Genomic DNA, 143,186 nt, shown 5'->3' on the forward strand with positions numbered 1-143,186 from the left:
ACTTTGAAATATTTCACATCTCACAAATAATATCTCAAAGTTGCACATAACATTTAATTAACGGACAAGTAAATATGCTTATATGCGCATGTGATCATCAACTGTCAACTAATTTACGATTAAGGGAGAATTACATAGTTTTCAGTAATTAACTATTCATTATCCGTTCAATAAGCTTTGTTTACAAAATCAATAAGCTAATTAATTTTCTCATTTCATACATGCTACGGAGCACATCGCATACACATAGCAAATGATAATTCTTGAATCTTTTTACTAAAATGATTGGCGTGACATTAGCTGAATTTAGTAGACAACATTAGTAAATCATTATTGACAATTACAAGGAGTGAGCTTGCTAGATGCATGTATCTTCTTATGCCTTTTTATGATTTTGGTGTCACAATTGTTGAATAGGAACTCTCAATTGGGTATTATTGAAGGTATTTGCTTGCAAATTTGGTGGCACTAGGGTCACTTGTGGCCTATGGCTACCAACCTCAATAAAATTTCTATCAAATGTGTTTTTGAAGGAGGAATCGTCATTTGATCGATCAAGGCTCAAATTAAGTTATCAACGCATAGCCTTATAGCAAAACAATCAGATGTATTGCTATAGTTATTAACTAACGTAGGTGCCAACTAACTTAGTTGATTTACTTGATTAAATTTTTGAGATCAAATTTCGAGCATCATTTTTCTTTAATACTTCCTCCGTTCTTTTATTATTGCACCACTTGCCTTTTTAGGAAGTTTCACAAATATTACACCATTTCCTCTTTAGGAAAAAAATTACTTGTGTTCACACTACAAATACCCAACATACTCTTGCTTTTCACACTTACTTTTTAATTTATAAATATGTCAAATGGGCAATTTTGTATTTTTACATTTCTCTCTCTAACTTTTTTCCACTACCAAAATATTTGTATCCAACCTCTATGGTGCAATAATAAAAAAACGGAGGAAGTATAAGAAATCTAGTTGGACAAATCATACCAAATAAAGGTAAAAACAGTAGTATATTCAAGACAAAAAAAATGATAATAACCTTATGAGAAATTGCTCCAAACAAAAGCGATAAAAGATTTCATAAAATATTGGGATCATATCCATCCCAAATTAAATGAATTTTTTTACATGTACATGAAGTGAGTTGGATGCAATTAGTAATGAGTAGGTTGAATGTGTTTGCACTACACATTATGCTACCACTTAACACAAAACTATATACTAATCTTTTTCTTTTATCTTTTTTTTTTAATTTTTTTTTTGGGGGGGAATGAATTACTATTATTACATTTCCTTGTGTTATTAATGAGTAGCATACTCAGATTATTCCTTAAGATTATCCACATATTCTATACCTCGGGATTGACACTACATTGAAGGTCCCACTCACCTAGTGCATATCTAATCAGGTACTACCAAGTGTCAGCTAATCCACTTATATAGAAATGTACTTTTTTTTCTAGACATAAATTAACGTAATCAGTTAAATGTAAGTAAAAATTAGTTAAGCCAATCATTGAATGACACGTCAGTGACGTCCCAACTGTTAATTTTTATAACATGGTGAGCTGTAACGTCGTGCTTATTAAGTGGGGTAGAGCTTGAGATAATCCTAATTAATTAACAAACAAAAAATGAATTATTAAATGGATAAAATCAGACAAATTAAAAAAAAATGTAAAAAGTAAAAAAAAACAAAAAAAAAGGGCACAGTTCCCTAAATAAAGGAAAATAAAAAGAAAAAAAATTTAAAGATTAAAAAAAAAAAAAAAAGAGTAAAGGGGAAGAGAATCCGGCTGTAAACTTGGACGCTAATGCACGAGTCGCAGCGACAAACCTGCTAGATCGATTCCAAAGGAGTTGAATTTAAGATCAATTTTAGTCTCTTTTATTTTGTTATTTAGAAAAATACAATTAAGAATTCATAATCATCTTATAATTATCTGAATTAAAAATAAAAAGAATAATGTCATAAGAACATGTACATTGTACGGTAGTCAGCCATTGGAATTGATCCCAATATTACCGCTATTCCATTTATGTTACTTTTTTTCTTGAAGAGGGTGTGGAAGTAGAGGTTGGGATGTAGTTAAATGTATCATATTTTAAAGTACTTTCTAGATAAAAAATTATGATGTAAAAATTGCAAATTAATTTATAAGAAAATTATATAAATTTACAAATTCCTACATAGTATATGTGATCAATCATACTTGAGGGTGTGACAACTTAACATACAAGACAATTAATTGAGTAGTGAGGGTTATAGCAATGTTCAAATTATGAGATTACTCAAGTTAGAGTCTGTTCACATTTACTGAACTGAGCTGAATTGAAGTAAACTGAAGTGAACTGATTGGAGTTGAATTGAACTGAAATGAACTAAGCTGAAATGAATGTTATATGAGAGAGGGAAATTAGGAGCTGCACTGAATTGAACTGATTGGAGCTGAACTGAACTGAACTGAACTGATTAGAGCTGAACTGAAATTAAGTAAATGTGAACAGACCCTTAGTTAGATGGTTATATTATTTAACGAGAAATTTTGAGCAAGTAGAGCTTTTAATTGTCAAAATAAAAGAAAATAGATTTTACTCCAATGAACAATAATGGGGTTTACCTTATTATTATTATTATTATTAGTATTATTATTATTTATAATTAATGTTTCTCATATAATGAATTATTAGGTTACTCTTATAAACAAAATAAGTTTCTCTTATGAAAAAATAAAAGGTTACTCCTATAAATTAAACAAATATGTTCATATCATGTAGCTAGCTAACCACACACAAGACTTGGGCCTTGTTTGGCAAGTGGCTGTTGGCGGTTGGCTGTTGGCTGGTTCACTTGGCTTGTTTGACCAGCTGGTATGTTTGGCTGTTTATAATGACTTTTGAAATTGGCGGTTAAAGCTGACTGTATATAAAAGTGTTTGGTAAATTAATTGTTGGTAGTTGGCTGTTTATTAGATAATTTGTGGGCCAACAAGCCAAAAGCCAACAAAAAAGCTACTCAAAGCAGTTTTTTCATTTTGGCTTAAAAGCCAGCTTTTTCACTGGCTAAAAAGCCAATTACCAAACACATTTTTTGGCTGTTTGACCTCATAAAAAAGCCAAAAGCTAACCAAAAAGCCATTTACCAAACATGGCCTTGATGTACTTTATTTCATATATGTAAGATATTAAAACTTTAAAGTCTAGCACCATTTATATTCTTTAAAAATCTCTTCCAAAGTTTGTTTATTTGGTATAATGTGTGTTATGCTAATACTTATTTGTCGTTGTATCATACACGACACTTAATGAAATACTGAAATTTCAAGTGATATTGTCGTGTGGGGTAAAAAAAGTTCAGCTTTATATATTAGTTATTAGTTTAGCTTTATGTCTGATCAATTATATGATATTTAGGTCAACATGTTAAAGTCTTAAACAAGATAGAAGTTAGAGACTTAAGAGTAACTAGTTAGCTTTACAAAGTTCGTCTAATTCATTTTACATGAAATTTTTGACGTACTCAATATTTAACAATTCTCATCCTGTTCGAATTTACATATTTGCAACAAATGTTTTAATTAATTTATTTCTAATAACTTTTTTTTTAGTTATTTTCATCTCTCTTCATCACATACCAGTGTATTTTTCTTTCTCTATTTACCACCCACAAACAAAATTTATAAATTTATCTAAAGTGAATACCACATCAAGGCAAATTAAAATGGAGCAGTAATATTATTATATGTATAATAATAAGTAATATTACTATAGAACATATCATGGGTGGAGAGTTTAGCATAATAATTTGATGCAATTATATGTTTTGCTACAAAAATTTTAGGATAACTAATAAGGAAAATAAATTAAACAGAAAAAGGTCAAAATTAAATATTCGCCAATTCTTTCACTCTAATTTAAGTTTAATTCACTCTGATTTCTAATAATCAATTTTATATTATGACTTAACAGGATTAACACTTCAGTATTAAGATTTATATTAATAAATTTAGCACAATATTTACCTATACCATTTCATCTCCAAAATGTTTTTCGATCACTAAGCTAATAATGAAGTGATGTCAAGGGTTTTTTTCGGCAACGAAAAGCATTTAACATTCCGTTTGTTTCATCTCTCAACAATTTCAATCGCAAATTGGTTTATGGGTTGAACTTACTGTCCATATTAAGGTTTTTAATTAGGGTTCGAAATAAATAATGAAGGGACAAGTGTTGTTTGCGGGTTTGTTTAGGTCATATTTTATACAGAAAAATTAAAGATCAAGCAATTTAAATGGTTAGATATAGCACTTCATTTTACATGAGACATTTTTTAGAGTATAAATAATTTGATATATATAACTCCATTTTTCTTATAAAAATAAAATTTCAACTATCGTTATTAGGATTTTATGTATATACCTTATTGATAATTATTGTTCAATTGCATTAAATAATTAATTAATATAGATAAATTGCATGCACCACACGCGCAATAAGTATGTAATTCAAATTATTACACAAATAAATTAGTATAAAATTATTTGTATTCAGAATTTACCTACACATGTAGATCAAGAAACTAGTCCAACCCCTATGATATATACTATCAAATAGATAAGCCAATTGTCATTTTGGGTACGGTGTCTTAATTTAGTTGCCCTATCTTCGTTTTCTTTCTCTTGAATTAAGCTTCACATTCCCCGGCCCAACCTATTGTTTCCTCTACTAATTCTGGAAGTTGGACTCACTTGCTATTTATGTGGTCAAAATAGATATACTTTGATCACATTATGATTCATACAATAGGAATAACTTAACATGTGTAATCTTATTAGATTTTCCTTATTATAGATTTTTCGTGTATCAATTTTTTATATTTTTGACCTGTACATAGTTGAAAATATTCATGGTCAAAGACGATTAATTGTTAGAGACAACATAATTGTTAAGTGGTTCGAACTTTCAGAAACAAATGAATTACATGCATATAACAGTAGCGCAAGTAAAAAGGATTTAAAATAATTATTATTAGTAAAAAAAAGTAACTATTTAGGCAAAGTCCATTGTCTTAAGCCTAATGATCTAAAATTACGAAAATAACCCTCCATGATCCAACCCATCATTAATCATTGTAAAATACAAATTCCCCTTATTCTGTCCAGCTAAGTACAACTTTGCCACCTGGAAGTATAATTCTCTCTATAGAAAGTACTCTTGCTAACTTAAGCATCGGAGGGGCTTTCCCGGGTCACACCCCTGGGGCAATTAACCTTCCTTGTTTTACAGGTTGAGCTCTCAGACGTACAAGCGGAGCCCTCGGACTTACCCTAGCAAAGCAGAGCTAAATGACATTTGGGCAATATATAAAGTTTATATTATTGTGAAAATTATATATTGAGATGAATAGAGCGGCAAATAGTGTAAAAATTCAATATAGGGTTGCAATATTAGGAAAATAGAGAACTATGATTGAAAACCGTTTTAAAAAAAGGAAAAAATATATGCTCTGCATATAAGAAGCTAATAGTGAAAAAAATTGATAATAGATAAGTATTTATTACACTAATATAAATTGTCGATAAATTCTCAATTTAATACAGTATTAAAAATGGAAGCTAGGCACATAAAAATATGAATTCTATATTTCTTGCTATATTAAATAACGTTACCCATAAAAATATGAATTCTATATTTCTTGCACAAAAAAATATGCTATCAAGAATTAAAGCTAGGCACACACTCACATACAATATTTTTATTACAAAAAATTTAAAAAATTGGAAGCAACAATACCTACTTGAAACTCAAGTTAACCCCTATTACTAGCTGTAAAGATAAACAAAATAAAAAATATGGTATTATGGTCCACTCTTTAACTATCAAAAGTACAACGTCTTAAAAATTAAAAAAAAAAGTGTCAAAATTGAGACAAAAACTGGTAAAACAAGCAACCCTCCTCTCACTAAAAAGCACTTAAAAATGAAAAGGGCATCAAAGTATTTTCCCCCACTTTATTTTAAATAAACCTAATTAATTAACTAATCAAAATTCATTTATTAATTTAATTAATTCATATTGTAAAAAAAAAAAATGTTATATTTATAGTAGAAATAAAGGAAAATGGAAGTAATATAGAGCAGCTGTCCACAAGTCCCTTTGAAACGCCAATTCACTCTCTCTTCTCTCTTCTCCCCACTCCATAAGTCTCTCCTCACCACTTCAATTCTTTCTCTCTCCTCTTTTTCTCTCTTCCACAACTCTTGCCCTTTTTTTTTCCCAACACATTTTACACACTTCCATTCTACTTTCTCCTCTTTTGCTCTAATAAACCTCTCTACTACTACTACACCACCACACCATTATTATCATTTTGTGTCGTCAATTATAACAACAATGGAAGCATCTTCGGGTTCCGAATTCAGCCATTTCACCCCTTCTCACCACCACCTTATTAACACGCCCGAGAGGCGACTCTCTTGTAGTGGTGACCCTTTTATTGTTGAGGACCTTCTTGATTTTTCTAATGATGATACTAATATTAATGGTGGTGTGGTTCTTCATGATACTAATAATAACAATATTAGTAACAATATTAATAATGATAATACTAATGTTAATGCCTCTTTTGATAATCTTCATCACTCTAATAATTCCGATGATTCTACCGTTGTCACCCCCGTTGATAGCTGCAATTCTTCCTTCTCCGGTAATAATGACTCCATTTTTCCTCCTGCCGGGGATATTGGGTCTCACTTCTCCGGCGAGCTCGGTGTTCCGGTACGTTTTATTATTTACTCTTATATACTAGTTTTTTTTTTTCTTTTCAGACGGAGTTTTTTAAGAAGGTGTATGAGTCATGTAGAATGGTACCGGCCCTGGAGTTCTTCTTAGCCAGAACTCTAGGGCCGACATTATAAGAAATTTCCAGAGTTCTAGCCATTATAACATGTTTAATTTTTTATTTTATTTAGTTATTTCACTTAAGTAATTAGTAATATGGATATAATTTATGAATTTCATAAAGGGTTTTTTTTAAAAAAATAAAAATAAAAATAAAAATGATGAATTTTAGCTAATGTAAGGGATAATATAGCGAAGAATTAAGATTTGAGTTTGGAATCTTGTTTGTTTTAATTGGTAAAGTATATAGTGTTATATGGTTTAGACAATGACATTAAGGGGTTAATAATCATGAATTCTTTAATGTTCGGAAATTTGGTTTTTTTTTTGCTTTTTATGATGAGAAATTTGAAATGAAGGAATTTTACAAGCTAGTTTTGTTCTTTGTGCCAATTTCTTTTGAAAAATTGATGAATTTTTCTTGTCCTTTAACGTCTTTATCTAGAAAAGGGTGGGGGGTGAAGAGAGTCAGTGAATGCATTATGAAAGAAGTAATCGTTGTGGGTCCATTGATTTTGTACTCCATGAATAAAGGGAGAAAAAGCCAATGAATAAATCAATATATGAAGCCAAAATTTTAATTATATGATGATCAATTTATATTGTGGTATTGTTTTTATCAATTATAAGTAGTATTTTATTTACTATCAACTTAATGTATCTTTTGTTTGTGTTTGGCCAGTATGACGATTTAGCTGAGCTAGAATGGCTCTCAAATTTTGTGGAGGAATCATTTTCGAGTGAAGACTTGCACAAATTCCACCTCATTCCGGCCATGTCAGCAATGAAGACCCGAACCGATGACGTGTCAGAAACCCGGTATTACCCGACCGAACCAACCCGGGCAGCACCGCTCCCGACAAGCCCTATTTTTAGCCCGGAGATGGCCGTGCCCGGGAAAGCCCGAAGCAAGCGCTCCCGTGCTGCCCCGTGCAATTGGGCCTCGCGCCTCCTTGTCCTTGCCCCGGGCGGTAACGAGCAAGTTCCGATCACAAAGCCGACAAAGTCTGCCGGTTCGAAAAAGAAAGGGTCGAGTTTGGGCGGGATTGGGCCCATGGTGGACCCGACCTCTGGGGGTGAGGTGAGGAAGTGTTTGCATTGTGCGACCGACAAAACACCACAATGGCGTACCGGGCCTATGGGCCCGAAGACGCTTTGTAACGCTTGCGGAGTTAGGTACAAATCGGGTCGGTTGGTGCCTGAGTACCGACCCGCTGCAAGCCCGACCTTCATGCTAACAAAGCATTCGAACTCCCACCGAAAGGTGATTGAGCTCCGAAGACAAAAGGAACTAATGAGGCAACAACAAATGCAACAACAACAACACCAATATCAACAACTCATTCATCATAATCCAAATACTAGTAGCAATATGATGTTCGACCCTTCTAATGGTGATGATTATTTGATCCACCAACATATCGGGTCGGACTATAGGCAACTCATATAGTCGAATGATCAAATTATGCTAGCTAGCTAGGGAGGGGTAACAAAGAGGACTTAAAATTTTAATCTTAGACGAGTTTGGTAATAGTAGCTAGCATTTGTCTAGGTTTTTCTTCCTTTTATTTCAAGAAACAATTTTTCCAAGTTTAATTTTCTTTGGTTCTTTTTGAAATTTTTTGAAAGCAACATTCGAGCAGGGGATTAAACCCTAGCTCAAAAGAGCATAGAAGAGAAAGAAGAAAAAAAAATAGTCAGGGAGCGCATTGCTGTTTGCAAATTAATTGTTGGTGTAGCCTTTTTTTTCCACATAATTATAATTCATAATCCTTTATTTCTCCTTGCCAAATTTGGCAAACTTTAGAAACATTATTTTCCATGTATTGGCAACTTTGTTCTCCGTTTAATTGGTTCGATGATTAGCTTGACTAATCTTTGGACGTGCATGAGCATTAACAAGTCAAGTCTTGCCACTTTCCCTTTTTTTGTTCTTTATTTATTTATTTATTTTTTTTTGGGGGGGGGGGGGGGAGATTTAGTAAATTAAAAAATAAAAGGAAAAAATAGTGTGCTTCCACTAACCATCACATGATCACTAAACCTAACCTAATAAAGAAAGCAATCTTTGATGAAGCACAACTTGAATTGCTAATTTAATTCTCTCAAATTCTCAACTAGCGGGTAATTGACTTGCCAACTAAGCCCCTTGTGATTTCCAATTAACACTAGTCATAGTACTGTAGCCTTTAACTAATCTTGTGAACAAGTGGTTGGTACATTATTGACACTATTAATCGTCAAAGTTTCAATGTTAAAAATACTCGTAATTTTTAAAATTTTCTCAGTACTATTATTTAACTTGTGCACAATACATGTCGGTACATGTGCCACCTTATCACTAACAGAGATGCACATGCGTTAGATATTATTACGTAATAATTTACTTTTAATAATTCGACCCGAGCATGTGAGATATGCAAATCCTATCACCATACATATAATTTAAATTAGAGAGGTTCATGCGCATAAGATAAAATTATAAATAAATATCGTCGGCAAAGAATTGGTAGCTTAAAAAAATGAAAAGAGAAAAAAGAAAGATGGATGGTAGTGCAACACCTATCCATCCACATTCCGTTATGGTGACTTAAAGGGGTGATGGTAGAATCAGAGGGCAGAGCAGGGTGAGAGGGGCCCTTGTTAAGGGCGCATTGAAGCGAAATCATGTGCATCTTCTTTAAATTACAAGTAAGTGTCCCTAAAGAAGTAAGTGCAAAGGGGACCTGCCCCCCCTCCCATTAATTATTATTTTTAAGTTCGAGATATTAACAGTTTTTTTTACTTTTAATTTACTTTTTTCGTTTCACAATATATGCATTATTTTGACTTTTTACAGTACTGATTTAAATACATTTTATAAGTAATAATACGAAATAATCGTCACTATTTTAGGTGTTGACGAGTTAATTAATTAATCTCCGTGCAAATATTTTCATAATATATATCACACTTTTAACCGTATATAATTAACGTAATAAAAACTTTAAATTATTTGGCAACGTGGAGGTGGCTAGGTTGAGAAATTAAATAGGAGGGGTATATACATATAAATTGATTAGATTACAAGTCCAAAGATTTGTGGTCTTTTTATATTTGATTGAAATTAAGATATTATATATTTTACATTATTATTGTGAAAAAAGAAAAACATACGTTTAAAAGTACATTAAAGTACCCCTTAAATAGGTGATGGTGGTTAAAGAGATTGCGCTTATTTAAACTCCAGAGGTGATACTTGAGTAATTAAATAACACTCTTAGTTTTGTAGACGTAGAATTGTACATTCGAAAAAAAAAGCGTATTTCATTGTTTTTCGACTACCAAAATATGCATTATACAAAGTACAATTTGATCTACAAAATTGAAATGAGCTGAGTTCTATTATAAAAATATTGGGTTTAGAAATTCGTGCCTAAGGAAGAGGTCATATTCTTATACTTTGACAAAGTTGAAAACAAAAGTGAATGCAGCAAAAGCCATTAAGAAATTTTCTCTACGGTAAAGCTTTAATTTTTTCACCCTAGAGTCCAAGTATTCTTAAACATGGTCATTGTACCTTTCTCAACACTAGAAAAGGAAAAAAGAAATAAAAGAGACAAAGACATGTACCAAATGATTTGTCAATTCAATTGCTTGGTATTTTAATTAGAAGCAAGGGTTGGCGAAGAGAGTGCAAAAGAATTAAGGTTAGAAGTTCTTTTTCAAGGGTTTTAATCTAATTAGCCAAAATTATTGCATGAAAGTGATGCATAAACTCCTGCAATCATGAAAATAGTTTGTAGTTAAGAATTGGTAGAAAGATATGCGAGACCTGCCTCTTGTAGCCGACTAAATTTGTTGACAAATTAAACAAAACTACTCTGTATTTACATTATCCTCAAAACAAGTTTTTGGGGTCCCTCGTTTTTTGTAAACTAAACATTTTTTTTTCTGCTCCTTGAACTTTCAATATACTCTGTATCTATATTATTATTAAAAGTTATGATAAAAAAAAAAAAAAAGCCCCTTCAAATATCAATATTTGATGATCATATGAGTGACAATTTTCGAACAAAGATTTTAAACTTTGACCTTAAAAAGTTAAATGTAACCATATTTTTTATCAAACGAAAAGATCATTCCCATTAAATTTTATTAGTATACGTCTTAAATTAGTTAGACCTAATTATTATATTAGCTACGATTTTACGTTTTCAGGCCTGTTTTCAACCTAATACTCTCTTAGGATTTAACCTAGTAGTTTTGTATATGGTTATGTTCTAGGTCAATAAAACTCTCCTCTCACCTTCAATGAACATAGTTAACTTGTTTTTAGTGAATCATGTAAAATCTCGTTTTTTTTTTTATTGTTTTTGTTAATCATGATAGGAAGAATAAGTAAGAATTGACGGTGTATATCATTCGATCATTAAACGAAGTACTAGTAGAACAATAAACGAAGTTATATGATGAAATATCGAAATAAATATTGTGATATAGGAACATATTTATCGATATGTGTAGACATACTGTTAGAGTACCATCACATCAAATAAAGTGTACGGAATCATACAATCTAATTATCGTACCGAGAAGTAACCGACTGATGCTTTAGAAGTCCTAAAGGTTGTGATTGAACTGATAAGTGGAGTCATATCACTTTATTCAAACAAAAATTATATACGCATAAACGGCATAATATATTGCTACATGATTGACCCTCAACACTTTACGGCATGTACTATCTCGTCCTCAAAATATCTTCATATAAAAAAAAAATAAAAAAAAAAGGAAAATTTACAAATTGCAGCCATTTAAAGTTCGTATTTTGCAAATTGCAGCCATTTAATTTTTTTTTTTTGCAAATTGCAGCCCAAAAGTTCGTATAAATTGTAAATTGCAACCCGATTCAATTTTTTCATCTGTTTACATGTTGAAAAATCTTCAGTTAAGGTTGTAGGGGTCATTTTATTCCTTAGGGTCCCGAATTGAGCTCAAAATTAGCAAAAAAATAACGTAAGTGTCTCATATTTACAGTTTCCCACAAATCGATACATTTTTGTTACGCTAAACGAGATATTTGCATTATTTTTTTGCTAATTCCGAGCTCAATACGGACCCTTAGGGCCTTAAATGACCCCTACAACCTTAATGAAAGATTTTTCAACTTGTAAACCGATGAAAATGTTGAATCGGGCTGCAATTTACAATTTATATGAACTTTTGGGCTGCAATTTGCAAAATACGAACTTTAAATGGCTGCAATTTGCAAATTTTCCAAAAAAAAATAATAAAACAAATATATATATATATATATATTTGTATTTAGAGAGTCATAAGGGCGGGGGTGAGAATCGATCACAGGACCTATAATCGGGAGGGAAGCTCTAATCACTTGAGCTATCCCTCACTTGAGAGTAGGGTGGAATTCAATACTACCTCTGGTCCAACTTACTCGCAACTTTGGTGTATTATTTGTGAGATATAAAATATTCTAAAGTTCCGAGTAATTTGGACCTGAGGTAGTATAAGGTTTGAGCTACCATAAAAAAAAACACCCTCATTTCACTTGTTGAGCTACATGAGTAAAGAATTATGTGTATTAATGGTTTAACTTGGTTATATGAGATTGGTAACAGGAATGGATATGTGTATAAACTCCAATGATTTATGGTATACTCAAATATTGGCTATTAGTCGAACTAAAAAAAAACTAGCACAAAATCCTGTTTTATGATGATCTTCTCACTATGACTGTAGATATTTGCCAATGTATGCATTTTTTTTTTTATCATGAATATCTTTAACATAGCTAATTGCTCTTGCCAACTCACTTTTTTACGCGTCACTTTTAACTCTCTCCCTCGACAACTTTAAATTACCCTTAAAACCTTATACATTGCTTCGGAAACAACCTTAAAATTCATAGCTAGTACAAGAGTATAAGAGTATATTCTAAAATAGAGGGAATATTAATTTTCCACAATATTATTACTACATTATAGTACTCCGTAATATGTCCTATTCTATATAATGTTAATATAGTCCATTTACAAAACATTTGAGTGATATAAAAACTGTCGGTGTAATTAATAAAATCAAAAGAAGTACATTGGAAAACTAACCCAATAATTTGTACACAGTAGAAAAATAAATAAAAATAAACTAGAAAAAAATAAAAATTGACCAATAATCACCTAGATGATGATTGATAAAAAAATTCAGAGTTTTACCTCATGAGTTCAGAGAATGTTAGTAGCAGAGTTATTCATGATTAACCTCTGTTTTTAACATTGTTTTCCGCTTTCCAAATCAAGCTGCCCCAGTTGTTAGCATGATTAACCTCTTTACTTAGTTTACACACTTTTCGAGGTACATTATATAATTAATTTTAATTATATTAAAGAGAGAATCAAATTAATTAAATTAAGTTAGATTAATATCGGCAAATGCATGAGATGATGTGAGAAAGAGGAATATAATTGCACTCTGCACGGTCAGATTAATTGTTGATAAGTATATTAGGTGACTCGTACTTCGTAGCTTTGTCCGCCCGATCGGGCGGACATTGCCCGGTCTGACCGGGCGGAAGAAGAAGAGGTGCCTGGCAAATTCGTTGAAGAAGCTGCTCTCGCGCCCGACCGGGCGAGCCTTCGCCCGACCGGGCGAGCCTTCGCCCGATCGGGCAGACCTTGCCCGGTCTGACCGGGCGGTGGGGGTTGGATACGTTGAAGCATTCGTATGGAGTTTTCTTCTCGCGCCCGATCGGGCAGACCTTGCCCGGTCTGACCGGGCGGTGAAGGAAAAATACGGAACGCGGATTTTGCGGTTTTAGGTTATCTTATTTTATTATCTTTTTGCCCAAGTATCTTTTAATTAGGGATTAATATAAAACCTCCCTAATATCAGTATTAGGGTTAAGAGAGACAGAGTGAGAGCCGTTCTTGAGAAATACAAGAATCATCTTTGTAATCTTTGCAGTTTATAGTGAAATCATTCGATCTCGGTGCCCGTGGACGTAGCTATCACATCGATAGTGAACCACGTAAATTCTTGGTGTTGTTCTTATTGTTTGCATTGAATTTCTTTATTGTTTTCTTGTTTGTTTTCGACCTTTGCTTCCGCTGTCGCACAACAATTGGTATCAAGAGCTCAGGTTCAATCCTTGGAGAGTTTCTTGAAGATAACAATGGCAGGAGATTCAACAATAAGAATTGAGAAGTTTACCGGGAAAAATAGTTTCGGGCTATGGCAAATTAAGATGAAGGCTCTGTTAAAACAACAGCAGATATGGCGTCCGTTGGCTCCAAAGAGTACTACTTCGGAGTCAGGAGACGGACCGACTGACTCGCAGTTAGAAGTTATGGAAGAGAAGGCACACTCTACCATATTACTTAGTCTTGATGATCAAATCATCACGGAGGTTGCTGATCAGGAAACGGCGGCTGGATTGTGGCTGAAGCTGGAGTCATTGTATATGACTAAGTCGTTGACCAACAAATTATTACTGAAACAGCGGTTGTTTAGCCTCCGGATGCAGTCAGGTACTTCCTTACGGGAACATCTAGAAAAACTTAACTCTATTTTGCTTGATTTACGTAATTTAGATGTTAAAATTGATGATGAGGATGCTGCGTTGATTTTACTTGTATCTCTACCGTCTAGCTTTGAGAATTTTGTAGAGTCTTTTGTTGTTGGTAAGGATTCTATAACCTTAGAAGAAGTGAAGGCAGCACTTCATACTAGGGAACTCAGAATGAAAGCTACGAGTGATAATGGGGATAATGGTAGTGGGTTATTTGTTAAGTCCGGAAAGTCTAAAAAGAATAAGGGGTTTAACAAGGGGAACAATGCTGGGTCGGGTGCTGGAAACGGCAAGGATGGATCTAGTAAAACTACTACTAAAACATGTTATTACTGTAAAGAACCGGGTCACTTTAGGAATAATTGTCCGGTGAGGAAAAACAAGTCCCAGGCTGCTGTAGTTGAAGAGAAACCGAATGAGAGCTATAATTCAGAGGAAGATTTAGCATTAGTCAGTTCTGCTAGGTCTGATGATTTATCTGATAACTGGGTTCTAGATTCGGGGTGTTCGTTCCATATGTGTCCACGTCGAGATTGGTTTGATACATATGAACCTCGCAATGGGGGTATGGTTATAGTCGGTAACAATGCTCCATGTAAGGTCACAGGTATTGGTTCCATGAGGTTGAGGACTGTTGATGGGCGGAGGTTAACTTTGACTAATGTACGGCATGTTCCTGCTTTAGGAAAGAATCTGATTTCATTGGGTACCCTGGATGAATTGGGGTACAATGGTGTGTTTTCAGATGGGGAGTTGTGTATTTTCAGAGGTTCTGAGTTGGTACTTAAGGGTATCAAAAGGAACACCCTCTATGTTTTTGAGGGTGTTACACTGCCTAGTTCTGCGGTTTGCGCATCTGTATCTCACCAGGAGATGACTAAGATTTGGCACATGAGGCTTGGTCATATGGGGGAGAAGGGGATGCAGCTATTGTCCAAGAGGGGTCTTCTATCCGGGGTCAAGGTTGCCAACCTTGAATTTTGTGAGCATTGTGTGTTTGGTAAGAAACACAGGTCAAAGTTCAGCAAGGGTGCTCACATTACTGATGCAGTGCTCGATTACATCCATTCAGATTGCTGGGGTCCATCTAGAGTTGAAGGTATGGGAGGTTACCACTATTTTGTGTCATTTGTTGATGACAAGTCCCGATACACATGGCTTAGGTTGCTTAAGTCAAAGGATGAGGCCTTCAAAGTTTTCAAGCAATGGAAAGCTTTGGTGGAAAATCGACAAGGAAGGAAGATCAAGAAGCTACGAACGGACAATGGGCTAGAGTTTTGCAAAGACGAGTTTAATCAGTTCTGTGCAGATGAGGGTATAGGTCGGCATCATACTGTCAGGAAGACACCACAGCAGAACGGTGTAGCAGAACGGGTTAATCAGACACTGCTAGAGAGAGTCCGATGCATGCTCTCTAATGCAGGGCTTGGGAGGAGGTACTGGAGTGAAGCTGTGTTAACAGCTTGTTATGTCATTAATAGGGGTCCTCATTCTGGAATTGATTCCAAAATTCCGTTTGAGATCTGGAGTGGTAAGTTGCCTAATTTTTCGAATTTGAAGATTTTTGGTTGTGTTGCTTATTATCATGTTATTGAGGGTAAGCTGGATCCACGAGCCAAGAAGGGGTGTTTTGTTGGGTACGGGGATGGTGTGAAGGGGTTTAGAATTTTTTCACCTTCGGAGGGTCGGGTCATTCTTAGTAGGGATGTTACTTTCGATGAAAACACCATGTATTCAATTAAAAATGCAGAGATTTCAGATTTGAGAAGGGAAGGAGACAATTTATTACAGACAGATGGGGTACTTGAGGTACATCAGTCTACCATTGCTGATTTACCTCGGGTACAATATATTGATGATGATGCTGATGTTCCAGTGCCGGGTACTCCTGAACCTGAGATTACTCCTACTCATTCTAACTCTGGGGATGAGGTGGAGCAATCTAATCAGGGGTCATCTAGTCAACCTGACACCATTCTTGAGATGCCTAAACGAGTTATCAAGAAGCCTGTTAGATTGATTGAAGAGATGGAGGGAAGAAATTGCTGTGTTGATGCGATGACAGGTTATGCATTGAGTGTAGCTGATGATGTAGAGTCATTTGAACCTGCCACATATAAACAAGCAATTAGTTGTAGTGAGTCTGCGCAATGGCTTGCCGCAATGGGTGAAGAGATGCAGTCCCTTTACAAGAACAGAGTGTGGGAACTGGTAAAGGTACCGGAAGGGAGGAAGCTTGTGGGTTGTAAATGGATTTACAAGAAGAAAGAAGGGTTGTCGGAAACTGAGCAAATACGTTTTAAGGCTAGGCTAGTTGCTAAGGGGTTCAGTCAGGTAGAAGGGGTTGATTTTGTTGAGATATTCTCACCTGTGGTTCGACATACTTCTATCCGTGTGTTATTGTCAATTGTAGCACATTTTGATCTTGAGCTGGAGCAGTTGGATGTTAAAACGGCTTTCCTTCATGGCGATTTGGAGGAGGAGATTCTGATGAAGCAGCCCGAAGGATTCGAAGTTCCTGGAAAGGAACACTATGCCTGCAGATTGCTAAAGTCATTGTATGGACTTAAGCAATCCCCCCGACAGTGGTACAAAAGGTTTGATTCTTTTATGGTTTCACAAGGTTTTGACAGGAATTCATATGATTGCTGTGTGTATCATAGTAAGCTGGATAATGGTTCCATGATTTATCTTTTGTTATATGTTGATGACATGTTGGTTGCCACAAAGAATAAATCTGATATTGCTAGATTAAAGGAGATGCTTAACTCGGAGTTTGACATGAAAGACTTGGGTGCAGCTAGGAAGATTTTGGGTATGGAGATCTACAGGGATCGGGCTAGAGGTAAGCTTTTCTTGACTCAGAAAAGCTACATTGGAAAGATTTTGTCTCGTTTTGGGATGGAAAAATCGAAGCCTATAAGTACGCCAACTACTGTTAGTTGTAAGTTGTCTTTGTCTATGTCACCTCAATCAGAGGAGGAGTTGTCTTATATGTCTAGAGTTCCATATGCAAACGCGGTTGGTTGTTTGATGTATGCTATGGTCTGTACTAGGCCGGATATTGCGCATGCTGTTAGTGTTGTAAGCAGGTTTATGGCTCGACCTGGGAGGGAACACTGGCAAGGGGTGAAAAGGATTTTTCGCTACCTGAGAGGGACAACTGATATTGGTCTTGTGTACGGGAATGGTAGGGAATGCTTGGTCACTGGGTACAGTGATTCTGATTATGCAGCTGATGTGGATACCAGGAGGTCTGTGACTGGTTATGTGTTCACTTTGGGTGGTTCTGTGGTTAGTTGGAAGTCTACATTGCAGTCATCAGTTACGTTGTCAACTACTGAAGCTGAGTATATGGCTTTAACTTCTGCAGCTAAGGAGTCTATTTGGCTCAAAGGCCTAGTAGGTGAACTGGGTATTGCACAGGATTTTGCTACAGTGTATTGTGATAGTCTAAGTGCGATTTGCTTAGCTAAAGATCAAGTACACCATGATCGGACGAAGCACATTGATGTCAGGTATCATTTCTTACGTACTGACAAGAGGATTAAGGTGAAGAAGATTGGGACTGCTGACAACCCGGCTGATTTCTTCACTAAGCCTGTTCCGTTTAGCAAGTTTAAACATTGCTTAGACTTGCTAAATATTGATTACTACGTGATGTAGTAGGCCCTGAGGGGCGAAGTTGGGGAGCTCCTGGTGTAGGTGTGTTGGCCTTAAGGTGGAGCTTGCCCGGGGCTTGTGATGCAGGTGGAGCATTATGAGTTGTTATACTTGGAGACGAGTATGTGATGGGTCTTGGTTGAAGACTTATCGGGATGTATGGCTTATGCATGAGTCCTGCATCGGGTTTGGCTTGAGATGTTTTTTCACTATGTCTTGATGGGGTCGTTTGCTGACTACGAGTTCTCGTCAAGGTGGAGATTGTTGATAAGTATATTAGGTGACTCGTACTTCGTAGCTTTGTCCGCCCGATCGGGCGGACATTGCCCGGTCTGACCGGGCGGAAGAAGAAGAGGTGCCTGGCAAATTCGTTGAAGAAGCTGCTCTCGCGCCCGACCGGGCGAGCCTTCGCCCGACCGGGCGAGCCTTCGCCCGATCGGGCAGACCTTGCCCGGTCTGACCGGGCGGTGGGGGTTGGATACGTTGAAGCATTCGTATGGAGTTTTCTTCTCGCGCCCGATCGGGCAGACCTTGCCCGGTCTGACCGGGCGGTGAAGGAAAAATACGGAACGCGGATTTTGCGGTTTTAGGTTATCTTATTTTATTATCTTTTTGCCCAAGTATCTTTTAATTAGGGATTAATATAAAACCTCCCTAATATCAGTATTAGGGTTAAGAGAGACAGAGTGAGAGCCGTTCTTGAGAAATACAAGAATCATCTTTGTAATCTTTGCAGTTTATAGTGAAATCATTCGATCTCGGTGCCCGTGGACGTAGCTATCACATCGATAGTGAACCACGTAAATTCTTGGTGTTGTTCTTATTGTTTGCATTGAATTTCTTTATTGTTTTCTTGTTTGTTTTCGACCTTTGCTTCCGCTGTCGCACAACATTAATAATATAGTTTAATGTTAAAATCATATGACCATATCAAGTTATAATCGTTACAGGATCCTAGGCAACAGCTAAACTGATCCATAGGCCAATTCTTTATAAGTATGTTTAACTAGCTAATTTCAATTCTTAATTTTTATAGTTTTGTTATTATGTGGAACGTTTGTAGCTTCTTGTTTCTTGTTGCTTGATATATGTTTGTCCATATGATTTACCAAGATGTTGAGTTGTTTGTTTTGTTTCAATGATTCCTAATGGAGCGGGTTATATTCATCTGAATTGCACTTATCTGAATCCAACTTATTAAAGTGTAAGTTTTCATTTGGAAAGAAGTCGATTATTATGTTGGGCTGTGGAGAATTTTTTAACGAAGATGGAGTCGCTAGGGTTGACTACTGGTTGAGTCGCATCAATTGGAGTAGAACACTGTGATTGTTACAATGAGAATGCAATCTAAGAAGAGGATGCAGTGTTGAAAGTAGGTCATACGTGATCCGAATTCGTCTATGGGCCATAGAAAAATTCACCTTTATTTGAGCTTTACGTTCGTGATTATTAAGCCACGCCACTTTCATTATCAATCGATCTGTCATGCACACGATTAATTTATCATGTTTAAAATGACTTAATGATATGTCCGATTCACAAACCTTGGCTTATCGTCATGATAAATGCATGTTTAAATATATCGTCTAAAAATATCAAACATAGTATTCATATTAGAGAGGTTAGAAAAACTTCCGAGAGAAAATTGAAGTGTCTAAAGTGATAATAAGCACCAAGCTCTAGGCTTGAGAAACCTTGAATACATCGTCATTATCTTATTTATATATTTAAATTTCAATCACAGGGATAGATTTTTCCGTTCTTTTAAAATATAGAGATTTTCAATTTTTTCATGTAAAACGTCTATATTATACGCTCCTTATTATTTGCTCTATGTTTTTGTATGTTATCTTCATTCACATTATTATATTGTTGTCTCGTTGACACATAAAACGTACCCTCACCATAATTGTAAACCATGCCATAAATAGTAGTCTTCATACGCGTATTACAAATCCTTCTATTATTATACATGACCATATTTTGTTTACTAAGACATACTCTTAACTTCTGAGCCGTTAATAACTCGTAAACTTTGATTGGTCATTGACATTATATTTGTAAAGTAATAAATTTTCTAACCTTAGATTTTTTATTTTTATTAATTTTTTTAGGTGAAAATTTGGGTTGGGAGGGCGGGCCTGTCATATAGCATGTTCAATAAAAATCATAATATATTTTATAAATTAAAATATATATATAAAAAAATAATTAGGGGTGGCTGAAAATAAACGTAGATAAGTCAAAATTAATTAAATAATTAAAAAAATAATGCGTAGTTAGGCAGCAGACTTAACGGAGATTATCACATGGTCTTCACTGCATGCACCCATGTTCTAGTCACCAGTACTATCATGTTATTGCCTTAATTTTGCCCTTTACCATTCAAATTCAAACAACTAATACCTAAATTTAAAGCAAAGAATATTAAGTTTCAATGTTTTTTTTATATAGAAGTAGATAAAATCTTTTACTCTTGAATATTTATATATTTCTGCTGATTTTCTTAGGTTTTTGTTTACTGATGATATGAATTTATTACAATTTGATGTAAGACATTATTGCATAGAATATATTCTTTACTAGCTTAGCTCCCTCTTAGATACAAAGAATATCATTCTTGATACAATCGAGGTATGGAGAAAGATTGCGACGCTTGAAGTAAATACGACCTAATATTCCCTTTAACTAGGTACACCTTTGATCATTAATATTTTTTAATTTAATTACACAGTAGTACTAGATTATACAAAGTTTATGTACTGAATACATGTATGTATCATATTGTAACACATTATTTTTACAGCTTCATATATGCAAGTATTAGTACCTTTTTAAAACTTATATAAATCCAAAAAATCAGCTACATACGGAGTATGTAAGTATACTTCCTCCGTCCCAGCTAAATGTTGGACTTTTTTCAGTATTCATGTATAAGCTTTGATCATAATTTTTTACTAACATAATGTTGTTGGATAGATATTAATATAAAGTTTCATAACATACTTTTTAAAATAATTTTCATTAATATTTAATTATATAAAAATAAAGCCAAATTTGACATGTGTGTAATGTTGACTGTGTCGGATATATCATGAACAAAGGGAAATATATTTTATGGTTGTTGGCACTTTTCTTTTTTAATTGGAAACCTTACTCTCATAGTCTATTGATGCCTTTTAGATGCTTCCTAAGGTTTGGGATACTCTTACTATTTTAGTTTAAAGTTTAATTCTAGTTTCTACTCTCCGTTTTTGGAAAAATATACCTCGACTGCTTTCTTTGGGATGACTCCATATATTTATGCTTGGTTCTTTTCAGGAAATTATAAATTGAAGTATTACATGACTTTATTTACCTACTTTTTTCTTTTAAAATGTCACAGCTTTCCATTCATTAGTCTATACTAATAAGTACTTGTAATTTTAACTGTCTAAATGCATGTTCAACCTAAGGGTTTGAGAGAGTAACAAGCAGACGCGCGCGCACACAAACACACAATTTCTTCATCTTATAGTGAAGATAAAATTCAATGTTTAGACACTAAAGAATGATATTGTAACTTGTAAGTCTTTGTAATAATGGGTTTGTAATAAAACTTAATTTGATATACTGTACTATGAAAAGAATTTGACCATATATAATACGGAGTACATGAGTAATTTTAATAATTTCAAATTTAGTTTATAGTTTATATTAGAGTGGCTAATTAGTGTAGATCAATGAAGGTTCAAACATACAAGTATATACTTAGGTTTTTGCTTCTCAAATGATTATTCACTCCGTTATATCATCAATTCTCAATTATCTAATATTCCGAGGGTAATGCTTTACAAAAAAAAAAAAAAAAAAAAAAAAAAAAAAAAAAAAATCCAATGGTAAGAGGATTTTTTTTTTTTTCTTTTTGATTGGGGTTAGAGTTTAATCTATTTAACTTATTTTAATTTTTTGTTACACAAACTTATTTTAATTAATCTAAAATTGTCTTAAAATAGTTAAAATAAAGGGCCTGTTCTCATACGTTTATTTCAGTTCAGTTCAATTCAGCTCCTAATTTCCTTCTCTTATAAAATATTCATTTCAGTTCAATTCAGTTCAGTTGAGTTCAGTCAATAAGAATAAACCCTAAGACCCTGTTCTCTTTGGCTTAATTTAAGTTCAGTTCCGTTTAGCTCAACACAATTTAGTTCGGTTCCTAATTTTCTTATCTCATAAACAATTCAGTTTAGTTCATTACGAGTAAATCAGAATAGATCCTAATAACATGTAAAAGTGGGTTAAAAAAGAAAAAAAAATGTAAAAGTCATAAGTCACGACTTATAACATCTATAATGCATGAATATGATCGATCTTTAATGCACTTCGAATGAAACTAAATATGGTCGCTATCTCTCATTGTAGATGGGTTTCCATGCATGGAGGATTCTTCCACAATCATTGTAAACAGTCTCTGTTATTTACATACATTTTTTTTTTCAAACAATTATAAGTTTTATTGGCTTAACATGTGCTCTATTATGCTAATTAAGGAGTAAGGACCCACTTAAATTTTCTTTGTAGAATAAAAGTACGGTATTATTCTTCCCATTCTTAATCAAAACTTATAATACACGATAAATGTACATATGCAAATTGTCAGAATCAGAATACGGAGTACTACTCTACATTGATTGGGCTATTTAGAATCGGGTGGTAAAGTTTTCATCTATCTACTCTATACTTTATATCAAGCTTGTTTGGTGTAGTTGTTTAGGAATTCACCTTATAGCTTTAAGCTCATAAGACCGAATCCTCTAATTGTACATAGTTCTTTGGGGGGGGGGGGGAGGTGATAAGCTAATAATCCATTATCCTATCTTCTTGCTTTTAAGTTTCTAGACCACGAACAATATACCAAAAAAATCATGAGAGTTGTGGCTAAAGTGATTTTTTTATTTTTATTTTTAATTTTATTTTAAATTGTCATTATTGTTGGATCAGGTTTTTAAATTGTAATATATATTGTAAATTTACCACATTAAGTAAACATTATTGCCACTAATAAAATGCATAAAATTGGTTGAAGTCCATAGACTAAAACACCCATCAAAAGTAAAGCAACTTTGAATTAATTTAATAATACAAAAGTGAATGACCAAAGATTGATGGCATAAAGATACATAAAAACACGTGGGGTACGTAGCAAGTATATCCGTACAAATTATGACATAAATAGCGTATAAAATAAGGTATAGATACAAAGTATAAATACTTAGTACTCAATACATAACATGTGAGAGACATGAAAACGATGATAAAAGAGAGGAGGTTGTTGCTTTTATTAGAAAAAGATAAGGAGACAAATATTATCTCAATCAACCAAAAAACCACATCAATTCACTCGCTCTCTCTCACGTGCATTTCTCGTCTTCTTTAAGATACCTAACTACTCACTACACTCTATTCTCTCTTACTTCCCTTATTCCTTACCCCTTCTTTTTGGAGATTTTTTTTGGGGGGAGTATCAATTGTATTTACTTCTATTCATCTTATTTATAAACCCAAGAAAGTATTTGACTTTACGGTTTATGAACTTAATGATTTACGACACGACTGTACCATGCTAGCGATGCAACTCTTTCGTAACCCACATATCTTAGGGTTTTGACAATAAAAAAGAATGATGATGGGGTTGTTTGGCAATTGACGGTTGGCTTCTTTGCTTGACTTGTTTGACTAGTTGAAAATATTAGCGGTATGGGTTGGCTTTTTAAGTTATTTGCTTAAGCTAGTTGTTTACAAAAGAGTTTGGTAAAATTATTAATGGTTATTAGCTGTTTATTAGTGATAAAGTGGGTCAACAAGCCAAAAGCCAATAGAAAAAACTACTCTTATTAGCTTTTGGCTTTTGACGGAAAAGCCAACAAAAAAGCCAACCACCAAACATATTTTTTTACTGTTTAACCAAATTAAAAAGCCAAAAGCCAAAAGCCAAAAGCTAGGTAAAAAACTAATTACCTTAGTTTTCTAATTCGCCGCGCTATACTTTGTACGTACTCCGTAATAAACATGTCCATGGAGAATTGGCAAAGCTTGCTAACAAGAGCACAAATACCAATGGTAACTAATTGTTGTTAGTTACACTAGACATTATAAAAACTAATGGTTTAAAATGTTTCTATGAAAACATTTTGATAGAATATAAGCTTGGTTTTCCTAACTTGTGAAAAGTACATGTCAACTTGCTAACTACTTCGTAAGTTCGTAGTGACTAAATTATGATTTATTTAACTCAGTCAGCTGATGAGCCTTGTTGAGCCTCTTAGTCGTGCGAAAATGGGCCAGATCGTGCTACCCTCTAAATTAATAACCAACTTATTGGGCCACACAACCAATAACCAAACCAACTCGTGCTACCCTCTACACCATGAAATGGTCCAACTTTCTGAATATAATTTTGCTAAACATCAATTACTTTGGGAAATAGATTAATCCTTATTTGTACTATGTTGTTGAAAAAAAAAAAATTGCTTTGTACTCCGTTATAAGATTACAAGCACTCGACAAAATCTACATCACACCTAAACGTACCTAAAGATAGTACACAAGCCAATGTGAAACTGAACATAAAGGGTAAGCGACGCATTCGCCTTACTGCGGACAGTCACACAGAGGCTCTTGTTGTGCACTAATGACCAGTCACCATCGGTAAATGCAAGTGTATGACAGATTGACAGGTGCAGAAATCTCAAGTAAGTGCTAAGGAGTAGTATTTGTTGTACCAAAAAATCAGTTCAGTTACAAGACTGTCTAATCAGGAAGGTAGAACTAGTTTATGAAAACTGAAAACTTCAAAAAAACAAATTTATGAACAGGGAAATGGAGCATTCCTACAAACAATTAAGAATGCAATTTGACTAAATTGCTTATTATCCAGCAAAAGTGCCAGAGTCAAAAGACTGAATCACAAATATTTTACTTCCACATGAATATTTCATTTGGAAGTAAAATTAAATGGCTGAGAAGAAGTTTTATTGATTAAAAAAATCACTCAACAGCTTTTCATCTGTTATGATGAAACAAAATTTGTCTGAGCAATAAACTTCATATCCACAACTTATAATAACATTAAAGCATGGCAGAGTTTCATACAGAACTTGTCAGATCAAGCTTCGCAATGGTGAGGAGAAATGTGAAGGGCCATGCAACAACTTGTTGAAGTATGCTCTAGTTCCAAACTATGATCCGTTCTCATCGAGGCACACTAAGACCAAGCTCTGCATACAATGACAATCATCAGAAAATAAGCATTTTTGAAGTTTTGGAGGTTTGATTAATTACTTGAAAAGGCATTTACATAAAAGAAAGGGATGAAAATACTTTCAACAATGGCATCTTAATCAACAAAATAAGCAACTAATTTTCATGTCTCCAGCACAATGTGTTCACACTTCACAAGCCAACAAGGAGTAAAAATTTCAACAGCAAAGCCGAAAAATGAAACTATTAAATGCATCGAATTTAATAAGCAGCTCAAGCCAGAAGCGACCAAGTTTCATAGTAGCACAAGAACAAAATATTAAGCAAGATACATTCAGTAAGCTTCTTTCAAAGAATGCAAATAAGTATTATGTTACAACATGAAATATCACAAGGTAATGGAAAAGCATAGTCTAGCCCTTTAAGACCCCAAATATGCGTAAAATCCTAGCACCAAAGACTGCACTATGAAAAAAAAGAAAAAGTGAAATAAAGCCAGTTAAGGTGTTGTTTGCTAGGTTCAATACAGTGCCTCAATCCCTCAATAATAGAGTCAATCTAAGGTGTGGTATGCTAGGTTCGCCCTTAGGTCAAGGGATCACTACAGGGACATTACTAATGAAGTTTGACAACAATTATTCCCCTTAGGAAAAATTGACTGAAACACAAGCAAGCTGGACAACCAATTCTACGCATTTAGAAGAATTTATGTCTATACCTATAATCTATCAGGGTTATCAAGAATCTAATGTAGACAATAGAGCTCAAATGCAATCTGAGAAACATATAGGTACAGAACTACATTCAGGGGCGTTTGGCTTAGGGTTTTTAATCACAATGGCTCATTACCTTACCTTTGGTAGGACAATTTAATCACTCCCTTTACCCTCGTCATTCCCCCAAAGTCTTTTTACCCACCTCTCCCTCTCTCCACAAGGGTTGAATGTTCCCTTTCCTCAAGCCTCCTACACTACCAGTCAACACTACCACAACTCCAACCATTACCATCCTATAACCAAACCCACCACCACTTATCTATAATAAATCCTCCACCACCACCATAAACCCTAACCAATCCTCACCCACCCAAAAGCCACCCTAAAACCACCACACACACACACACACACACCGGAAATCAACCCCCACCCAACCTGAAATTAGCTCCAGCAACTTGAAAAATCACTTCACCACCCTGAAAACCAACCTATTCATCCCCATAAACAGCCCTAATTATCGGAAGATTACTGAACTGTCCAAAAAATTCACCAAGCAACCAGATCTAGAAGATTTTTCAAAAACACCACTTGTTATCCTTTACATCATTAGAACTCACTTCAATCAATCAATCAATTCAAAGCCTTAATCCCATAAGTAGGGTCAGCAACATGAGCCAAAAACTATTAATCCGTATAATCATCCACAAAAATCTTCCAATGAGCACTCACTTCGCGAACTGAAATATATATGCTCCAACAATGCTTTATTTTCTTTGGTCCGCAAGTTCTCTTTATTTCAAATTTTTTGATCCGACAAGAAATTCAATCAAGATTAATGCAATGCATAAAATTTGCTCAAGGATTTCACTCAACAAGATTTATTTGACAAATATATTAGTTGCTTCTAAACTATTAAAATCTTCTCAACCTTATTGAAATTTCTTCTACTATATTGTTTCCAGTTTAGCTTTGATTGATTCCACTTTAGAAAAACTTGATAATGCAACTATGCTCACTTCAACTGAAATGAGGTGTTCAAACATGATAACTCTAAGGTCTAGTCTGAATATTTTTGGCCTGGTGTTTTCTGTTTTTAGCGTTTGTAAAATAATATATATATATATATATATATATATATATATATATATATATATATATAAATAAATATACATTATTAAATGGGGTCTTGTTAGATTCATCTTAATGTGTATTTTACAAATATCTAACTTTCATAAATTTTGTTTATACAAACATACGATATGTCGATATCAATATGGTCTAGAACTTTCCGGTTAGTGTGGTTGTAATTAGAATGAGTAACAGGTACTTGAAATAAGGTGAATAGGATATAGCCTCAATACTCCCTTTGTCACATCTTAGGATCAAGTTCAGAGCTATATAATCAAGAAAATATAAACCAAGACTTTTAGTGGCTATCATATTCAAAGCCTAGAGGTTTGAAAGAAGCAATGTCTAGCAAGCAGGTACTGTTGTTCAAGTTTCATAAAACTGTAAAAACTGGACATAAGATATGGCATTCAGTCTATCTTTCAAATCCACACATTATTCTCACTTGGGACATGAGACACTTAGAGGTAATAAGGAGAATTGGCTAAACTAAAGCATCAAGATATGTCTCAGTAAATTTTTCCCTTTGTCACCACCCTTGCGTTGACTTGTGAGCTATAAAACCTGTATCTAATCCAACAGCCAATTTAAGTTGGGTACATAGTATCCTTAGTCAAAACTCAAAACTCGTGAATGACTACTAACACTTCATCTAAAACTTCCAATATGCCAAAAAAGTATCCTTTCTGGCTACTGCCTTCCCTAATTCCTTCATATTTCCGTGTTACACTCCACCAACCACAATTATCCCCCTTACCTCATCTTTTAACAAGATGCATTACTAATTGACAAGTAACATAACAGAAAATTTCAGTCCATTATATTCAATGTAACGTTGCTATCAATTATAAACATGCCCTATCTGCTCAGGAAAGTCTTAAATTGTTACCCCACACACAAGAGGAAGTCTCTTTCACTTCAAAGGACATTATCAAGTTACAAAGAACCTAAGATATTGAAACAAAATCTTAAAGATCATAAAATTAATGCACAGATGATGATAACACAACAAACTAACAATAAATTCAGCAATTTCTATTTTTATAATACAATGCAAATTGATTAATGAAACACAGAAAGAACTTAAACATGGCAAAGATCAAGTTGCTTACAAGATGAATTGAAAAAAACAGATAATTTTTTGGAGAGAGAATATATCTATCAAACTCCTGGGTTGGCACTGCAGATCATACCCTGAGACAACGATCTAGAACTGCTTGAATCTATGCCAAGACATGATGTGAGTCGAGCTGATGACACTGCTGAGTGAAGTGGGAGAAGAGATTGCATTGCACCCATTTGAGATAATACCCTGAAAATTCAAAATCAAATGTCAAATTACACAATTTCTGCGAAAAAATTCGAACTTGATAGAAATTTGAAAGGGGGTTTTCTTGATTTGAGAGGAAATTACCTGGGAAATGAAGGGGATGAGAGAGAAGCACGGACAGAGGGGATGGAATTTGAAGTGGGTTTTTGGGCAAAAGTAGTTTTGAGAAGATTGATTGTTGGTCTTGAGAGGGATCGAAAACGGGAAGCCATTGGAGAGAAGGGAGAAGGTGGAATAAGGGTTGATGATGATTTTTAGGGTTTATGTTCTATCGCAAATTGAGTGAGGGTTTATCAATAGTACACTTTTGTTGGGAAAAAAAAATATTGTATCTTTATTGTATTTTTATTTTCTTTCATACTGTATGTTTTTTTTAATACGAAAGAATAAAAATTTACGTATTAAGCAAAAAACACGGTTAAAGGTGAGTGTGTGAATACTGATAAAGTTAAAACGTGTCAACTAAAAAAACGGAGTTAGTATTTCTCAGTCATCTAAGTATAAACCTATTATATGTATATCGAGTATAGACCTAAAATATTGAGACGTTGTAAATGTTATCTCTGAGATTTTCTACTACAACGCAATCTCTTACTTGAGTTACATTATTGTTCTCTTCAACAGACTACTTCGGTTTTTTTTTTTTCTTTTTTTTCTGTGATAATGCAATTTATATTAAAACTCATAGAGACACATGCACGCCATGTGTCGTCGAAGGTATGTAATTGTGCCATGTGACGCCGTTACTTGGCATAAAATGTGGCTCCATCTATCTATCAATTAACCTATACTAAAAGCGAACCTAAAGTGACACTTGTCACGATATTATAAAAAAATTTCCCGCCTTTTTATCTTTCCTTTTTTTTTTTAATTTTTTTTGCCAAATTTTAATGACTTCCATTTTATAATCTACCATAATACTTATTTCCATTTTGATAACACATTTAATCCAATCATACTCAATTTAATTTTTTATTATTATTATTTTTCAACATATATTTTATATACTATAAATCTTTTAGTTACAAATATACTAACATAGTTTAAAATTAAGGTATTGACATATATCATCATCCCAGATTATCATAATATTATTATAATTTTTTTTCCTCCGACTTAAAATTTATTTTAATTAAAAATAGGAATAATAATTTTGGTAGGATACTTTGTATAAATCTTACAAATATACATAATGTTTATAAGAACAACTGAACAAAATCATTTATTATATTATGCTCCTCCGTTTTTTTATAAGTTATGGTTGAATTTGCACTTTTGTTGAGACACAACTTTGACCATCAATATCTTTAATTAGAGACTATTATTTTGTTACAAATATTTTTCTTTTGGATAAATTTGTTGAATTAACACCATTCTTTATAAATTTTGTTGTAAAATTTAATTATGACCGTGCATGGCACGGGATTTAACCTAGTAACTAATACTAAAGTAGCAACCGCTTACATCATCCTTTCCTAAAACTAGAAACATGTCAGATCGTCATTAAAAAATTTCCCTCCAAAACTATAAATGATGTCATCATGATTTTTTATTTGATTTAATTAAAATTCTGATCAGCTATTTTATTATTAGTATCAATTTTCGAAAATAGTCTATCCATCTAATAATAATAATTTAATTTTTCTTCCTCACGTAGCCCTTTTATTTTTCAATTTTTATGTGAACTCTAAATTTTATTTTTAATATTTAGTACATTATTTATTTCGGGTTTTTTTTTTGTTTTTAATTTTGGTATGAAAAAATAAACAAATTTTTTAAAAATTTATTTGTTCTAATCGTGCATCGTACGAGACTAATCTAGTGTAATAATAATATTAATGATCATCATTAATTGTGCCACGTGACGTCATTACTTGGCATAAGATGTGGCGCCATGCAATAATACCATTAATGATCGTCATTATTTCCTCAAACAAATTTTTTTGTTAGCATTGATATTTGAACTTATCACCAAATCTATTACTCCCCCTGTCCCTTATTTACATTCCTTCAATCCTTCTTCCTTTTAAGGTATTTCGAAATTACATTCCTACTTTCCTTTTTTACTACTCGTATATCGTTATGATTCAACTTTTACCACCTTTCCAATAGTTAATCATGTTCATAAATTTCAAACTTTAATAATATATATAGATTTTAGGGTTTTTTGACATTTGCTACCACCTAAAACGCCTTGCTTCAGATTTGCTACCGTTTTAAATTTTTTTTTTTTACTTTGCTACCATCTAAATTAGAGTTTGTTAGGAATCACTACCCCATGCCTTATACCGTTACCATTTCCGTTATGAGATCCAACCACCGTCCAACCACCTTCCAACCACCTCACTGCCACCTTCCTATCCCCCATCAATGTTGCCCCTCCCCCCTCTGGTGGCTGACGCCGGCAAACTCTTCGCCTTCCCTTTTCCCCTCCTTCCAGCCACCTTCCCTCGCAACCACCCTCACTTACAACCACCAATTCGCACCTTCACCACACGCATTTCGTAGAGCTTCAATTCACAAACCCCCAATTCGCCACCACAACCACCACCGCCACCAATTTCGCAGACCCCTACTTCGCAGCCACCAATTCGCTGAAGCCCGCAACACCACCACAACCCCCAATTTCGCAGAGCTTCAATTCACAAACCCCCAATTCGCAAACCCTAAAAGTCGTTTGGGTGGTTTCGAGCTGGTAGCTAAGGGTTAGGGGTGTCGGTTTTTGGGTGGGGGAAGGGGAGGGGTTCGATTCCGGTGGGGTAACGGGAAGGAGGGCTGATTTCGGTGGGGGTTGGCTTCGTGGGTGGTGGGGCTTCGTGGGTGAGGGATAGGGAGGGGGTTGGCTTCGTGGGTGGTGGGCCTTCGTGGGTGAGGTCGCCGGCGCCGGGTGAATCTTTATGCGCCGACCGCCGACCGCCGACATGAGGGAGGGGTGGCAGTGGGTGGCTGGGTTTCTTTTCTTCTTCTTTTTTTTTTTTTTAAATTTTTCTTTATTTTTTTTAATAAACTTAACGGAAATCCTAACGGATTCCGTTAAGTGGTAGTGATTTCTAACAAACTCTAATTTAGATGGTAGCAAAGTAATTTTTTTTTTTTAAAAAACGGTAGCAAATTTGAAGTGAGGCATTTTAGGTGGTAGCAAATGTCAAAAAATCCTAGATTTTATGCATGTATATTTAACAACAACATATGGAGTATAATCTGATAACATAATTAATCTCATCTCTTACATTTGCTCAAACATACAACCCTATAAGTCTACAACTATTTAAGGTTTGTTATCATTGACTGAATTGAGCTGAAATGAACTGAATATTTTATGAGAGTAGGATAATAGGAACGGAACTGAACTGAACTGAAACTAATATGATGAGAACATACCCTTAGATATGTAACCCAAAATGTATAGTACTTTTCATGCTAATTGTTTTTTTTTTTCCAAAAACATTTTCATTTTAGGGGAATTCTTAGAACAATTGGAGAACATTGGATTCTCACTATCAATCAATATATCAATATATATTATTAAAACTCATGGCAAGACATGCTATTTTGCCATGTGTCACCAATTTCGCCATTTGGCATATGATGTATCACCAAATCATATAAGACCATTAATAATTGAAAAAATTCATACATTAACCTCCATGTATTAATGTTTAATTTAATTGATAACCTCTTCATATGCATAACTCCATATATATATAAATTTCCCTTGGAATGTAACTCCAATCCTTAATAATTACACAATAATAAAGTTTGTAAGATATTTAACATTACTCCATTTTTATTTTGTGCATTTAATTCATAAAATTGTAGTTATAGAGTAAAAGATTTTTGTGCATTATAGAGTATTATATATTTGTGACATCAAATTTATAGAGATTTTATTTTAATGCATTAAAAAAGTTTTTTTTTTAAAAGACAAACCGTTAATTTTTATAATGAAACCAGCTCATACAAACAACACACTACTTAAGCTATCATCTTGAAAAAAAAACGCCACTTAAGCTCTCACTAACAAACAAACTTCGATTAAAGTAATATATTTATAATGACGCGGGGCATCGCTTGGGCCAATAACTAGTTAGACAATAAAATTTGATGTTCAATAATTTTTTGAAAAAAAAAAAATAATACAAGTGCTTTTATGTATATTAAAAAAACAGTAATTGCTTAAAATATTAACTAATCTGTAATTATATTTCACGTAAATTAATCATATTAAAATTTAGTTTCAATATACATATTATTATCCGAGGCATCGCCCGGGTTAAAAACTAGTTTCAACATTAAACCACCAAAAAAAATGTAGACATAGATTTTCATCTTGTTCTAGAAAAAGGTTACATTAGGTTAAATCTGAGTCCTGTATATTTTACAACTGTATAAATTTGAAATTTTTTACTAAATCTAATCTTAGATATCAATTTGAATTTGATAAGATAAATATTTGACTTAACTTTTGAAACTACAGCATTTTTGAGTTTTGACTAAACTCAAAACCCCAACACTGAGCTCGAGTCACTCCTATATTCCCACACTTGTGTGTCTACTCCGTTTTCACGCTACCTGTTGCTGCTCACCCTGCTTCACCGCGGCGGCGCACCGGCGCTTCACCACCATCAATCGTCGACCGCCGCACCCCGCCACCACCTTTTGCTTTTATCTCTTAATTCATTCTCCCCAGTAAGCCTATATCACTAATTTGCTTAATAATTTATTTTTTTCCTCAAATTTTTAGCTTTTTTTTATTTACGAGTATTATTTATGTTTTTGTTTATTGATGGTTTTTGTTATAACTTCAATGCGCCAGTTATTTTTTTTGATAAGAATTTAAATTTCATGTTGCTGTATTCTAAGGGCCTGTTTATTTATATAGGTTATTATATTTCTGATTAATCATACTAATTTTGATGGGGTTTTTATTCAACGATTATATGAAATGTATTTGCGTTGATTGAGAGTACATTTTTACTTTTGCTAGTTGCGTTAATTTGTTTGTTGATTGATAAAATTGTGAATGAAGATTCTAATTAATTATAATGCATTTCAGCATTTGTAATTGTTAGTATGGTTAATCAACTACAAGTATTAGATGGTTGATGGTACCATTAGTTTAGACATTTCTTGAGAGACAAATTTATTTATTTATTTTTTTTTCATTTAGAGATGATATACTAGAATGTTTTCAAAATTAGAAAAAATTTGTTGCATGCTTTTGTGAATTCATAATTTTTATGCGTCCAATAGTGTTAATTACCTTGATATTGGTTGTAATTTTGTTTTTGAGTTTATGTATTAGATGTTATAATTAATTTTATTTGGTCTTTTTATTGGAACAACTCCGAACTCATGTACCATCCGCCTATACGACACTAAGATTTTGTCTAGTTTTTGAGTGTTCAAAATTTTGGGTTTTGTTTAGTTTGTGCTAAAGAAACTGATTGATTCTTCACTTCTTATGTATCACAGAAATGGCAGCTCGGTCTGATTTTATGGGTTCCAAATTACTCAACTCTGAATTTAAGGTATGGACTTTTTATTTGTCAGAGCCTGTGTTACTTATGCTCGGCTTGTAGTGTGAATTAAAGATACCTATTTAAAGTGTAAATTACAAGACTCGGAGTAACATATGTTAGAACTAGGGTGGTCCCTTATAGGGGTGTTTTGTTCTATCTCAATTTTCATTAAATTTGACAACTTCAGATTTTCGTCTGGGTTCATTTTGCAGGGTTATGCACAGCGTAAATTAATTCTGTCTCGAAATTCAATTAGTGCCCGGAGACATTTGGGCCAGGGGCTAGGTCGATGCTTTACTCGATTACCAAGTTTGCACAGCAATGGTGTTGGATTGAGATGTTCAGGATTGGGGAGGCTGAAGGCTATTGTTTCAGGAGATGTGAGTGTTGCATTAGGTGAAGAAAAACTGCAATCGGTGGACAAGGTTTCCCATTTCTTCCGTGTTCCACTGATTCAAGATAGTGCAGCTGATGAGCTTCTAAGAACAGTTCAGACGAAGATATCAAATGAGATAGTTGGTTTGAGAACTGAACAATGTTTCAACATTGGGCTGGACACCGAGCTTTCTGGTGAAAAACTTTTGGCACTTAGGTGGCTTCTGGGTGAGACTTATGAACCTGAAAATTTAGGTATCGAGAGCTTTCTTGATAAGGAGGTAAGGGAAGGTCGTACAGCCGTAGTTGTTGAGGTAGGACCTAGATTATCCTTTACAACAGCATGGTCTACTAATGCTGTATCTATTTGTCGATCATGCAGTCTAACTGAGGTAAATCGTCTGGAACGTTCCAGGAGGTACATGTTATTTTCTAAGAATCCATTACAGGAGCAGCAGATAAATGACTTTGCTGCCATGGTTCATGATCGAATGACTGAATGTGTGTATACTCAAAGACTTACAAGCTTCAAGACCAATTTGGTTCCAGAGGAAGTTCTGTATGTGCCAGTGATGGAGCAGGGTAGGAAGGCCCTCGAAGAAATAAATGCAAAAATGGGTTTGGCATTTGACGAGCAAGATCTTCAATATTACACTTGGCTTTTTAAGGAAGATATTAAGCGGAACCCAACTAATGTTGAATTATTTGATATCGCGCAGTCTAACAGTGAACACAGTAGGCATTGGTTTTTTGGTGGTAAATTAGTGATTGATGGGAAACCAGTTGAAAGAACTCTGATGCAGATAGTGAAGAGTACGCTAAAGGCAAACCCTAACAATTCAGTGATTGGGTTCAAGGATAATTCTAGTGCAATAAGAGGGTTTCTGGTAGATCAATTGCGCCCTCTTCTCCCAGGTTTAACCTGCCCACTAGATGTGCAGATACGTGATCTTGACATTCTTTTTACTGCTGAGACCCACAATTTCCCATGTGCTGTTGCACCTTACCCTGGAGCCGAAACAGGTGCTGGTGGCAGGATCAGGGATACACATGCAACAGGAAGAGGTTCATTTGTTGTTGCTGCTACAGCTGGTTATTGTGTTGGAAACTTGAATATGGAAGAATCTTATGCTCCCTGGGAAGATGTATCTTTTACCTATCCATCAAACTTGGCTTCTCCTCTGCGGATTCTTATTGATGCCAGTAATGGTGCTTCAGATTATGGGAACAAATTTGGGGAGCCCTTGATTCAGGGGTATACTAGGACCTTTGGAATGAGGCTTCCAAATGGTGAGAGACGGGAATGGTTGAAGCCAATTATGTTTAGTGCTGGAATAGGGCAAATTGATCACACTCATATAACAAAGGGAGAGCCTGAAATTGGCATGTTAGTTGTAAAGATTGGTGGCCCTGCTTATCGCATTGGAATGGGAGGAGGGGCTGCTTCTAGTATGGTGAGTGGCCAGAATGATGCTGAACTTGACTTTAATGCTGTACAACGGGGAGATGCTGAGATGTCACAGAAATTGTATCGTGTTGTACGTGCTTGTATTGAAATGGGTGACAAAAACCCTATTATAAGCATCCATGACCAAGGTGCTGGTGGTAACTGCAATGTTGTCAAGGAGATAATACATCCAAAGGGTGCTCAGATTGATATCAGAGCTATAGTGGTTGGTGATCACACAATGTCAATATTGGAAATATGGGGCGCAGAATATCAAGAGCAAGATGCCATATTGGTGAAAGCTGAGAGTCGTAACATGTTACAATCAATTTGTGATAGAGAGAGGTTGTCAATGGCTGTGATTGGAACAATCAATGGTGAAGGGCGTGTTGTTTTGGTTGATAGCGCTGCTATTGAGAAATGCCGTCTTGATGGTGTCCCTCCTCCCTTACCTGCTGTTGATCTCGAGCTTGAAAAAGTGCTTGGTGATATGCCCCAGAAAACCTTCGAGTTCCAGCGTGTGGCTCATCCTCAAGAACCACTTGATATAGCTCCAGGAACAACTGTGATGGATTCCTTGAATAGGGTGTTGAGACTCCCATCTGTGTGTTCAAAGCGCTTCCTAACCACTAAGGTAGATAGGTGTGTCACTGGCCTGGTGGCACAGCAGCAGACTGTGGGACCCTTGCAAATCACTCTAGCTGATGTCGCAGTTATTGCTCAGAGTTACACCAACTTCACCGGGGGTGCATGTGCTATTGGTGAGCAGCCTATTAAGGGTTTGTTGGATCCTAAAGCGATGGCCAGATTAGCTGTGGGTGAAGCACTCACAAATCTCATCTGGGCAAAAATTACATCTCTTTCTGATGTTAAAGCCAGTGGCAATTGGATGTATGCAGCCAAGCTTGAGGGGGAAGGTGCGGACATGTACGATGCAGCCACAGCTCTTTCCGAGGCTATGATTGAACTTGGCATTGCTATAGATGGGGGAAAGGATAGTCTTTCTATGGCTGCAAATGCAGGTAGTGAGGTCGTCAAAGCTCCAGGAAATCTAGTAATTAGTGCTTATGTTACTACTCCTGATATAACAAAAACAGTCACCCCAGATTTAAAGCTCAAAGATGGAAATTTGATTCATGTTGATTTAGCCAAGGGAAAGCGCCGCCTAGGGGGTTCTGCTCTTGCCCAGGTTTCTTTCTTACCTTCTTTTAAGGGCTCATAGCCTACTTTTTTTTGCTATCTCGATGCTTGATTGAGTATATAACACTGTGAAACTCTAGTGCATAACTTCAATTACATTTTTATTTATTTTTTAATTTTTTTCAGTAGCTTTCTTCTTACATAAGATGAGAACATATTTGGTGTTCATTTTCCATGCATGAGGCTGCTAACCTGTATCAGACTAGCAAACCAGTTCAATATTTTTGGAATAGTTTTAGAACATCAACTCTCTTATAGTGCTACCCAGTTGTGATATCTTTTGTTATACTCCCTCCGTAACTTTTTACTCGCAACAAACATGGGAAGAACGGACTCCTAGGCAAAAGTTTTTAAGGGGGTAAATTAAAGTAAAGTGCATGTGATTAGGAGAGTAAAAAAGGGAGGGAAAAAAAGGTGGTCCCTTTTTTAGTGGAGGCCATGTGGCCTTGTTGTTTTTTCCCTGTCTTATTCTCGTAAAGGGTGGGGTATTTTTTGGAGGCAAATTTCTTAGCCTCCAAAATTTTCATTTTCCCCCTAAAAAATCTTGAAATTTTAAAACCAATTCAAAAACATTTCAAAAGGCAGCAAAAGCAACAATTTTACCAATCAAAAGCTCCTTATAAAAAGGAGTACCTGTTTCATTCACCACCCTCATACATTCAAACACAGAAGGGTTTTTTTTTGGGGGGGGGATTAGAATTCATCAAAAATAGAAGTTAGAGGGTACAACCCAGAAATACACCAATTGTTTGAAAATTACAAAAACCATAATCTTTAATTAGTCCTAATTCCTAATTGCTGTGTTAGTAGTAGCAGCATTAGTGAATTTGTACACGAATTAGGCTCCACTGAAAGCTCCCAAAAAAAGGCAAGTTCACCTACCATCAAATCTGAAAAATAAATAAAATAAAGGGACTCATGGCAGAAATGTTGAATGATTTTTTCAACATAAACCAACTGCTCATTGAGCTGGACATGGTTATGGAAGAGAATTCCAGTTCATCAGGGTCAGAAACTCAAGAGCCAACTCACCAGCAATAAAATGAAGACATCTCATCAGCAGAAGCAGAATCAGAAACAGATACAGAGTAACAAAATCAGCAACAATTATTTGTGAGGCAAAGCAGAGAATTAAACATTGAAGAGAAAAGGCAGATTGTTGATGATATTCCGCTTAATATAGTAGGTGACACACTGCCAAGAGGAATGCTGACCTCATTGGCAAAGAAACCTATCATGTACACAGATCTACTACAAGCAGGTGGCTAAAAGAAATTAAAAAACACATGCAATTGGGAGAAGCAGTGGATGTCAGAACCAAAAAGTTAGGGAAAACCGGTCCCAAGCCATTTGAATACTCTGATGAGTGGCTTATGTCTGTGCCACTTTACAAGAGAACCACAAACAAAAGCTATGGTGCTGCTATACATGTCAATCATATGGTGATACACAGGTTGAAGAAAAGGGGCAGACTTAGGGCAGTGTCAGCAAGTAATCACCCAGCATTATCAGAAAATCACAAAGTTGCAAGGCTAAAGTGGGTACCGCAACACTTTCATCCAATTCCAAGTTAGTGGGACCCTACAATTATGGATATGCAACATCACATACACATTGATGAGAAGTGGTTCTACCTAAACCCAGAGACAAGGACTTTCTATCTCACCCCAAATGAAGAGGTCCCATATAGAGCACAACAGTCTAAAAGGCAATATTCATGGGAATGGTGGGCAAACCACTTTATGCTGCAGATGGGACTTTTATACACTCAGGGAAGTATGGTTTGTTCCCTTTTGTGAAACATGAGAGGGCAAAAAAGAAAAGCAAAAACAGAGAAGCAGGCACAATGGAGACTAAAGCAATTCAGAATGTGAACAGAGAAGCTATCAGACACATGATTTTAGACAAAATCATCCCAACAATTCATGCACAATGGCCAGTACAATTATCAAAGAATATAATCATACAATGGGGTAATGCTAGGCCACATCAAGTACCAACAGATGAAGAGTTTTTGGCAGCAACACAAGCTAATGAGTTTAACATTCAATTTGTTTTCCAACCTGCCGAATCACCAGACCTTAATGTGTTGGACCTAGGTTTGTTCAAGGCAATTCAGTCCATACAATACCAGTCATTCCCAACAAATATTGATGAGCTAATTGAGAAAGTGGCGAAGGCATTTGAGTTGTTTGATCAAACACTAAACAGGTACACTTGGATCACACTACAGGCTTGCATGATTAAGGTGTTGGAAAAACAAGGTGGGAACAACTTCAATCCACCACACATGGGAAAAGCAAGGCAAGACAGGCAAGGGACTTTGGAGGACATTTTGAAGGTAGACAGGACACTAATTGTAGCAGTATCTCAACACCCTTTTTGTTCCAACCACAGGACCTCAACCAGAAAGTGAAGAAATGGAAGTAGATGCAGATTGAGGTTCACATAAGCAAGTAAGAACATGCAACTTTTTGTAAATGAACAAGACAACAAGTAATTTTTTGTAAATGAAGAACTCAACATCAATCAAGTAAGAAGACCAAAGACTGCCACACATAACCATTAACATGAAAACTAAGTTTTTGTTTGTTTTGTAATGGTTAGGTGTATTTTGTTAAATAGAGTGGGTAGGCAGTCTTAGTAGGTAGTTATTATTGAAATGGAATTACGTACAATCTACCATTTTTTAGGCAAATGAAATTATAGCATTAACAAGTAGACACTGTGTTTAAAGTATGGCATGGTTATTGTCTCTTTTTTCCATCAGATAGGATTGGTTTAACCATATTAGCCACCATTAACAGGCACCGCAACAACATCCTCTGTTAGAAGATGTTGGAGCTCCCTTAAATAATGGGCTCAAGTCATAAGAGTCCCTTCATCATTTGGAAAACCCTACAACTATGATGCAATGTGGGTAGAGGGACTCAATGCATCATCAGAAATGACCAATGAAAGGGACTCACTGAAACAGTGGGGACTCATAGGCAACAACATCAACACACATCAAACCAGAGTATTCCAAAGGCTAAATCACCACTGTTATGGTCATCAACCATACATCAAAACATCTCCAAGTTGCATCACTATAGACTCATATCAACAATAACCAACCCACAACAGCCCATTCATATACCATGTTGTAAATAAAACCACACAAGCCAAGCAACTCAGAGGCAGTAACAAATAATCGAAGCAATCCCAACTTAGAATCACAACCAAAATTCATGCTCACAATATAACCAAACAACAGGCAGGCAATGAATTCAAGTCAAGTGCCCACTTATAAAACAACAACAACAAATTTCCCTTACCCAAACCAACAATTTCAACCAGTAAAAGCACAGGAGGCAACACCCCCAATTTATAACCACAATCACCAACAATGGCAATACGAAATCAACAAATTCAAGTCAAGATCAGAAGTACAACCAACAACCATACCCAACATAATTACAGGACAAAACAACCACAATTGTTTATTTTTTACACAAAAAACCAAAAATCAACAGTTTTATCCAACGATATCAAACACGGAATGAAATTCACAACCAAAATTCAGTCAAAGGGACTCATATTTAGGCAAAATTCATAAAATCAGGGTTTAGTAATATTTACGCTGCATGCTCAAAGATCTGGGGGGAAGTCATGAGGGTACTTGTCCCTCAAATACGCCATGTAGCAGGGATCCCAGTCACTGTAGTCGTCCTTCCAGACAGATCTAGGCCTCTTCTGTCCCCGTGGAGACGCGCCATCGCCTGAAACCAGGCGTCTCCACGGTTTCCGGAGCAACATTTTTTGGGCTTTCCTTCGAGGTTTTCTCAGCACCGACAACTTCAACGGCAGGAGGAGGTAGTTCAGCAACCACCTCCGCTGGAACAGGGACAGTCTGCACCGGATCTACTTCCAGAACTTCCTCCTCGTCGCTGGAAAAATACAATTTTGCCCCAATTTTGCCTCGAGAGTACCGAGAAAACGAAGAAGAACAACGACGAACTGGTTTCATCACTAGATCCCCTGCGAGCGATGTACATAGTGGATTCCTCACCCTTTTTTGGACGAATTTGGGACTCTTTCTTTGCTTTTTTGGAACTCATTTTCACATAAAATTAAATAGAGACAACAGAGAGAGAGCTAGGGTTTCATTCAAGATAGTGAAGAGAGAGAACAGAGGACGAAGATGAGAGAGAAAGGAGGGAAATAGAGTAGATCTAGGGTTTATAATGTTCATCTGGAGAATTCTCCAGAATAAGGAGAGTCTGGGCACCAACAACGAGGAGAATTGATTGATCTTCATTCAATTCTGGTAGTTGGGGAGTTGAATGATTTCTAATGAAATCAGAAAGGGGTGGGTAATTTTTGGTGGGAATGGTTAGATTAGATTAGGTTAAGTGTATTTGATTATAAGTTAGATAAGTAGTGTTTAGGGATTAAAAAAAAAAAAATCAGAAATAACTAAGGGTAAAATAGTCATTTCACCATTAAAAACATACCATAAAAGGAAATAATTTTCTTTGTTGCAAGTAATGTGTTACGGCTAAAAATAGTAATTGTTGCGAGTAAAAAGTTACGGAGGGAGTACAAGAGATAGTAGTCTATTGCTGCTTCTTTAGGGGAAGAAAAAAAGAAAAGATAACTCATTTGCTGTAATGTGCATTTACAGCTACCTATGAAAGGATAGCATTTATGTAAAATTATTATGTGCTATGAACTCCTATCACTGTTCTCTCTACTTTACCTTTTAAAATGATATATGAACTGATTTTTTGTTATTGTTTATTTTTATGATGCAAAGAAATGTAAGATAATTTTTTTTGCTGACTTGGGGGTGAACTTTATTGGGAAAAATATGATTAGAACCATTTATTGGTTTTGTGTGGAGGACCCCTTGTTTTCCTTTTTATTATTAACTTGGATTTGTTATCATGATGCTTGAGAGATGCTATGTATTATGCAATGAATTAGTTGGATTGTGTCACTTTGTTTTTGCATATTCTTTTGTTCTGATAACATGGTTGGGTGATTTGTGTCTCACATCTTTTGAATAATTGATTGCATCTCTAGATATGGCCACGAAAAATTGATCCATTTGTTTATATTCCTGAATCTCCTGTTTTGGTCTCTGTTTACTTATAGGCGTTTGATCAAATTGGTAGTGCATCTCCTGATCTTGATGATGTCTCCTACTTCAAGCGAGCATTTAATGCAGTTCAAGAGCTTATTGCAGATGATCTCATTTCTGCTGGTCATGATATTAGTGATGGTGGGATACTTGTCAGCATCTTGGAGATGGCATTTGCAGGCAACTGTGGGCTTTCCTTAGAACTAAAATCTGAAGGCCATAGCCTATTTGAGACTCTTTTCGCTGAGGAGCTAGGTTTGGTTCTTGAAGTTGACAAGAATAAATTGAAATCGGTAATGGGCAAACTGAAGAGTGCGGGCATCTCTTCGGAGATCATTGGACAAGTCACCGAGGGGAAAACTATTGATTTGAAGGTTGATGGGGTCAATCATTTGAATGAAGATATGGCTTACCTGAGGGACATATGGGAGGAAACCAGTTTTAACCTAGAGAAATTCCAGAGGTTGGCCTCCTGTGTAGATTTGGAGAAAGAAGGTTTAAGGCACCGACAAGAACCTTCTTGGTCATTGTCCTTTACTCCTGCTTGTACAGATGATAAATACATGCTAGCAACCTCGAAACCAAAGGTGGCCATCCTCCGGGAGGAAGGTAGCAATGGTGATAGAGAAATGTCTGCAGCATTCTATGCTGCTGGTTTTGAACCATGGGATGTTGCAATGTCAGACCTCCTCAGTGGAGCCATATCTTTGAAAGACTTCCGTGGGATTGCATTTGTTGGAGGCTTTAGTTATGCTGATGTTCTTGATTCAGCCAAGGGTTGGTCAGCTTCAATAAGATTTAACCAACCTCTTCTAGATCAATTTCAAGAATTCTACCATCGGTCTGACACTTTCAGTCTTGGGGTTTGTAATGGGTGCCAGCTCATGGCTTTACTGGGATGGATCCCAGGCCCCAAAGTTGGTGGTGTGCTCGGGAATGGCGGTGACACTGCACAACCTAGGTTCATTCACAATGAATCAGGACGATTTGAATGTCGTTTCACAAGTGTGACCATTGGAAACTCTCCTGCTATAATGTTCAAAGGGATGACAGGTAGTACTCTGGGTGTATGGGCAGCTCATGGTGAGGGAAGGGCTTATTTCCCAAATGCTGATGTTCTCAACAGTGTTCTAGATTCTGATTTAGCCCCCTTAAGGTATTGTGATGACAGCGGGAACCCAACAGAAACCTACCCATTTAACCTCAACGGTTCACCTCTTGGGATTGCGGCTATTTGCTCCCCTGATGGAAGGCATCTTGCTATGATGCCTCATCCCGAGCGTTGCTTCTTAATGTGGCAATATTCTTGGTACCCAAAGCATTGGGATGTCAATGAGAAAGGGCCGAGCCCGTGGCTGCGTTTGTTCCAAAATGCCAGGGAGTGGTGTTCTTGATTGACAATCTTGGCTGTTGTGATAGGTTTCAAGCTTCTCAGCTATATTTAGCTCGCATCCAGGAGGTTAATAGCAGGGCAAGATTGGTGTCAGTCTTCTGCTTTCTCCAATGAGAGTTATGAGAGCTTTTTGTTGGTTGGAATTGAAGCATGCAGTTTAGGCTGGAATTATTTTTTATGACTTGTTCGGATGATTAAACTGCCACTGGATTTGAGTTACCTTAAATTATGAAATAATTTTGCAAAGATAATATTTACCTAGAGGAATGAAATTCCTTAATTTAGATCTCGCAAAGGAATTTCAGTGAGACATTTTAGACACTGGTTTATGTTTTGACTTTTGACTGTAAAAACTTTTCTGAGATGAGATTGTAGTCTTTGAGTACTGTCTGTTTCACATTTCTTCATAATATAGTTCATTCAGATACACATTCTTGATTTTCGAAGTCAGGTCCATTTCTGATGTTATGAGCATGTAGAACGGATATAAGGTAGTGAGTTAGTGACAACCAAAAAAAATTGCCTATTACATGCTTTACTCGAACAATGGAAAGCAGAGGACTGAAACCATTTGTCAGAAAAAATGGGCTTGAACTTTCATTCAAAGATAAATAAAAGAGATGCTGGCAAAGTACATGCTTTTCAATTGCAGTTGTAGGCCATAACATCATCGATTAATCTTCATGTCTGGATAAAGTTTTCGTTACAAAACTACATTATAAGCTACATCAACTACAAGCTTGAATTCTTTGAGAGAGAACTGTAAACCTGAAACAAGAATACAATTCATACACACAAGTCTGGCCTAACATGAATATTCTGACGCTCTCTGGACAGAGCTCACATACTCTAAATTTTTTTAAAGCATGAATGCCCAGGAGCTAATCACTGGATCTATTACTCGAGTACTTGCGTAATCAAAACACCAGAAAAGTAGTCGCAACAATTTGTACAGCCTGACAATGCCAAGATGTTTGGGTAATGGCAAAACTCTAATACATTACCAATTCTTCATCAAGGAATAATATATTAATTTACTTCAGCTTTGAACTTTTTGTCTTGAGCTTGACTCCATCCGCTCTAATGGATCAATCTCTAACTTCATGTCCCTGAAGCAAGAGAACATAGGATTAAAAAACAAGTTTACAATTAGTAGCAAAAGCAGTGCATTATATAGGATGATGAGTATGAGTGAGCAGAACAATGTGACAACACACTTCTGCCCGTGTGTTCTCCATTCTACCCAACTTTTCAGTTTCATACAATTGCAAAGATTAAGAATTCCCCCTAAGAACACATCATACATAAAACTGCAGTAGACAAACGCAAAAGAACCTAAACCTACTACCCTCCTGTTCTGATTGGTAGGCACGGAGGGCCCCTAGTCCAGCTATTTTGGCAAAATTGAGCTGACCCAAAAGGAGCAAGTCACAGCGCCTCACACTGTGGTATTTGTTAAATCTCATACAGGTAACAAAATATGTGATTTTGACACCAAAAAAAATTGGTACAAAACCACATATATTGGTACCAAAATTTTTTGGTACAAATGTGATTTTCTTGGTATTTTGGTACCAAAATTATACTTCCAAAGTGTGCCGCTAGGAGTCCCCAACCCAAAAGAACTTGACCTAGACCTAGTCCTAGTCATATTCCTATTCCTAGTCTCACAGTATACCCAAAACTAGGTACCTTGATTTTGACCAGAACTAAGCCAAGCCTTTGGTATGGCAAAGGTTGGACCTTACAAGATATAGACTCCAGAAAACACATGTTTTCTTCAGAGCCATATGATATAGCTATATAAAAATCTCAAGGCTCCATAGCAGAAAATTGGATTTGGACTAAAGTTGTGAGAGTGGAACTTGACACACAAGCATACTAATCAAATACTACGTAGATATGATATAGTATTCAAGTACCAAAAATTTAGGTGAATCAGAAAATATATATAAATGTTGGTTACTATATAATTTCATATTTTTTTTTAATGATTTGTACTCTACCAATTCAAGGGCATATGTTAAGAATAAGATAAAACACAGCATACTTACTAATTTTTTTGGAGTTCCATTTTTCTATGCTTCCATACCAATTCCATTGAAAAAACAGACCAATAAGGCGTACAGGACTAGCAGCAATAACTTCTAGAAATGCCATCAAATATGATCTCTGTGGAGACAGACCAGCAGTAGCTATAGACAATAATTCACCCTCAATGTTGCAAGGGATAATGAAACTGCCTTTTTTAATGCCATCTATAGTTTTCTTTGCAACTTCATCAGCTTTCATCATTCCTGAAGAACCTGCTATTATGCTTGTCAGCTCAGGCTTCCTTCTGTTTTCTGCAACAGAATTTGAGGTGCAAGGAAGGTGAGTTGTTAGACATACAGTTGTCAATTTGTCCAATAATGGAACCATAGTATGTTTTAGACATGAAAGGCCTTATTACCAAATCAATTCTTGAATGTTTTTTTTTTTTTTTTTTTTTTTGGCAATTAAAGAATGTGGGATTATATAAGCACATGACACAGTCTTATACTTTGGATTTTACAAGCCTAATGAAAAATCACCACCAAGTGATTGCACAGCATATGAAACCCAACTCCAAAGTAGTTTCTAGGGATGCTAGGGATCCAAAGTTTACAGGAAACCAAAATTTTCAACAAAAGTCAAAACACTTACTGGCCTTAGTGAATAGCTAAAAGTATAAAACTATAGAAGAAATGCCCAAGATATGATGCCATCTTGGAGTTGGACACAGAAGAAATATCTTTTAACATCATGTCCAGGCATTACTTATGTTAAAGGAAAAAGAAAGGTCACCAAATTGCACATTATTATCTTGGAAAGAGAAGCATTTAAAGTGAGGCTGACCAAAATGCATATATGCAAGAAACTAGGTCCAAGGATGAAGAAGCATAATCTAACTATTTTGCAAGCACTGCACCATAATTTGGAAGGATTGGAAATGAAACAGATAACAAGATGGAAAGAAACTGTACATTAAAATATAAATTGAAAATTAATCTTTAGAGGTAGAGATGCGCTCACACACACGTGACAACAAAGTCAGATGTGGCTACCGTTTTACGAAAATAAAATAACAAAGAATATACAACACTACTTGATGTGAGTCCGTGATGCAAAGAAACATGGTGATAATGAATCATGACAACAAGATATTCTCAAGATAACAAAATTACAAGAGGATTATTGGATAGACTGTTTTAGTTATTAATAACAAACTTCTGTAAACCTTAATTTCTAAGACAAGAGAAGAACTGCACCTAAATCAATTTCAGCAAAATATCTGAAAAATTAAAGCAGAAAATAAAACTCTATCTAATCATACCTTCTTCCAAACCAGGAGTGTCAGTGTCTGGAGGAAATATCAGTGACACATGTATATCATCTGCAATCACTTCATGCTGCAGTGCTTCTGCCAGACCCCGGAGTGCAAATTTACTAGCAGAGTAAGCCGTGTAACCATAAATACCCACCTAGATGAAAAAATAATAACAAATTATCAAACAAAGCATGAGCCATTATGATGAACTCTGATATGTCACAACCAAAATGCAAGAATATAATTGACCTAGAAACAAAGCAAAAGCAACATGAGTATGTTATCAAGCCTTAAAAATGAAGTATAACTATCAAAGGCTATGCTCTTACACCAGAGTGTTCATGCTGCTACTACTCAGAAGTCAGAACCTAATTTTCTTGCATCCGCTGGAAGATAATCTTACCCAGCTACCTAGTTTCTTTAAAGCTAATATTAGTCAATGTTCCACTTCCATGATAATACTATTTTCAAAAAAAAAAAGAAGATGGATTGTGCCAAGCTAACATTGTCTAATGTATTCAGAAGGAATTAGTTGGGTCTGTCAATCAGATGAGAGTCAAAACAAGAAAGGGGTCAAATATTGCCTTGCTCAATCTGCTCATCCTGCTGAAGCTATGCCTAGGTTTAAAATTGTAAGCAGGTTAGGAATGATGTTTCAGGGGAATGCGAACAAAGATGTCTGCTTGCACCAGTGGAGGAGGTCAAACACATTGGCAAGACCTTCCCATGGTATGATGTGCTAAAAGTGGATAGAGCTGAAGTTAGGAAGGTTCATGTTGTAGCTAATACATCCCGTTCTACCCTAACAATCTAACATAGTTTTCTAAATCTATATACTAGCTTTTTTCCACTTATCTAAAAAAAAAAACAACTTCATTAGTCAATTACTGGTGTTACATACAGATAAGGCTTACAAAATTACTTCAAAGTCTTAAACAGCTGGTTAAATGATTACACTATGCACCTGGACAAAGTTCAACATTAACAGCACCACTAATAGATTGCTTTGCAGAGCTTCAAATCCCAAAGACTTGACCAACAATAAGGTTCAACGAAATTCAGTATAAGTAAATAAAATCAATAATGTGCGAGTATAACCATGAAAATTAACAATCAATGTCAATTGTTAATTTCTTATGTACTTATATACATCATTTTGTATGCAGTGATTACATGATACCATCTAGCTTAGTCAGTTAAGTCTAGGGGCAAGTATCAAATTCCATCTACATCATTACCCTTTTCCAAACTGATTTTTCATTGAAAATCTAGGGGCAAGTATCAAACCCACATTTTACCAAAGCTGAACTACACTACACCACACTATTTTTTTTTGGTGTTTAGAGAGCTAAAGGGCGGGGGTGAGAATCGATCCCAGGATTTCCTGAAACCGGAGGGAAACTCTAACCACTTGAGGTATCAGTCACTCTCACTATCAGTCTATCAACTTCAATTATCTTGCAATTACACCCAACAAACAACATCAAATAAAAGAAACATATCACCAATCGACACATGCTTTTCTCATAAACTCCTAAAGTCGAAACATATACTAATTGGAACTCGTACCATTTTAGAAAATATATTTAATGCCTATATAAAGTCGACCCGAAAAGATAATCTAACCTGACCAGCTTGGGACGATATGATAGCAATCGAAGCCGGACCACGAGACTTACGATCTTTCTTCATCAATGGCAAAGCAGCTTTAATCAAATGAAAAGTCCCAATTACATTAACATCAAACATAAACTTAATTTCATCCAAACTCTGAAATTCCAACTCCTGAGGATAAAAAACCCCTTGATTACAAACCAAAACATCAATGGGCCCAGCATCTTCAACCGCCTTCTTGACGGCATCGAAATCCCTGACGTCAGCACTGAAGATGGTGACGTCAACGCCGGTGGAGCGCTGGATCGCCTCCTTCGCAGCTTCGAGCTTACGGTGGTCGCGCGCTAAGATGGAGACGCGTGCGCCGTCGGATGCGAAGTGGTGAGCTAGGGATAAGCCGATGCCGCTTGATCCGCCGGTGATGAAGACGTGGCGGTTTTTGATTGGGATTGTGATTGAGCGAGGGCGGACGATGAGGTAGAGGATGAGGAGGAGAGAGAATGGGAGGAGGAAGAGGAGAGAGAGGAGGATTGTTGTTTGATCCGCCATTGTTGGAAAGCTGATAGTGTGTTTGACTGCTTATGGAAATTCTATACAAGTGTGGAGTATCTCTTGTTTTGAAAATTGGTATCGATTAACTCAATGCGGTCCTAAACTCATAACTTTAAGGGGTCTTTTACGTTAACCGATCTGACTGGTTGATAGTGCCACGTGTCAAGTTTTCGTTAGATGTAGTAAAACGGACCTCTAAATAATCAATGAGGTGGGGATTCCCCTAGAATTAAGATTGACATGAGTTAATCAGTAATTGAGACCATTTAAAGAAGAATGTCTATAATTAGGGCCGGTAGGATCAAATTTCCTATTTTTGGGCAAAATGGGTAAAATTGCTAGTTCATCCCAAGGGATAAAATGGATATACCAATTTTACCCCTTGACATAAACTTGGATTTTTTTTGTGCAATGGATATCATACTTTGTTTGTTATTGCATCATGTTTTGTAGAACTGAACATAAAGATCAAGTAAAATGAAATATTCTGCACTTCCAAATCAACAGAATAAAGTGTTCAATTCAAGTTGAATACTGCTTTTGATTATTGTTTTAAGCATGAAATCAATTACATTGTAAAAACTAAAAAGGTTGTAACGCCTTAATCGACTACAATTAGAATGAGAAGGAAAAAAATTGAGTTGCCACAGAATATTCACCAAAAGAAAAACTCTCCTCCTACGCTTAATATTGGCTTCTATCTAATCTACAATTAAAACTAATGGAAGCAAACTTATCGGAATCGTGACATGCAGAAGCTTTTGCCGAGAAAAGCTCATACTCGAGATAAAACTCTGATAGATTCCTTGTTTATCTGAAGGAAAGGAACAGCCTCTTGATTGAAACCTAAGCAGTAGAGCTTTTGGCATGCTAAACTGTCAAAGAAGTCTTTGTTTCCCCGTGACAGAATCCACGGAATCTTTTCGTCCTGCAAATGGATACAAATAAAGGTCCTGTAAGTCTAAAGTCCAAAATTTTCAACTGAAAGCTCCTTCCATCCTGAAATATTTTTGCAATTCCAACTGCAGTGCATTTTACAGAGATAGTATTCTTGGATGTTTAATAAAGGGGCAAACTAGAAAAGATAAACATCAGAACATTTGGCCTAGCTTCTGTGTGTTTAATTTGAGTTTAATGTAAATCAAGCACTCAGGTACTATTGCCAAGAAACCGTGGTTTAATGTTAAAGTAGTTTATGAAGAATTTCTCTATTCGCTAATTAATGAAGTGCAGATATGCACAGATAGCAGCCACACTTATTGTGCGAATGAAATAGCTTTCAAGAAAAGCAGTCAAAAACTCAAAATTAGAGCATATCAAACATACCAGGTCCAATTGCAAGTACTGTTTTTGAACCAGCTGCAACCTTCAGCAAAAAGTAATCAAAATTTTAGTGACGCGTGAATCTATCATTCTAACTCTTAGCTATTGTCTTAGAGGAAGTCAAAATGACATTATCTGCTCAAAGAAAAAATCCAGAGAAGATGAAAAGAACAGGAGACTCCGATATTCCTCACAAAATGAAGATACCTTCATAATATATGTGCTGAGTAATCTATCACAGGAAACTACACTCTATTACCTTTCCCTTCTCTCTTATCTTCTCTATGGATCCCCCCCACCACCCTCTTTAATGTAGTGAACTAGTGACATTAGTTCAGAACTTCAGAACCAGGGAAGCATCAAGAATAGGTTACTATGAACAGGAAAATCGATGAATTGGATGTACATCTACTACTATTCTAAAAGACTGATTTTGTTAATGACGCCTTCAATTTTAACAAGGACAAAAAAAGAAAAAAGAAAAAAGGAGTGCTACCTTTCTCAAATTTAGCAAGCTTCAGGTATGAAATGTCACATTTGTCAGCCAAACTGAGCAACATGACAGGCAACTTATCCAGTTCCAAGATAATGAGGAGATAGGCTTATATAATGGTCCCTCGGATTTCAGTAACTTAGACTACATATATCAATTGTAGAGTGGGCATCTACCTTGGATTGCAACAGAAATGAAAAAGGTTATAAAAAGATGAAGGTTTAGACTGGAAAGGCCATTAATAATGAAAGAGCTTGGGAGAGGAATCCTAAAAATCATCTCTCTATACGAAAAGTTCATCACCATTTGAGTTTCATTACATTTAAGCTAAAAGTCAAACCCTTTAGAAATTAATTTTTTTTTTTTATGTTTACAGCAATACTAAAATGGTGATAAACTTTATGAGTACCCTCTATATTGGATTCTTGTTGCCTAATTTCTATCTCTTCATGAATACCTAATTTTCTCCTTAAAATCCATGTGAAAAGCCACTGCAACTTAATCAAATTAATGCCTTTCCTGTTTTCAACTCAGAATGCTGCAATTACTGTAAATTCTAGTGATGCAACTACTTACATGCTTCTACTACTAAAGAAGCCTTCACCGTAAATAACTAAATATCGTAAGTCATCAGAAAATCAGTCCAGAAAATTGACAGCTGAAGCCACAAAGTGGCATAAGGATAGATTGGCAAAAAAAAAAAAAAAAGGAACGAAGAGGAAGTCGTAAGAAAGGTTGAAGTATATAATCAAGCTAAGCTCCTCGCGTCAATAAATATTACAATAGGAAATAAGTGATAAGAAGAGGACAAGGAGGACCAAATACTGGGAACTGTTTCTTCAAGCAATATTATAACTGAATGGATTACAAAAACATAACTAACGAAAGAACTATAACATTAAGAATATTCATAGTAGCCTATAATGTTTACAGAAGAGGCATACCTGTGTGCGCCCGGCATCTGCAACAACAAAAGTTGGAAGGCCAATGTTCTCAGCATCTTGCTGCAACTTATTCCTAAATAAAGATACAAAATTTGTAAATGCTGCTGAGACAATGAAAGCCTGACAAAGAATAACAGCAAATACTTACATTTCTTTTTGATTTTTGCATGTCACTACTATTTTAGCCTGCCCACATTGCTCCCACTGCCTCAATAGGGAACGCTGACTACAATATATATAGTTAGTGCCCACTTTTGAGAATAATAGCATCAAAGCTTAAAGAACCACACTATAGCATCAAAGCATTGCTTACATCTTCCTGATCAATAGTCTTGCAACAAGCAGTCCGAAGTACAAAGTACACCAAATTAAATTCACAATTTCATATTATGTAAATAGTCATACATATTGCTCTGAGAGGCTAAACAAATGCAGCTCACAAATTTAATAGAAAATAACATATGTCAAGTTACTCTTATAAGATGTGAAAAAACTATTGCAGCTCAAGATACACTTAATTCTCTTCGGTTTGCAGTGAATTAGGTTTAAAAGAAAAGGTAACATTCGGATAACACGTGCAATTGATTTTATATAGGAGATGATAACAGGACAGGGGAATTAGGCCGAAAAGGAAATGAAAGTACATTAGAAAGTTAAACAACACAGTCTATCAAACTTTCTGCTGAAGAAGGATATTAGTCAGCTGAGAATTTGAGATAGCGGACAGTACCTTTGCATCAGATCAGCATACATGCCTGTGGCAGCATCTGAAATTACAGAATCTTATCAGGAGACGACAAAGGCAAAAAAGGAAGAAAGTAGGCTGATCTCCAGTTACAATTAAAAAGATTTAATCTTACGAGCACATTGAGCTGCAATCTTTCCATGTCCCATTTTTAGATCTTGTCTAACCACCAAAACCTGTAATCAACATCCTCAACATAAAATTAACATACACATATTACAAAACGAACATGATATAGCACCCATACTAGCTGTTTCATGGCCTCTTAAACATATTAAATGTAAAATGCCAGGATATCAAGGAAAATGTATAGCCTAGTGATTAGTAGATTACCCTCCTACAAGAAATCTTTATCAAATCAACCGAAGCAGAAAATATTTCTATAACAATACCATGAAGGATCACATATCAAAAAATGTACTTTCATTTTAACAAGAAATTAAAGTATTCTGGAAAGTACCATCTTAAATTCTGGAAAGTTTGATAGACTGTGTTGTTTAACTTTCTAATGTACTTTCATTTCCTTTCCAGAATACTTTAATTTCTTGTTAAAATTAACAACCTTTAAACCCCTATTCAAGTATACTGTACACATCAAGCATTATCCATTCTGCTAAACTTGCCCAAATTCTCTTCAATCACAAATTTAACCACTAAAAGGGCTAAATAGAAAAACTTCAATATTAGTAAACAAAAATAAAGGACCCAAAAAGGCATGCTATATGATAAATTGATAACACAAACCAACATTTCATCATATCACATTATCAGAGCCGGCAAAAATCGACCTGACACGATAACCCAACCCGAACCTAACCCGAATACTGAAATACCTCTACAACTTGAAACTAGGATATAACATAGCAATCACAATTCACAATTTCATTTTAACAAGAAATTAAAGTATTCTGGAAAGTACCATCTTAAATTCTTCATCTGGGTTGGCAGAAGTTAAGGAATTCTTGGTTTGGTGAAAAGATTTAGGTGGGTTTTTGGAGGGTTTAGCTAAATCAAGAAGAAACCCAAAAATGAAACCAATAACAACACCTGGGATGAAGTTTTCTGGCCTGAAACTCACACCTACCCCTTCTTTCTCCTCTCTGTCAGGTTGCTGCTGCCATTAATTACTCAATTTGTTAGTAAAAATATTTTTAATCATAGAATAAAATAATTAAGGTAAAAATTGAGAATTTCTTACTTTTCCAAGAGGAATTGAAAAGTTCATATTCACAATTTGGTTTTGCAGGTTTCAATTCCGGAGTGTGAGTGAGGAAGATTAAGTGATAAAAAACTGAAATTTAGCGAGCCATTGTTTTTAAAAATATATATTTATTAGTTAAGAATATACTGCCAACGAATCCGTTGTAGTCTAGTTGGTTAGGATACTCGGCTCTCACCCGAGAGACCCGGGTTCAAGTCCCGGCAACGGAATTTTTGTTTTGTTTATTTTTTTTGGGAATAAAATGTAACGGGATTGCCTTTTGGAGGCTCTATTCAACTTTTAGAGTATCTGTAATTGATTTGAACTAGAGCATACTTGTGCTAAATCACGGGATTAATAATCATATACATTTTCGATTTTTTTTAGAGTATCTGTAATTGATTTGAAATATAGCATACTCGTGCTAGATCACAGGATTAATAATCATATACATTTTCGATTTTTGTTATTATTTTTATTTTTATATGATTAGTCTTTATTGTATTTTTAGGGTCGGGAAATTATTGTATTGGGATGCATGTAAGGATGATGGTACTCCGTAGAAGTTATGGCATAAGTGATGAGGTATTTAAAAACTAAAATAAAAATACAAGTAATGAAGTTAATCACTTAACAAGATGAATATAATTAATTACTCATATATGACAACGTTATCAATGAGAAATCATGTCATATTCTTAATTTATGATGGATTTTTGACATAATGAAAATTGAATTGAATGAAGGAAATATTCATATTGCAACTGAGTACTGACAACTCTTGAATTGAATTAATTAAAAGTTGCTAATTTTTCGGTTTATTAAACTTGTTCGTATATTAAAAAAAAAACCTATATTCTGATGTGATCATTTCTTGGTTTAAATTCAAATATTAAACAAATACAAATGGAATCATAGAAGTTTCCTTAAAATCTTGTTCAAAACTCTACTACTAGATTTAATTGGGAATGAACTTCTTATGCAAAGGGGTTTAGGGAAGTTAAACGTGCCGTAAGGTTAATAACTTCATTAACACACGAGACAAAGTTCAGAATTTCCCAACCTTATTACTTGTTCATACTTCATAGTATTACTATTTTGCACTTTATCCATTACCTTACCCTTAAGTAATTCCAACCACATGCTCTCCCAAACTATCCAAAGTATCTCTTTATTTCACAACAATACATAATAAGTCTTCAAAAACCCCCTTTATATTCTTTTGCTTCATTTGCATATCTCTATAGGTAAGGCAATCTTCTTGAAATTGCCCTACCCATGGAGCCAAGTCAGCCTCCACGACAACCTGACAATCACCAAGAAAGGCGGTCCACCCCACGATTCCATCCCTCACAGGGTTTTGCAGATAGAGTCTTAAGGGCTCTAGGGCATCGCCTGCTCCTCCTTTATAGGTCGGACCCAAATTTCTACATCCTTGGTGCCACCGGAAATGTGTACATTGTCAACGTATCAACAACTCTTGCTTGCACGTGTCCTGATCGTACAACCCCTTGTAAACACATTTTATTTGTGCTTATCAGGGTCCTAGGAGTCTCCTTAGATGATCCTTTTCTAAGGAGACGGACTCTAAGGTCTAGTCAGGTGACTCGTCTCTTGGCTAACCCAACCTCAAGTGATTCCCTTGCAGGCCCAACCCTTCGTGAGAGATTCCATCGAGCATTCCTCCAGAGGGATGGTGGTGGGGCTGCCCGAGCCCAACACAATGTTGTCGAAGAGGGTGCTATGTGTCCTATCTGCCTTGAAGAGATGGGAAACTCAGGGGAAAAGTTGGTGGCTTGTGCAACTTGTCGTAACTTCTTGCATGAAGAGTGCTTAATGACATGGAAAAGGACTCAGAGAAGAAGATCAGTAAGTTGTGTGATTTGTAGATCAAGATGGAAAGATAGGGCGGATCAAGAGAAGTATTTAAATTTGGCTGCTTATATTGGTGAAAATGATCATCTGACTCCTGAAAGTGCAAGAAGTACTGCTTGTCGCGAATAGTGAATATAATCACCCCTTGAAAGTTTCATGATTGTTGATGCAGTCCTGCATTATAAGTTGTACAAAGAAGTTTACTGTTAGATATCTTCATTCTTTTCTACTGCGTAGTTTATTACTGAAAATATTTAGGTTGGTTGTTTGTTTTAGAAACACTTGGGTTCGTTCATGCTACAAAAGTACGCAGTAGTATTTAGCCTTTACTCTTGAATGATATTACAGTAGAAGATTTGACTGTTAATGCTATAATTATCCTTAATCAGAAGTGCATTTCATTGATTTCAATATAGGCAATCAACTAATCATGTTTAGGACCCTATTTACCTCATGGTAGAACAGAGGAGTTTCATTGTTGTCTGGTTGGTTATCACTCTTGCATTAAATCCTTAATTGCTTAGCCTATTATAAAAGTAAATCCTTAATAAGCTAATCAGATTGAATTATAGAGCTTGAAATTGAAATCAAAATTCATTAAATTCAGACGAATCTTTAACAAATTAGCTAATCAGATTAAATTATAAAATGCTAAAATTAAAAGTGAAAATTGAAAAAAATACCGTGAGATTTCAATCTCTGATTTGCTTAATTGCTGGCTATTTTCCATGATTAAAACTTCCTTCAAAGTTTGGACCTTTAAAAACACTACTACTACTTCGTATTAGTTTTGTTTTTTCCTTTTGGTTGCATTTGACTTTTATTAACTTAAATAAATCATGATTCATTTTTACTCTTCAGTTTTAATTAAAATATACAAGTATATATATGCAAAATTCAACTCCCGCCTTACAACATGTTGGATTTTTAATCAGCCTTTAACTGCGATGCGACCAAAATTTCCAGCCTCTAACTCCGACCTAATACGACTCCAATTTTATTTTGACCATATCATCAATAGCAACCAATATAATCCATGCCAAGGACCTATAAATCCTAGAAACTCCATCCAACGTCTCATACTTTAAAGCTACAACAGTAGTCTTGTGTGTAACTGGATACACCATATAGCCGCTTGTAAAAAAACAAAGAATTGTTATAACATGACCGAGTAATCCTTGTAATATTGACTAAATAACCCCTATAACACTAATCAAGTAACCCCTATAATACAGAACGAATAACTATACTAAGGAAGTAACCTCATGATGGTTGGCGACACCGTGGCAAGCCATAGAATTTGTAAATCTACAAATAGATGGGCTAGAAATGTTTTGGGCTTTTTTTTCATTAGAATTCAATTTTTTGCTAGATATGCATGCTTTTCAAATCAATATGATAAATTAGTAAGCCTCAACTAAAGTTTTAGTATTGAAAAAACCCTAAAGTTCTACTCCAACAACCGTACCAAAGATGGAGAAACTCGAATTTGCTGAGAAACATCGCATAATTCCAGATGATATTTGCTGTTTTTACTATGATATAACCTTACACATCTTACTCTTACTTCCTCTAAAATCACTAGCAAAAAAGAAACTACTCTCCAAAACCTGGTATTTCCAAATCTCTTGCCCTAAATTTGCAAATTTTCTTATTCAATTCTCAAACTTTGTTAACCCTCAAACACTAATCTTTCAATCCAAGAATTGTATCTCTTCATTAAAATCCGAAGATTTAAACAAATTAGAAATAAACACCACTCTTTTAACTCATCCATTTCCTGATTCAAAAACAGGAGTTTACTACTATTGTGCTGGATCTTATAATTGGGTTGTTTGTATCCATGTTACTACACCTAATTTGCTAGAACAACTCATTGTTTGGAACCCGATTACGCGGGAATGCAGGCCTATTCCACTGCCTCCTGCTCGCGTAGATGATCCGCCTATCACACCAGTTTCGTGTCGTCAAAAAAGATATTGGTTCGGTTTTGTCTATTTGTTGGACGATGTTGTTATCTTTCACTTGAAGAGAAAACGGAGTTATTTGTATTCGATGAAGGATAGTTCATGGAGGGAATTAATGTATTCTAATCGATTTATTATCGAATATGAGACTATACCTTGTAGGAGTCTTGGAACTAGATTAGTCCTTAACGACGGAGTGTTACATTATGCTGTTGGTCTCTATACGATATTTAAATTTGATTTGGTCAATCACACATTATCAAGTGTACGCCACGTAAAACAACAAGGTTTATCGTATCATTGATGTTGCACTTGGTGTCACACAAGAAAGTATTTTGTGTTCCGGTCGGGTATTTCAACATTGTAGGAAGGATAAGTGGGTTTTGGAGATATGGAACTTGATTGAACGGACGAATTCGAGTTCATGGAAAAAGTTGTATATGATTTCTTTGGGTGAAGAAACACCCCGTCCATATCCTTGGGTAATTGGATTTACATATCATGGAAAAATATTTGTTGGAGGAGAAAAGCGTGTAATTGTTGATCCAAATCGGGTTGCTAGTGATAATATGCAAGAAGTTAAAACGAAACATACTGCCATTTACACTATGAGTTATGTTGAAACTCTTTTATCGCCTTATTCACTTCATAATTTAGAGTATTTGTGAAAAAATAAATTTACTACGAAGTATGTTTGTGTTTGGGTAAATCTTGTATTTTTTTTATTTATTGATTTTTGAATAAGTCTCCGAATATCTTACCATGTTAGACCTCAAATATATATAAATTTTCTTCAACTATTAGTATGTACTTTTATATAATTGTGTTTAATGTTTTTGTAATTGTTGAAAAAAAAAATTGATGTTATACGTTCTTTTATCTCAAAACATTGTTTAAGGTGCTATTAGTTGTGTGCTAATGTGTATTATTTCATTTTTGAATTTGATCTATTTTTTTTAAGAAAATAAAACCGACAAATATGAGGTATAAATGATCAACTTAAAGCCGTAAACATACATGTTTATATTTAATTTGACTTTTGCACTATTCACGTGTCATATTTGACTAAATTTTTTTGCTATCATAAAATTAATAAATGTTATTATATAATATATCATAAAATTAGTTACAATGTCTACCTTCATAATATAATTTTGTTACAATCAATTAACCTATACTAAAAGCGAACCTAAAGTGACACTTGTCACGATGTTATAAAAAAATTTCCCGCCTTTTTATCCTTTTTTATTTTAATTTTTTTTGCCAAATTTTAATGACTTCCATTTTATAACCTACCATAATACTTATTTCCATTTTGACAACGCATTTAATCCAATCATACTCAATTTAATTTTTTTTTTATTATTTTTCAACATTATATACTATAAATCTTTTAGTTACAAATATACTAACATAGTTTAAAATTAAGGTATTGTCATATATCATCATCCAAGATTATCATAATATTATTATAATTTTTTTTCCTCCGACTTAAAATTTATTTTAATTAAAAATAGGAATAATAATTTTGGTAGGATACTTTGTATAAATCTTACAAATATACATAATGTTTATAAGAACAACCGAACAAAATCATTTTATTATATTATGCTCCTCCGATTTTTTATAATCAATTAACCTATACTAAAAGCGAACCTAAAGTAACACTTGTCACGATGTTATACAAAAAATTTCCCGCCTTTTTATCTTTCCTTTTTTTTTAAAAAATTTTTTTGCCAAATTTTAATGACTTCCATTTTATAATCTACCATAATACTTATTTCCATTTTGACAACACATTTAATCCAATCATACTCAATTTATTTATTTTTTATTATTTTTCAACATATTTTATATACTATAAATCTTTTAGTTACAAATATACTAACATAGTTTAAAATTAAGGTATTGACATATATCATCATCCAAGATTATCATAATATTATTATGATTTTTTTTCCTCCGACTTAAAATTTATTTTAATTAAAAATAGGAATAATAATTTTGGTAGGATACTTTGTATAAATCTTACAAATATACATAATGTTTATAAGAACAACTGAACAAAATCATTTTATTATATTATGCTCCTCCGTTTTTTTATAAGTTATGGTTGAATTTGCACTTTTGTTGAGACACAACTTTGACCATCAATATCTTTAATTAGAGACTATTATTTTGTTACAAATATTTTTTTTTTTGGATAAATTTGTTGAATTAACACCTTTCTTTATAAATTTTGTTGTAAAATTTAATTATGACAGTGCATGGCACGGGATTTAACCTAGTTTTTTACTAATAGACAATTAAAGATATTAATGATTAAAGTTACGTCTAGGCTCGTTCAAAAAAAAAAAAGTTACGTCTAGGCTCGTTTCAAAAAAAAAAAAAAAAGTTACGTCTTGGAAAATGTACAGGTCAAACTGATGCATTAAAAAAAACATAAGGAGTAGTCTAGAACGACAAATGCACAAGGCCATGCCGACATTGTTGTTATGAAATTGTTAGCTCCACACCTCCACATATGTAACAACTAACAAGGATCCTTTCATCTTTTACCTCTTCACTATTATTGCCTGTTTCGACTTTGCTAGCTCACGGCAAAGCTAACCACATCCTCGCACTAAAGCCACAAAGTTGGAGGTTTTTTATTTAGATCAAAAAGGAAAACTTCCCCATCATAGCTAGGTTTTCATAAGTAAACTACAAAGAAAAAATTAAGCTCGAAGACTTATGACAAATCTCACAAATGATGAAGCATCAAGCTTAGCTTGAACAATATATAGGTCATTGGACTTGAATTAAATTAAGTACTTTCTCAAACTACTACTAGTACAACATATCAATGTATGTCAATGTAAACTGAATCATAGACAACGATATGAAAGAGGTATACAACATTATTATCTAATCTCATCAACAATGACCGTGGTGAATAGTACGTAGGGAGTAGAAATAATTATTTATATAAGGTAATTGGAAAAGTGAACGTCAATGAATACCGAAAAGTTGAAATTAAGCTTTGTAATTGAAGAAGTGAGTAGAAACTAATTGAAACTTTAGGGCCTGTTTTCATTGACTAAACTGAGCTGAACTGAACTGAAAATTTTATGAGAGAAGAAATTAAGAGCTGAATTGAACTGAAAATGATCTGATGAGAACAAGACCTAAGTAGCATTAAAGCAACTAACATTCTCATTTCTAACAAATTACAATACTGCCTACATTTTAATACAAAGTAAATGAAGATACCCTTGTACCCCTATGTATACTCTTTCAGTTTCATAATAATCGCAACATAATATAATGTAAATATACTTAAAGATTAATCGAAGAATATTTTAGAAGTGTTATGATTATTATGAAACGGTGGAAAACAAATCCAAGACATGTTTCTCGGCCCAACGGTCCAACCCAACAAGAATTAGAGAGGTTTTTTTTATTTTTTTTGGAAAATTCCGAGGGGGTTTTTTTTAAGGAAAATTACGAGAGGTTTTTACAACCAAATGCATCAAAAGATTCAAAACAATTCAAAATTACCAAAAATATAGTTGGCTTCCATGAGAAGCTTTTTATTGTCTTCTTCATCAGTTCACTTTTCTTTCTTCAACTTTTCGTCTTCTCTTTCCAATTTCCATCACACATTCGTAGTTAAAGGTATAATCTTTCTAAATACTTTTTGTCTTTTACTCTAATGAACTTCTTAATTTGCCTTGTTTATTATATTCTCAATGTATAACTGTATTAGGGTTTTCTTTCATTCCTTAGTCTGTTCATATAATTGCTTTGTCTTCTTTCTATATATTTTCAATGTCAAATTATATACCCTTTTCGAATTTGTTGTGGTAAGTTATAATAGGAACTTGTATTAAATTGTTTGTGTTGTTTTTGATGTAGAATTTCAATTTTGTTCTGCAGATTCTTTAATCAATCTAATATGAAACGCTCTAAAAATGAAGAGTGCCCTTTTTTGAGGTTACCTGAGAAATTGATCATTGAAATTCTGTGTCGATTGCCCGTAAAATCGTTAGGAAAATGCAAATTAGTCTGCAAATCATGGAATACCTTAATCTCAGACCCTGAATTTGCCATGTCACATGTTGAATTTTCGAAGAGTAATAATCAGCCTTTGACACTCATTTTGCAAAAGAATAATATCTTGTCTCAACTAAAGTTTCGTGATTCGACGGATATTAGTAGGGGTGTAACCTTAGCCCCGTTGAGGCACCGGTTCCTCGAGGATGATGTGTTTGACCCTAGGTGCTGTTTTATAGTCGGGTCTTGTGATGGTCTTATTTGTGTCTATGTGAAGGAGATGGGTAAGAAGAGACGTCGTGATGATTCAATGTCTCTTTGGAATCCTTGCACCACTGAGGAGTTGGAAATCTCATTGCCTGTTGAAAGGGGTTCGTTTTATGTTCATATAGAGTCTAGTTGGTTCGGATGTGTTCCTTCTTGTGATGATGACTATAAGATTTTCTTAGTCTATACGATGCATAAGCAATCTCATGGAACGTGTATGTATCTGTACTCGTTAAGGTTTGATAGATGGAAAAGTTTATATGTTTCTGATGAAGATTATGAGCGCATTTCTGAAGTTGACTCTGTATACTTGGATGAGGCGTTGCATTACCTTGTACGTCGCAAATGGATTGTTATATTTGATTTGGTTTCAGAAACCTTTAAGAAGGTGCCCTTCTCAATTGATGAGGCTGATAAATTACCAAACTATCATCAGCTATCGCTTGGTGTGATTGGAGAATATGATTGTCTATGTGCTATGTTTGTACATCACTCTGAGGAATGGATGGTCGAGCTGTGGACCTTGGAGGAGTATGATGATTGGGATTCTTGGGAAAAGATGTATCGAATTGAATTGAAGGAAAATATTGTCATAAACTGCATGAAATTTTTGGGGTTCACTTACAGTGGTAATCTTTGCATTCAACAAGCAAATGGACTTGTGCTGGTTGATACAGATGATGATCCTCCTTCACATGTCGTAGCTCGAAATCCCTCTTTTGAAAAGGTCTACAAGGTGATGGATTATGTGGAGAGCCTTGTGTCTCCTGATTCTATTTCGTAAGTTAATTTTGGTGGCAGTCGAACCATAAGGGCATTACAAGGGACCATGTCAAGGACGCGATCAATTCAAGCTGGCTAGGGGTATTAGGTTTTGGGATGTGGGTTGATGATGAAGAATTGAAACTGTGATGTTATTACTACTAGTAATAATCCTTTTGTTGACAATCAGAAGTTCATTTTGGTTGGATTTTTCTTTTTTTTTTTCGACATGAGGTTAATTTTTGGTTGGATTGTGGTGATGTATTTTGCATTGGCTTGGATGATTTCTACTATTATGCATTTAATTATGTTGTTTCTATTATGTTCTATAACTAACGTAGTACGTACTAATCATCAATGAGTGGTTGTGTTCATCATGGATTAAGTATTGCTTGTTTGGGATCTTTAATACGGAACAATTAGTAAATTAGAGAAGTTCAAAGCCAATATATGTTACAAAAGCTTCTCCAATATTTGGCGGTTTGTGAAACCATCAATTTATTAAGGGCTTGTTTGGTATCTTTTTGGTTTTCAGTTTCCTGTTTTTTTTAAATCTAAAAATCAAAAACAGAAAACAAGAAAAAAGTGTTTCCACTTTTTTGTTGTTAGTTTTCAAAATTATCATAATTTTAATAAGTCTAAATTATTTTAATTCAATACGTGACATATATAATATACTTTTAAAAAACAAAAAACCAAAAAAAAAAAACCACAACGATGCCAAACGAACTTTTAAATTTTTGGTTTACAAAACCCTTGTTTCATACTTGATCAAACTACAATTGATAGAAGTATTAAACAAGAGAAAGAATTAACAACCTGACACTTTGGATTGAGATACATTCTATATAGGGGGTGCTAAACTTGTCTCCAGTTGGTTTGTGTTTGCTCGAATCATCCCAGAACTTGATAACTATACAAGAAATTTAATATTTTGACCTTGATTGATTATCCCCCTTTTTTTTCAAACACTTTTACCTTGACACTTATTATATTTGAGCATAAACTAATACTCTTAAGTAGGTAAAATTCATAAAAGAGAATAAATATATATAATCAACAAATGTTTGAAATTCAAGAAACCTACGTAGTAAATCTTTGATCGACTTAGGTCAACTCGAAACTTAACAAGTGCGAGCTGAGCAACCCTCTGCTCGTGATCGACTCATTCGATTAGCACCCCTAATTCTATATATGTATCTCAATTAAAATGCCTAAAATTTTATAAACACGGAGAGAGTAAAAAGAGGACGCCCTCATTAATCATCTAAATAAACATTATTGGTTTACCAATGGTCTGTTCTGATTGACTGAGCTGAACCGAACCGATCTGAAAAAATTCTTTTACAACTCACCTTTAAGAAGTAAAATACTCGAATACTTGACTTCTGATCAAATTAGGGACGTTATAGTAAGTCAGTTACTTTAGCCTTAACTACGTTATTGGCCGTCTGTCTTTGTGCCGTTCCCCAAGTCATAAGTCCGAAATAGTACTGTAACCCACAACTATTGAAACAATACTTCAATAGTTAAATCAATCATTTCACACAGTAAAAAAACTACTCCTACTCCGTAAAAAAAGGACTTGTTATCTTCCATGAGAAGCAAAACATTCATAAAATCACCATCAATTTCTTTCTTCAACCTTGTGTCTTTCTTTTCGTTTCCAATCTCCATCACACTTGCTCATCTCCTCTAAAGGTATAATCTTTCCAATATAATTTCCCTTTTTGCTTTGTTTATTTATGTTGATTTCCTCTCTAGTTGTAATTCTCTTCAATTTTTTTAATTTTTTTTTTTAAAAATTATAACTTTATATAATTTCATCACATTGTGTTATTTACTTGTTTTGAACTATTTTTTTTCAATTTTAGATAATGTACTTGTTTTGAACTATTTTTTTTCAATTTTAGATAATGTACTTGTTTTGAACTATTTACTTGTTTTGAACTATTTTTTTTCACCAAAAATTCCTAATTAGGGCACATAACTTCCAATCAAGTCTAATAAAGTACTTGCATGGTTTAATAAGCTGAAAAGAACACATTCATAATGTTGTTTTGTTTTATGAATATGTTGTGGGAATTTGTAGTAATTAAGAGTTATGAGCTTGTTAAAGAATTTATTAGTATGTTGATAATGTTCTTAATTCTTAATAGTTGCAAGTTGATGTTAATGGTTATATTAGTTGAAATTGTGTTTATAATGTAGTAACATCAGAATTTTTTTGCAGTGAAAACTCGAAGGACTAATCTAATATGAGCCGATTCAAATATGAAGATGACCCTTTTTTGGGGTTAAATGAAGAATTAATACTTGATATTCTGTATCGACTGCCTGTAAAATCATTAGGACAATGCAAACTAGTATGCAAATCATGGCTTACCCTCATCTCAGACCCTGAATTTGCAAGATCACATCTCGATTATTCGAACAGTATTAATCAACCCCTGACCCTCATTGTTCAAAAATTCAATACCCTTTCCACCCTGAAGTTTTCTGATCCGAACAATATTACTGAGGGTGTAACCTCAGACATGTTGAACAATCGATTCCTCGATAGCTTTGTATCCAGTTATTATTATTGTTTCATTGTCGGGTCAAATGATGGCCTAATATGTGTTTATATGAAAGAGATGGAGAGGGGTAGACGCGGTCAAGATTCATTGCATCTTTGGAATCCTTGCACCACTAAAGCAAGGGAGATCTCATTGCCTGTTAAAAGGGGGTCATTTTTTGTTCATATAGACTCAAGTTGGTTTGGTCGTGTTCCCTCTGATGACTACAAAATCTTCTTAGTGTATTCGGAGTATAGGCCCTATCCCTATGAAAAGGGCATCTATTTATACTCTTTAAGGGCTGGTAGATGGAGAAGAATACATGTCTCTGATGATGAGGATTTGGGGTTAATCTCGGATGCTCATTCTGTTTTCTTTAAAGACGCATTGCACTATCTTGTATGTCGCGAATGGATAGTTATATTTGATTTAGCAGCAGAGACCTTTAAGAAGGTTCCCTTCTCAATTAAACCTGATCAAGTACCAAAACATGATAAGCTTTTGCTTGGTGTCATTGGAAAATATCACCGCCTATGTGCTATGTTTTTAAATCGCTTTGAGGAACAGATGTTCGAGCTTTGGACCCTGGAGGAGTATGATAATTGGGATTCTTGGAAAAAGCTGTATCGAATTGACCTGAGGAAGTAAATACCCAGAAATCGCATCCAATTTGTAGGTTTCACATACAATGGTTATCTATGCATTCAAGTGAATGGGCTCGCGCTCATTGACCCAGATGATGATCCACCTTCACATGTCGTTACTCAATGTCCCAGTGTAGAGGTTTACAAGGTTATCGATTATGTGGAGAGTCTTGTCTCCCCAAATTCTATCCCATAATTTAATTTGCTGGTAATCGAAACAATATAGAAGGGTGCGTGTCAAGGTCACAAACAAAGCTGGCTATGGTTCTGAGATGTGGGTTGATGAAAATGTGATGTTATAACTACTAATAGTAATCCTTTTGTTGACAACCAAAGTTCATATTGTATGAATTTGTGGTTTGCAAAGCTAGTGGCTTCTATGCGTGTAATTCTGTATATTTAACTTTTGGTGCTATGTTCTGTGCCTCTCTATTTAAGTACTAATCTACAATGAGTTGTAATATGCATTATTTTGGATCAACTATGCAAATGTGGTAATTAATCTTATATATTCTGCAGTTGATATATTCTACAGGGGTGGTAACATATGTTTGTATTCAACTCTTTCATTGTGTACCAAGCATAGCTTGGTCTAGTATTCAAGTTTATAACTCACAAACCCAACTAGAGACGCTTTGGGGGTGAGGATTCCCGCACCCTTCCCCCTCACTTCCAAAGTGTCTAGCCCACTAACCCGGAGGTTAAGAGGACCTATGAGAGATTTCAACCCGGTAGAACCCTTCTCCTTACCAACAAAAAAAATAAAAATAAAAAATAAACTCTTTAATTGTACGTACAAAATTTCCTTCCATCTCTTGATCATCACACAGCTCAAAATAGTCAGAGGCCTAAAAATTTTCAGGTTATCGGTTCAGTGTAATTTTCCTTATCAATGAACTGATGTGTTATTGATGAAATCAACTAATGGATACTAGAGGTACCATAATATTTAAATTTAACATGTTCATACAATACAATTTTTGTTGTTGATTAAAAGAGGAAAAACTAATGATAATAAGCCGGGCTAGTCCTGTTCAAACCAGGTTTTTCATCCTTATGCACGCAGCTGGGAATTTAGAAATTATGAATAGGCTAGGCTAGAATTAAATACAATTGGACTTCCTCGTAAAAAAAATCTTTAATACTTTATTATGATTTATCACTTTATCATTAAACTAGTTTTTGGCTTTGAGTCCCGGATCATTACTTGTATTTTGCTTGCATTATCATTATAGTTAATTTATATTGAATGTTTAATTTGTCAATTTGATTAAACATTAGACTATTAGAGGGAGGAAACTAAGAATAATATTGTGTGAATATTTGATGCCCATCAACAGTTACATTTTCATCGATATTAGTTGCATTAGGTCAAATGTAAAATTCATGAAATCAAATAAATGTATATTTTCCTATATTATAAAAAAACAATGGACAAATGATAAAATTAATGACATAGAGTGTTGAAGTATTTACCTATGATAGAGATAAAAGACAAACAACCTATTGAACAGATGAATAGAAAAATATTTTAGGAGATTGATTTAGAGTGTGAAAATTATGACACTAAGATGTTGTTTTATATAAGAAAATAGAGGTGTTACCCATAGTTGTTCGGAATATTGAAATATGAAATGATAATTTTCAATTCAATTTAGTCAACCATTTTACATTACCAAAAAATTTGTAAAATTCCCTATAACAAAAAAAAGTCAAATCTCTTTTTTCTATATAACAAAAAGCTATGACAAATTTAATCTTCAATTTAGGTTTTTTAGGATCCCATTTTAATAATTTCTTATAAACAAATTCATTTATGATGCTGGATATTGTAAATAATAAAATTATCAAATATTACAAGTATATTACCTTGTACTATTTGATAATATTAATACTTTTAGGTTTCTTTTAAAATATTTGTAAGGGTTCTAAAATATTTTATAATAATAATAACAATTTTCCTAACAATAATAATAATAATAAATCATATACTAATATATAAAGCTAAACTTTTAGCCAGACCACAAGACAACGACACTTTAGAATTCTATTTGGATAGAATTTTAGGATAAAATAGTTAGTTAAAAGTTTTATTTTCGATAAATACCAATTTTTTAGATGTACAAATTGAATTATATTTTATTCAAAAAAATTATTAGATTATAATTCTAAAAAATTATCATACAAATTTACTTTTTTATATCATAATATTTTTTTGGAGCGAAGGAAGTACTTCAAGGTGTAAAACATACATTTATACTTCGTAATATATACTAACCGGTTAAAATAATATAGTTCACAATCTAATAGAATTTTATAACTATGTAGACCTGTCAATTAGGATCAGGTCATGAGTAATCTCGGATTGAGTCACTTCAGGTTACGAGTCAAAACTGTTCAACCCTTGCCTAAAGTTTTGGGTTCGAATCAACCCAACGGGATTTGAACATTTATTTAATTTAATTTATTTTTTTGCTAATTTTTAATTTTTTTTATGTATTAAATCGAACATTTCCACTAATATTATTAGGCATTACATGTCCACTAATCTTCACAAAAGCACATCAATTCCTAACTAATTTTATATCAATGATATATTTTAAAATTTGATATATATAGAATAAAAATTTATCTTAAAATTTAATAAACAACCCGGACATCGCACGGGGCATGATACTAGTTATTAATAATAATAGTAATAAAACATTACTATGTTTTTAAAAAAACATTAATATTGATTAAAATAAAAGTAGAATATTGAAATAATTAAAATAAGTTCAGATCAGAAAAAATAAGTTCAGATCAGATCAGATCAGATCAGAAAAAATAAGTTCAGTTCAAATCAGATCAGAAAAAATAAGTTCAGATCAGAAAATATAAGTTAAGATAAGATAAGATAAGATAAGATAAGATCAGACCAGACCAGATCAGCTAAAATCAGGTGAACTAAACAGGGCATTAGTACAGAGTATTAGAAGTCAAGCTAAGTTTTAATTCCATCTCTCTCTAAGTTGCTTTTTAAAATCCAAATCCATAGCACTATATGAACAAAATGGGACTAACTTCCCTAAAAAAAATTAAAAAAAAATGGAAATTAACTTAAGGGGTAAATCCATATTTCTCTTCTTGATAAACATGGAAATAATGGAAAAATGTATCTAATTCTCATTATAACACCCCTTCTGGCTAATTTCCTTTCAGAAAAATAAAATAAAAATAATAATAAAGTTGGCTGAGAGCATCTCCAATGATTAGTTTTAGGATTTGCTTGCAATATTTAAGAATTACATATTTGTAGCTCTACCATTGGAGAAGAAAGAAAGCAAGCTGCTTTCAAGCAAGCCCTGCTCAAACAAGCAGTGTAGCTTGAAATTTTTTTTCAATTTTTTTTTCTATAAAAATTAATTGATTGATCTATACTCCATGTTCCCAACACTTTATATTTTATCCAATTCTTATCTTATCTTTTTATTAATTTTTTTTTTTATTTTTAATTTAATTTTAACATAATGTCTTCATAGCAAGATTCATATATATCATACATTGATTTTAATATTAATATTACACATATATACTTCCTATATATCTTCTATATATATTTAGTTCAACTACCATATTTTAAAAAAATAAATAAATCATATTAAAATAAAGGGAAGTTAAATAGCTTAACGTATTTATTATAAAAAAATATATACATTAGGTCTGTTATATAACATGATTTATATAAACTAGATTAAAACCTTGTATTAAATTAATATTGTATTGTTTTCCTATCTAATATGTGAAAAAAATATACGTATTATAATATTTAATAAATTATATAATAATTTAATATTATAAAATAAATTATGTTAGAAAAAAAAGGCTTATACAAGCTACAAAGCAATGTAGCTTACTGTTGGTGCAACTTGTAGCCTAAATTCATTGTTGCTTGATATTATGATGTGGCAAGGTAAGCTACAAGATTGTAGCTTACCATTGGAGATGCTCTAATTATTTTTTCAAAATTATTGTACAGTATATCATTTCTCAATCTACTTGTATACCATTTGTAGGTTGTAGGCCTTGTAGCTACAAGTCTAAAATTACTTGTTAAAAATAACTTAATTTCTTAATTTTTTTCATTTGATTGTGTTCATCAAGTACTTTGCCAAGCAAATTAACTTATTATAGAAATTTCCTTATCTCTAATCTCTATACTCTTATAAAGTTAACTACTTATATTATACTCCATGTGTATCTAAAAGTTCGTAATTTAAATAGTAATTATCTACCAAAACAATGCAGAAAAAAACTTTTAAAGCGGGGTAGGTGTAATAAGTGTTTATCTCACAGAAATCATTGTTAATAATTCATTACAATTAAAAGATTAGAATTTAAAATAAAAATGTTACTCCGTATGTTCTTTGACCAACAAATAAAAGTTAATTAACTGTGATAACAGAATTTAAACATTGATAGTGACATTTGTAGAAATGTCCTACGTCTATTCAGTATATATGGTTTACGTTACACAAATGTTTTTATATCGATTACAATCCAGGTATTAAGATATATCCATTAACAACCATTATTAAACTTTAAGTCATTTTCATGCATCACTTTATAATATTATTCCTTTTACCATGACGTTAAGTTTGGAATAATTTGTTATCTAGCAGCATTGCAATTCAATCACGTTACCATTGTAAGCCATTAGCAACTGCACACCTAGCCAGATTGTATCTATAGATTAGATGTATAGTACTAATGTCAATTAAATAATGATTAGTTATGATTAACAGACCATTATTATTTCATGAACTTTCCCTTGTTTTTTTTCTTCTTTCACTCATAGGCTACACGAAGTACAAAGTTTTAAACAAAGTATGAGGTAAATATAAATTATTTTCCTTTAAAAGTTAATCCTATAGTAATGGCATGTAATTTGATTTCACACTCCCTCTCTAAAATTGTCTTAATTTGTGTACCAATAGCTATTGTTAATTTTCTTACACCCTAAATTGCTTCTAATAGGGTTTGATATCACAACTTCAATGTTGAAATATTAAATACGAGTACATTTTTTTAAAGAGTTTACTTAAGCTACTTGGATTAGTACAAGTGTATAACAGCATAATTAATACTCATAAAAAATACACAGAATTGACAAAATTGTGTTTTTAAATACATGTAAATATCATTATATGTGTTTTTCCATATATGTATGCACTCCAATTTTTCGTTCCAAATTAGTTGATATATTTTGACTTTTAACATTATTTACAAACTTTACTTTAATTTGACTCTATCTTTTATTTATGTAATTAATAAATGATACTAGTAAAAACCAAGTCACTTATTGTAGATGTTGTTTGATTCCTCTCAATTTGTGTTTGTAAAATACCAACTTTTTCTAATTTTTACTTCATACTTATCGTTAATATGGGATATTAAACTTTGGAAAACATAATAGAGATGTGTAATAATTTAGGGTTGTTTGGTTAGTAATGAGGGAAGTAAACTCATATAGGAATTTCAACTTACCTAAGGGGGATTAGGTCAGTAAATTCCTATATTTTAGTTCTACTTCATTCATTTCACCAAATTTTATTCAACCAAACAACTTCTCATTTTGTAATTCCTAAGAACTCCCAATTCCCATTTTTAAGTAAACCAAACAACATCAGAATGAAGGAGGTATGTCGTCATCTCATTTTCATATTTACTCGAGACTCAAGAGCCTCGTTGGTCTAGTGTTTAGAGACTCAGGTAGGACTGAGCAAAACTACCCGAAAACCCGAAAAATCGGTCCGTAACCGTTTCAAAAATTAGGGTACCCGATCCGATAACCATAACGGTTTGGGTACCCGTTCCGATAATTTGTTATCGGGTATGGTTATGGGTATCATTTTAAAATTAACGGTTACCCGATCCGATCCGATCCGATAAGCATTTTTTTTGCTTTTTTTTTTTCCCTAGTTAAATCTATGAATATAAATCTAAACTTTTACTTTACTTCATAATCACTTTATAATATCAATGATTAGTAATATTATTAATAATTTGGTCAAGATCATATGGTATTGTTTTTAATTAGTTGTAAATTATATCATAATTACTACATAATTAAGTTTAATTATCATTATTGGATATCTCATTGGGTACTCGATAACCGATCCGAAAATCCGGGTACCCGAAGTCCGGGTACCCGAACTTATCGGTTCGGGATGGGTATCACTTTTAGTGATTTTGGTTAACAGTACCCGAACCGTTAGTACCAAAGATACGGGTACCCGTTCCATGCTCACCCCTAGACTCAGGTCCTCTTTCCACCTTTATATGCTACGAAATATATCGATTCCGTATTTATATCCGTTTTCATACAACCAACTTTAAACGGAGTACTCGTAGCACACAACGGTGGCGGTGACATAGCTAAAGAAAACATACTATATCACCCCTCTTATAAAATTGATCTACTACTCCAACATTCCAACTCAATAGTCAATAAGCCAATTAGCCAAACTAAGTAATTTAATCTCTTCTTACGCTGTGTTGTGCAGCACTGTACATTCACCTTAGAAATCAAAACTCAAGAATAAGAAATAGAAAATGGCAGATGTCACAGAAAGTCCAGGATTACCAACCCGCAACCCAGCACACAAGATCGTCGCCGTCGCCGCCGGCGAAGCTCATACTCTCGCACTTTCCGGTAACCCCAGTTGCCATATACTTTTCAATACAATTTTACTTTATAATATGATTGAAACTAATGTGTGTAATATATGCTATGAAAATGGTGACCCAAATGAATTGGGGCAGGAGATGGGAAGGTATATTCATGGGGAAGAGGCACATTTGGGCGACTTGGGAATGGTTCTCAATCGGATGAGAATCATCCAGTGCCAATTAAATGGGATAATAATGATGATTTGCAAGATGAGAAGTGTCCCAAATTTGTTGGGGTTGCTGCTGGTGCTTATCATAGTCTTGCTCTTGCTGGTAATACTACTATGTAACACCCCTTTTTAAGTGCTTTAATTTGTTGCTTACTCAAGAAGTGAAATTCTTAGTTCAGAACTTTTCTGTGTGTTGAGTGTATAGGTTGATTGTGAACTCGAGTTCGGCTAGCTTAATTGGTAAAGTCTTTGATTGCAGGTTTATGGTTTTGGTTTGAAATTCGGTTGTAGTGCCTTTAGTGGGTTTATAATTTATATACACACCCACTATGTACCCTACCCTAGAAAAGAAAAGAACAGAAAAGAATATTTGTTAATTTGGGTTTTGAACTATGAAGTTGGTATATGATTGGTAAATTTATTTTATTGTACTATATTGTTTTGTATAGGAATTTCTATCATTGAGAGAATATTGTAAAGTATTTCCAACACCTATATTGATAACTGTAGTCTTTCAGTCCTTCTAAATTTAGTAATATTGAAGAATTTCTTGTTGTTTCTTGTGCTAGGAGAGGGAGTAAAAGTTGTTTCATGATCTATGTAGTGTGGAACCTAGAAAAGGCAAAGAAATTGACTTGTAAGACTAGACTATGAAAAAAGACCAACAAGACTATGACAAGACTAAAGCTATAACATTATGGCTATACTGTGGGATCTAATTCTGTGGTCAAGCCGGTTTGCTCTCTTGATAGTTGCTTGCTTAAAGGAATGGAAGCATTGTCGCTAAATTTCTAATATTGTAGAAGAGGGATCAGTTTTTGCTTTGAATATTTTAAATGTAAGGACCTGGGTGTCCTGAACTCCTGCAGGTCTGCAAGGCCATATCTTTCCTTGTTATTTTCTAAATTGATTATTAGAAGGAAGTTAAGTAAACCTTATGTGATCTAGTTAGTTGTAACCTATCATGCATTCATGCTAGACACCGCTGCTCTTTTGTTGGTTGTATTTTTTCTCCGGATATATGATTTTTGCATAGTTAATTGAATTTAACCTATCTGGATTTTAAATCCAAAGTTATACTTTGGTTTTGAATGCCAATTTATGATGCTGTTTTGGGTTTCCATTCAAGAAGATACTCTATTTTTAATCCTCACTCTTTATTGTACAATACCTGTATATTTCTCACCTCAATCACTTATTTTAAAAGCTCTTTCTATAAGCTGCTATTTAACTGAAATTCCTTATTTGGGGGGTTTCAAATTTTTTACATTTGCTAGATAGCCAACTTGGATTTGAAGGAGAAAATGTGTCAGTTCCCTGTCAATTAGGTACGTTAGCTCAGTTGAATTCTCCCCGATCTCTTGGTGATGACTCAGAAGGAAAGAGTAAAAATCCACTGAAGGTAAGACTGTAAGAGTGAAACTCTAATTCATTTTTGACAAGGTGATGAACAATGGAGTTATGATATACATTTTTCCCTTGTTTATGATTACAGGTTTGTGCAATCAAAGCAGGTGGAATGATGTCATTTGCAATTGATAACCTTGGGGCACTCTAGATGTGGGGCAACATCCCACAGCAAAGCAGTCCTGATGACAATACATTCACACTTATTAGTGTTCCAAACCCAATTCCAATGTTCGATTTTTACGGTCACACAGTTGTTAAGGTGGCATGTGCAAATGAGCATGTTGTTGCACTAGTCAGTGCTGGTGAAAAACATGTTGGTGATGATCTTGTGTGTTACACTTGGGGTAACAATAATCATGGTCAACTAGGTTTGGGAGATACAGAGAGCAGATCACATCCCCAGGCTGTTGCACAGTTCAGCGAGGGATCTGCTTGGAGAGCTTATGATGTGGCTTGTGGATCTTTTCACACTGTTGTACTTACTTTCAAGAAGCAACCGAGTGATACATTAGCTAGTGTCTGTTGGACATTTGGCCTTGGAGAAAACGGTCAGCTTGGACATGGTATTGTTGATTACTTAATTTGTAGGGATTATTAATCTAAAAATTGTTTTTAGTTGTGTGTCTTTATTTACAGCTCATAAGCATATTAAATTAATGTATCTATCTTCTGTATTTGTTTATTTGTAATAGGTACAACCCAGAGTTCCTCACTCCCTGAACCCGCTAGAGAATTGCCAGAAAATGCTTATTTTGTTTCCGTAGACTGTGGATTGCTTCATACAAGTGTAGTTTCATCTGCTGGGGAAGTGTGGTCATGGGGGATGGAAAAGGGTCTAGGGCTTTGCCCTGATGTGAGCTTTTCGGGTGTGGATCATGGAGATGCAATCTTGCCGCTGCAATTCTCATGCAATGGGAGCAATTTTCCTGACCCTGTAGAAGTTGCATGTGGGGCAGCACACACTGTCCTAGTCGCAGATGATGGTTACAAGCTCTGGTCTTGGGGACGAGGAAGGAGTGGAGTTCTCGGTGATGGTAAGGTTAGTGATTCTTACTCTCCGACAATGGTTTTGTGGCCCCCGCTATCAGAAGATTTCAGCGACGGTTTGAACATAGAGTCAAAGAAGCCTAAAGAAGGAGGTGAAAAGACAGAAGTTGATGAAAAGTTGTCTTCAGCAATGGAAGAGATGAAACTCTTGCAATCAAAACTTTCGGTGATGGAAAGTTATGTAAGCGTTCTTCATGGCTCACTCTTTGGGAAGCCTTTTGAAGAGAGTGATATTCCAGCCTCATTGATCGAGTCTGATTCTTTTGATGTTGGAAAAGCATGGCAAGGTATGTTGGAGGCAGCAGATGGTAAAGAGCTAAGGCGTTTAGAAATGTTCTACGGAAATATGCTAGACGGGGTCAAGGATAAGATAATGAAGAGGAAAATTCAAGAGATTGTGAAGGAGCACCTTCAGTCTTCCAGTACTACTCAATATTGATTTGCTGTGGGATAATTATACTCACAAATGCAGGGATTACTCTGTTAATATATACGAAGTATGATCAATAAGTTGGCAAGCTTTACTTAATTATACAAGATTTTGCAGGTATGTCAACAAAAATTTCTGTAATTTGTGAAATCAGTACAGTATGTCAGTATGTATACAATACAGAATACTTCAAAAAAAAAAAAATTAATTTTTTTTTTGGGTTAATATAGAAGTTTGTTGAAATTTTACATTAAGCTATGGTGGTATGTAAAAATATAATTGTTTTTATATGACTTACATTGGGTGATTAATCTGATTTTGGAGTTAAATTTTACGAAGTATAATACTACTTATTCATTGGTACAATGTCAGTTTCTATGTATTCTTTTAGCAGGTATAATTTCATTGACATAGTATTTAACCTTGAGTTGGCAAATTGGAATTCTATTAGTACAGGTAAGACAAGCCGCAACAAAGAGGATAGAACATGGCTGGGGTCACTCAACAAGGTTCATCAAAGGATGAGGTTTATCTTATTCAACATTAATTATCATTTATCTATAATTAAATTAAATATTGCATAAAGCTGTCTATAGATGCTTATGGTGTGTTCCATTCTATTGTTCATCTATTATAACTCTACTTACTAAACCTGATTGAATTTGATCAGCCCTGATTTCACCGTATATTTGCACCTGATAAAAAAATGATCAACCATGAATCATTTTACTTTAACGACAAAGGGAACACGCCCTTAGGGCTTGTTCACATTTACTAAACTGAATTCAACCGATCGGAGCTGAACTGAACTGAAATGAACATCCCCTAATTTGATGTGTCTGAGCAAGCAAACGGGGTAATTGTAATAAAGTTTGTTCGAGTTTGAGTCTTATTAAAGTACACTACATTTGACTAGGATCGTGTTCTAAACCGGTCTATCTTAGGGCAAATCCAAATCGAAATGGGTTAGTGTTAATAACTCTATTACGAAGCATGTGAATTTTCTATTAGTGTTATTAATGTTTAGTTTCATTTTCATTTCGATCGGTTATAGATTCGATATGAGTCGATCTAAACCAGTCAAAATCAATTATTCAGTTGTTCACACCTTCACGGAGTCATCTAATCATCCGTGACCTGAAAAACAAATCTCTTTCCCTGGATCTTATCATCACAAGTCACAAGACTACAAACTAGTACACCTTTTCGCAGTTGAGAACAATAATGAAAATGTAACCAACTTTTAATTCACTGCTTTTTTATCTCATAAATTTGGAATTTTTCTCTGCATTCTCTATATTATTATTCAATCATATCATAACTAAACTTAGGCAAAAATGGAATCCATTAAGTTATACCCAAACAAACTACCATTCTTCTTCTTTCTATTAATAGTAATTTTACTATTAGTAGTCCAAATCCAAGCTTATTATCCAATTAATTATAATTTCTCTAAATCATCCATTAATCCCAACAAAATTGATCCTTATGCATTTCTCCACATTATTCCGAACTCGGACGGGTCAATAACCCGAATAAAAGAATTCTACCCGACCGTCCCGCCCAATACTTCTACTTCCCTTGCATTTTCTAGAGATGTCCCACTCAACCGGGTTAAAAACACATGGGTTCGGGTCTACTTACCCAACAAGCCCGGGCCCAAGCCCGTTACAAACCTCCCCATCATGGTGTTTGCCCATGGTGGGGAGTTCATTCTCCTTAGCACGGCCACCCCACAATTCGACTCGTTTCTCTCCAACACCGCGAGCAGCCTCCGTGTGCTAGTGGTCTCGGTCGAGTACCGCCTTGCCCCCGAGCATCGCCTCCCCGCCGCCTACGACGACGTTTTGGAGGCATTGTATTGGGTGAAGGATAAGAAGGATGAGTGGGTGACAAAATATGGGGATGTTTCAAGGTGTATCATTATGGGGGAGAGTGCTGGGGCAACATTGCGTACAACGTTGGATTACGTGCTTCTGAGTTAGTTAATGAACTAAAACCGTTAGTTATACGAGGTTTGGTTTTAATTCAACCCTTTTTTGGGGTAACAAGTCAAACTCCTCTTAAACAAGGTGGTTTTTTTCCTATAGAGGTGATTGAGTTGCTATGTAAGTTATCTTTACCACTTGGGACTAGTAGTAATAATCCTTATTTTAACCCGATGTTTGGTGGCGGGTCGAGTAGTTTGAACACAATTAAGGATTTAGGTTGGCGGGTTGCGATTGCGGGTTGTGATGGGGATGGACTATTTGATAGGCAAGCGGAGGTGTTCGGGTTTCTTAAAGATCGAGGGATTGATGTTAATAGCTATTTTAGTAATGGATATTACCATGGTGTTTTTGTTAGTGATTTTATTGAATCACAAAAATTGTTTGAATTTGTAAGAAGTGTATTTTCTTCTTCAATAGCTTATTAAATGTTTGTTAGCAAGTACATTATTTGAGTTGTCAACCAATTATTGTGAAATTGCAATTTAAATATGGTTATTGTAAAAAAATACAAGTTTAATCATTGTTCAAATTAATATCCAGAGTATGTTAAAATTGTTACATCATTGATCAATATTTTTGTAAGGGTTTTTTTTTTTCTTCTTTTCTCACTCTCTATGGTATAAATTATAATTTTTTTAATGTAAATTATAAATTTATGATATGTATAAATCTTCTTAATATACATAGTATGACATTTTAAATAAATTTTGAGTTCATTTATATTCAATAATGAAGTAAGTAAAATATTGTTGATTTCCTCAACAAAAAAAAAAAGAAAAAGAAAAAGAAAAGAAAAATAATTGTAGGATTTTTGTTTTTTTTTGATTAAATATACACTATCGAAGATGATTCAAGCTCTTTTCTCTTCAATTTAGCTCCAATCAGCTCGATTCAATTCAGCTTCAATCAACTCGGTTCAATTCAACTTTAATCAATTTAGTAAATGAACATGCCTTTAGATTAGGACGTTTTACCAAATTGAGCTTTAAACGGAAACTATTTACGAAAATGGTTGCGTGGCAAAACTATTTACCAAACTAAGCTTCCAGCATAAAACGCTGTCTCGGACAGCGTTTTACCCCTGGTTTTTTTTTTAAAAAAAATTCAACTACAACTATTTTATATGTTCAACATAAAGCTCTGTTTAGGTTGAAATTGTTGAAATAATTCAAATTGTTCATGAAATTGTTGAAATTGGTGAAGTTGTTGAAAGTGAAGTTGTTATAGGTGAGAAGAGTCTTATTTCAGTGTTGATAATTTACCTCGCTCTAGATTTCGATAATCCTAAAATGTGTTTTGGTTATGTAGAATATGGCGTCACAAAATGTAGTTTTGTTATGCCGGTGGGGAGGAGAAATTCTGTTTGATGGACCCCGGGTCGAGTATAGTGGGGGAAATATGGAACCACTAACACTAGAACCGAACATGACTATGAATGATTTGATAACATTTGGAACATTTGATCGTTAACATTTTGGTTAATTGCTAATGCGTTAACTCTGTTGGGATTTGTTAAATTGCATGTGAACAGATACGATGGACGGTGAAGATCGTACGCCTGGACCCGTTGACCCTTCTGTGCTTACACTACAGGGCACACACCGCAGCGTTGCCGTATGGGATCAGACGGTAATATTGCATTTGTTTGTTCATGGACTACAGCTTGTTGAGTTTATATGGTATATGATCTTAATTTCTTTCTAACAGGTTGATCCGGCAAAGCAGCTCGTTTGCAGGCATTACACCACCAGGTTCATGGTGGGGTGGGGAATCGATCCTCGCGTTTTGGCGTACGTCGAGTTTGTCGGTTTAGGTGGTTTTCACCGTATGGCGTATAGGGAGATCGATCGAGCGCTTGTCACTGCGCTCGCGGAGAGGTGGAGACAGGAGACGCACTCCTTCCACCTACCTGTTGGTGAGACGACCGTTACGTTACGGGACGTGGCGATTCTTACGCGCCTTCCAGTACATGGGTCTGCGGTGACAGGACACGCGTTAGTCGATCCCGTCGGTTTGGTTGGTCGGGTACTTGGTGTCCAGCCAGGTCCCGCCGATATTAGGGTACCTCACTTATTTCTGTACCAAAAAAACTATTTCACCACGCACTTACATATTTCATACTGAAGCTAGTTTTGTGTCTCTGTGTGCCAGTTCTGGGCTTGGGAGCATATCCATGTAGGCAGACCAGGCAGACCTGCGATACACCGTCGGGGGGAGCAGGACCAGGACGACCAGTACCAGGCGTACGATGCTCCCCCGCTCCCTACACCGGATGAGGCATATGGTTGCAGGTTCGATACAACTTTCATTGAGTTAGGCTTTATTTAATGCGCGGGGTTGTTAACTGAAACATTGTTCGATATTAGGTGGGTGGTACCCAGGCTGACACATGCTCATGCGGCGAGGGGTCTTCCGTATTACCGAGACGCCCTAGACCGACTCACCGAGGACCAGGTAACAATTTAAAATACAGTTTTAGCTTTTTTGTTTTAACATTGTACTTGTTGCGAACTAACATATTCATAATATTACTGTTGATGTGTATTTACAGGTGACATGGGACCCGTATGTACCTGACTTGGTAGATGCCATGCCTCCACATCTGCTAGACCATCAGGCGGAGTGGCGGATATGGTGGCGATGGTTGATGCGCTATCAGTCTCCCTTGAGTGCGGACCCACTAGAGCCCAGGTCGAGCAGGTGCGAGATATGGGCGTCGCTACCTTACGGAGATATGGTCACGCTCATCTCGCCCACCGGCGGGACGGTCATGATGGCAACTCACAGTTCGATCTCGGCCAGAGCAGCGGTGGATGTGATCCTACGTCACCCAGACACGCAGAGGATTACAACATCCACAGTACTGCGCCCTCTGGTACCCAGGAGGACCCCTCGTCCAGTCAGCTGACTCCCCCACCGCCCCGAGACCCATTCACCACCGTCACTCATTACAGGCGGCGACGTGTCAGACGGAGGGCCGACACTCAGGAGGCAGGACCTTTACCCCGAATAAATGAGTCGGGCTAGTATTATCTGTTGTATTCCCTGTTATTTTGTATAATGATGTACATAACACTTATGAAATTAATATAATAAATCTTTTTTGAATGCCTCCGTGTGTGCTTTGAAGTTAATTTGGTGGTTGGACTGTTGTTGGGCTGTTTCGAGTTTTCTGCAGTGCTTAAAGTTGACGGAACTCCCAGAATATGGTGGTGGTACGTGGTGGGGAGTGGCGGAGTTGGTGGTCGACGGTGGTGGGGTAGGGCTGTGGAGCTGGCTGTTGTGGTGGCTGTTGGAGGACTGCAGCATGCAAGCTGTTTGCTGAAGCTTGTTTTCTGCCTGGATGCTGGTTGCTGTTTCCAGCAGAAAAGCGCTGTCTGAGACAGCGCTTTATGTTCAAGAATAAAGCGCTGTCTGAGACAGCGTTTTATGTTCAAGCATAAAGCGCTGTCTGAGTCAGCGCTTTATGTTCAAGCATAAAGCGCTGTCTGAGACAGAGCTTTATGTTGAACATATAAAATAGTTGTAGTTGAATTTTTTTAAAAAAAAAAACTAGGGGTAAAACGCTGTCCGAGACAGCGTTTTATGCTGGAAGCTTAGTTTGGTAAATAGTTTTGCCACGCAACCATTTTCGTAAATAGTTTCCGTTTAAAGCTCAATTTGGTAAAACGTTCTTTAGATTACACCTTGAATAATTTTGAAAGAGAGAGAATATACCGTAATATCAATTGAAAGTGAAAAAGTCCACATTCAATCGGTGCAAGTCAAAGTGTCAAACACAAATAAACAGTCCACACTCTCACTCCTAAGTCCCAACTTCCCTCCCTTAAACAAAACCCCCAAATTCCAAAAAAACCCTAAAACATGCCGGCGTCGGCATCAAATTCCGACGACCAACTCTCTCTCCTCCCACTTCCACCATCTCCTCCACAACAACCCATTGTTTACCCTCTCCGCCATTCTCTCTCCTCCCCTATTTCTCGCATCGCCATTTCCTGGTCTCGCGGCAACTCTCTCCGACTCTCTCTCCTCCCTCAACCTTCCTCTAATGGCGGCAACCATGTTAATGGCGGCGGTGATTCTTCCGGTGGTGGTAGTGTCGTGGAGGTGAAGCTTTCTGCTGGAAATAGTGGAATTGATGATGATTCTCAATGGAGGAGGATTGTTTATGGTTCTGTTGCTCCGTTTGCGATGTTTCAGAATCGGAAGAATTCGGTTTTCGCTTTGTCTAAGCTTTCTTTGCCCAATGTTGATTGGTAATTTTGACTTTTGATGATTTACATTTTTTATTTCTGTTTGATTGAATTATTATTATTATTTATTTTTTATTTATTATGCTTGAATTGTTATTTGTTATCTAATTTTGTATCATATAATCTTCATGAATTATATACATTACTAAATTGTGGAAAGTTCGGGCTTTGATTATGGTTTGGTTTACATATTTACGTGTTTTAGAATTTCTGTTTGATTGAATTATTATTAGTTTTTATTTCTTAAGCTTGAATTGTTATTTGTTATCTAATTTTGTGTCATATAATCTTCATGGTTTATATACATTACTAAGTTGTTGAAAGTTTGAGCTTTGATTATGGTATGGTTTACTTGTTTACGTGTGTTAGAATCTATGATTTTGGCATGTTACTGGATTGTGTTCATTATTGCATATGATGGAGAAATTATTATAAGGTAAATCTAGGTTGCTATACAATCGGTCTTGATTACTGAACAATGTTAAGAGTTTTTTCACTTTTTGGCACATAATGGAAAAAAAGTTGAGTCAAGCTCAGATCTTTTGTTTGTGCATTTTGTGTTCGTTGTCTTGGGAAATTTGCTTTTAAAGCTTATATTGGTTTCTAGTATGAGTTTGATTGCTCAATAACGGTTTAAGAGTTGACAAAAGATACTTAAATTGAGTGCCACAGTGATATTATAATAGGATTTGGGCCATTTGGCAATGCTTATTGAGGACCTCCTTACTGAACTTATGATAGGTGAATTTAAAGGATGACTTAGAAGTGATTTAATGATGTAGCAAATGGACACTTTGGTTTTTGATTGGTTTAATACTTTCAAATGTGAGTCTATGAATGGTAATTGGAGTTATAGGAGGTGAAAGGTTTCGAAATCGAAGCTTGATTGCAAATCACTAGTAACTCTATGAATTTTTCCTTATTAATGCAGGACAATTGGGCTCCAAATCCTTTTTGACTTGATTTACTTTCAGAATGGGGAACAGACTCAACAGAGTCATAAATAATAGAAGAAAAATGTTACGTTGAAGCTATTCACGTTCACATCTTCTTCTAAGCGTGGAAATCTGTTGTATTAAAATATTAAACGATGGATCCTGACATCTAGTTATTGAACCACAACTGTAAACTGCAACTTTATCGTGTTGCTTTTGTTTCTAAGAGCTCTTGAATTCTTGCTGTATGCTAGGTTGGAATTTGCTACTTTGTCTGTGCAACTGTTTTTTTGACTCATTGATTAGTGTTAATTTCATTAAGTTTTTACGTATTTTTCTCATTTGATGCTTAGTTAGTTGCATGCATTATATCTTTTGGGATTGGTCATTCACAATGTTAGAGATGACCAGGTGGGAGTATGTCATGGAGTATAGCAAGGAGATAAACTCACTTCTTGGTACAACAAAGTCAATGGCTAGTTCAATTGTTGAAGACCCTAGAAGAATTCTGACGGTAATTATGCGAATTTTTTTTTCTATTTGAATTTTTGTGTGGCCACATTAGTGGAAGTGATTAAAGAAGTAATATGAAAATGAATGCTCAATTGTAGCCACTAGTCCCTGTTGTTGACACTTTTCAATTTCAATTGAATTTGTGCACTCTTATGTCCTTGATTATTTAGGTAGATGAGGAACCAACAAGTTTAAAGGCTGCATGGGAGCTACTGGAAATCTTTTATGCTGACAAACAGTCTCAAACTTGGCTACCTGAACGTCTTGTTGATTGGCTAGCTGTAAAAATCTTTAGCTTTATTATGTTACGGTGTTTCAAATACTAGCACCTTTGCTTTGTGTGGTGCTCAAATTCTGGCTAATTATTATTATTTTCTGTTTTGTTCTGCCAGGACTATGATAACCTCTTTTCAGAAACTCAACATACGGTGTACTCAAAACTTTTGGATTTGCAACATCATCTTTTGCATTTCCAGGTAGTTTTCTTATGCTAAAACGTTCCTTCTAGCTGCTTTTTAAAATAAAATAAAATCAAATATTGTAGAGGACCAATGTACTAATTGGCATTGTACAGGCTCTTCAATCTAGCATGAATGTTCCTCTAAAAAGTAAATTAAGCACGAGTTTTGCTATTTTTTGTTGGATTAAGACTAGATTGCAAATACACCTTTGGCTTTGAAAATGTTTTTACATCCTGAAATTATCTATATGCAGGTGGTTGAGGATGATCCAAAGTACTGGGATTGTTTGTCATCAGCGCTAGCTCTTGGCTGGTTGGATATTGTGGTATGTGGATGTGAAAGCAGTGTGACATGAATGCCTTTGATAGAGCTTGATGTGTGATCTCTTAGTTGTTGCTTGCAGGTTAAACTACTACGTCTACACGGGTCATATGAACTTGATCAGATTGGAAAACGTGAGGTAAGGAAATCAGTTGTTCTTTCCTATTTTGTGTCCGTGGCTCTTATTAAATTTCTCTAGTACTACTTCAGTGTTTCCTTCACTTTTAGCTTGTTGTCTTTCTGGTATCAAACTGTTTCTTGCTGCATTCCTTAAAATTTTCGTAGAATGAAGTCTTACTATGTATGACAATAGTTGTCATATCGCTTGAGGAAGTGTTATCTTGGTATGGCAATAGTTGTTATTGTTGCTTTAGTCATGTGCTGACTGCTGAGGGGACCGGAAAGTTAGCATTCTACCCACTGCACAGATAAACTGCTGAGAAGAAGCTTAGACTACGATGTTGAGACATACTCAGGAGTCTCGAAACACACTAACGTTGTGCATATTCTTCCACAAAAATAAAATATTTGCGAACATTTTTTATTCAGCTGTTCAACAGCTTATTATATGAGATGGCTGGAGATGGTATTTTGTGGGACTTTCAGTCTGCTACCATATTGATATTTGATACTGGACATACTTTTCTTAAAAAACTTTCTAGTCTTGTCCTTGGGTCAATGGGGAGATTCATCCTATGTGTTATGACCTGTATGTCTTAATCACTTAAACTATAAGCCCTTGCAGAAATTTTTATGCAATTCTCACTTTAGGAAGAATGATCGGCAAGAAATTATCACTCTATCTGCTTCCTCTGTGTGAACCTGCCTTATCAAAAGCAGTACTTGTCATGATGGATGAGGATTACTCTGCTTGATTAAAGACCTTGGATTTAAATGGTTGAGACAACCTTCATGGGTTCGTGCTTCACCAGATGATGCTTTGCCTACAAATCTTCTAGTCTTGACACTTTGTAATTTTTGTTGCTGGGACCCATTTCTTCGATGTGAACACCTTCCCATGTCCCATGTACAAAAGGATCATTCTGCAAACTCTCTGTGGTGGCAAATCTGGTGATCAACGCATGTTATGCATCTGTATTAAGCTCAATTATTGCTGCTTTTTCTTGCATGTGCGGTTTTGCTATTGGATCTTACCAAGGAATGTATACTGTAATTAATCTGGGCTGTATTGGGATCTGCTGGAAATTATCTTTATTTTGCATGACCATCTTGTATATGGTACATCAAACATCATATGTTTGTCCTTTCACATTTCTCGACATGCTGTTTCCATTCCACAAGTTATTTGGGATAAAGAAGCTGCTGATGGTTTATTCTGAAAGCGCTAAAAATCTCTTGTTAACAATCTGTATCCTAGAATGAATTTCTTCATGCTGTTTGATGTCCCATGGTAGTCATTTTTTTTTACGTAGTAAATTCATTTGTTAACTTTTTCTTGGCATCCCTCTCTGAATGCTAAACCTTCAATTTGCAAGTTCAAATATTAATTTTAAGATGGTATATGAAATAGAAGATCCTTTTATGCCCATACATTTTATGTATAAATCACTCTTGTTTGTTTATGATCAAATTATGGGCTCACAATTAGATTTTTTTTTTTTTTTTTTTTTTTGTATCTGGAATAGACAGAAAATGGTCTGGTTGAAGCAGTAGTTGTTCTTGTTTCAAAAATGCCACGTCTACGTCCTGAATTGCAAGCTGGAAGATTGGGGGAATGCTATAGAAATAAGTCTGACTTCATCAAGGTATATCGATGGTCCTTTCATAGTTTATTCATAGCTGCTTCTAGGCCAATTGTGACACATGGCTAATGGGCTCTGTTTTATGCTAATGTTTTGTACCTACGTTTGGGAGACATGGCGTGCACGAGTTACTAAGTTGGAGTGCAGTTCTTTCTGGGTTGATTGTGGGCACCAGAAAACCAGAGAGGGTTTGAGAAAAATTCTACAGATTATGCTGGGAAACACTGAACATCTTTCTGCTACAACATGCAATTGGGTTGAACTTTACATATCTCACTTTCTATACATCAGGCCATTCACAGTGGTTAGTGTTGATGATATGCATATATAAATACTTTATCATTGAAAAACTTGGTGATCTACTGTGGTAAAATGTAGTAAAGAATTTCTTTTGAATCAGGGGTTAGAAAGTTTGTGGCCTGGCCCAGAAATGCATACAGTTGAAGCCTGTTTCTCATCCTCATAGTTTGATGGGACTTATGGTTGGGATTCTCGGAGCAAATACTGAGGTGGGGCATGTGATGCTAGCATTTTCTTAATTCTTTGTTTTCTTTATGATGTACTTTTTTTTAATCTCTCTTGTTCAAAATATGATATACGTTATTAATACATATTTAGATTTGGTCAAATCATCTCGGTATTGTGAAATGGCATTAATATTCCATTGATTATATAAAATGGTCAAAATATAATATGAGTCTGATGTTGCATTTGTAATGTAAAAATTGGTTATAATGACTGTTATTTTGGATTTGAGGCAGTTAGTTAGTAATTCAGCTGTTAATATTCTCTCAAGTCTGAAATTACTGAAAGACCTCATCTTTGCTGCTTCTAATTATGAATTTTGTCTTCTTCTTCTGCTTACTTTAGGTTGTCTTGGCGGAATGCTCTAGTGCTTTTGGCCCTTGGTGAGTAGCTATGAGCATATTATTATCTGTTTGTCTTTATTTTGTAGGCTTCACTGGAATTTTTTGTTCTTGCTTCAATGCAAACATCAAATTATGATCCATGAAAAGACGATTGCAATTGAATTTCAGTATAGTCATTTTTTCTTGAGTTGCATCCTTTTCTTTTCCCTTGTTGATTTTGATGTTAATCAAGAGGCAGTGACCCCATTCCGAAGCATTATTCTTTCTTCCAAATTTCAATCAGTGATAGACTAATTTGCTTACTTGTAGGATGGTGACCCATGCTATAGAGTTGTTGACTGCTGGAAATGATCAGTCGGAAATTCTTTTGCATGAAGTGCGCCGGAACCTGGGAGGGGTTAGTATCGAGGAGCTCCATCGGCTTGTATATGCTCAAGTTCTCGCTTCTCATCAATTAACTTGGCAGGTGAGTATATGCCTTGCTGATGTACAACTAAGAACTAATCTAATGTGATGTTTGCAGTTGACAACTATCTTCTGCCTTTCCCCCCATAATATTGTGATCAATAGTGTCTAAGTGGGGTATTGGGCAGAAAAAGACTTAGAAATTATCAGAAGACATTAGTTTAAATAAGGGCCCAATGCTAAATAATTTATGGCATCTTTGGATGAGGAAATTAAAGTGAAATTTAAGAAGTTTTAGTGTTTTTAATTTGTACTGCATTAACTATTTTCGTCAATGATGATTAGTTTACAGCTAAAAACACCATAGAGTTGTAGTTTTGTTTGCTGATTTGGACTCTAATTTCATGACTTCTGGATTTTTGGACTAGATTTGAGCTCAGCCTGTTGGATTTAAAAGTCCAATTTTGACTCCTAAGTATCTATCCATCCAGTATACCCCTAGTCCCCTTGAGGCTTCTGACATTGTGTTGAGTGCATTCTTGTATCTTTTGTTGGAGCATATTTTCCATTCTAATCTCATCTGACTTGTTTCCAGATTGCTCCAGTATATTTGACATCGTGCAAGCCAGGAATAGGCATGTTAGAGATTTTACTGTATAGGCAACCTGTACACTTCAAGCAAGGATTGCTCAAAGTGAGTATGATGTTGGTTAACCTATGGCCTCCTTAACTTTTTGCTGATTTCTGATAATTTTAATTTGAACAGAGCCTAGAGATCTGCTGTTTATATGAACTTGATGATGTCAGCTCAAATATCATGAAGGTATTCCTTGATTTAGTTATGCTTTGATTCTGTGTATTGTTTGAGTCCCTTAAAGGCATGCTATTGCTCATTGATTCTATTACAGTACATTAGTAAATCCAGGAGAGATAATCCTTGCATAATTCTAGAATAACATAGTAAATCTGCCCCATGTCAGATTGCTGGCATACATCACTGGAAGCATGGTCGAAAGGGGTCTGGTATCTTCTGGCTCCAACAAGCTCAGGATGAAATTCGTCTCAATAAAATAGCTCAGCAGTTGTTTGATTTTGTTGGGAAATCAATATCTGAAGAGAGCTTCAAGGTAATAATATTTTAATTTGGCCTACTAAGGGGTCGTTTGTTTCATCAGGGAAGTGTAAATTCCCATGAAATTTAAATTTGTGGGAAATAAATTCCATCATCTAAATCATGGGAATTTAACAAATTTGTTTGGTTTAGAATGGAGGAAGTAAATTCCCATGGGAATTTCAACTTACCGGGGGGGGGGGGGGGGTAAGGTAAGTGAATTCCCATGTTTTGTGGGAAGTCAAAATTCCCATGAATTCTCATTACCCCCATTTTCACTTTTTTTTTTGTGTTAACCAAACAAGAGGGTGAAAATGAAATTCTTGGGAATTTTGACTTCCCACAAAATATTTAGCCAACCAAACAAGGCCTAATTATAAATATTCCATGCCATTAGTATTCTGATGCTCATGAACTCATGTGGCCTTATATTCAAAGGACTTTTATGATTTAATTTTTGCAGCAATGGGAAGGATTGATTGAACTATTAGGTTCTGACACAAGAACTGCCGGGGGTCTGGAGTTTCTGCACAAGTATGTTGCTTACCTAGTCCATATATTCAGTTCATACATGGAGGAGACATATTTAGTCATTTTATTCTTGTAATTTGTCCTTGATTTGCTAAGTCATTTTTTCTAATTTCATTTATGCCCTTAATTTCATTCAGGTACAGAGATTTCAAAAGATCCCTGCAGCAAGTTGTTGATGGAAAAGCTACTGATGCTGCAAGGCAAGCAGTGGAATCCCTCATTATGGTATAAATTGTTTATAATTTCTAAATCACCTTACATCTAAATAGTTGTACATGTCCCCCTTATTGCCATCATTTAGGAGATCTTCTATGTGCTTGCATAACTTTAAGTTTTACAGAGTGACCTGTCATGTTTAGTAGATCTCAATCTATAATGAAGAAATGATAGTCTTCAACGGTTCAACCTCTTCTCCTGATCTCTCTTCTTTTGGCATTTACAAAAGTTTTTGTTATTATTTTGCAGCTCATGAAGAATTCATCTACGCCTCAACGATTCTGGTTACCTCTTCTTTATGACTCGGTAAGATAGCTTCTAATATGTCACGTCTAGGATTGTGAGGCTACTGTATGACCAAAGTTTTCATATTTTTTTTGACTTTGTTCTGTAGAGGAATTATAATTATGTAGCTCGTAAGCTGTTTCTCTAATAATGACGTGCTCTTTTATGTATGTAAGCTTTAATGACTTTGTTCATCACCATCAATTCATAATTGCTGTTATTGGCAGTTGAAACTGCTCACGTGGCGAGAGGGTCCTCTTCTTGATGTTGCACAGACCAACCTATTGCTGAATAAGTTGCAAGAGTTGTCTATTGCGAGGATGCGTCCTGATTATGTCGAAGCTGACCTTCCAACCCAAGCATTGAGTTCTGTCCGGTTGGCTCTTGCTACAAATCTTGGGCGTGCTATTCTTGAAGAGCAGTGACATTTTGCGTAATTTTGAATGAATTCAGTCATGCATCACCACTTTCCAATCGGTCTGAAAATTATTGGCATGAAGCCATCAACAGATCAAACCAGGAATATTTGCATTCGTTACTTCATCGCTGCTCTATCCTTGAAGTTTCTGCAAGTAACAAGCCTATATGCGTGGAAAAGGTGTTCCATACCAAATAGTCATATTAAATTAATTGTGTAATGGTTCATCTGCTATAATTTATACCCATCTTTGCAGTTGGTAAGAGATGTAACACTATGTGGTGAGGGGTGATAGGATTGTAGCTAGGTAAGGAATGTAACATTAGAGCTTTGTACAAGTAAATTAGCGGTCATAGTAAATACTGAAGAAAAATATCGTGGCGAGTGAACTGTTTTGACAGCAAAAGAGGAAACAACCTGGGCATTGAAGAGAATATAGAGTTGTCTTTACATCATAGTGCTAAATAGATTGATTATGGGTTTGATTAAGAGTTTTGCTTTGTAGTTACTAGTTGCTGTAATGTAGGGTGAATTTGTCTAATGAAGACGATGCAGTGCATGTCTTGTTTGTTATTTCCTTGAAGCTATTGTAAGGATAATCCTTTCGTAACAGATGAAGAAATATCTGGTATACCTTAGCTTCCATAACCATTAGGATATGAATATTATTTTCCAACAAGTATTATGACTAGAGCTGTCCAAAGTTGACCCGACCAGAAATACCGATTCAAACTTGATTATTAACCGACCCATCTGAACCCGAAAAAATGGTGACCAAAACCCGACCTGACCCAACCTCAAACGGTGAAACCAACCCTAGACCCGAGTTGACCCGAGTATGTGAGACTCGAACCCGAACATGAACTGACCTGGAGATGACCCGATCCGAATGTAACCCGTAATTGTTGACCTGAACCGAACCCGACTTGAACCGAAATTGACCCAAATCCGTTTTAACTTGTCAAAACCCGAATTTAACCTGACTTGTTACTAACCTAACCTAAATTCAACCCGACCCAAATTTAACCTAACCTGTTACAAACCCCACCCGAAATCAACCCGACTTGTTATTGACCTGACCCAAATTCAACCTGACTTGTTATTGACCCGACCCGAATTTTACCAGACCTATTACTAACCCGACCTAAAAATTCAACCTGATCTGTTATTAACCCGACTCGAAATCAACACGACTTGTTGTTTTCCCGACCTAAATTCAACCCAAATTGTTCCTGACCCAATTTCAAATCACCTTAAATGTAATTTAGACCACCATATTATTGTTGATCAAAGCATTTTTGTCTTAGGAGACCAAGTCGGTCCAAGCCAGCAAAAGAAAGGAGCATTATCCTCAAATTTAAGAGTTAAATATAGTATATGTTTGTTGTATGGTCAAAGGGAATAATTATCTTCCTAAATTATAGACTATAGTTCCCTAGTATATTGCCATATATATTATAGTCAAAGGAAATATTAGCTTGACAGAAATGATAATTATCTATTTACAGTTAATTGAACCCGAATATGACTTGAGTTGGAAATGACCCGACCTGATAGTAACCTGTAAATTATTGACTTGAACATAACCCGACTTGACTCCGAGAATGACCCGACTTGTAAATGACCCAACATGATTATAACCCGAAAATTATTGACTTGAACGAACCCGAATTGAACCCGAGAATGACCCAACCTGATTATAACCCGCAAATTATTGACTTGAACCGAATCTGACTCAAACCCGAGAATGACCTGACTTGATTCTGACCCGCAAATTATTGACTTGAACCGAACCCAAATCAAACCGAATAATTATCCTAACCTACTTTAACCCGTGAAAACCCGAATTAAACCTGACCTATTGTTCACCCGACCCGAATGTAACCTGACCAGTTATTGACCCGACCCAAACCTGATAAGAAGTATGACCCGACGTGACCCTACTCAAGCATGACCTAACATAATCTGACCCACATAGGTTATGGAATTAATCCAAATTGGCCCGACCCACTGTTACCCACCCAAACCCGACCCGTTTACCCGAATTGACAGCTCTACCCGAAACCTCTAAAATTTCTCAAAAAGCGTGGATATTAGCTTTCAATTTTTGAATTTTTTGACTTTTTCTCGCCCAGAAATAAAAGTTACCGAAATGTTGATCATGGTCTCTAATACCCTCCGAAAGTCCAATTGGGTAAGTGGAACAATCTAATTTGTCTCTAAAGGACCAATTTACTGGTTTACAACTTGAACCGATTTCATTAACTCAAGGTTACCAAGAACATTTATGACAACATATAATGATCAAATATGGATCCAAACGGCATCATATGACCCCGAGATGTATCCTCTAAAATCAATGCTTTTCGACACCTGGCCCCGACACGTTCGAAATTTCTCAAAAAGCGTGGATATTAGCCTTCAATTTTGGAATTTTTTGACTTTTTTTTCGCCAGGATATAAAAATTGCCGAAATGTTTACTATGGTCCCAAATACCCTCGGGGAGTCCAATTGGGTGGGTGGAAGCATCCAATTTGCCTTTAAACGACCAATTTACCAGTTTACATCTTACACCTTAATTCAAGCCTACAACGAAAATTTATGACAACAAATAATGATCATATATGGTTCCAAACGACATTATATGACCCCGAGATGTATTCCCTAGAATTTCAAAACTCTTCGACGCCAGGTCCTGAAAACTCCAAAAATTCAAAAAAAAGCATGGAATAGCCTTCAATTTTTGAATTTTTTGACTTTTTTCCTCCGAAAAAAAAAATTGTCGAAATGTTTACCATGGTCTCTAATACGCTTTGGGAGTATTGGGTGGGTGGAACCATCCAATTTGCCTTTAAACGACCAATTTACTGGTTTACAACTTGTACTAATTTCATTAACTCAATCTTACTACGACACTTTATGTCAACATATAATAATCATTTATGGTTTAAAAAAGTATTATGCCCCGGAGATATATCCCCTAAAATCTCAATGCTTTTCGACACCCGGTCTCAAAACCTAAAAAATTTCTCAAAACGTGTGGATATTAGCCTTCAATTTTGTTATTTTTTTTTTCTTTTTTCGCCCGAAAATAAAAGTTTCCGAAATGTTTACCATGGTCCCTAATACCTTCCGGTAGTCCAATTGGGTGGGTTGAATCACCAATTTACCTCTAAACGGTCAATTTACCGGTTTACAACTTGCACCGATTTCATTAACTCAAGCCTGCCACGAACATTTATGACAAGAAATAATGATCATAAATGGTTCTAAACGACATTATACGACCCCGAGATCTATTCGTTAAAATCTCAAGTCTTTTGGACACCGGGTCCCGAAACCTCCGAAATTTCTTACAAAACATGGATATTAGCTTTTAATTTTGGAATTTTTTAACTATTTTTTGCTCGTAAATAAAAATTGCCAAAATGTTTACCATGGTCCCTAATACTCTCCGGGATTCCAATTGGCTGGGGTGAACCATCCAATTTGTCTTTAAGGGCCAATTTACCGGTTTACAATTGCACTGATTTCATTAACTCAAGTGTACCATGAACATTTATGACAACATATAATGATCATATATGGTTCCAAACGGTATTATATGACCCCAAGATGTATCCCCTAAAATCACAAGAATTTTAGCCACTAGGCCTCGAAACCTCCAAAATTTCTTAAAAAGCGTGGATAATTAGCCTTAAATTTTGTAATTTTTTGACCTATTTTTCGCCTGCAAATAAAAATTGCCGAAATGTTTACCATGGTCCCTAATATCCTCTGGGAGTGCAATTAGGTTTGTGGAGCCATCCAATTTGCCTTTAAATGATGAATTTACCGGTTTACAATTTGCAACGATTTCATTAACTCAAGCCTACCACGAACATTTATGACAACATATAATGATCATTTATGGTTTAAAATAGAATTATATGACCCCTAGATGTATCCCCTAAAATCTCAAAGCTTTTTGACACCGGGGCCCGAAACCTAAAAAAATTCTCAAAAAACGTGGATATTATCCTTCAATTTTGGAATTTTTTGACTTTTTTTGCCCTAAATAAAAATTGCCGAAATTTTTACCATGGTTCCAAATACCCTCCGGTAGTCCAATTAGGTGGGTAGAACTATCCAATTTACATTTAAATGGTTAATTTACCGGTTCACAACTTGCACTTATTTCATTAACTCAAGCTTACCACGAACATTTTTGACAAGATATAATGGTCATTTATGGTTCAAACATCATTATATGACCCCGAGATGTATCTAATAAAATCTCATTTCTTTTCTACATCGGGCCCCGAAACCTTCGAAATTTCTCAAAAAACGTGGATATTAGTCTTCATTTTTGAAACTTTTGACTTTTTTTAGCTCGGAATTAAAAATTGCCGAAATGTTTACCATGATCCCTAATACCGTCTGGGAGTCCCATTGGGTGGGTGGAACCATCCAATTTGCTTTTAAGCGACCAATCTTAACGATTTAAACTTGAATCGATTTCATTAACTCAAGCCTACCATGAACATTTATGACAATAAATAATGATCATATGTGGTTACAAACAACATTATATGACCCCGAGATGTATCCCATAAAATTTCAACACTTTTTGCCACTGGGCCCCGAAACCTTCAAAATATTTCAAAAAGCGTGGATATTAGTCTTCAATTTTGGAATTTTTTGACATTTTTCGCCCGAAAATAAAAATTGCCCAAATGTTTATCCTGGTTTCTAATACCCTCCGGGTGTCCAATTGGGTTAGTGGAACCATCCAATTTGCCTTTAAACGACAAATTTAATTACCGGTTTACAACTTGCACGAATTTCATCAACTCAAACCTACTACGAACATTTATGACAACATATAATGATCATATATGGTTCCAAACGGAATTATATGACCTCGAGATGTATTATCTAAAATATTAATACTTTTCTTACACCGGGCACCGAAACCTCCAAAATTTCTCAAAAAGCGTGGATATTAGCCTTCAATTTTGAATTTTTTTTGATTTTTTACGCCCGGAAATAAAAATTACCGAAATGTTTACCATCGTCCCTAATACTCTCCGGGAGTCCAATTGGGTGGGTGGAACCATCCAATTTGCCTTTAAAAGACCAATTTACCGATTTACAACTTGCACCGATTTCATTAATTCAAGCCTACCACGAACATTTATGACAGCAAATAATGATCATATATGGTTCCAAACGGCATTATATGACTCCGAGATGTATCACATAGAATTTCAAGACTTTTCGACACCGGGCCCCGAAACCTCCAAAATTTCTCAAAAAGCGTGGATATTAGTCTTCAATTTTGGAATTTTTTATTTTTTTTCGCCTAGAAATAAAAATTGTTGAAATGTTTACCATGGTCCCTAATATCCTCCGGGAGTCCAATTGGGTGTATGGAACCATTCAATTTGCTTTTAAACGACTAATTTGCTGGTTTACAACTTGCACCTATTTACCGGTTTACAACGGCCAATTTAATTAACTTGCACTGAACCCAACTTGAACCGAAATTGACCCAAACCTGTTTAACCTGTCCAAACCCGAATTTAAACCGAATTGTTACTAACCTGACCTGAATTCAACCCGACCCCTTCCTAACCCAACCTGAATTTAACCCAACCTGTTACAAACCTGACCCGAAATCAACCTGACTTGTTATAGAGCTGACCCAAATTCAACCAGACTTGTTATTGATCCGACACGAATTTTACAATACCTATTTACTTACCAACCCAAAAATTCAACTTGATCTGTTACTAACCCGACTCCAAATTAACACGACTTGTTATTGACCTGACCTAAATTCAACCCAAATTGTTCCTGTTGGAATGTGACTCGAGAATCAATCGAGGCTTGGCATATAAGCTAAGGGGATGAATTACTTGTGTCAAGCAAGGAAGCATTGGATGGGTCAACTTCAACTGAGCATATCTCTCAAACTACTTGGAGTTTTGAGGTGATTTAAGTTGGATGTGAAAGCTTGTTTCAAGAGCTTTCCAATGATAGGTCATAAGCTTAATTCCGATAAGAAACGAGGAAGTTATAGCTATTTTACTACGAGCTGTCTGTGCTGACGCGAACAGGGGATGTACGTCCGTGCCAAATATGGCACGTCCGTGCCGCTGCAGTTCCAGACGAGCAGTAGCTATTGGAATGAGTTATTTGGGCTTGCACGACTGTGCCATATTTGGCACATCCGTGCCTACCTGATACCCTGTCCAAACCCGTCGGGGGTATAAATACCCATAAAGGGTTATTTTGTTCATTATCCCCAAATTGAGTGAAACACAATTAGAGCTAGGGTTCTTGTTCTTGAAACCCTTGTGCTTGAGAGTGGAAATTAGTGAGAGATTACTCTTGTAAACACTAATTAAAATCAATACAATCATTCTCCTTGTTCTTGGGTGGGTTTTATAGTCTTCAAGTAATTGCTTGAAGGATTTTCCCACCTTCCAATTTCTTGTCTCTTTTACTATCAAATTTCTTAATTGTTCTTGCTAATTACTTCAATTATCAACCATTTCCTCTAACAGTTCCTGACCCGATTTCACATCACCTTAAATGTAAATTAGACCAACTTATTATTGTTGATCAAAGCATTTTGTCTTGGGAGACCAAGTCGGTCCAAGCCAGCAAAAGAAAGGAGCATCATCCTCAAATTTAAGAGTTAAATATAGTATATATTTGTTGTATGGTCAAAGGAGATAATTATCTTCCTAAATTATAGACTATAGTTCCCTAGTATATTGCCATATATATTATAATCAAAGGAAATAATTAGCTTGATAAAAATGATAATTATCAATTTATAGTTAGTTGAACCTGAATACGACCTAACTTAGAAATGACCCGACCTGATTGTAACCTGCAAATTATTGACTTGAACATAACCTGACTTGAATCCGAGAATGACCCGACTTGGAAATGACCCAACCTGATTATAACCCACAATTTATTGACTTTGAATCGAACCCGACTTGAACCTGAGAATGACCCGACTTGAAAACAACCTGACCTAATTATAATCCGCAAATTATTGACTTGAACCGAATCTGACTCAAACCCGAGAATGACCTGACTTGATTCTGACCCGCAAATTATTGACTTGAACCGAACCTGACTCGAATCCGAGAATTACCCTAACCCATTTTAACCCGTGAAAACCCGAATTAAATCCCACCTAATGTTTACCCGACCCGAATGTAACCCTGACCTTTTATGAACCTAACCTAAACCTGACCCAAACCCGATAAGAAGTATCACCCGACTCAAGCATGACCCAACTCAAACCCGACCCACATAGGTTATGAAATTAATCTGAATTAACCCAACCCACTCTTACCGACCTAAACCCGACCCGTTTACTCGAATTGACAGCTCTAATAATGACGACATATTCTTACTAATATTTATTAGGAAAAATTGAAAAGAATAATCCCACCTTTGGCGCATCTGCTCAAAATAATCCCACCTTTGCGTATACCAGAAATAATCCCACCTTGTACCCTTGTCTTCCCAAAATGATCCTTTTACCGGTTTATGAAATTAGTAACCTGTTTTAGAAGGTGACTTGACACTTGTCACCTTCTAATTGGTCCTATTATTTTTTGTAAATAATTAAAAAAAAAAAGCTCCCAAGCCCAGCCCGTGTACGACCACCCCCTTCATCGCTGGACTGAAACGGCCCGCCACCGCCTGCCACCGCTGAAAAAACCTGGAAGTCACCTCCCTCCTTCTTTCTTCCTCGATTTCTTCTCCCTCCCCGATTCCTTCTCCTTCCCCTTCCCCTCTTCCTACCCAACTCCCCTCTTCCCCATCGAACAGCAACCCCCACCCCCTATCCTCGCCGAATAGACGACCCATCCCCTTCCCTAACCCATTAAAACTAGTGGTGAGGTGAGCATGAGAACGTTGTCTGCAAATTCGGGGGTGAGGATGTGGGTAAGGATGGAGTTTTAATCAACTTCCTTCCCCGTCACTCCCCATGAACCATTCACCCAAACCAATAACGAAAAAATCGCAGTCCCGCAATCCTACACCTCTAACAGCCCAATTTCCCCAATTGCAACCCTAATTTAACCCAATTCAGCATTTGCAGCCCAATTAAGATTGTGGGTGGTGGTGTGGAGGTGGTTGACAATGAGTTGGTGTGTGGAGGAGGTGGTGATTGTGTGGGAGTTGGTGTGTGTGGAGGTGGTGGTAAAACTGGTAATTACGTGGGAGTTGATTGCGTGGGAGGTCGTGGTGATTGCGTGGGAAGTCGAGGTGAACTGGTGACTGCATGGGAGTTGGGCTGGTGTGTGTGGAGGTGGTGATGGACCGGTGGTGATTGCGTGGGAGGTGGTGGTGTAGAGGTGGTTGACAATGATGGAAGGGGTGAAGTGAGAGGGGAGGGATTAAAGGAAAAAAATTTTAAAAAAAAATCTAACCTGTTTTACAGGTTGAAGGTAAAAAAGATCATTTTGGGAAGATGGGGGTACAAGGTGGGATTATTTCTGGAATACGTAAAGGTGGGATTATTTTGAGCAAATGTGCCAGAGATGGGATTATCCTTTTCAATTTTTCCTATTTATTACTATTGTACCAATGTCTAAGATCAACTGTTTCAAATCCCTTACTAATTGATACATAATTGGTAAGTGCTCTTAGAGAACAATATGGTATTTTGGTAGGGCAAATAATAATGAATATTTTTTATAAAAGAATTATTATTTCAATTACACTAAAAGAATGAAAGATGACTATAATACATACATATAACAAATGACAGTATGAACACTGGTAGATCGTATCAAACCTTCTGTGCTTGTGCCACATACCAGAAGCAGCCAAGCATCTGGAACAAGGAAAACACCACCACAATGCGCAGCACAGAGCTATCAAATGCCTGCAAACTGAGGAAAAATACAATAGTAATATGATGAATTACCGTAGAAAAGGCAATAATAGTCTACATATAGTGATAATCATCCATTGCAAGCCTGTAGGAGCTTCGGAAGTCCTCCTGCTCCAAATACGTGAAGCTTTTTGACTGGCGAGGTTCACATTTGTGTTTAACCGCTGTTTAGTTAAAAGATGTACAAAACTTTACCAAGCAACTGAAGCTTGCTAACCAACCTAGAACCATGGGGCCATTCTGCAGAAGCAAAATTTGACAATAGAGTGGTAGCCGTGTAATTAACTACAGTTTCTTGGGCAGATTATAGGTTCTTTTGAGGAACTTTGAAGCAGCATCATCATTCCTGTGACACAGGACACGCAATAATGTGTTTGGTTCAGTAGGGTTCCATTGGCCTGATGTAGGAGGCAACGGGAACCCAAATCTAGATTTGGCAGACGAACCATAAGTTTCAATAGTCACTTGTCTAAAACGTTCAATGAGAGATTCTGTATCAGTTCGAAAGAGAGGAAGGACTTCTCTTGGTGTAGATGTATATTTGTTAATCAAATCAGTGGACAACCCATCACCATTAGCCCAGAAAAGGTCTTTAAGGGCTTTTAAATCATCCTCTATGATCTGTGAATCCTTCTGAGAAAAGGCACGATAGGGCCCTCCAGCAAGCAAAACCAGCAAGAATCCATCACATGATGCTTTCATGATGTCAGTAATAATCCGAGTGCGTATTCTTTCATTCACAGTGTCTGATATGACCAATAAGTTCTGCTCCAACTCCTGTAGAAAAGGTTCAATTCTAGAAGACGATGCATCTCCAATATATAAATTATCCCATAGAACATGGCTTAGATCATGAAAGACTAGTTTATAACCTACAGCCTCAGAAAGTTGATGGATTGCTTCGAGGCATGCTGCTGGTGTCAACTCAAACTTCTTCCCTGTACCATTGGAAAAATCTTCTTCACGAGCAGACTCACAATTCCTCAAATGTGTGATAATTCTTTTCTCTACAGCTTCCAACTCTGCCCGAATTTTGTGTAAGGTATTTATACGCACACAAAGTTGTGGCACCCCAGAAGCAGTATCCCCATTCACGGCAACTTGAGAGCTCTTTCTCTGAGAATTTACTGGTTTATCTTTTTTCTTAAATACACCTAATTTAGACCCTATTGGACACCTGGTTAAAGCCGGCATAGTTGGCAGAAATGTACTACGTGTTCCTGTGACCGAGGGAAAATATTGAGATTATTATGTCAAAAGTAAGAAGTAGAAATAGCCAGAGATTGGTAGGCACGTACCACAGCCAGATTTTGCTTTGCTTACAAAGTACTGTAAGCATCGGTCAAGGCCAGCTACTAAGTCAGGGAGCAGTGCTGGATGCATTGGAATAGGTAGCTGAAAGAATGCATCCAAAATTTCATCAATGACCCGCAGTACCTCAATGGCTGATGGTGCAAGTCCCTCTTGACTAGCACGTGGATTCCAAGCCTAACATTTTTTTGAAAACAAGGTTAGCTTATGCCAAACCAAAATTCAGGTAGTATTACAAAAAAACTTGCTGCAACGGGAGAGGTTTCAAAAATAACAACTCAACCACAGAATTTAATCTACACAGGAAAATACATGTACCAATATACATCTATAAGCAACACAATAACACAATGCATATTTGTTTAATATAGTCCTGCACCTGACTCAGACATGCCATGGCATAGCTAGGGCATAAAAACATCTGTTGTCATAATTTTATATTAGCCTATTACTGGCTACATGAGTAAATTTCTGTAAAACTGTCTAATAAAGAGCTAATAAATGCCCTCCATCCAACAAAGATGTCACATTTACTGAACTTGGACACAAATTGCTATATCACAGTAGTCAAGACTGACAATCTTTGTTGGACTGAAATTCTTAAATATGTTGGCAAATGTTTATAAACCTTCACAAGGACTGATTAAATCAACAAGTGATTAGCATAAAGAATCCTGATGTCTCACAATAAAAAAATTTTGTCACAACAAAATTAGGAAAGCCAGATGCCAAAGTTGGCCAAATATCCACTTCGTTGGCTACAAAGAGATAACGCATACTTGAGTTTTTTTTTTTGTTAAGTAGCCCATCAGTCAATGCTGGCCAGATCTCTGACAGTCAAGGGCTCTAACATACTTCATGCAATGACAGGGGGTAAATAAACACACTTGGCATCATCAATCCACCATAGGTGAGTTAAGACAACAGTGCAATGGTAATTGTTTGTCAAGACATAGCATCCCTTAGATGAGTACAAAGCAGTTTGTGCAGTTTACAGCAATTTTCATCCCATAAATAAGCAGAGTTAGGATTACAGATACGTGTTGGAATGTCAATGTTGGGTTAATATAAAAGTTCAGCATGATAGCCATTTTGCTTGGCAAAAAAGAGTGATTGTACAGTGGATCACATGAAAGATGAAACTAATCTGGCTTCTAAAACTGCACTATCCTTTCTGCCACAGTACTAAACTACAAACAAATAGGCTATCTTGGAGAAAATTGATGTTATAGCTCAAAGTACAAAGGAAATATCGATATTTTTGGTGAAAGTTGATGTCTATAATCATCATGAAAGTGTACGTCACTATGAATCGTAAAGTAAAATAAACCTATTTCTACCAAAGCAAACTTAGATAGGTTATACCTCTTGTTGTATGTTTCTGTCAATTCTTTCCTTCATTTTATCTAGTCTCATCTTCATCCAAACTTTGACCAAATTGGCTATGGCAGCTTGAGCCTCATATGGTGGCATCTCACGGATAATTCCTTTGCCACCATCATCACTATCCACTGAATCCTCAACTGCTGTCTGCACAAGATCTTGCTCCAACTTGTCAGCTGCTCTCAATATTTGCACAGCATCAGGTGTCAACTCTGATATGCTTGAAATGAACTGCTTCAATTCATTTCCATAGCAAGCATGTAAGGTAGCAACTGCCACACCAGCAGCCAAAGGATGCCATCTCTTCAATATTGGACTGAATACTTTCTTCTCATGAGAAGCAAGTTCACCAACATCCTTGGCCAAGATTACAAGAACCGGAAGAGGGTTCGGTTGATTCTTTGTTGCTCTCCGGCTTGAATCTGCCTTCTCCATCCTCTGCAGTTTTATAAACGAAATGTATCTTTATCGTCAGTGGTTAATACAAAAATATATATTAGAATTCTGAATTAACTGGGCTTAAAAATCAATTGCATGAAAAGATAATTTTGCATCTACAATCAGCTCTGGACATAATAAATCAATGATAGAGAAACACCACAACTCTTACATTTTCCTACAACCAAAATGTAGATTGCTCAAATAACTGGATAAAATCCACATATACCAAACCAACCCAGCAAATCTAAATAGTAACAAATTTCCTCAAGAAAAGTATATTTTCTACCCATCTAGCAAATTCACACAAGAGATCATAGTCATTATGCACAGTATGAGAATACACACCCAAATGTTCCTCCATGCGTCTCACACAAAATAAGAGTAACATATCCTATCATTATAGGCTCCATGACAATTCCCCTAGAACATGTATGCCTCCCAAATCATATAAGAAATTGAGAGATATGAGTTGAACTTGGAAAGAGTAAAAATAATCTAAACAAACCTATACAAACAGTTAACGACTACAGATAAACTTGCCTGAGCGAATGCAGTACGAAGTGATGACCGGATGTATGTATCAATTCTACTACGAGCCACATCAACTTCGCCTTTCCTCTTTCTACGATACTCATGAGATATATCTTCAACTAATATTTTTGCAGCTGATATCCCAATTGAAACTATATGAGGCATGGTATTAATATTTACACTATCAAACGTGTCATGATATGCAAGCAGTCTTCTTTCAACACAACTCAAGATTGAAGTTAATGTTGCACTCAGAAACTTAGAGTATACCGAATCCTTTGTTGTCTTTGCATCCTTTGCTACTTCTTCTAGCTGACCATCAACTGCAGATAGGAGTTCATTTTCCACTTGACCAGTAGCAACAAAACGATTAAATAGAACCCATGTAAAACAGAGGTTATGCAACATTTGGTTGATGCCAAGAATAGGCCAGGTTTTCTTGATAAGTTCCATAAGTTCATCAACCTCTTCAATAATCGTTGATTCATCATTAATATCAAAGCATGCTTCCAGCAACATCTCATAGAGACAGAGATTGATAGGGAACCCATCAGCCCAGTGACAAGAGTCCGATAATCCGTCAGCAGCTCTGCAAGCCAAAGCCACAACAGCACTGCGGAGAACTTGCATTGATTCATTATTTTTTCCCGTCTCTATAGGCCTCTCTAAAGCTCCTCGAATAATCTTTTGCAGTCGCTGGGCAGCAGCATCAGCTTTACCAATTGGCTGATAAGGATGTAAGATAAGCCCAGCTTCAAGAACCCTCAGATTTCGTTTTTGCCATGCATCATATTCTTGCTGATCAGTAAAGTCTGATGACTTCAGTTGTTGTAACAGCTCAAGTGGAAGAACAAGGTTATCAATACGTTTTCCAAGCTGTGACAAGGACATAAAAGCAGTAACTGGTTCAGTTTCTTGAAGCATAGTGTATCTATCAAACACATCAAACTACAACAAATTTTTATTTGAGATATTGAAAGTAGCAAAAGAAGGAGGACTGATCCTTGGGATACGCAATCCTAAATTTTATTTTCAATAAGATTTGGTGTGATGGACAAATGGTTACAGATAGCAAGACTTCAATTATTATTAAAAAAAAAACATAACAATTCTTCATGTTTGTAGTGTCCAATATAGCAACAGGTCAGAGGAAGTTAACAGCTACTACAGTTGCTTAACTTGCTACAATTTTTTTCCCAACAACAATTTTGAAAAATCCAAACATGCAGCCTAAGAGGGATGACCGGATGAGCAAAAACTCAGTTGAGAAAAATTTGCACTTGGGAGGCATTTTTCCCCCATTAGATGTCTAGAGGCACTTCAATAAATTTCTTAACTAGTTCATTTTGGGAACTTTGGTTTTGAGATTTACGCTTTAAGTAAACCTTGGAGATCTTTTAACACTTTCTCAAAAGCCAATAAATGTTATATAACACACATCCTTTCCTTTCATGGAAAAAAATTCCACTATTCCTCGCAGACCGAAGAATGCTGAAACTTTGAAGTTCAATTCAACTACAAAGCATTTAAGAACTCAAGATTCCTTAACCCAGTTCAGTGCCAGAACAGTTTATACTTCGGTGCTATCAGCGCCAGAATAGTAGCACCATATACATTCAGTGTATTATAGAAGGCCATAACATAGCAGACGTGCTACTAGCAGTGTAAACTACAAGCCATTAGCTATATACAACTATATACTCCATAATTCAATGAAACAGTTGACGTCAACTAGCTTAGCTCTCTCTACACTCAAACAAAAAAAGAAATTGTCAAATACATATGATTCGAGCAAATGAACCTACTCCCTCTCCTTGCAGGGGAAATAAAGGGATTAAAGATGAAGAATGCTTACGCAGTTACGCGCCTTCCAACAAGTTCCAATACCTCTCACCAACCAACCTAATTGATTATCACGCATAATAATACAACAATTAACATCCTAAAAAATTCCAAAAAAGCTCCTTTTCCTTTTAAATCTTTAGCGTGAAGTAAGATAGAATCCACCGACAAACATACCAATTAAAAGCTCAAATTGATTAATTTTCTCATACTTACCAATTTCATCATCCTAAGCTGACCAATACATCGGATCACCAATTAAACAATTATTAATCAAATTCAATAACCTAAAAAATACTGAAAGATTTATACAATTAAAAATAAAATCTAACTTAATTTCCAGCAAATCGTAAAACTGTAGTAGAACTAATTGAGAAATTGAGCTCAAATTCTGCAACAATGGCGAAATTCACCTACATTACGATCTACAAACTTCGAAAACTCGAAATTAAACTAAAAATTCAACGGAATACCAGAAATTAAAGCGAGATCTGACCTGAGAAGCAGCGATCCTAAGAAAAGCTCGGCGAATTCTAGAATCAACAGTCTCAGAAACTCTCATCTGAACTCTCATAAGCTCACCAACAGTCAAAGGCTTACTCTTAGGGCTACTCTCACCAACCTGAGACCCAGGACTACCGCCATTACTACTCCTCCTCAACCCTAAACTCGACGCCCCGGAAGATCTCAACCCTAACGCCTTCTTCATTCTACTCGCCGCCGTCGACGTCAACGACCGCTGCAATCCGCCGGAGTTTCCACTTCCGCCGGAGTTTGCGCCGCCATTGGTGGTTGTTGCGGCGGAGGTCGGTGAGGAGGAGGAGGAGGAAGCTAGGGTTTTGCCGGAGGATGTGCGGCAAGCGGCGACGAAGATTTCGTAGGCGGTGGAGCGGAGGTCGAGGAGAGAGAGGGAGGAAGTGAGGTCGGCGGCGAAGGGAGAGGAGAGAGAAGATGACGGTGGTTGAGAGGGTGGTTGGTGTGGTGGTGGAGTGGTTTCGCGTTTGGAATCGCCAAGTGAGCTCCTGTCTCGGAAGAGGAGCGACATTGTTGATTGTTGAGAGAGAATGACTGATTGAGTGAGGAGAGAGAAAGAGGAATGAAGAACAAGAAGAAGGGAGAGTGAAAAAGTGAAGGATATTTTGGGGAATATTGAATTCAAGAATTTTTTTTATTTTTACTTTTTAACTTTCTTAATTTAGAAAAAAAAATTGAGAGTTTAAGAGAGGAAATTTGATTTTTAAATTTGAAATGAAGTAATTTGTTGTCTAATTTAAAAAAAAAAAAAATATTAAATGTTTGTATTTAAAAGTAAATTTTAAATTTTTGATTGTTTATTTATATGAATTATACTTGTGGATCTCTTAAGAAGTATTGAGTATTATGTATTTATGAGGAAAAAAATAGACAAGATGCGTATGTAAATGTGTAATTAAAAAATATTTTTGTATAGAATAATGTTAATATTATGGATTAGAAGCAGATAAATTGAATGGATGTTTCATGTTTATTAAACTTCGTAATCTAAAGCTTAGATATACCTTCAAGTCTCTAACTGTATAAATGACACTTTATCAATATAGTGTTATGGATTATGAATGTAGAAGGTTTCAAATGAAGTCAAGAATAAAAAAGTGTTTGGTTGTAAGCAAATGTTAGATTGTGTTTTTAGGGTGTATTTTTGGGTTAGCTAGTAAGCTAGACACGACAGTGAGACTTAGAGTCATGATGTAACACTGATTGAGTAGTTTTGGAAAATTGATGTAAACATAGCATTACCATATGCCATGTCATGTTGTCATGTTGTCATGTTATGATTGTTATCTATTTTCAACTATTGAACTACATCTAAATAGATTTACTTTGCAACTTAATCTAGACATTATTTATGTGCCGAATTTTGTATTGGATCATAGATAGTAGACTAGTGCCAAGTGACATACCATTCAATATCCCATATGGCTAGTGACAACATTTGGTAGGGTAAAATTCTTAATTCTTCTTGTATAGTTATATTATGTGTTGGATCGATTCATGATTCATTGTATTTCAATCCTCTCAATTTATATTTTGATTAACATTTGTGTTACATACTTACATTCAATGAAGTATGAATTTATAGACTATATATTGTCGAGACAGATTTATTTCCATAATCTTCATGTAACATGTAGATTTTTTTGATTGATTAAATTAGAGTTTATTAATTGAGTAAATAAACATAAATAATCCGTTTAAAAAAGTACTTCGTATATAAAATAATAGAAATGTTTATTAGATTTTTTTTTTAATAAAAAGTTAGAGAGTTTGAAGTTGGACTGTAGTTGTAGGAAGTGTCAAACTGTCCACTGGCAGTAGTGTGAAACTGTGAAACATGGTGGCCGACTTCAACTAAACAAAGTTGTCTGGCAATTAGAATTTTCTCTTACTGACTTGAACAAGATCATCATATGGGATCCATCATTTGTGGGATACAGACAATAACACTACATGTTATGGTCTTCTTGTATTATTATCTTTCTTTATTTTATTTGAGTCTTTTTAATTTTATCTTTCTTTATACAAAATATATACACAGTATACACCTTTATATATTAATTCATACTCCCTATGATTTTCTCAATTGAGTCCATATGAAACCATTAAAAAAAAATGGAAACCATCAAAGAACTAGCTCCATCTGATTGTGTAAAGTCTTTTTAGTTTTTATATATTGTGTTGCCGTACTTAACCATATGGTTGTCACCTAACGTAATATCACGTAGGGTCTGTTTTGATTTACTGAACTGATTATAGTTGAGCTGAACTGAACTGTAAATTAATTGAAGAAAACAGACCCTTACATTCATATGTCTTAGATTTGGATGTAAAATATGTGATCTAAGATGTGTCTTATAAAACGGCGATCTAATCTAACATCATTTTAACATGTAACATAACTTATATTTCTATCTAGATACACATTGAGCTTCATATTGACAATAAAGAAATAGTGGTAATAGACTCTAGAAGATCTGTTAATGTTGGCTATGACAAAAATTACATGGGATATAACGATTACAAATTTACAACCAACTGGTTGACAATAATTACATTGCTTAAATTCTTGTAGTAATATTCAAATATATTTAATTTATGTTTGTGGGCAGAGGTGCGATATTAATGATAGTTGGTCCAATGATTAGGACAGCTTAACAAATTTGTTTACATAGATGCTGCTTTTTGTAAGTTTATATCCATCTAAAGAAAATGACCATTAAACTTGCATCTTATTCTGCCCCACATGGTCTGCCCTAGTAGCTTGAATATATAAATTGTGAGTGCCAAATTAATTAATTATAATTAATTACCCAAATGTGTGCTAATACAATCTAGAGGTCCATGTGGATTGTGAGTGTACAGCTAAAAAGTAATGCAAATTATCCAAGATTGAAACAAACTATAACTAAACAGTATTAAGAATACGTCCGAGCACATGAGATGATAGAGCAGCCAGCACTGATAAGATCTTGGCCTAGTGGTTAAGATTGAGGGTCTATGTATGATAAGTCATAGGTTTAAATTTCCCACCCGTGGTTATACACACTCGTAATTTTCAATACATATTGAAAGTGCATCACCAGACAAAATGGTTAAACACCACTTTGCGACTTCTTTTTGCTTTTTTTGTGCTTTATGCATATCCAATTGCATCTTGATGTGCATAATAAGGCATCTCTTAAAACAGTCACCATTCTTCATTTTGGTGTATGCACTCCTGCACCAGGCCTATTAAATTTGAAGGAATTGCAGGTTTTATTACAGTTATATTAGTCTGCTCTGTCTGATTATATCCTTTCTGTTCAATAGCCCACGGTATGAAGCATCGCCTTATATGCAATGCAGGCATTCAGAAATTAAGACAATCAAGACGGAGCAAGAGTAACTAAAATGTACAGAAGCACCAGTTACAGGAGCTGAGAAGCAGGGTACATGCTTTAGGACTAGTAGTCAGCCTAAGCAGCTGCTAGCACTTAGTTCCTAGTTTCTTGGTTAGACAAAACATATGCTTGATTATTAATTAATGCAACATAATTACTACTTCAAGTGTTACATAGCTTTATATAAATTATAGCTTTATATAAATTATATGCTCAGACTTAGCCAGAAAATATCCTTAATGATTGATTAATACAAAGTAAGGCCTATATGTTTGATTACAACTATCCAAATATGATGGTTGTGACAAATTTAAACTCTAGTTCTAAACTGCTGTACAAGAACATCAGATCACATTAATATCACTAACGTATTTTTGTTCCACTGAGCTCTAGGAATGCTGAAGCAAGGAGTGAGGAGCTGAGCAATATGGTGCAGACAACATACAACGGATATAGCTTCATTTCCCGGTTAAGACAAACTGATCTCATTATAGAACATGGTATCTTAAAGTATTTCATAATGGATCTTATTTCTTATTTCTTATTTATCATTGTGATCCGTTATAATTTTCTTCATTCATGTTCACCATTACCTTGTCTCTTAAACTGCAGTTGCTATCACAGCATCGGAAATAATTTGAATAGATACCAGCAAATAGCTTGATAAGACCCAACTGTACTTGATAAGAAAATCTTTACATTCAACTAAATACATTAAACTCCAATCACCACTAGAATATTTACAATTGACAGGAAATAAATTGAGAAACAGAATTAAGCCTGTATAGCATGAGAGGCTTATTAAGTCGAAATCCTCTTTGGTGTACATTTCTATTATTATTAAGAATAAGAGTAACTACCCTTGAGTCCACCAATTTCTTCTATTATTATTAAAGCTTAAGGGTAGCAATATTCTAACAAAGTTTCACAAAGGTTAACATAATAGCAACTACATACATAAGAGATCAACAATAAGAGGACAAAGGCGACAGATATCACCAGAAAACAAAGATCCTTTCCATCTGTGTTTCCTGACAAGCTGGAGCACATCCACGATCACACCATCTGAATCGAAGCTCCATGTGGCCCCAGTAAGAAGGCCAGATGTAAGCCCAAACACACCACGACAATCCCAACACTAGCCTATGATTAGCATCACTGTGTAAACTTTCACCACCTTCTAGGAAGGGTTGAAAAGCTCCACAAATCATATGCTCAGCCCAATCAAATTAATCTGCTAAGACTTAGGACTAGGCAAAAAATAAACTATCTTTTTGTTACAATGAACTTGACAGTACAAAATAAACATACTGTCTCACAATGTAGAAAACCTATAGCTAGGAGAGGGCTTGATTCAAGTCCTTAGAGTAGAGACTTTTTAGAGTTAATAAACACGAAGTATAAGAAGGCAAAAGGAAGCAAGCTATCATTCCCATTCTGGAGATTCAATAAAGCCTAAGTCATCGTGGAAACTTAATTCGCATCCTGTAGATCTGATGAAAAGAAGAAAAAAAACAATTAGTAATGCTTTCAAATTTTCTATTCACCACTATACTGCATGATTAACTGATATGATGTAGACATACAAGGGCTAAAGGTTTTTTCAGAAACTCACATATCAGTATGGGGAATATGCTGAAGAATGTGGCAATCTTTGCCATTCGGCTTCTTGTATCTTTTTCCCAAATCCGGACAGCCTCTAATGTAAAGCTTCTGTAAAGATGTAAGGCCTTGTAACGATGGTGGAAGTGAAGCCAAATTTGGACACTTTATGATCTGAAGCTCACGTAGCAAGGAGAGGTTGCTGATCTCATCAGGGAGTGCTGTCAGATTCAGGAGAAATGTTACTGTCAGATGCTGAAGCGTGGTTAGGCAAGCAATGCCTCGTGGGAGTATCTCCAATTTTGGGATGCAGGATAATTCCAAAGAGCGGAGGCTCCTCAAGCCTTGCCAATCCAGTCTGGTGGTCGTCTCATCTTCTTCTTCTTCCTCCTCTTCCAACTCTTTGCAGTTTCGGATAGTCAGTGTCTCAAGGAAGGGCAGATGTATCCCCTTTGATATGTTTCTCAAGCTTCTGCAGTTATAAATATGAAGATGTCGAATGGAATTTGGAGAATCAAATATCAAACTCCAGAGTTTGTGGCAATGCCTTATTTCTAATGTCTCTAAGTTGCACAGCCTACTACTAATTGACAAAAAAACAAGCCCATCATTAGTTTCACATATTTTCAACTGCTTTAATGATGATGAAGATGATGGTACTGAAGATGAAGATGGTGCTTCCTGATCATTCTGTGACATCAGATTGGATCTAAACAACCTCCCATTGATTTTATGTACCTCCAATGACTCCAACTTTGGGGAAAAAGGCATTGACATCAATTTATTGCAACCATTTATTTTCAATTGCAAAAGACGAGGAAACAACTCCTTCCTTTGCTCACCCTCACCATTTGATGATCTAGTCCACCCCTTTAATCGCGGCAAATCCTCCAACTCCAAGACCTCTAAGAAAGGGAAGTAGTCATTGTGAGCTGTAGAACCAGAGTTTCCACCAACCCAACTAGTGCCCTCATCTTCTACATACTCCAAGGCATTTAGTGATTGAAGATAAAGAGATTTAAGATGAGGCAATTGTCTCAAGTAAGGGAGAATTCGGCAATTATTGCAGCACACAAAGCTAATGGAAACAAGTTTACGCAACCTATCAAACCAACAAATGGGCATCTCATCTCCTTTGTATCCAAGAACCTTCAGATATTTAAGATTTTGAGGAAGTTGCAAGAATGATATCATCCTCTTTAATTCATCAGAATCAACAGCAGTTTCTTCTCCCCGAAAGCTCAATATAAGAGAAGTCAGCTGTTGATTTTCCTTCAAAGTTGCCCTTTGAGCTTCCATCACTGCATTTTTGCGCAACTTGAAAAATTGAATCCTCAGTTCTCCCCTAAGATTTAAGGCTGGCAGTGAGTCAATGCCAGTATTTTCCCCTTTTCCTACTATAAATCCATGTAACTCATGAAGAGTTGTCATTTTCCCAAAACCCGACGGCAAATCTGTCAAAGTATCCCAATTGATCACCAAATGCCTGAGATTAGACAGTTTGGCAAAATCTCTTGGTAGCTCCATAAGGAAAGGACAACTATCAAGGTTTAATGTTTGGAGATTCTCTAACCTCGTTATGGCATTAGGAAGACATTCAATACAATTCCGTGCAAGATTAAGGTATCTTAAATGGCGCAATCTCCCTATAGAACTTGGGACCATATCAATATTGTTCAAGCTCAAGACGCGTAAGGACAGGAATCTTGAAACCAACCCTTCAAGACTAGCAGGCCTTTCAATAGATAATCCTAGCAATGATCGTATGTTCTTGGTAGCTAACAATGATGATGGAGCTTCCCATCCGTTAAGAGATACATGTATAAGCTCATCAGTGACCTGCATTGAAGACTCACCCAACAGCATGTTCTCAGCACCTGCTATGTGTTGTGCTAAATCATGCACTAAGTCATGAATTTTGCACGTTTTTACATTCCCTTTACCATCTTCTTTGGGATCTTGAAAAAAGTTCATCCGTAACAATTCCATAAAATACTGATCTCCGATGTCTCTGTTTGATGGCTCAAAATATCCCTGTGCCATCCATAAATGGACCAAATCAGCCTTGCTAAACTCGTAATCCTTTGGGAACAATGAGCAGTAGGCAAAGCACTGTTTTAATGCTGGAGGTAAGTAATCATAACTTAACTTTAACACAGGCATTAAGTTGCCATCCTCCATCAGCTTTGCCTTTGACAGTTGATCATCTTTGAAGAGTTGCCACTCTTTCTCACTATCTTTAGAGTAGAGGAGGCTTCCAACAACTCTGATAGCGAGGGGAACGTTTCCACAACTACTAACAATCTCTTTACCGATCTGAGTTAAATTAGGATTACTCTCCTCTTGATTTTGTTTGAATGCTAAGCTTCTGAAAAGCTCCCAAGACTCATCATCTGTTAGAAATCCTAATTTATAAGATTTAGGAACTGTGCCTGCAACCTTTGCAACATTATCAGAGCGCGTAGTTACAATTACCTTACTCCCAATGCGACCACATTCCAACAAGCTCATGAGATCCAACCACCTATCTCGACTATCATCCCATATGTCATCTAAGACAAGAAGATACTTCTTGCTTTTTATAGAATCATGAATCTGCGATTTAATTTGATTCAGTGAACGGTCACCAGAATCCTCATCAGTGAAGCACCTATAAAGTTTCCCCATTACCGCCTTTTGATTGTCTACCTCAGGTACACAAACCCATGTAACAAGATCAAAATGTTTCTGAACTCTCACATCATTGAACACCAATTGAGCAAGAGTGGTTTTTCCTAGACCCCCAAACCCAACAATTGGAATGACAGTAACCTTTTCATCATCATATTTGGGATTTAACAGCATCTCAATTATCATGTTTTTATCATTTTCTCTACCAATGATATCAACTGCTTTAACAAAAGAGGCTGTTTCCCTTCTCTTCATTAATTGGGCCACAGGATGTTTTGGGTCTTCTCTGTGATCATACACCCTCAAGTTTAAGCTAGTCAAACCCGAGTTGATGGCATCAAGTTCTTGTCTAATAGACTTGATTTCTCGAGCCATTTTCCAGTTAAGCCAAAGTATGTTCGATCTAGAAAAAAAGACATGTACCTGCATCCGTGGTCTCTGCTGATCAACAGTGAGGATCTCATCAAACAGGTCATCAGCTCGGTAAAGCACCTGCCTAAGCATCTTAAGCCACTCTTTGATAGTGTCACTGCCCTCTGCTTCCTGGTACTTCTCAGCATCACGAACTCGAGCCTGGATCATCCTGATGGTTTTCTCAAGATTATTCAGATCATCTCATGCACTCCACCAGAATCCAGCCTTTTGAATGGCTGCTTTGCCCAACGATTCCAAGGCTTTTGATGCCAATTCCCACACAATTCCCTCTGCCATTTTTTCAATCTTGTTTTTCTCTCTTTCTGCAAAGTCTGGTGTATTTGATGATCTTGACCTGCTTAAGTCTTCAAGAATAAATATTCTCATTGGATTTTGGCCCACTTGATTCTTATCCAAAATACCAACTACAAATACTGTAGTTGCCATTAACTCTTACTTTTCTTCCGTTTATGTAATCTTTCACAATATTTTACCATTTACCTCTAATTGACTAATACTGTAGTTGCTATTACAAATATTTGAAACAAATTGAATGTTAAGCCTGCAGGAAGCGTTACACTTTTGGCAGAAAATATGTAAATTGAGCACTTCTGAATTTCTGATTATATATACTTGTATATATATTTTGGAAAAACTGAACTTATCATTTAGTTGAATTCTACACTTTTTTTTTCCTGAGAAGCAAAGAACTGCAGGGCCAGCAGACTTCTAACAAAACAGGTACAATGTGCTCAAACAAATGAAAAGAATAAAAGGACGGAACTTAGAGAAGAAAATTTATTTCTCTAAGCTGTAAAGTGGACACATTGATCCACTAAATTTGTGTATCTTTATAAAATCAAGTGAAATGCTAAACATCGCCCGCAATTTACCATATAAAGCCCACAAATATGATATGGTTTGACCATTATGCCCTTTTTCTAAAATTGAAATAATCTCGGTGTAAAAAATGTGGAGCCGTACTGGCTCGCCGGGGGAGACCGGAGGGCAGGCCGGAGATGCGGGGGACGCCGGAGGTACGTCGTCGTCGACGGAAAACGAGGTAAGTCACAGTTAAAATTCACGGTTTACCGTCGGAGTGGCTCCGGCGCCTAGGGTGGACGCCCAAACCGTAGCCTGGACGTCCAAGCCAGACGCCAGAACCACCAGAGTGGCGTCCAGCCCAGACGCCCAGACCACCATCCTGGGCAGACGCCACTCCACTGGGTGAGGCGGCCCTGCCAGGCGCCAGTCCAGTGGCTGTGGCAGCCCTGGCAGACGCCACCTTTAATAATTAATTTTTTTTTTCTTTTTTGATTTTGTTGTTGTTTTTTATTTAATTTTTTTGTAAAAAAAAAATCGAAAATGATTTTTTAAAAAAATTCGAAATGGGTTTTTTTTTTTAAATTAAATTTGAAAATTCGAAATAGGTTTTTTTAAAATTAAATTTGAAAATTCGAAATGGTATATTTTTAAATTTAGTTTGAAAATTCGAATTGGGTTTTTATAAAAATTAAGTTTGATTATATATAATTATGTTTTTTTTTTGTGTTAATTCTGTGTAAATATAGAAATTAAATGTATTATCCGTTAAATGTATTTATTGTAATATATAATTGATGCAGGAATATGGTGGAGACGGAAATGATTACAGTGGGATATTTGGACATGATGGTCCATTCGAAGAAGCTCAACAGGCGATTGATTGGGCAAAAGAGGTTGCAATTGCAGCTGGATTTTGCTTGGTAGTAGTAACTCATAAATCTCAACGGGATGGTAGAATGGATCGCATTTTGAGATGTGACCGTTATCGCAAAAGAGAAGAAAGAGATTTTTGTACAGCCACTCGGTTTGATACAAAGCGGAAAGGTTGTGGGTGTGAGTTCAGAGTAAAGGTTCGACAACTACGGAGTCGTGACGGTTGGGAAGTGATTGGTTACTCTAAATGGGGGTATCACAACCATGAGATGATAGTATATGAAGAGGGTCATCGACAACTGAGCGGCTTAAGTCCTGCTGCGAAACTAGTTGTGAAAGAAATGAGTGATGCTCAAGTGAAGCCTGCTAAAATATTAGCATCTGTGTTAGAGAAATTTCCAGAAGACCATCCAAACCGAAGACACATCTACAACGTCAGACAGCAACTTAGGTTTGAACGGTCAGAGGGAAGGAACCCTATACAGCAGCTGCCACACCAGGCACAATCACGTGGTTACCTGTTCTGGTTTGATTCTGATGAAGATACAGCGGAGGTGACTCATCTTTTCCTTGTGCATCCTGATTGTGCTGATATGATCAAGTCTTGGCCATTTGTGATTTTGATCGACTCAACGTACAAGACAAACAAGTACAAGTTCCCACTGGTTGAGATGGTTGGGATGGCTCCAACGAACCAGAACTTTCTGATTGGTCATGCAATCATCAGGGATGAGACGGCTCCAAGTTATTATTGGGTGTTGGAGAAGCTGAGAAACTACATCGGGCCTAATGTTCATCCAGCAGCCATCGTCAGCGACTGTGAGGGAGGTCTCTTTGCCCCCATAGCAGAGCTGTTTCCCGAATCGAACCACTTATTGTGCACATGGCACATCAACAACTGCGTGAAAGTGAAAGCCTACAACCTTTTCAAGAAGAATTTGGAAATGGCAGAGAGATTGGTGAATGGTAAGTGGCGGAAGATCCTACAGGCTACCACAGAGGAAGCGTATGAGCGAGCATTGGCTAACTTCAGGGATTCGTAGCAGTGGTGTCCGGCACTGGTGGACTATGTGATGCATCAATGGGTCCCTCACAGGGAAAAGTTTGTCAAATATTGGACAAACCAAGTACTTCATTTTGGGAACACTACAACATGTAGAGTTGAGAGCGCTCATAGAGCTACCAAGGACTGGATTGATTCATCGACCGCTGCTTTGGATACACTGTTCGCTAGACTGAACAAGTCAATTGAAACTCAGAAGAACGACATCAGGAACTCTCTAGAGGACTCCAGACGACGACATGGTACGATGTATAGCCATTTTATATTTAAGATTCTCCATGGTCGTGTGTCGCACTACTGCTTGGGGTTGATTCTCACTGAGCTGAACAGGGTGAGGGACTTGGCTGACGAAGTGTATACTCGGTGTGGGTGTACTATTTCAGTAACTCATGGATTACCTTGCGCATGCACCATTCACCGCGTTATTACAGAAGAAAGGGTGTCGTTACATGTTGATCAGGTCCATTCATTCTGGAGGACGCTTGTTATTGGTGAGCATGCAGACAATCAAACGGCCGACCGTGAACAGGAGGAGTTGAAGCAGTTCCGTTCGATGTACGACTGAGTGGCCTGAGCTTGTTTCCGCCGTTCGGGGTCACACGCCTCTACGATGTCGCGTGGCCTGAGCTTGTTTCCGCCGCTCTTATCCGGAAACAAGGTACATCCGAGGAGTAGAAAAACATAAGCACTCAGTTGTGCGTCGGGCGTCCTACGTGCACTAGGGTACAAACACCGCTGCAACACGGATGCGATCTTCACACCTCCGTGTTCCCAAACACCTAGCGCCTCGGTGTACAGTGCAGCCCTGTCCACCGCCAACAACTCCGCCAGCGAATCTGCCTGATCCGCATCAGCCACATCACAAAGTCGTTTACCCTCAACACGAATCCCCAGAATGGCCTCGACGTCATGTAACATGATCGTCATCTCACCGAACGGAAGGTGGAAAGAGTTTGTATCCGGCTGCCATCGCTCAATGAAAGCCGTGATCAGCGTACTGTCAATCTTATCGTGCATGGTGGCAGGAACGTGATTCACCCCAGTGCCCTCCAGTCGCTCGAACATCTCGCTCTCCGCCGGCCAGGCCTCAGCCCATGTACGCAAAAAGCTACAAGTCTTTTCCCGGGTATGACATTTCAACAACCCCGTAACTGAAGGCCTCTCCTGGTCCTCCCAAATACGGGCAGCTATGTGTCCTAGAAAGCTAGGAATCACACTCCCGTCAACAGGCCCACCGGGCACCTCACTCCTAACAACCCAAGAATCATTACCGGCCCTCGACCGTTTCCTGCTTGCCCCAGATACAGTGGACGCAGATGATGTGCCAGATCTACTAACAAACCTACCACCCCTACCCTTACGCACCTCCACCATATGCGTCTCGTACATGTCATCAACCCTCTGACTGAATGGACCGTAATCATCATACGGTCCACTGCCATCGTCCACATCCTCATCCTCATCTGCGCCCTCCTCCTGCTCCTCCTCCTGGTCACCCTCCTCAGCATCATCATCGTCATCGTCATCCTCATCCCGACGGTGGATCCGTTCTCTACGAACTGAGGCCGAAATACCACGGGATCTGACATGTCTATGCCCCGACCACTCCACTGAATAACTTCTACTAAGAAGCTCTATATTCTTCCCCGCACCATGACGACCCAGTGAATTCTACACAAAATTTTAAAATATATAAACATACAAAAATTTATACGATAAATAATCATCATCGCAAATCAAATAAACTAAAAACATACAAATAATTGTAAACAAAATATAAACGTAGAAAAAATACAACGAAATTGAAAAAATTTATAAAAATAAACAACAAAATATAAAAACAATTCAAAATTATATTACACAAAAAAAAAAAAATTAAAAACAATTTTTTAAAAAAAAAAAAAAAAAATGGGGGGGGCGCCCTGGCTGGACGCCACAGCCACGGCTGCGGCGCCTTGAATAAACGCCACAACCGTGGCCGTGGCGTCCAGCCCAGGCGCCAGCCAACTGGTGGCGGCGTCTGCAGCTGGCGCCACCACCGCTGGCTGGGCGTCCAGCCAGGGCGCCCCACCGCGGTCACGGCAGTTTTTCCCTTTTTTTTTTTAAACAAAATGTACCTTTCCTCCTTGGGACATCCTTCCCTCCGCCGCCGCCGCCAATTCCTTGCCTTGCCGCCTCGACATTGCCGTTATTTGAATTTTTTTTTTTTTAGAGAGGTTGAAAGAAGATGAGCAATGAGAGTGTGAGTGATGAGAGTGTGAGTGTTTTTTTTAAGGTCAAGGGCAATTTTGGCAAACCAAGTGAATTTTGTGGGCTTTATGTAGTAATTTGTGGGCGATGTTTAACAAATCCCAAAATCAATTATCAGAACTCATAACAATGTATCCCAATTTCAAAAATATTTGTTACCTCTTCAATTTCTAGGGTAACTGGGTAAGGAGTCCACCCTTTCTTCTCTTAATATGATATGTTGAAAGTAGAAAACCAAACATATTTCACAAAGGTATACAGCAACTTGATAACAGAGTTCTTTAGTACATAATATAAAAACTACTAAAGAATAATAGTAAAAAAAATTAAAAAAAATAAAAAATGTTACCAGATAACAGAGTTCTATTCAACTGCATTTTCCAACCAGAGCTTATGGCCTTGTTTGGGAGAAAGCTGAAAGCTGAAGCTGATTAAGTTAGCTGATTTTGACTAGCTGATTTTATTAACTTATTTGACTAACTTATTGTGTTAGCTGATTGTATAAAAGTGTTTGGTAAATAGCTGATTACTTAAAGCTGTTTGAGTTTGCAAAATGACCAATAAGGACATTAACATATTTAACTTTGAAGAAGTAGTTATTTCATAAATGATATATGTATTTATTGTTAACAAATTTACATGGTAGATATAATTGGCATATAATTTTATCAATGATATTATGAGATAATTTTTGAACATGATTCATTTTATGAAGTTGTGAGATCATTTTTTATATTTTTTTTTTTGAAAGAAGATCATTTTTTATATGAACATTGCAAGAATAATTTTATATTAACAATAGTGAATGCACAACATCAATGAAATCGAAAAAAAATATTACAAGCCGAACTTTGTAATGTTACAATGCAAACAACCTTTTGATATTGGAAAATGAGAATGTCTATTAAATTAAAAAAAATCTATGTCTAAGAAATACGTCGTCGTCTTCTGGATTGCCTATTTGCCATCAAACTAGCAGTAATTTCATTTCGAATTTTTGTCATCTCGTTGGTACTCAAACGCCTAGCCTCTTGCATGGAATGACAATCACCATCCACTAAGCCTTAAGGAGGAATGAAGTTTGGATCTTTATCAATGATCACAAATGCTGGATCAGGGATTTTGCTTAATCTAATGTAGTTATGCAAGGCACACGAAGCACAAATTATTTTGTTGTGATCTTGTGGTGTATATCTTGGCAATTTAGCTAATATTTTCCACCGAGCCTTTAAAATGCCAAATGCCCTTTCAATACAACTTCTCAAAGATGAATGAGCTTGATTAAATATTTCTCGAGCCCCTCTTGGATTTGAACCACGAAATTCAGATTGATGATACCTTGTCTTATGGTAAGGTGTCAAGTACCCTTCTCTTTCAGTTGTCTGCCAAGTAATATTTACCTAAACAAAATGGTATGCAATGAGTATTATGCTAATAATTTCATGTTAGTAAATTAAACTAATATATATATAGATCCGGTAAGAACCCCTCCCTATATAAGAACCCAAGTGTATATAAGAACCAATCTAATCCGTACAATTTGATTGAATTAAACGGTCAAGATGAAATCAAGTATTAAGATAATACTCCATATAAATCCTTATTTTCTCTCTCCTTCCACAAAAACATCTCGTTGTTTTCTCTCTCCTCAAACCCCCAAAAATCTCCATTATTAGAGCGCATTGAAAGACTTTTTCAGCGATTTTCAGTCATTTCTCTTGCAATTTGGTAAATTAAGGTATGTTTGTTCAAGCAATTTAATTTCGGCGCTTTTGTTAATTTTTTTGTTCTCGAATTTTTAAGGAATTTGTTACGAAATTGCATTTATTATGTTTGATTTTTGTTTTATGTTCGAAATTGCATCAACATTTTATTGCCTGCTATTTTAGGGCTCGATTTCTGCGATTTTTTAAGTGATTTTTTTTTTCCAATTTATGGTTCGAATTTTCAATTGCAACTTTGTTCGATGTTTTCCGAATTTTCAATATTTTTGTACTCCAATTTTATTTGATTTGTACTGCAATTTTGTTCAATTTTGTACTGTAATTGTCCGAGGATTTTTTGATATTTTCATTTAGTAAGGTTACCTCTGAAAAATATACTGGAATATACTACGATTTTGTACTGCGATATTTTTTTTGGCCTATGTTCTAAATTAGTTCTATGCTATAAATTATTTATACAGTGTAGTGAATTGATTAGATGTAATTTGCAGCATTAGTATACTTAGGTTAATTGATTAGCATTATTATACTTCGTATCAATGTTCTAAATTACATGTTCGATTATTCATGATCATGTTCTAAATTTAAGTGTCGTATGTTCTAAATTTAGGTGTCGTATGTTCTAAAGATGTTCTGGCTGGGTGCGGCATGTAGAGGAAGTTCAGGGGAGATCCTTTTGTGTGCTGCGTTTCAGAGCTTAGAAAAGTGGTAATCGGGGGTGGGGGAAGCCAAGGCTGTTTTCTAGGGGCTACATATGGCGAAGGGGACTGAATTCATATTATGAAGGTTCCAAATGCTCGTTTTTTATGTAGTTTGTGCTGCTAAATGGTAAACATTTGTGGTTGAAATTGTGGAATTACGTAGGATGTTGTTATGAAGTGAAAAAGGTTCCAAATGCTCGTTATTTACCAGAAAAGAAATAAGATATGAGGAATATCCTGCAATATTCTTAGATACTCGATTTTTACAGATAATTAAGCTCAAAACCTTTGAAATTTATGTGATTTCCCTACTCAATCACCCAAACTCCAACCAAGTCCCCTTACTCTTTCTCTCAACTTCAAAATTTTGCTCTGATTTCTGATTTTATACCAGGTATTATTTCTTTCTCTAAACTTGTTAATTATACCATAATTGAAGCTTTTTAATCCAATTGATTTGACAAATTTAAGCTATAATGTGTTACTTGAATTCAGAATACTTAAAAATGTAATGGGTTGTTGAAAGATTTGTGTTTTATGAGTTGTTTGTTGTCATTTGTTTATGCCTGCTACGTGTTTGCTAATTTGTCTGTGTGAAAAAGGTTCCAAATGCTCATTTTTTCTGTAGTCTGTGCTGCTAAATGCTAAATACGAAGGGGACTAAATTCATTTTATGAAGTGAAAACCCTCCCGGAGTGGATTAGGAAACTCACCCACCTACACTGCCTTTCAATTAGAAACTGTCCAGACTTAATAACACTTCCTGAGTCACTTTGTGACCTATCTGCTTTACAAAGGCTTTAGATTTAATGTTGCCCACTGCTCAAACCATTTCCCAATTCTGTAGGTGGCATGGGGTCTTTAAAACAGCTTAAGGTTCCACAATGTCCAAAGCTATTTAAAAGATGGAGGACAGATGGTGAGGATTCTTCTATCATACTAAAGGTCCCTTATCTCATTTTTAATGACTGATGTATGTATAGCCTTTTTTTGTGTGTATAATTGTATATAATTGTACAATTTTTGGTTTTAGATTACTAATTTCTCAGTTTCCGACTACCCATATTTCATTATGTGGTGTACTCGTGTTTATATATGATGTCTACTCATTTTTATATTAGTTTATATGAATAAGCTAATATTACTAGAATACCCATATTTCATTATGTTGGTTTGGTTTGGTTTTGCAACTAATTATGCAATTTTCAGAACGGAATCAATGGATGAACATCCAACTCTATATTTTCCTCTGTCAGACTGATTGTAATTTATTTGATAATACTTCCTAGTAGTAGTTGTGTTGGGTAATTTGTAAGCATGTGTTGGGTAATTTATGAGCTATGGTGGTTGTTGTAGTAATAATGGAGGCATTTGAGTTTCTACATGTGATTGTTTTCCTCTGCTTCTATGGGAGGGCGTTGATCTATATCAAAAAACTATTAGCTCAAATGGTAGAGCACTATGCAAATGCATAGATGATGTAGGTTCGAATCCTACATAGGCTATATTTATAAATAACAAAAAAAAAAAAAAAAATTTAAAACATAGGTAGTAAAAATTTAGAACATAGGAAAAAAAAACATTAGAACATAAGTAGACTGAATTTAGAACATAAGCAAAAGAATTTAGAACATAAGTAGACTAAATTTAAAACATAGGAAAAAAAAATTTATAACATAGTAAAGAATATTTAGAACATAAAAAAAAAAAAAAAAAAAAAACTTTATTAAAATATAGGTAGTAAAAAATTAGAACATAGGAAAAAAAAACTTTAGAACATAAGTAGACTGAATTTAGAACATAGGCAAAAAGAATTTAGAACATAGGTAAATGAATATTTAGAACATAGGAAGAAAAAAAACTTTAGAACATAGGAAAAAATTAGAGCATAGGTTGAAAAAATATAGAATATTGGAAAAAAAAGCTTTAGAACATAAGTAGACTAAATTTAAAACATAGGTAAAAGAATATTAGAACATTAAAAAAATAAATAAAAAAAAATAAAAACTTTAGAACATAGGGAAAAAAAACTTTAGAACATAAGTAGACTGAATTTAGAACATAGGCAAAAGAATTCAGAACATAGGTAAAAAAATATTTAGAACATAGGGAAAAAAAACTTTAGAACATAGGTAAAAAAAAATTAGAACAGAGAAAAAAAACTTTAGAACACAGGTAAAAAAAATTAGAACATAGAAAAAAAAACTTTAGAACATTAGTAGACTAAATTTTAAACATAGGAAAAAAAATTAGAACATAAGTAGACTAAATTACAGAAATGCCATTACTAAAGATCATTTTAGATGGTTGGATCAAAACTAATAAACGGTTGAGATGGGTTCTTATATAAAATTGAGTTCTTATATAGAGGAGGGTTCTTACAGCCCTCATATATATATATATATATATATATATATATACTACCTCCGTTTTTTATTATTTGCAACAAAGGAATATTTTATGTCTCACAAATAATACCCTTTTATTGCAAATAATAAAAAACGGAGGTAATATATATAGGGGAGGGATCCGGTAAGAACCTCTCCTTATATAAGAACCCAATCTTATATAAGAACCCCTCTTTATGTTCTAAACTTTTTTCGGCTTATGTTCTAAAGTTTTTCTATGTTCTAATTTTTTTCTGCTTATGTTCTAATTATTTCATATATTCTAAATTATTTTTTCAGCTTACATTCTAAATTTTTTCATATGTTCTAAATAATTTTTTCAACTTATGTTTTAAATTTTTTCCTATATTCTAAATTATTTTTTCAGATTATGTTCTTAATTTTTTCCTATGTTCTAAATTATTTTTCATATGTTCTAATATGTTTTAAATTTTTTTTCCTATATTCTATATTATTTTTTCGGCTTATGTTTTAAATTTTTTCCTATGTTCTAAATTATTTTTTCAACTTATGTTTTAAATTTTTTATTTTTTTCAGTTTACGTTCTAAATTTTTTCCTATGTTCTAAATTATTTTTCATATGTTTTAAATGTCTGTTTGTTTATGTTCTAAATTTTTTTTTTCTATGTTCTAAATAATTTTTTTCAGCATATGTTCTAAATTTTTTCTTATGTTCTAAATTTTTTTTTCAGCTTATGTTCTAAATTTTTTCCTATGTTCTAAATTATTTTTTAGCTTATGTTCTAAATTTTTTCCTATATTCTAAATTATTTTTCATATATTCTAAATGTTTGTTTGTTTAGGTTCTAAATTTTTCATATGTTCTAAATTTTTTTTCCTATATTATACATTTTTTTTCCTTATGTTCTAAATTTTTTTTTCAGATTATGTTTTAAATTTTTTTCTATGTTCTAATTTTTTTTTTCAGCTTACGTTCTAAATTTTTTCTTATGTTTTAAAAGTTGGTTTGCTTATGTTCTAAATTTTCCTATAATCTAAATTTTTTTCCTAAATTCTAAAGTTTTTCTTATGTTCTAAATTTTTTCCTATATTTTAAATTATTTTTTCAGCTTATGTTTTAAATTTTTTTTCTATATTCGTTATTTTTTCAATTTATGTTCTAAATTTTTTCCTATGTTCTAAATTATTTTTCATATGTTTGTTTGTTTATGTTCTAAATTTTTCCTATGTAGTAATTTTTTTTTCCTATATTCTATATTATTTTTTCAGCTTATGTTCTAAATTTTTTCCTATGTTTTAAATTATTTTTTCAGCTTATGTTCTAAATTTTTTCCTATGTTCTAGATATTTGTTTTCTTATGCTTTAAATTCTTCTTCTTGTTTTTTTTTTTGGTTGTTGTAAATAGGTGCGTAGTCCTGGAGTTGATATAAATATCCTATGTGTTGCCCCTAGACATGCTACGCGAGAGGTAAGATATAACTTTTGTCTGCTTCTATACTTTTTCCATTATTTTTTGCTACTTTAGTGCCCCTTAACTTGTTATATTTTACTGGATATAGGAAGATTTCTTCGAAGAACTCCATTAGATGCTTTCTGAGATGCCTGAGGTTACAAAGTTGCACCCTGTGCCTGATGCTTTTGTCCCGGTGATGAGATTTAAGTTCAATGGGGTGTCCATAGATCTTCTTTATGCAAAATTGTCGCATTTGAGTTTCTACATTGCATGTGATTGTTTTCCTCGGCTTCTATGGGAGGGTGTTGATTTATATTAAAAACCTATTAGCTCAAGTGGTAGAGCACTATGCAAATGCATAGTTGATATAGGTTCGAATCCTACATAGGCAATATTTATAAATAACTATATAAGAAAAACTTTAGAAAATAGGTAGTAAAAGTTTAGAACATAAAAAAAAAAAAAAAAAAAAAAAAAAAAAAAAAAAAAACTTTAGAACATAAGTAGACTGAATTTAGAACATAGGCAAAAGAATTTTGAACATAGGAAAAGAATATTTTAAACATAGGAAATAAAAACCGTTAGAACATAGGTAGAAAAAATTTAGAATATAGGAAAAAAATAGAACATAGGTTGAAAAAATTTAGAACACAGGAAAAAAAAACTTTAGAACATAAGTAGACTAAATTTAGAACATAGAAAAAAAAAATTTGAACATAGATAAAAGAATATTTAGAATATAGGTAAAAGAATATTTAGAACGTAAACAAAAAAAAAGAAAAAAAAAAGAAACTTTAGAACATAGGTAGTAAAAATTTAGAACTTAGGAAAAAAAAACTTTAGAACATAAGTAGACTGAATTTAGATCATAGGCAAAAGAATTTAGAACATAGGTAAAAGAATATTTAGAACATAAGAAGAAGAAAAAAAACTTTAGAACATAGGTTGGAAAAATTTAGAACATAGGAAGGAAAAAAAAAAAAAAAAAAAAAAAAAAAAAACTTTAGTATATAAGTAGACTAAATTTGGAACATAAAAAAAAAATTAGAAAATAGGTAGACTAGATTTAGAACATAAGAGTAGGCAAAAAAATTTAGAACATAAAAAAAGAATTACAGAAATGCCATTACTAAAGGATGGTTTTAGATGGTTGGATCAAAACTAATAAATGGTTGAGATTGGTTCTTATATAAGATTGAGTTCTTATATAGAGGAGGGTTCTTACATGAGCCTTCCTCTCTCTCTCTCTCTCTCTCTCTATATATATATATATATATATATATATATATATATATATATATATATATATATATAATGAATAATATTTAATTCTTACTACTGATAATAATTACCTGGAGGAGGCTTTGGAAAATTTAAGCTCGGATTACTTATTGTATCAAGGAAAATTCTGGAATCATGAGCGGATCCCTCCCAACCAGTTAGTACATACGTAAAAAGTAAATCAAAGTCACAAGCTGCTAATACATTAAGGGTAGGTGTCCCTTTCCTTCCTCGGTATCGCAATTGGTCTTCCTCAGGAACAATTACATCTATATGAGTACCATCAATAGCTCCAATGCAATCCTAATGTGACCAACATCAGTACTAAATTAGTGTAAATTTCATTGATATGAGATAAGAACAACAATATCTAAAAAAATTGTTACCTTAAAGTATGGCATATATCGCGTATCATTAGCAATTTGGTTAGGAATCTCCTTGAATTCGGGATCTCTCGGTCTTAAAATATCCCTTGACAAACCCTGTGTTGCATCTAAAACTTCTTTAAAAACTCTACTTATGGTTTCTCCGGAATGTTGGAATCGTTCTTGAGCTTCTCGATTCGATGCTCCTATACTAAGCACATATAGAAATATACCCAACTTCTCTAGTGTTGACATTCTCTCTGAGGGAAGCAACCCATACTTATTTTCCAAATCAAAGGCTAATTGCCGAAAAGTATTCTTAGTCATTCTAAACATGTTAAAACAACGTTTTTCATGTCCATTTAATATTTCATGAATCCATCTTTCTCCGGTCCTATAAGAAGTGAAGCATGGCTCCTTATGTATGTATTTTACATAATAAAGAGAAATATAACCCAATGCACAAGCCACCGAGTCCCAAAACAAATTATTTCTACGCCTCTTACGTATTGCATTACGTTTAACATGCAAGTCCATACCTATAAACAACCAAGAAATATATTTGTGATAAATACAACAAAATATGAACACATAAATAATTAACACATACATATGCTATTTTCCATGTACCATCTAAAATGAGCATAATTCATACAAAAAAAATAAACCATGCTCATGAACTACTATCCAAAAAATCATGAGACAAGCACATACATACATATGCTATTTTCCATGTACGTAGTATCTTGTACTTAAACTTACATTCCGATAACAAAAGTAGAAAATAAAACTACCTAGTTAATACTAATAATATCCTACATTTCGATAACAAAAGGCTAATACTTACTACCTAGCTATGTTCCATGATGATCACTCTTTCTTTTCACTCTTGTCATATAAGTATTTTAACCATTGGTATCTTGAGTGATCATCCGGCATACCATCAAGAATTATCCTTTTTTGGGGATCCTCAATTAAGGTGCAAGCAAAGCAAAACTCTTGACTACCGGGTATTAAACCGGGCAACAATACTAACTTGGCCAAAGAATCGGCTACTGAAGAAGAAGAAGAGTCAAGTTTTTGAGATTCAAGGTTCATTAATTCCACGTCCTTCATGTTTCTCTCCGTAACTATCTTCACCATGGCATCTAATTTCTCAAGTAACATTCCAGAGCCCTTTTTTTTCTTTTAGAGCTCTCTGAAACATCATTACATTCAAGCACCCTTTTACTTCCTCTCCTAGTGAACTCATCACATGGTGGAGTAGGAGAATGAGAAGTAGGAGAAGGAGATGGAATGGAGGCATTATCATTCCAAACTTCTTGCCATTCCCTCCTAGATTGGATGTTGTTAAATGCTTCATTCTCACTCATCTCATCATCATATTGAAATGGTACATCACCAACATTAACACTCGGAGGGGAAGGAATGTAAACATCTTCTTTTTCAATTTGAACCGGAGTAAACCTATGCACCCCTTGAGCAACTAAAACTCCAAACAGTTGGTCCATCTTTAACTCCAAATCTGGATCAATCCCTTCATCTTGAAATGCCTTATAATGGGCATTTTCCTATGGAAAAAAAAATCAAAATTGTTTTCCTAACATTGGCAGAATAAAAAATTGGTAAAAGAATTGTTTTCCTAACATTGGCAAAATAATAAATAGGTGAAGGGATGTAAGCTACTAACCTCAATCTTGTTTTTCCACCACTCCTCACTAGCACTTATAGTCCCTTTTTCATGATCCCATCCCAATCCGGTTTCTTTTCCTTTCAAAGCTTTCCAAAGGCTTCATCTACTCCTCATGTGACCCCACTTGTTTTTTAGTTTGTTCTTTTCATACACTAAGTTAGTCTTTTTTTGAAACTCTACCTCTAACACCTTCCATGGCATTCGTTGTGAGGTTGTGGAACCACGCTTACCCTTACTCCTCACCGCAAATTTGATACATAAATCGCAGAACACATGTAAAGTTTCTTTAGACCAATTAGCCCGATTCACCCCACCTTCTGTTTCATCATTGACTCTTTTGTTGTTGGGTGCCATCTATTCATTATAAGACGGCAAAATTTTCATTCAATTGATTTCTACATTAATTTCAAAGATGATAAAACATAGACAAACTATAAAATATGAAATACATAAATTATTCTACCAAAGTAAAGCAATCAAAAAAGTAGAATGCAATTTCCCACTTGAATACAAAACATGTTCTAATCTCATCATAAACTACATTCAAACCTTAACATGAAAATGATCCAATTTTTATTTCCCTACTTTCACAATCAATAAAAAGCACATTAATTCTTGAAAACTGAAAGTAAATCAAATCAAATCACATAACTTACAAATTTTGGCAACAATATAAATAATCCCACTAAATTATCTATGCTAGAGTATAGGAACGAACCTTAATTGGCCCAATAGATAAACTTTGTCAGTAGTCTTCAATACATGATGTATCTGAACCGAAAAAAAAAAAAAAAATCAGATAATTAATAAAATTCCGATGTATAATTTTTTTTTCCTGATATAATACATATATAATTCAGATTAAAAAAAAATAAACGTATATATAATTCAAAAGAAAAAAAATCACATAATTAAAAGCCAAAACAGTTAATAAGGCACATATATAGTTTAATTAAAATTTTTTAAAAAAAAAAACAGAATTGTTCTGGGTAACAACTAACAAGGATTTCGAATTTTTGTTAACATGAGATAATTTTTGGGGAGGAGATAAGGATTGCTAAAATTTGGATTAAAATAGATAATTTCTTTTAACAAAAAAAATGTATGACAAATATAATAAAATAAACTGAAAAACAATAATCAAAACAAAGAAATTAAGGAAGAAAAAATACAAGTTAAGGAAAAGAAATTGATAAAACTAACCTTGATAAGTTGAGAAGCAGATCTGCTATGGAGTGGTGGACGGCTCAGAGAAGAAGTGAGAATACTAATTTGGCTTTGCTTCATTGTATGTCATAGGGTTTACAAGAGGGTAAAATTGTAATTTAATTTCCCCAAAGCAAATCAGCTCTTTGAAAACGTTGGGTTACCCAACGTTTTGGAAAACAGCTTATTGAGGTAAATAAGCTTATTCAATAAGCTTACTACCAAACACTTGTATTAACTTATTTGACTAGTCAATCTGCTAAAGTTGGTCAAATAAGCTAATATATCCCCAATAAGCTAACTACCAAACAAGGCCTATATCTATGATTACACTAGCCTTAATGAAGCTTAAACAACGATCACCCTTCAATCAAACCACAACAACAGCAACAAGCCAACAACTATAACTCTCTTAAACTCCTCTTCTCCGTCTGTCTTGTCACTCTTGTGTGTTGAATGTTAGGATACCATAAAACACTTCTCAAACCTGTGATTAAAATGGGTTAGCCTGTGACTAGCATCACTGTGTACGCTTTCCCCACCTTCTAGGAAGGGTTGAAAAGCTCCACCAATCATATTCTCAGGCCAAGCCAATTAAACTACCCAAAAGTAATGATGTAAAACAAGGGCATCAATTTCATTTAACTAGTTTCATGCTTGGTTCATCTCCGGTTGCATCAATGATGCATATAGCCTGGCATCTCTAAAGAGCATCGAACTAGTCACCTTTGTCAATTGAGTACGGCATTCCTGCACTATATCTCTAAAGCAAACTTCCTTCCTTAATTCTTAGCTAAGTCTGGTGGTAAAAGCTTCCTCCCCTCAGTCTGATTACATTTATCCCACTCAATATTAACATCCTCTGAAAGCATTGAGCAGTAACGAAACAAATTAACCAATCGTCCAATGCTTTAAGTAATAGCAACCCAGATTTGCAACATATAATTTCATGCAGCACATAAACTGGACCAAGTTAATTGTGTATACCACACTCACTAAAACAATAAACATAGGAAACAGTTGAAATGCATCACCTTTAAACAAGTCTGACATTTGGTTAAAATAGTATAACTTGTCTTGGAAACACAATCAACCAGATTCTGGAAAAATATTTATGTAAATTTTCCCATATTTTGTTGCCAAAACAGTTACCAAGACACCCTTTTAAGAGCAAATTGTCCAACATGTGAGCTGACTAATAATCCATCCAGTACAATGTATGAGTATTTTTATTCTCTTTTGCCTTGTTCTACTTCATTTTATGGGACAAACTATTTCACCCCTTTAATTAATAAAAGAAAAAATTGATGGGAATAATCCCACCTTTTGAGCGTCGAAGATTAATAATCCCATCTTAGGGATTCTTTTTAATAATCACACCTTTGATATCAATCCGCTCAAAATGGTCCCCAATGACCAGTAATCGGTTAAAGAGGTAATTTTTTTTATTTAGTTTATTTTACACGTGTCACAATTTGATTTGTCCAAAATTATAAAAAAAAAAAGAAAAGAAAAAAAATAACACCACCTAAGCTACACCAAAGCCACCACCAACCAAACCAAGACATCAGAACCACCACCCCACCACACAGACCCAAAACCACCGTACTGCAATCCACCCCAGCCAACCCAACCCCAAAACCACCTTCAAAAAATCAAAAACCCACCAAACCCAAAACCACCTTCAATAATCGAAAAACCCACCAATCGGCCTGAATCGATGCCGGGGAAAAGGGAGGGAGACCGAGATCGGGACGGGAGAAGGGGGAAGGGGAGGGCTCGGGATTGGGGCAGAAAAAGGGTTTTCGAGGGTTATGGGATGGTTGGTTTTCATGGCGGTGGAAGGGAGGTTGGTGGTTCGGGGGAGGCGGAGAGGGGGCGTTGGTAGTCGGGGAGTCGATCTGGGCGGTCGGCGTTGTGGGGCAGGGGACATTGGCGGCAATGAAGGCGGTTGTGGGAGGCGGGGAGGGTGGCTGGACTAGGTGGGTGGTTTTTTTGAATTATTCAATTTTTTTTCCTTAAAAAAATTAAACTTTTTTTTTTTCTGCCGGTTGGGACCATTAGGATCGGATAAAGTATAAAGGTGGGATTATTTAAACATATGTCAAAGGTGGGATTATTAATCTCCGACGCTTAAAAGCTGGGATTATTCCCATCAATTTTTCTTTAATGAAAAGGAATAAAGTGAGACTACAAATGGTCTCAGATAAACTTTTTATTAGATTTTAGTCATTTGACCACACATGAGTAAGGTGGGTAGTTTTTTTAGCATAGGAAAATAAGAATGGATTAAAAGATATTGGGTACATAGAGTACTGAGTAAGAGAGAATGTAAGAGAAAGATAGCTAGTCGAATAGTCCACGTAACATAGGTTGAAGAAGTAAATCTTCCAGTTTAAGTAACATAAAGATTGTTTGTGAACATGCGATGCACAAAGATTATTTGCGGATTGTATAAGACAATACGTTTGACATTCAAATTTTCAAGCACAACTTCCATTCCATTATCAAAACAACTTGTTTAAGAAATATATACAAACAATCAATAGAATTAAAAGAAAGAAACAAGTAGCAATATGAACAAATTATATATTGCAATCCATCAAATGCAATTAAAGTTCATTTTTACTCTCTCCATTCCAAATTAAATGTATCAATTGATCTTTTATACTTTTATCATGCATCACTTTCACCATAACTTTTTACCAATATAGAAAAACAAATCTTAGCATAATAAGATTTTTTTTTAGATTCATATTAATATATAGTTTAAACAAACCAACTTTTCAACTTAAAATAAAGATATTAATTGTTCTTCAAAAAAAATATCAATTGTCAAACTTGTATTTTTTGTCAAATGTGTTACTAAACTAACGCTTTTGTTTTGTAATAAATTGAAATTTTATTATTTCCCCTGACAACAAACATATAATAAAAGAATACAAAGACAGTTGAGAAACTCACAAGTTTACCTTGGGGATATGTTGGAGAAGGTGCCAATCTTGTCCATTCGGCTTCTCATATCGCTCTTTCAGATGTGGACAATTCCAGATATAAAGATTCTGTAAAGAGGTAAGGCCTAGTAATGACTGTGGAAGTGATGCCAATTCTAGACATTTAGAGATATAAAGCTGACGAAGCAAGAAGAGGTCGCCCATCTCTTCTGGGAGTTGTGTCAACTTCTCAAGATTTGAAAGTTCAAGTTCTTCGAGGATAGAGAGATTCCCCATTGTTATACTTTCCAAGCTTTTGCAGCCCCGAATTTTGAGATGTTGAATGGAATTTGAAGATTCTATCGTAAAACTTGTCAGTTCCTTGCATCCGCGTATCATTAAATATTGTAGATTAGATAGCTTACTACTGATTGCCAAATAAGTTGGTCCATCTTCAATTGCAGAAATTACCGCATGTTTTAAACAAGTGAAAAGTGTTGATGAAGATAAAGATGATGAAGATGCTTTTTTATCATCCATTGACATCAGATTCGATTCTAACACCTTCCAATTAATTTCTTTCACCTCCAAAAACTCTAACTTTGGTGCTAGAGGCATTGATGTCAACTTGAGGCACTCACCTAATGTCATTCGCCGAAGACGAGGAAACGACAATTGCCTTGGCTCACCATCATCATTCATAGCTGGTCTTGTCCATCCCTTTAGAGATCTTAATGAATAGATATACAAGGTCGTTAAGGATGGGAAGTAATCAATTTGGGCTCCAGAACCACACTTTCCACCTCCACTTACCCAGATGTCATCTTCATCTTCTACATACTCCAAGTCATCAAACGAACATAAAACAAGTTCATTGAGACAAGGCAGCTGACTTAAATGAGGAAGAACTCTGCAATTACTGCATCCCCCAATACGAACGAAAACAAGCTTAAATAACCCATCTAACCATCTACGTGGCATCTCAACTCCTTTGTAGTCATGAACTCCAATATCTTTGAGATTTGGAGGCAATTGCAAGAACATTAACATTTTATCCATTTCACTTAAATTAGGAGTAACTTCTATGGCTTCGAATTCAAAGTCAAGACTAGTCAATAGCTGATTATCCTTTAAATTTGCCCTTTGTGCTTCCACAACAGCATCACTTCGCCACTTGCTAAATTTAATAACCAACTCACAAATATTCAAGGGTGGCAATGAATCTATACCATAGCTTTTCCCAACTACAAATAGATCCAACTCTTTCAAAGATGTCATTTTCCCAAATCCTAATGGCAAATCACTCAAATCACTCTCAGCCATTGCCAAGTGCCTCAGGTTGTCCAATTTACAAAAATCCCTTGGCAGCTCTGTAAGAGAGTAACAACCAACAAGCTTCAGTGTTTGCAGGTTTTGTAATCTGGTTATGTCATCAGGAAGACATTTAATACCACCATTTTCTGCAAGATTAAGGTACCTTAGATGTCTCAACATCCCTAAAAATTTTGGGACCACAGAGAAATTCATACCCGTTAAGTCCAAGACACGCAGAGACTGAAACTTCAAAATCACTAATTTAAGAGATGATGCTTTTATAGTACATGTAGGATAAGAACTAGATAGTATCAATGACCGCATCTTCCTAGCAGCAAGCAATGACACCGGAGCTTCCCATCCATCATCTTCTGGCTCTTTTATTTTAAAACTCACATGCATAAGTCCATCAGTAGCAGATATTTGGTCTAAAGGCTCAATCAGTTTCATCTCTTCACCAGCTATATCTTGAGCCAAATCATGCACTAAATCGTGCATTTTGCAGCATATGACGTTCCCTTCATTATCTTCATTTGGATCTTGAAATAAATTCCTCCCTAACAACTCCAGAAAATATTGTTCTCCAGTATCTGTGCTTGATGGATCAAAATATCCTTGCGCCATCCACAATTTAACTAATTCATTTTTCTTATATGTGTAATTCTTTTCGAACAATGAACAGTAAGCAAAGCATTGCTTTAATGCCGGTGGCAAGTAATCATAACTCAACTTCAAAACTTGCATTATGTTGTTGTCTTCGTTCCTCTTTGCCTTCGAGAGTCGAGCATTTCTAATCCGTTGCCAATGTCTCTCGCTATTTTCAGAGTAGAGAAGGCTTCCAACAACCCTGATAGCAAGGGGAACATTTCCACAGCTTTCAACGATCTCCTTCCCAAGCTGAGTCAAAACAGGATTAGTCTCTTCGTGCCCCAATCGGAATGCAAATTTTTTGAAAAGATTCCAGGACTCCTCTTCAGCTAAAAGTCCTAGATGGTGGGCTTCAGTTGTCCCAACAACTTTTGCAACATTTGCAGAGCGTGTTGTTACAATTACTCTACTCCCACTTGCACCGCATTCTAGCAAACTTAGGAGATCCAACCAACTATCCCGACTATAATCCCATATGTCATCCAAGACAAGAAGATACTTCTTATCCTTAATCGAATCTTGGATGCCTGATTTAACCTGACCAACTAACGGACTATAAGAATCTGTGTCACCGGTTAAGGATTGGTAAACTCGCCTCATTACAATGCTTTGATCACCTACCTCAGGTACACAGGCCCATGCAGCAAGATCAAAATGTTTCTGAACATTCTCATCGTTAAAAACCAGTTGAGCAAGAGTGGTTTTTCCGAGACCCCCAAACCCCACAATTGGAATCACAGTAATCTTATTCCCATCATCATAACTGGGATAAAAAAGCATCCCAATAATAATGTTTTTCTCAGTTTCCCTACCAATGACATCATCTGCTTTCACAAAAGAGCCAGTTTCCCTATTCCTAAAGAAACGAGTCCCTAATAGTTGTGATTCATCTCTACGATCATAGGCAGGCAAGTTCAAGCCAGAAACATCTGATTTGATTTCATAAAGTTGTTGTCGAATAGACTTGATTTCTCGAGATATTTTCCAGTTAAAAGAAAGAGTACCAGATCTCGAGAAAGAAACACAAACCTGCTTGTTAACCTCCACCTGCTGTTGTTTCTGGCGGTCAATAGTGAGGACAAGATCAAACAGGTCATCAGCTTGGTAAAGTACCATCCTCAGCCTCCGAAGCCACTCCATGACAACGTCACTGCCATTCTCTTCCTAGTGCCTCTCAGCATCACGAACTCGAGCTTGGATCATCCTGATGGTGTTCTCCAGCTTTTTCAAATCGGCTCGTGCACCCCACCAGGATGCAGCCTCTTTTAAGTCTGCTCCACCCAAAGTTTCCAAGGCTTTTGCAGCTAAGTTAGAAACAATTCCCTCCGCCATTTTTGCTTACTCTGAGCTCTCTCTTTTTTTCTTTTTTTTTTTCTTTTTTTTTTTTTTTGTGAATGATTAATGAGTTACAGACTCGGCTTTTTTGTATCAATATCAAATAAATTACCCAGCACTCCAGCAGTGCTTTTTATCGAAATTGTAATCATAAACAAATCAGAAATTAGTTGTTTGGTGATCTTCACAACGGGAACTGTGAAGTGCCAGACATTTACCATGTGCTTAGATATTAAAAAAAAAATACAATATTCATCTAAAAACTAAAACAAAACATTTGCGTAAAAAGAAGAAATTTTGATCAATTGAAAAGATTATAGTTTTATGGGACAAACACAAAATGGTACATTCAAGTTCACTGCACTATGCAAACAAAAGAGTTCAAAAGTAAAGATATTTTCTAAGTAGTGCCCCGTTATTAGAGGTGTCAAAAGCACATTCAACCCGACCCGATCCAAAAAATATCCGATTTAGATTTGGACTCGCGTGAACCTAACAATTTAGTATGACTTAACTTAGACCCAACCCGACCATATTAGACCCGATCCGATCATCCGAATTGACACCCCTACCCATTACTCCAATAGTACGAGTATTTGGTTTTCCAAGCCGTGACTATTATTTAATGTTGTAAGAAATATGACTTATATGAAAAATGTCAGTGACATGACAATTGTTCATTGCTCTAAAATAATTAAGCGACTTATCTGGTAAGTGATGGTGTTCTCCAGGTTCTTCAAATCGGCTCATGCACCCCACCAGGCTTATTGTTCCAGCAATGTTAAAAACAACTCCCTCCGCCATTTTTTTCTTCTTTGATTTATACTTCTATTCCTAACAATACATAGGTTTAAATTATTATTATTATTATTATTATTATTATTATTATTATTATTATTATTATTATTATTATTATTATTATTATTATTATTATTATTATTATTATTATTTGTTTTTCTTTTTAAAGAAGAAACTAGTTTGGCTTGTGAAGAAAGAGCGAAATTCACTGTTGACTGTTCCTTCCCAATCCAAATACACATGAAATGCAGTTTAAATCAACTCAAAATTTCAAATGCTGATACATGATGGCATGATGCAATCCTACACTAACCTAACCAGGAAACTCTGATTTATCCCTAAATTAACAAGTTAAATAGTTTTGTTCATAATTGAAAGAAAATTTCAATTAAACCCATTATCCAAAATCCAATATAACAGCTGAATCAAATCCGATATCAATCAAAATACTCCATTAAAAAGACAAACCTTGATTAAAAACAACATCGGCTTTATTCTGCAACGGAAGCATTGAAGACGGCATTAACGGCAAGAAGAGCTGACTCAACACAAGCAGCACAGGTCATACCACCAACACTGACTTCAATTCTCCGAGAATTAACCAGAATTGCCCAAATTTCATATACCCAGTTAACAATGTTGCCGTAAATTTCTCAAAAAAAGCTGAAATTGGGGTGTTGATGTTGTTTCAGCATTTATTAGGTTCGGATTTCAAGTTTTCTTAAAAATGTTTTGTGAACCTGAAAATTTTGTGTCTCTTGGTGACTTTGGGTCTAAAAACTCTAAATATGTTGAACCAGGGTTGCCTGGTTATACTCGCTAAGAGGTTTGTTTAGCCTGGTTTGACTCAAGCCAACTCGACAAATGTTTATTCCAGCCATATTTTATTATACTACCCTCGTTAATTTTTAATTGCCCTTTTATTTATTATTTATTATACAAAATAATCCTAATTTAGAAATTTATCTCACTGAGATTAATGCGTGTTATTTAATTAAAAAAAAAACTAATTATGATTAGCTTTGGAAAAAAATATATTACGAAGTACTAAAAAGAAAAACCACCCACCCAGCCACCATATCCACCCTCATCTCCTACCAGATGCAGCAAACACCAACTCCACCCTAATCTAAGCCACCGAACCCCCTCATCTAAAACACCAACCTCCCACCCAAACCGCGCGAACCATCGCATGACCTCCACCCTTTCTTCCGTCTAGACTCGAACCCTAACTTCATCTTTCTCCTCTGACCATTCCTTCTTTGACCTTCGATTATCGCCGCTTCACCGTGGCGTTGGTTTTGGTCGAGGAGGGTTGATGGGTTTAAGGTTTGAGGTTTCGATTCTGGTGGGGATTGAGGTAATTACATATTCATATTACTAGATTTACCAGTAAGAGTAATTTTTCCTACATAGCTCTTAATTTCTCACTTAGACCACTTTTAACCAAACAATCACTTCGTATATTATTTTTTTTTACTCCAAAGCAGACAAAATGAACCACTTATGAAAATATGATTATAAATACTACCTCCGTTTCATTTAATTTACAACGATTTGACATAAATTGTGAATATAAAATGTCTAATCGTTGCAAATAATATGAAATAGAGATAGAGGTAACATAGGATAATGCTTTTCCAAGAACAAATTTCATGATCTTTGATTACTCCTAACTTGCTTGCCAAAAAGTTTATTGCATTGCAGAGCAATTTAATTACTCCAAATATTCACTCTACTATTAAGGTTGAGTAGCAAGCTATCTTAATTCCTTGCCTCTTTGACTTGTTCAGACATTGAGGGTTTTTATTTTTTTTTAAAAAAAAATATATATATATATATTTTTTTAATATTCCAGCTCGACATTCACTTTAAGTTTGGGGATGCAGACAAAATATAATTACAAAAAAAAAAAAAAAAAAAAAACACATTGAATTTCATTTTATATTTTTGACAAAAAGAGTAGCATTTTATTAATTACTCAAAACTTGATAAATCAAGGAGAACATCAGAGATTTTACAGTAGGTGAAATTTATTCAAGCCAAACTCTCATTTCAGCATACTCTTTACTAATGTGGGCTAAACTTATGAAGTTATGAGCAACTTTATTTCCCATTTTATCCACATGAGAGATATCAAAAAAAATAAACAAGACCTTGCAAGGAATAGAATGTCCTTCACTATCAGACCAAAGCTAGAACTCTGACATTTTTAGTTCTTCAAGTGCTGAAATAATTTCAGACTATCAGTTTCAAACGTTACCCTCCGGAACCCAGCATCAAGAGGCAAGAGCAATAGCGAGGGAGTGTCTGGCAGCCAAGGCTTCGCCAACATCAACATCAAAACCATCCTGCAACCTCCAGCCAGTAGATAGCATAACATCACCAACATAATCGCGAACAACTCCACCCAAACCAGTAGATTTATCTCTGAAACAAGCAACGTCCACATTAAATTTCATTTTTAAAAACAAACATTGTTATAAAATATAAAATGCACATAATCATCTAAATAAATTGTCCATCTTTTATTCCAAAAATAAACTGGCTATGCATTACAAATTAACTCCTTTTAGGCTTTTATACAATACACACCCCCTGAAAGCATCCAGCTAATAAAAATACAATTAAAGTGTGCTCATTGTTGCAAGACTACTTGCAAGTTGTAAGAGTTGCAACTTAAGCTTTGTTCTTATACTTAAATATTGTATACAAATCACCCCCTCTTATTCACTCAGGTACTCAATCACACACACAATCATTACGAAGTATTAAACTGCTAAGACCATTCATCAAATATTTAAGAAATAGTGTCATCGTACCAGGAAGGCAGCAATCTGCTAAGACATAAAACTAGACGAAAATAAACAATCTTTTTGTTACAAACAACTTGACAGTAAAACTAAACATACTCACTGTTTCACAATGTACAAAAAATATAGCTAAAAAGGTAATATAATAATTATAATTATAAAATAAAATCAGGCTACATCTCTCCTTTCAGTACAACATACAATCAAATTCTGAGAAGCAAAGAAATGCAGGGCCAGCAGACTTCTAACAAAACAAATACAATGTGCTCAAAGTAAGCGAAAAGAATACAAGGAAGAAATTAAGAGGAGAAATTTTATATCTCTGACCTGTAAACTGGACAATTTGATCTACTTATTGCTGTATCTTTTATAAAATCAATGGTTAGATCTTAAAAATTTCACAATGTATCATACATTCAATAATATTTGTTGCCTCGTTCTAAACTCTGATAAACTACGAGTATAAAAAAGAAAAAACTAAATAAATAAATAACAACGTAGAATTAAGAAATAACAACATAAGCAATTTTTACAACACGGAAAAACTCTTCAATTTGAAGAGTTAAAACCACGGGACTTGAAAGGAGTGCAACCTTTCTTCTCTTACTATGATTTGTTGATGGTAACAAACCCAAAAACATGTTTCACAAAGGTTCACAGCAACTTCATACATAAGATAACAGCATTTAATGGACAAAGATGGAAAATGTCACCAGATAACAGAGTTCTGTTCAGCTGAATTTTCCAACCGGAGCTTGTATCTATTATTACACTAGCCTTACTGAAGCTCCATATGACCCCAGCAATCTAAACAATTTTCAGCACCATTAAGCCACGATTACCCATCAATCAAACCACAATAGCAGAAACAATTTTTAGAACCATTAAACCACGATTAACCATCAATCAAATCACAATAGCAGAAACAATTTTCACTTTTTCAGTACCATTAAAATCCTCTCCTCCGTTTGTTTTGTGAGTTGAAATTTAGGTACCACGAAACACTTTCTAAACCTTCCTTTAGAATCACCAAATTAAAGCGGGTTAGCCTGTGATTAGCATCACTGTGTAAGCTTTCCCCACCTTCTAGGAAGGGTTGAAAAGCTCCACCAATCATATGCTCAGGCCAATCCAATTAAACTACCCGAATTTATAAATGTAAAACAAGGTCCTCAATTTCTTTTCACTTGTTTCATGCTTAGGGTATTTCCGGTTGCATCAATGATGCACATAGCCTGGCATCTCTGAAGAGCATTGAAATAGTCACCATCTTTGCTTGAGTTCAGCATTCCTGCACTACATCTCAAAAGCAAACCTCCTTCCTCAATTCCTAGCAAAGTCTGGTAAAAGCTTCCTTCCCTCAGTCTGATTACATTCATCCCAATCGATACTCAAATCCTATGAAAGGATTGAATAATAACAAATTCTGATGTATCAAGGAGGACGAGTAGTAAGATGTGCATAGCACTTATAAAGGAGCTCTGAAGCTGTATACAAGTTGAAGCTGGATACATGCTTCATAATTAGACAACATTACAACAATTTCAAAAATCTATAGTAGGATACTTGAAAAATTTTGTATGTACAATGTCACGAGAATAAAACACAAGATTTACAATTCTACATGCACAAAATCTGACTTAGTGTGGCACAAGGATACATGTGCAGAGAAGAAGCTAAGGTAATTACATATTCAAATTACTGACTTTACTAAAAATAGAGGGTTTTTTGTTTCTACAATAGCTCTTAATTTCTCACTTAGATAAACAACTTAGAGAAAAGTAATCTATTGTACAAGTTAAAGTAAAAACTCAGAATATTAATCAATACTCGTAGAATTCAGTTCATAAAAGGTAGTAGGCTATAATTTCAGATAATTTAAGCTTACAGGATCACCTGAGTGAGTTGATAGCATGGATTAGTTTTCCTCTGATTTGAGGCTACAATTTAAAGTAGGAACCTGCTGTGACCAACATAAAGGAAGAACTGCAATAAACAATAGCATTAGTTTCAGGAAACAAATCTACACAAAAAGCCAAACGGCAAAATAAGTAGGGAAATAATGCAATATAGCTACATCGGATAATGATAATGATAACTCCTGCTTGGAAGTACCTGATGAGAAGCTTACAGCAGCATGGAATTGTCTGTCACGGAATTGTTGTAACATTATTCATCCATTCTGGTAATTTAACAGACCAGATAAAGGAGGCAGACTTGATTTGGTTAAGTCAAGAAGCTTTTGCTGTCCAATTGTGAAGATAAAATTAGAAATCATTGATCCTTAACCAAAAACACAATGCTTATAACTAACAGAGAGCCAGATTTGTAACATGTTTTTTCATGCAGCTCCATTTGAAGCCCATACATCACGTAAACTGGACCAAGTTAATTGTATATACTGAAGCTATATATGCCAGATGAAATCCTTAATGATTACTTGATTATATACCACACAAACTCATCAAAACAATAAACATGAGAAACAGTTGGAATGCATAACCTACAAGCAAGTCTGACATTTTTACAAATAGTATAATTTGTGTTTAGGATACACATTGTGCATCAACCAGTTTCTGGAGAAGTACTTTTGTAAATATTCCCATCTTTTTTACGAAACACCCTTTTAAGAACAAAATGTCCAACATGTGAGTGGTGAGCTGACTAATAATCCATCCATTAAGATGTAGGAGTATTTTTATTCTCTTTTGCCTTATTCTATTTCAATTTATGGGACGATTACCATTTCACCCCCTTTAAATAATAAGAAGGAACAAATTGAGATAACAAATACTCCTTTCAGCCTGAAATAATCTTTTTACTAGATATAAGTCATTTGACCACACAATTGTGTAAGTTGGGTAGATTTTTTTTTTTTTTTTTTTTTTTTTGGAACGTAGGAAAAAAAGATAGTGAGTATATAGAATATGAAGAGAGAGTGTAAGAGAAAGATAGCTAGTCAAAAAAAAAAAAAACACATAATACTATAAGATTGTTTGTAAACATGTGATGCACAAAGATTATTAATTGAAGTTCATTTTTACTCTCTCCGTTCCGAATTAAATGCATCAATTGATCATTGTACTTTTATTATGCCTCACTTTGACCATAACTTTTTACCAATATAGAAATACAAATCCTAGCATAATAAGTTTTTTTTAGATTCATGATAATATATAGTTTCAACAAATCAAATTTTCAACTTAAAATAAAGATATTAATTTTTCATCCAAAAAAAAAAGATATTAACTGTTAAACTTGTATTTTTTTGTCAAATGTGTTACTAAACCTATCGTATTTGTTTTGTAACGAAGGAAAACTTTTATATCCTTGACAACAAATGTCATCACATATAATAAAAGAATACAAAACCAGTTGAGAAACTCACATGATAACCTCGGGGATATGTTGGAGAAGGTGCCAATCTTGGCCATTCGGCTTCTCATATCTTTCTTTCAGATTGGGACAATCCTTGATAGAAAGTTTCTGTAAAGAGGTAAGGCCTAGTAATGACTGTGGAAGTGATGCCAACTCTGGACATTTTTTAATTTTAAGCTTACGAAGCAAGGAGAGGTTGCCCATCTCTTCTGGAAGTTGTGTCAACTTCTCGAGACGTGAAAATTCAAGTTCCTGTATAGAGGTAAGGCCTACTAATGACTGTGGCAGTGATGCCAATTCTGGACAATTTTCAATATAAAGCAAGGAGAGGTTGCCCATCTCTTCTGGGAGTTGTGTCAACTTCTTGAGATTCGAAAAAAAAAGTGTTTCAAGGACAGAGAGATTCCCCAAGGTTATATATTCCAAGCTGTTGCAAAAATGAATTGAGAGACATTGAATGGAATTTGAAGATTCTATCATCAAACTTGTCAGTTCATTGCATCCGCTTATCCTTAAATTTTGTAGATTAGAAAGCATACTACTGATTGTCAGATAAGTTGGTCCATCTTCAATTGCAGAAATACTCACATCTTTCAAAGAGGTGAAAAGTTTTGATGAAGATAAAGATGATGCTATTTCATCATCAATTGACATCAGATTTGATTCTAACACCTTCCAATTGAAATGTTGCACCTCCAAAAACTCCAACTTTGGTGCAAGAGGCATTGATGTCAACTTGAGGCACTCAAATAATCTCATTCGCTGAAGACGAGGAAACAACAATTGCCTAGTCTCACTATCATCATCCGTTGCTGGTCTTGTCCACCCCTTTAGAGACCTTGAATCCCAGATTGTCAAGGTCGTTAAGGATGGGAAGTAACCATTTTGGGCTCCAGAACCACACAATTCACCTCCACTTACCCAGATGTCGTCTTCATCTTCTACAAACTCCAAGGCATCAAGCTTATATAAAGAAAGATCATTGAGATAAGGCAGGCGACTCATATAAGGAAGAATTCTGCAATTACTGCAATCATCAATACGAATGGAAACAAGCTTAGATAACCCATCTAACCATCTACGTGGAAACTCAACTCCTTCGTAGTCATCAACTCTAACATCTTTAAGATTTGGAGGCAGTTGCAAGAACATTAACATTTTATCCAGTTCACTTAAATCAGGAGTAACTTCCATGGGTTGAAAGTTTAACTCGAGACTAGTCAATAGCTGATTATCCTTCAAATTTGCCCTCTGTGCTTCCACAACAGCATCACTTCGCCACATCCTAAAATTAATAAGCAACTCACAAATATTCAAGGGTGGCAATGAATCTATACCACAGCTTTTCCCA

At 35.3% G+C, this 143,186-nt stretch overlaps 14 protein-coding genes, 1 long non-coding RNA gene, 1 other non-coding gene and 1 pseudogene across 18 annotated transcripts in view; 11 read left to right on the top strand and 6 right to left on the bottom strand.

Annotated features, from left to right (window-relative positions):
* The first annotated feature begins 5,610 nt into the window (after nucleotides 1-5,610).
* LOC110705559 (GATA transcription factor 12-like) lies at nucleotides 5,611-8,727 on the top strand. Its single transcript, XM_021883449.1, has 2 exons — nucleotides 5,611-6,789; nucleotides 7,595-8,727. Exons 1-2 carry the CDS (start codon nucleotides 6,406-6,408, stop codon nucleotides 8,360-8,362), a joined length of 1,152 nt encoding a protein of 383 aa, XP_021739141.1. The 5' UTR covers nucleotides 5,611-6,405; the 3' UTR covers nucleotides 8,363-8,727.
* A 16,301-nt stretch (nucleotides 8,728-25,028) lies between these two features.
* LOC110705560 lies at nucleotides 25,029-28,940 on the bottom strand. The gene is made up of 3 exons (XM_021883450.1): nucleotides 28,640-28,940; nucleotides 28,419-28,537; nucleotides 25,029-25,398 (listed from the first exon to the last, which is right to left on the bottom strand). Exons 1-3 carry the CDS (start codon nucleotides 28,765-28,767, stop codon nucleotides 25,373-25,375), a joined length of 273 nt encoding a protein of 90 aa, XP_021739142.1. The 5' UTR covers nucleotides 28,768-28,940; the 3' UTR covers nucleotides 25,029-25,372.
* A 4,089-nt stretch (nucleotides 28,941-33,029) lies between these two features.
* On the top strand, nucleotides 33,030-44,100 carry LOC110705561 (probable phosphoribosylformylglycinamidine synthase, chloroplastic/mitochondrial). Its single transcript, XM_021883451.1, has 4 exons — nucleotides 33,030-33,244; nucleotides 34,031-34,086; nucleotides 34,290-37,088; nucleotides 42,239-44,100. The coding sequence occupies exons 2-4, from the start codon at nucleotides 34,033-34,035 to the stop codon at nucleotides 43,616-43,618; spliced, it is 4,233 nt and encodes a 1,410-aa protein (XP_021739143.1). The 5' UTR covers nucleotides 33,030-33,244; nucleotides 34,031-34,032; the 3' UTR covers nucleotides 43,619-44,100.
* A 125-nt stretch (nucleotides 44,101-44,225) lies between these two features.
* Nucleotides 44,226-49,226, bottom strand: LOC110705562 (3-dehydrosphinganine reductase TSC10A-like). Its single transcript, XM_021883452.1, has 4 exons — nucleotides 48,593-49,226; nucleotides 46,973-47,120; nucleotides 45,672-45,962; nucleotides 44,226-44,726 (listed from the first exon to the last, which is right to left on the bottom strand). Exons 1-4 carry the CDS (start codon nucleotides 49,127-49,129, stop codon nucleotides 44,719-44,721), a joined length of 984 nt encoding a protein of 327 aa, XP_021739144.1. The 5' UTR covers nucleotides 49,130-49,226; the 3' UTR covers nucleotides 44,226-44,718.
* Nucleotides 49,227-49,646: 420 nt separating this feature from the next.
* On the bottom strand, nucleotides 49,647-54,147 carry LOC110705563 (peptidyl-tRNA hydrolase 2, mitochondrial-like). 3 transcript variants are annotated; one of them, XM_021883455.1, is made up of 8 exons: nucleotides 53,836-54,142; nucleotides 53,557-53,751; nucleotides 52,753-52,813; nucleotides 52,623-52,659; nucleotides 52,041-52,118; nucleotides 51,893-51,965; nucleotides 50,459-50,498; nucleotides 49,869-50,060 (listed from the first exon to the last, which is right to left on the bottom strand). In XM_021883455.1, exons 1-8 carry the CDS (start codon nucleotides 53,860-53,862, stop codon nucleotides 50,011-50,013), a joined length of 561 nt encoding a protein of 186 aa, XP_021739147.1. In that variant the 5' UTR covers nucleotides 53,863-54,142; the 3' UTR covers nucleotides 49,869-50,010. The 3 variants fall into 3 exon arrangements, with proteins under 3 accessions (XP_021739145.1, XP_021739146.1, XP_021739147.1); XM_021883453.1 differs by lacking the exon at nucleotides 50,459-50,498 and having other exon boundaries at nucleotides 49,647-50,060; nucleotides 53,836-54,147; XM_021883454.1 differs by lacking the exon at nucleotides 50,459-50,498 and having other exon boundaries at nucleotides 49,647-50,060; nucleotides 53,557-53,748.
* On the top strand, nucleotides 53,996-54,068 carry TRNAE-CUC. Its single transcript has one exon. It is a non-coding gene; the product is annotated as a tRNA-Glu (tRNA).
* Nucleotides 54,148-54,883: 736 nt separating the features above from the next.
* LOC110705314 (mitogen-activated protein kinase kinase kinase 1-like) lies at nucleotides 54,884-56,080 on the top strand. Its single transcript, XM_021883149.1, has one exon. The coding sequence runs from the start codon at nucleotides 55,117-55,119 to the stop codon at nucleotides 55,840-55,842; it is 726 nt and encodes a 241-aa protein (XP_021738841.1). The 5' UTR covers nucleotides 54,884-55,116; the 3' UTR covers nucleotides 55,843-56,080.
* Nucleotides 56,081-61,038: 4,958 nt separating this feature from the next.
* LOC110705565 (F-box/kelch-repeat protein At3g06240-like) lies at nucleotides 61,039-63,115 on the top strand. The gene is made up of 2 exons (XM_021883456.1): nucleotides 61,039-61,337; nucleotides 61,599-63,115. Exon 2 carries the CDS (start codon nucleotides 61,618-61,620, stop codon nucleotides 62,764-62,766), a length of 1,149 nt encoding a protein of 382 aa, XP_021739148.1. The 5' UTR covers nucleotides 61,039-61,337; nucleotides 61,599-61,617; the 3' UTR covers nucleotides 62,767-63,115.
* A 1,887-nt stretch (nucleotides 63,116-65,002) lies between these two features.
* LOC110705849 (F-box/kelch-repeat protein At3g06240-like) lies at nucleotides 65,003-65,950 on the top strand. The gene has a single exon (XM_021883781.1). It carries the CDS (start codon nucleotides 65,003-65,005, stop codon nucleotides 65,948-65,950), a length of 948 nt encoding a protein of 315 aa, XP_021739473.1.
* Nucleotides 65,951-72,321: 6,371 nt separating this feature from the next.
* On the top strand, nucleotides 72,322-76,078 carry LOC110705568 (ultraviolet-B receptor UVR8-like). The gene is made up of 5 exons (XM_021883458.1): nucleotides 72,322-72,640; nucleotides 72,751-72,930; nucleotides 74,105-74,229; nucleotides 74,323-74,800; nucleotides 74,930-76,078. The coding sequence occupies exons 1-4, from the start codon at nucleotides 72,541-72,543 to the stop codon at nucleotides 74,383-74,385; spliced, it is 468 nt and encodes a 155-aa protein (XP_021739150.1). The 5' UTR covers nucleotides 72,322-72,540; the 3' UTR covers nucleotides 74,386-74,800; nucleotides 74,930-76,078.
* Nucleotides 74,386-75,723, top strand: LOC110705850 (ultraviolet-B receptor UVR8-like). The gene is made up of 2 exons (XM_021883782.1): nucleotides 74,386-74,800; nucleotides 74,930-75,723. Exons 1-2 carry the CDS (start codon nucleotides 74,386-74,388, stop codon nucleotides 75,721-75,723), a joined length of 1,209 nt encoding a protein of 402 aa, XP_021739474.1.
* A 655-nt stretch (nucleotides 76,079-76,733) lies between the features above and the next one.
* LOC110705567 lies at nucleotides 76,734-78,165 on the top strand (annotated as a pseudogene).
* Nucleotides 78,166-78,836: 671 nt separating this feature from the next.
* Nucleotides 78,837-80,768, top strand: LOC110705569. Its single transcript, XR_002508099.1, has 4 exons — nucleotides 78,837-79,334; nucleotides 79,413-79,996; nucleotides 80,072-80,159; nucleotides 80,257-80,768. It is a non-coding gene; the product is annotated as an uncharacterized LOC110705569 (long non-coding RNA).
* Nucleotides 80,769-81,262: 494 nt separating this feature from the next.
* On the top strand, nucleotides 81,263-90,434 carry LOC110705566 (nuclear pore complex protein NUP85-like). Its single transcript, XM_021883457.1, is given in 19 exon segments — nucleotides 81,263-81,961; nucleotides 83,305-83,407; nucleotides 83,577-83,687; nucleotides 83,799-83,882; nucleotides 84,121-84,192; nucleotides 84,271-84,327; nucleotides 85,835-85,954; nucleotides 86,064-86,255; nucleotides 86,352-86,368; nucleotides 86,370-86,460; nucleotides 86,822-86,859; nucleotides 87,130-87,286; nucleotides 87,821-87,919; nucleotides 87,992-88,048; nucleotides 88,206-88,352; nucleotides 88,800-88,870; nucleotides 89,005-89,092; nucleotides 89,333-89,389; nucleotides 89,596-90,434. Coding segments are annotated over 19 exon segments (2,151 nt in total). The 5' UTR covers nucleotides 81,263-81,569; the 3' UTR covers nucleotides 89,794-90,434.
* Nucleotides 90,435-98,446: 8,012 nt separating this feature from the next.
* On the bottom strand, nucleotides 98,447-105,430 carry LOC110705570. Its single transcript, XM_021883459.1, has 5 exons — nucleotides 104,706-105,430; nucleotides 102,377-103,243; nucleotides 101,378-101,833; nucleotides 100,000-100,189; nucleotides 98,447-99,921 (listed from the first exon to the last, which is right to left on the bottom strand). The coding sequence occupies exons 1-5, from the start codon at nucleotides 105,252-105,254 to the stop codon at nucleotides 98,987-98,989; spliced, it is 2,997 nt and encodes a 998-aa protein (XP_021739151.1). The 5' UTR covers nucleotides 105,255-105,430; the 3' UTR covers nucleotides 98,447-98,986.
* Nucleotides 105,431-108,782: 3,352 nt separating this feature from the next.
* Nucleotides 108,783-113,338, bottom strand: LOC110705571 (putative disease resistance protein RGA3). Its single transcript, XM_021883460.1, has 2 exons — nucleotides 109,742-113,338; nucleotides 108,783-109,619 (listed from the first exon to the last, which is right to left on the bottom strand). The coding sequence occupies exons 1-2, from the start codon at nucleotides 112,978-112,980 to the stop codon at nucleotides 109,553-109,555; spliced, it is 3,306 nt and encodes a 1,101-aa protein (XP_021739152.1). The 5' UTR covers nucleotides 112,981-113,338; the 3' UTR covers nucleotides 108,783-109,552.
* A 12,921-nt stretch (nucleotides 113,339-126,259) lies between these two features.
* Nucleotides 126,260-143,186, bottom strand: part of LOC110705851 — a 20,345-nt gene continuing 3,418 nt past the window's right edge. Inside the window, exons 2-7 of the mRNA XM_021883784.1 lie at nucleotides 141,846-143,186; nucleotides 137,978-138,074; nucleotides 131,589-134,675; nucleotides 128,614-129,478; nucleotides 127,408-128,181; nucleotides 126,260-127,288 (exon numbers count right to left, since the gene is read on the bottom strand). The exon at nucleotides 141,846-143,186 is cut by the window's right edge and continues 2,716 nt beyond it. Coding sequence (XP_021739476.1) covers nucleotides 129,410-129,478; nucleotides 131,589-134,675; nucleotides 137,978-138,074; nucleotides 141,846-143,186 — 4,594 coding nt within the window. The 3' untranslated portion in view covers nucleotides 126,260-127,288; nucleotides 127,408-128,181; nucleotides 128,614-129,409. The remainder of the gene's footprint in view (nucleotides 127,289-127,407; nucleotides 128,182-128,613; nucleotides 129,479-131,588; nucleotides 134,676-137,977; nucleotides 138,075-141,845) is intronic.

This window comes from Chenopodium quinoa, unplaced genomic scaffold (genome assembly GCF_001683475.1).
Source record: "Chenopodium quinoa cultivar QQ74 unplaced genomic scaffold, ASM168347v1, whole genome shotgun sequence".
In the NCBI taxonomy this organism is placed as follows: Eukaryota; Viridiplantae; Streptophyta; class Magnoliopsida; order Caryophyllales; family Amaranthaceae; genus Chenopodium; species Chenopodium quinoa.

What these genes read in the sequence shown, in the direction of transcription:
- LOC110705849 (XM_021883781.1), top strand. Translation starts at nt 65,003, where the DNA reads ATGAGCCGATTCAAATATGAAGATGACCCTTTTTTGGGGTTAAATGAA.
- LOC110705559 (XM_021883449.1), top strand. Translation starts at nt 6,406, where the DNA reads ATGGAAGCATCTTCGGGTTCCGAATTCAGCCATTTCACCCCTTCTCAC. An exon ending in CCGGCGAGCTCGGTGTTCCG is followed by an intron (nt 6,790 to 7,594) that starts GTACGTTTTATT and finishes GTGTTTGGCCAG; the next exon opens with TATGACGATTTAGCTGAGCT.
- LOC110705560 (XM_021883450.1), bottom strand. Translation starts at nt 28,767, where the DNA reads ATGGCTTCCCGTTTTCGATCCCTCTCAAGACCAACAATCAATCTTCTC. An exon ending in TCATCCCCTTCATTTCCCAG is followed by an intron (nt 28,538 to 28,639) that starts GTAATTTCCTCT and finishes TTGAATTTTCAG; the next exon opens with GGTATTATCTCAAATGGGTG. An exon ending in TTCTAGATCGTTGTCTCAGG is followed by an intron (nt 25,399 to 28,418) that starts GTATGATCTGCA and finishes CATTGTATGCAG; the next exon opens with AGCTTGGTCTTAGTGTGCCT.
- LOC110705314 (XM_021883149.1), top strand. Translation starts at nt 55,117, where the DNA reads ATGGAGCCAAGTCAGCCTCCACGACAACCTGACAATCACCAAGAAAGG.
- LOC110705850 (XM_021883782.1), top strand. Translation starts at nt 74,386, where the DNA reads ATGTGGGGCAACATCCCACAGCAAAGCAGTCCTGATGACAATACATTC. An exon ending in AAACGGTCAGCTTGGACATG is followed by an intron (nt 74,801 to 74,929) that starts GTATTGTTGATT and finishes TATTTGTAATAG; the next exon opens with GTACAACCCAGAGTTCCTCA.
- LOC110705562 (XM_021883452.1), bottom strand. Translation starts at nt 49,129, where the DNA reads ATGGCGGATCAAACAACAATCCTCCTCTCTCTCCTCTTCCTCCTCCCA. An exon ending in TATCGTCCCAAGCTGGTCAG is followed by an intron (nt 47,121 to 48,592) that starts GTTAGATTATCT and finishes TTTTTCATCTAG; the next exon opens with GTGGGTATTTATGGTTACAC. An exon ending in CACTCCTGGTTTGGAAGAAG is followed by an intron (nt 45,963 to 46,972) that starts GTATGATTAGAT and finishes ATTCTGTTGCAG; the next exon opens with AAAACAGAAGGAAGCCTGAG.
- LOC110705571 (XM_021883460.1), bottom strand. Translation starts at nt 112,980, where the DNA reads ATGATCCAGGCTCGAGTTCGTGATGCTGAGAAGTACCAGGAAGCAGAG. An exon ending in CATATTCCCCATACTGATAT is followed by an intron (nt 109,620 to 109,741) that starts GTGAGTTTCTGA and finishes TCTTTTCATCAG; the next exon opens with ATCTACAGGATGCGAATTAA.
- LOC110705568 (XM_021883458.1), top strand. Translation starts at nt 72,541, where the DNA reads ATGGCAGATGTCACAGAAAGTCCAGGATTACCAACCCGCAACCCAGCA. An exon ending in TCATACTCTCGCACTTTCCG is followed by an intron (nt 72,641 to 72,750) that starts GTAACCCCAGTT and finishes GAATTGGGGCAG; the next exon opens with GAGATGGGAAGGTATATTCA. An exon ending in AGAGTAAAAATCCACTGAAG is followed by an intron (nt 74,230 to 74,322) that starts GTAAGACTGTAA and finishes TTATGATTACAG; the next exon opens with GTTTGTGCAATCAAAGCAGG.
- LOC110705563 (XM_021883453.1), bottom strand. Translation starts at nt 53,862, where the DNA reads ATGAACTTTTCAATTCCTCTTGGAAAA. An exon ending in CAGATGAAGAATTTAAGATG is followed by an intron (nt 52,814 to 53,556) that starts GTACTTTCCAGA and finishes TGTTGATTACAG; the next exon opens with GTTTTGGTGGTTAGACAAGA. An exon ending in TGCAAAAATCAAAAAGAAAT is followed by an intron (nt 51,966 to 52,040) that starts GTAAGTATTTGC and finishes ATCTTTATTTAG; the next exon opens with GAATAAGTTGCAGCAAGATG.
- LOC110705561 (XM_021883451.1), top strand. Translation starts at nt 34,033, where the DNA reads ATGGCAGCTCGGTCTGATTTTATGGGTTCCAAATTACTCAACTCTGAA. An exon ending in TACTCAACTCTGAATTTAAG is followed by an intron (nt 34,087 to 34,289) that starts GTATGGACTTTT and finishes TTCATTTTGCAG; the next exon opens with GGTTATGCACAGCGTAAATT. An exon ending in GGGGTTCTGCTCTTGCCCAG is followed by an intron (nt 37,089 to 42,238) that starts GTTTCTTTCTTA and finishes GTTTACTTATAG; the next exon opens with GCGTTTGATCAAATTGGTAG.
- LOC110705570 (XM_021883459.1), bottom strand. Translation starts at nt 105,254, where the DNA reads ATGTCGCTCCTCTTCCGAGACAGGAGCTCACTTGGCGATTCCAAACGC. An exon ending in TTAGGATCGCTGCTTCTCAG is followed by an intron (nt 103,244 to 104,705) that starts GTCAGATCTCGC and finishes TCCTTGTCACAG; the next exon opens with CTTGGAAAACGTATTGATAA. An exon ending in CAAAGCAAAATCTGGCTGTG is followed by an intron (nt 99,922 to 99,999) that starts GTACGTGCCTAC and finishes CCTCGGTCACAG; the next exon opens with GAACACGTAGTACATTTCTG.
- LOC110705565 (XM_021883456.1), top strand. Translation starts at nt 61,618, where the DNA reads ATGAAACGCTCTAAAAATGAAGAGTGCCCTTTTTTGAGGTTACCTGAG.